This window comes from Salvelinus sp. IW2-2015, linkage group LG20 (genome assembly GCF_002910315.2).
Source record: "Salvelinus sp. IW2-2015 linkage group LG20, ASM291031v2, whole genome shotgun sequence".
NCBI lineage: Eukaryota > Metazoa > Chordata > Actinopteri > Salmoniformes > Salmonidae > Salvelinus > Salvelinus sp. IW2-2015.
In genome coordinates, this window is record NC_036860.1 from 8,538,881 (window position 1) to 8,683,059 (window position 144,179).

General features: G+C 43.6%; 6 protein-coding genes, 3 non-coding genes and 2 pseudogenes across 11 annotated transcripts in view; 1 reads left to right on the forward strand and 10 right to left on the reverse strand.

Annotated features, from left to right (window-relative positions):
• The window catches only part of LOC111981894 (sterile alpha motif domain-containing protein 14-like), a 59,675-nt gene extending 58,710 nt beyond the window's left edge, over positions 1 to 965 (reverse strand). The window contains exon 1 of the mRNA XM_070449174.1: positions 674 to 965. The gene's annotated coding sequence lies outside the window, so the exon portion shown is untranslated. The remainder of the gene's footprint in view (positions 1 to 673) is intronic.
• Positions 966 to 10,176: 9,211 nt separating this feature from the next.
• On the reverse strand, positions 10,177 to 25,904 carry LOC111981187 (suppressor of cytokine signaling 7-like; annotated as a pseudogene).
• Positions 25,905 to 29,841: 3,937 nt separating this feature from the next.
• Positions 29,842 to 48,730, reverse strand: LOC111980521 (importin subunit beta-1-like; annotated as a pseudogene).
• Positions 32,049 to 32,192, reverse strand: LOC111982169 (small nucleolar RNA SNORA79). The gene has a single exon (XR_002879680.1). It is a non-coding gene; the product is annotated as a small nucleolar RNA SNORA79 (small nucleolar RNA).
• Positions 32,682 to 32,826, reverse strand: LOC111982171 (small nucleolar RNA SNORA79). The gene has a single exon (XR_002879682.1). It is a non-coding gene; the product is annotated as a small nucleolar RNA SNORA79 (small nucleolar RNA).
• On the reverse strand, positions 33,537 to 33,679 carry LOC111982170 (small nucleolar RNA SNORA79). Its single transcript, XR_002879681.1, has one exon. It is a non-coding gene; the product is annotated as a small nucleolar RNA SNORA79 (small nucleolar RNA).
• Positions 48,731 to 49,332: 602 nt separating the features above from the next.
• On the reverse strand, positions 49,333 to 87,497 carry LOC111980686 (F-box/LRR-repeat protein 19). Of its 2 annotated transcripts, none has more exons than XM_070449175.1 (11): positions 87,243 to 87,497; positions 71,792 to 71,977; positions 63,456 to 63,599; positions 63,196 to 63,282; positions 61,206 to 61,388; positions 60,426 to 60,458; positions 58,869 to 60,094; positions 58,470 to 58,633; positions 58,147 to 58,308; positions 53,146 to 53,367; positions 49,333 to 52,810 (listed from the first exon to the last, which is right to left on the reverse strand). In XM_070449175.1, the coding sequence occupies exons 2-11, from the start codon at positions 71,960 to 71,962 to the stop codon at positions 52,653 to 52,655; spliced, it is 2,550 nt and encodes an 849-aa protein (XP_070305276.1). In that variant the 5' UTR covers positions 71,963 to 71,977; positions 87,243 to 87,497; the 3' UTR covers positions 49,333 to 52,652. The 2 variants fall into 2 exon arrangements, with proteins under 2 accessions (XP_070305276.1, XP_023867328.1); XM_024011560.2 differs by lacking the exon at positions 87,243 to 87,497 and adding an exon at positions 77,761 to 78,495.
• A 458-nt stretch (positions 87,498 to 87,955) lies between these two features.
• Positions 87,956 to 98,590, forward strand: LOC111981519 (NEDD8-conjugating enzyme Ubc12). The gene is made up of 6 exons (XM_024012810.2): positions 87,956 to 88,295; positions 90,029 to 90,123; positions 90,416 to 90,454; positions 95,335 to 95,438; positions 95,566 to 95,629; positions 97,308 to 98,590. Exons 1-6 carry the CDS (start codon positions 88,181 to 88,183, stop codon positions 97,446 to 97,448), a joined length of 558 nt encoding a protein of 185 aa, XP_023868578.1. The 5' UTR covers positions 87,956 to 88,180; the 3' UTR covers positions 97,449 to 98,590.
• Positions 98,591 to 100,818: 2,228 nt separating this feature from the next.
• Positions 100,819 to 116,499, reverse strand: LOC111981658 (E3 ubiquitin-protein ligase TRIM39). 2 transcript variants are annotated; one of them, XM_024013038.2, is made up of 10 exons: positions 116,413 to 116,499; positions 112,493 to 113,137; positions 110,486 to 110,581; positions 109,808 to 110,041; positions 109,382 to 109,547; positions 108,664 to 108,741; positions 104,166 to 104,192; positions 102,458 to 102,484; positions 102,049 to 102,224; positions 100,819 to 101,814 (listed from the first exon to the last, which is right to left on the reverse strand). In XM_024013038.2, exons 2-10 carry the CDS (start codon positions 113,117 to 113,119, stop codon positions 101,449 to 101,451), a joined length of 1,797 nt encoding a protein of 598 aa, XP_023868806.1. In that variant the 5' UTR covers positions 113,120 to 113,137; positions 116,413 to 116,499; the 3' UTR covers positions 100,819 to 101,448. The 2 variants fall into 2 exon arrangements, with proteins under 2 accessions (XP_023868806.1, XP_023868805.1); XM_024013037.2 differs by lacking the exon at positions 116,413 to 116,499 and adding an exon at positions 113,837 to 113,924.
• A 3,360-nt stretch (positions 116,500 to 119,859) lies between these two features.
• On the reverse strand, positions 119,860 to 136,148 carry LOC111981242 (U3 small nucleolar RNA-associated protein 18 homolog). The gene is made up of 13 exons (XM_024012425.2): positions 135,801 to 136,148; positions 135,232 to 135,368; positions 133,846 to 133,941; positions 133,688 to 133,758; positions 132,954 to 133,051; positions 132,350 to 132,475; positions 131,909 to 132,083; positions 124,010 to 124,110; positions 123,783 to 123,873; positions 122,014 to 122,137; positions 120,683 to 120,857; positions 120,343 to 120,485; positions 119,860 to 120,204 (listed from the first exon to the last, which is right to left on the reverse strand). Exons 1-13 carry the CDS (start codon positions 136,005 to 136,007, stop codon positions 120,180 to 120,182), a joined length of 1,569 nt encoding a protein of 522 aa, XP_023868193.1. The 5' UTR covers positions 136,008 to 136,148; the 3' UTR covers positions 119,860 to 120,179.
• A 1,402-nt stretch (positions 136,149 to 137,550) lies between these two features.
• LOC111981240 (uncharacterized) lies at positions 137,551 to 142,548 on the reverse strand. Its single transcript, XM_024012424.2, has 5 exons — positions 142,432 to 142,548; positions 138,757 to 141,010; positions 138,294 to 138,556; positions 138,084 to 138,171; positions 137,551 to 137,760 (listed from the first exon to the last, which is right to left on the reverse strand). Exons 1-5 carry the CDS (start codon positions 142,546 to 142,548, stop codon positions 137,597 to 137,599), a joined length of 2,886 nt encoding a protein of 961 aa, XP_023868192.2. The 3' UTR covers positions 137,551 to 137,596.
• Between the last annotated feature and the right edge of the window lie 1,631 nt (positions 142,549 to 144,179).

Consider the following 144,179-nt stretch of genomic DNA (forward strand, 5'->3'; position numbering starts at 1 on the left):
AGACACTCTCTCACGTGGCGGCGAGAGAGAGATAGAAGGAAGAGGAGGACGATGGAGAGATGGAGGAAGAGAGAGAAAAAATAGGGGGAGAGGGAAAGAGAGATGGAGAGGCAGATATTTAGAAAGATACCCAGAAGAAAAATAAATGCATAGAACACATTAAGCTCCTACATTTTAGAGTTAAAATATCTCACTTTCAGAGTATTGCTAAATGTTGCAACAGACTTCAGGAGGGTACATACCTCAGGAGAAATCAAACGAGGGGAGTGAAGGAAAACAGTAGCCTGACAACAACCCAGACAGAACTACATGGGTCAATGCAGCTGAATATCTAATAAGCTCTCTACTCAGTCAGAGTGAGGATGCCTTGGCTTGAGTGACCGCACCAAATGAGACAAACACATCCCAAAGCAAGCACAGCTTGTTGCCAAAAGAGGGGGTTTGTTCCCAACAACAAAAAGCATTGTCGGGAGATAGGGCTAGCAGGCTCAGAGTGGGAGAGGAAGAGGAAGAGGGAGAGAGAGAGGAGCGARGAGAACAGAGATAATAAGAGATAGGCAGAAATAGAGATGAGAACAGAGCAGGGCGGAGAGAGGAAAAGACTAGAAAACAAGATCGGAATCGAGACAACAACAAGGTAAACAGTCCGGGCGGTAAAGGCAGTGCAGCTCACCTTTAAAACGTGTTCCCCTTAGGTTGGCACTCAGTCGACATGGCAGACTGGCATCGGCCCTCGACTCCACTGGCAGCACGGCAGGCCGACTGCGTATCCCGGGTAATGGCAGCAGCGTTGGAAGAGACAGAACAGTATGTATCCACTGGGCAAAGGCTGGCTGCCTGCTTCCTCCTGCACAACCCAGCACTACAGTGCTCTGCTTTGCCACAGAGCACCGTCAAGGACAGCCGAGAGAGAGAGTGAGAGGGAGGATGGGAGGGCGGGTAGGAGAGAGAGGGGGGGGTAGAGAGGGAGGAGGGGTGAAAGAGAGAGGGAGGGGAGAGAGAGAAGTGGGAGTGGATGACAGTGTCTAAGGCAGAGCGAAAGGAAAGAGAGAAGGATGGGGTAAAGAGAGAGAGGGACAGGAGAAAAATCAAGAGAGAGAAAGAGAGAGAGGCAGGCTGAGGTAGGGACACACAAGCACACACTCAAGCACAGCTGTCTGGTATGATGGAGACGGCAGCGCTCTGAAGCAGGTCCTGGTGATTCAGCCCTGGTGTGTGTGTGTGTGTGTGTGTAGGGGGAGGATGGGGGCAGTAAGAGCCTAAGGGGAGGAGGAATAAGTGATGGAGGAGGGGGAGGAGGGAAGGAGGGGGGTGTCAGTCAGCAGCACTCCACTCAGCTTATTATCAGGCCACTCAAGGAGATGTGAGATGCCTCTCTTGTCTGCCTGGGGAGACACTGAAAAGGAGGAAGAGGAGGAGGATTAAAAGTGGATGGATGGAGGATAAAGGAGATGCACTTCTCAAGACAGGTGCATCCGCTACGGTCCTCCAATAGAGATGTAAGTTGCGCCTGGCCATTAAGGTGGAGCTCTGGTGAGATACATTATGACAGGGCTCGGCAACAAGCATTTTTATTTTCTCCAGAAGACCAGGGCCCAGATTCACAAAACCTTCTTAACTGAAAGGTTTTCCTTAACTATAGACTTATGAAGAAAGTTAAGCAAAGTTGATATTCCTCAAAAATGTTATTGGAAATGTTCTTGCACTATTATGTTTCTCCTTAAGCAAAAAGTTAAGAAGAAATAGAATCTTAAAAATAAAGTTTGGGATTTTTGTTCTAAATTCCAAGATGGCGAAACCCTTGTCTTAAACTCAGGGCAGTGAGAGAACAAACTCATGAAAGCAATTTCACATGATTAATTCACTCATAAACTTAATCTGAAAGTTTCAGTATTGATTATTTTGAACCCAAGAGCATGTTTTAGAACAGCAGGAAATATGCCAACATCATTGCCATTACTAGCTAGATCGTGAGCTAAATTCGTAAGAAGATATTTGAGGATTCCGTGAGAAAATCATTCTATCTTAAGATATTGTTGAGGAATATCAACATCTTTTTTTTCTTGAACAGCTTTTTGCATAAGAAGTGTTTTGGGAATCTGTGCCCAGGAATTCAGCTTAAAAGTATCCCCCATGAATAAAAAAAGGGGTGTGTGTGATCGTATGTCATCGTGTCTCAATGTAATCAAGGTATGAAATGATTGTTATTTTCAAATACAATCTCTTTTTGGACTTGGTTGTGGTCAATTTGCAGTGTACAAACGATTAGAAATATATTCCGGCCCCCCTATATCCAGTCCGAAAATAATTAGCACCTGAATGTCGTTGGCTACCCCTGCTTTATGGAATGTCTGACGTCAGCAAGTATCTCTACATATGACTCTGGTGCCCTCACTTGGCTGCATAGTTAGCTAAACGTAGACAGTTCAATCGGCTTTAGACATGCATCAATGCTGCATCCACATGACCATCAGCAGATATTCGTATGCTCAAGGCCATTATACAAGAACTGAGTACATTGATGCATGCACATGATCTTTGGACAAATGCTTGCTTCTCGATGGTAGTCTGATGTTTTCTCACAGTACCATGATGTGCTGTGAGTCTTTAAGCATCCATTTTCACCAGTCCTATCTATCCTACAGGCATTCCTGGGTCGTTAATACCCGCCTAGCTGTCTAGCACTTAACTGTGTGTGTGCATCAGTGGAGGCTGCTGAGGGGAGGACGGCTCATAATGATGGCTGGAGTTCCAGCCATCATTATGAGCCGTCCTCCCCTCAGCAGCCTCCACTGGTGTGTGCGTGTGTGTGTGTGTGTGTGTGTGTGTGTGTGTGGTGGTGGTGGGGGGGGCTCAGTGTAACACAAGAGCATAAATATGCCCCTGTTGAAATGAGTGAATCACTCCCCAGGCGTTGCTGCTGATCTCTCATAAAGCTCTATTCAAATTGTGGCCCTTCCTCTTTCTCAGCTCAGGTCTTGTTGTACTAACTCATGTCATCCTCACACAAAGTCATTGCACACACCCTAACCATCTATAATCATCAACTATTATTTCAGTCAAGTTGTCTATTTATGTGCTGTATCTCACACATTAGCCTACATAAAGGACATGCGTGCATACTGTATTAGTACACACTCCACCAGGTAGATACATCGACGCATTTAGTGCACACGCACGAACACATGCACACACCAACACTAAATACATGCACACCCGCCCACCCTCACTGCATTGTCGATTTACACATCAGCATACTGTTCCCCTTGTGGTGATATTGCCAGACAATTCAAGTTTATCAGAGGGACATGGGGGAGCAACAGAGCACATACACACTAAAATATAACCTTGAAAATATCTACAAAATAAAGGTTGTCTAACTGATACCAGGAATATCTCTAAGATGTAAAGGTTTATCATGTAGAACATACGGATATGGTTTGTATACCTCTTCACATGCCATTGTTTCCAACCAGTCTAACCTACACAAGGGGGAGATCCTGATGAGATGTAAATGAGATGCTGCAACCACCCTAATATTGTTAGCTACTGTCGGGGGTGTGGGGAGGAGCTGGGAGTGTAGACTGCAGGATGGTATAATTTGGTCCTCAAGGTTCTGGCGCCAACTAGTGTCTACTTACCAACATTACTGTAGTGAAGAAGAACACCATGTACAGTTTTTTATTTGATTTATTTCACCTTTATTTAACCAGGTAGGCTAGTTGAGAACAAGTTCTCATGAACAACTGCAACCTGGCCAAGATAAAGCAAAGCAGTTCGACACATACAACAACACAGAGTTACACATGGAATAAACAAACATACAGTCAACAGTCAAAAAAGTATATATACAGTGTGTGAAAATGAGGTAAGATAAGGGAGGTAAGGSAATAAAACAGGCCATAGTGACGAGGTAATTACGATATAGCAATTAAACACTGGAGTGATAGACGTGCAGAAGATGAATGTGCAAGTAGAGATACTGGGGTGCAAAGGAGCAAAATAAATAAATAAATACAGTATGGGGATGAGGTAGWTGGATGGGCTATTTACAGATGGGCTATGTACAGGTGCAATGATCTGTGAGCTGCGCTGACAGCTGGTGCTTGAAGTTAGTGAGGGAGATAAGAGTCTCTAGCTTCAGCGGTTTTTGTAGTTTGTTCCAGTCATTGGCAGCAGAGAACTGGAAGGAAACGCAGCTAAAGTAGGAATTGGCTTTGGGGTTGACCAGTGAATATACCTGCTGGAGCGCGTGCTGCGGGTGGGTGCTGCTATGGTGACCAGTGAACTGAGATAAGGCGGGGCTTTACCTAGCAAAGACTTGTAGATGACCTGGAACCAGTGGGTTTGGCGACAAGTATGAAGCGAGGGCCAGCCAACGAGAGTGTACAGGTCGCAGTGGTGGGTAGTATATGGGGCTTTGGTGACAAAACGGATGGCACTGTGATAGACTGCATCCAATTTGTTGAGTAGAGTCTTGGAGGCTATTTTGTAAATGACATCGCCAAAGTCGAGGATCGGTAGGATAGTCAGTTTTACAAGTTTTTTTTTAGGCAGCATGAGTGAAGGATGCTTTGTTGCGAAATAGTAAGCCGATTCTAGATTTAATTTTGGATTGGAGATGCTTATTGTGGGTCTGGAAGGAGAGTTTACAGTCTAACCAGACACCTAGGTATTTGTAGTTGTCCACATATTCTAGGTCAGAACCGTCCAGAGTAGTGATGCTGGACGGGTGGGCAGGTGCGGGCAGCGATCGGTTGAAGAGCATGTATTTAGTTTTACTTGCATTTAAGAGCAGTTGGAGGCCACGGAAGGAGAGTTGTATGGCATTGAAGCTCGTCTGGAGGTTAGTTAGCACACTGTCCAAAGAAGGGCCAGAAGTATACAGAATGGTGTCGTCTGCGTAGAGGTAGATCAGAGAATCACCAGCAGCAAGAGCGACATCATTGATGTATAAAGAGAAGAGAGTCGGCCCGAGAATTTAACCCTGTGGCACCCCCATAGAGACTGCCAGAGGTCCGGACAACAGGCCCTCCGATTTGACACACTGAACTCTATCAGAGAAGTAGTTGATGAACCAGGAGAGGCAGTCATTTGAGAAACCAAGGCTATTGAGTCTGCCGATAAGAATGTGGTGATTGACTGAGTCGAAAGCCTTGGCCAGGTCGATGAATATGGCTGCACAGTATTGTCTCTTATCGATGGCAGTTATGATATCGTTTAGGACCTTGAGCGTGGCTGAGGTGCATCCATGACCAGCTTGGAAGCCAGATTGCATAGCGGAGAAGGTACGGTGGGATTCGAAGACCTTAGAAAGGCAGGGTAGGGTAGATAGGTCTGTAGCGGTTTGTGTGTTACGTCCGTCGTTAAATGAAGACCAAGGTGCATTCACCGGCCTGTGAATGCTCACTGGAGACACAGTGCGCATCACCGCATAACACGGTGCCTGACCAGTCACACGCTCCCCACGGTAAGCAAGGGGAGTTGGCTCAGGTCTAAACCCTGACTCTGCCAATCTCCCCGTGTGCCCCCCCAAAAAAATGTTTCGGGGCTGCATCTCGTGCTTGCTTTGTTGGTATAACTCCTCGTAACGTCGCTGTTCTGCTTTCGCTGCCTCCATCTCCTCCTTCGGGCGGCAATACTCCCCGGCCCTTGTCCAGGGTCCTGCTCCCTCCAGGATTTCCTCCCAGGTCCAGTCCTCCTGACCACGCTGCTTGGTCCGTTGGTGTTGGGATCTTCTGTTACGTCCGTCGTTAAATGAAGACCAAGGTGCAGCGTGGTAGGCGTACATTTCCTTTCTTTTTAAATATTCCACCAAAAAACAATAAACAACTCAACGAACATAAAGCTAGGAGTGCAAACACATGCAACACAAAAAGACAAGATTCCACAACAGAAGGTGGGAAAAAGGGCTGCCTAAGTATGATCCCCAATCAGAGACAACGATAGACAGCTGCCTCTGATTGGGAACCATACTCGGCCAACAAAGAAATATAAACATAGATTTCCCACCCTAGTCACACCCTGACCTACCAAATAGAGAATTTAAAGGATCTCTAAGGTCAGGGCGTGACATTGTGTCTAGAGTGTCTTCCCCTTTGAAGAGGTGGATGACCGGGGCAGCTTTCCAATCTTTAGGGATCTCAGACGATACGAAAGAGAGGTTGAACAGGCTAGTAATAGGGGTTGCAACAATTTCGGCAGATAATTTTAGAAAGAGAGGGTCCAGATTGTCTAGCTAGGCTGATTTGTAGGGTTCCAGATTTTGCAGCTCTTTCAGAACATCAGCTATAAGGATTTGGGTGAAAGAGAAGCTGGGGAGGCTTGGGCGAGTTGATGTGTGGGGTGCAGGGCAGTTGACCGGGGTAGGGGTAGCCAGGTGGAAAGCATGGCCAGCCGTGGAAAAATACTTATTGAAATTCTCAATTATCGTGGATTTATCGGTGGTGACAGTGTTTCCTAGCCTCAGTGCAGTGGGCAGCTAGGAGGAGGTGCTCTTATTCTCCATGGACAGTGTCCCATAACTTATTTTAGTTTGTGCTACAGGTTCCTAACTTCCCTGAAAAGTTGCATATCACGGGGGCTATTCGATGCTAATGCAGTACGCCACAGGATGTTTTTGTGCTGCTCTAGAGACAGCAAGAGCGGTAGAGATACTCTCAATGATTGGCTATGAAAAGCCAACTGACATTTACTCCTGAGGTGCTGACTTGTTGCACCCTCGACAACTACTGAGATTATTATTATTTGGCCATTTGAACATCTTGGCCATGTTCTGTTATAATCTCCACCCGGCACAGCCAGAAGAGGACTGGCCACCCCTCATAGCCTGGTTCCTCTCTAGGTTTCTTCCTAAGTTTTGGCCTTTCTAGGGAGTTTTTCCTAGCCACCGTGCTTCTACACCTGCATTGCTTGCTGTTTGGGGGTTTAGGCTGGGTTTCTGTACAGCACTTTGATATATCAGCTGATGTAAGAAGGGCTATATAAATACATTTGATTTGATTTGATTTGGTCAAGGGCAGTCAGGTCTGGAGTGAACCAAGGGCTATATCTGTTCCTGGTTCTACATTTTTTGGTGAGGAAGGCACTTTTAAAGAATAACCAGGCATCCTCTACTGACGGGATGTTGTCAATATCCTTCCAGGATACCCGGGCCAGGTCGATTAGAAAGGCCTGCTCGCTGAAGTGTTTTAGGAGCGTTTGACAGGGATGGGGGTGGTCGTTTGACCGCAGACCCATTACGGATGCAGGCAATGAGGCAGTGATTGCTGAGATCTTGGTGGAAGACAGCAGAGGTGTATTTGGAGGGCAAGTTGGTTAAGATGATATCTATGAGGGTGCCTGATGATATCTATGAGGGTGCCGGATTTGGGGTTGTACCTGGTAGGTTCCTTAATCATTTGTGTGAGATTGAGGGCATCAAGCATGTCCCAGTTTAGGTCACCTAGCAGTACAAGCTCTGAAGATAGACGGGGGGCAATCAATTCACATATGGTGTCCAGGGCACAGCTGGGGGCAGAGGGTGGTCTATAGCAAGCGGCAACGGTGAGAGACTTGTTTCTGGAAAGGTGGATTTTTAGAAGTAGAAGCTCGAATTGTTTGGGTACAGACCTGGATAGTATGACAGAACTCTGCAGGCTATCTCTGCAGTAGATTTCCACTCCGCCCCCTTTGGCAGTTCTATCATGTCGGAAAATGTTATAGTTAGAGATGGAAATGTTAGGGTTTTTGGTGGTCTTCCTCAGCCAGGACTCAGACACGGCTAGGACATCCGGGTTGGCAGAGTGTGCTAAGGCAGTGAATAAAACAAAATTGGGGAGGAGGCTTCTAATGTTAACATGAATGAAACCAAGGCTTTTACGGTTACAGAAGTCAACAAATGAGAGCACCTGGGGAATGGAAGTGGGGCTAGGCACTGCTTGGCCTGGATTAACCTCTAAATCACCAGAGGAACAGAGGAGTAGTAGGATAAGGGTACAACTAAAGGCTATAAGAACTGGTCGTCTAGTACGTTCAGAACAGAGAGTAAAAGGAGCAGGTTTCTGGGCGCAATAGAATAGATTCAAGGCATAATGTACAAACAAAGGAATGGTAGGACGTGAATACAGTGGAGGTAAACCTAGGCATCAAGCGACGATGAGAGAGATATTGTCTCTAGAAACATAATTTAAACCAGGTGATGTCACCGCATGTGTGGGAGGTGGAACTGAAGGGTTAGCAAAGGCATATTGGGCAGGGCTAGAGGCTCTACAGTGAAATAAGACAATAATCACTAACCGGAACAGCAATGGACAAGGCATATTGACATTAGGGAGAGGCATGCGTAGCCGAGTGATCATAAGGGTCCCGTGAGTAGTTAAGCTGGCTGGAGACATGGCGATTCAGGCAGCTATCCAGTTGAAGTCGGAAGTTGACATACACCTTAGCCAAATACATTTAAACTCAGTTTTTCACAATTCCTGACATTTAATCCTAGTAAAAATCCTTTCTTAGGTCAGTTAGGATCAACAATTGATTTTAAGAAAGTGAAATGTCAGAATAATAGTAGAGAGAATTATTTATTTCAGCTTTTATTTCTTTCATCACATTCCCAGTGGGTCAGAAGTTTACATACACTCAACTAGTATTTGGTAGCATTGCCTTTAAATTGTTTAACTTGGGTCAAATGTTTTGGAAAGCCTTCCACAAGCTTCCCACAATAAGTTTAGTGAATTTTGGCCCATTCCTCCTGACAGAGCTGGTGTAACTGAGTCAGGTTTGTAAGGCCTCCTTGCTCGCACACGATTTTTCAGTTATGCTCACAAATTTTCTATAGGATTGAGGTCAGAGCTTTGTGATGGCCACTCCAATACCTTGACTTTGTTGTCCTTAGACCATTTTGCAACAACTTTGGAAGTATGCTTGGGATCATTGTCGATTTGGAAGACCCATTTGCGACCAAGCTTTAACTTCCTGATGTCTTGAGATGTTGCTTCAATATATCCACATAATTTCCCTTCTTCATGATGTCATCTATTTTGTGAAGTGCACCAGTCCCTCCTGCAGCAAAGCACCCCCACAACATGATGCTGCCACCCCCGTGCTTCACGGATGGGATGGTGTTCTTCGGCTTGCAAGCATCCCCCTTTTCCTCCAAACATAATGATGGTCATTATGGCCAAACAGTTCTATTTTTGTTTCATCAGACCAGAGGACATTTCTCCAAAATGTATGATCTTTGTCCCCATGTGCAGTTACAAACCGTAGTCTGGCTTTTTTATGGCGGTTTTGGAGCAGTGGCTTCTTCCTTGCTGAGCGGCATTTCAGGTTATGTCGATATAGGGCTCATTTTACTGTGGATATAGATACTTTTGTACCTGTTCCTCCAGCATCTTCACAAGGTCCTTTTGCTGTTGTTCTGGGATTGATTTGCACTTTTCGCACCAAAGTACATTCATCTAGGAGACAGAACGCATCTCCTTCCTGAGCGTATGATGGCTGCGTGGTCCCATGGTGTTTATACTTGCGTACTATTGTTTGTACAGATGAACATGGTACCTTCAGGTGTTTGGAAATTGCTCCCAAGGATGAACCAGACCTGTGGAGGTCTACAATTTTTTTCTGAGTCCTTGGCTGATTTATTTTGATTTTACAATGATGTCAAGCAAAGAGGCACTGAGTTTGAAGGTAGGCCTTGAAATACATCCACAGGTACACCCCCAATTGACTCAAATTATGTCAATTAGCCTATCACAAGCTTCTAAAGCCATGACATCATTTCCCAAGCTGTTTAAAGGCACAGTCAACTTAGTGTATGTAAACCTCTGACCCACTGGAATTGTGATACAGTGAATTATAAGTGAAATAATCTGTCTGTGAAAAATTACTTGTGTCATGCACAAATTAGATGTCCTAACCGACTTGCCAAAACTATAGTTTGTTAAACAAGAAATGTGTGGAGTGGTTGAAAAACGAGTATTAATGACTCCAACCTAAATGTATGTAAACTTCCGACTTTAACTGTATATTTGTGGTAGGGTGTGTTTGGTTGGAGACAATCACAATCACAGACAGACAGGTCAATACTCAATCGAAGGTATGTTATATAGCAGCGCACTGAACAGCCAACAACGTGCCTTTTCTATTGGGYGCCTTGGATTGAATCTCGGCCATAGACAAAGAAAGGCGCTTTTCTCATGTTTTAAATTCCATCAACAGTTTTATTATTATTTGTTCTGGTAACGCATTTGCTCAATAACAGTATAGCAAGAGAATTCCAGTTGGATTCCAGAGTTGAGAGCCAACCATGCTATCCTCCAGTGATGTTACACCACCAAATAACTCTGGTTAGCCACCAACCGCTAACGCCAACGCACAGTATTTACACACACATACAGGCACGCAGACACACACACACAGCCCAGGCAGTCAATTCAAAAGGTGCAGATCAAATCAGTGGCAATCAAATATTTTAAGAGGAAACAACAAAAAATTTGATTTCTCTGTACTTGAGAATGTATCACATCAGAAAAGTGTGTACAGTTTCTCCTCCTTGGCTGACATACAGTAGACAACTTTTTATACTCTGGTCCAAACAACGAGCTGTCCCTTTTCCCAGACCTTTTCAGAGAAGGGGTACAAAAAAAGGTCAAGTGCATCGTTTTCCAAACTGATTTGGTTCCATATACTTCGACCCTCAACCTATCGTCTTAGCCTCCAGGCTCAAGGGTGCGCTCGTTTCGGTTTAAATGTTCTTCCTACTCAAGTACATGTGACGTTTCCACAACGTTGCAGTGATGTCCAGTCTTAGCTGGGGGGCTTACTGTAGTTAGCACAATGGCAAGTAGTCAGTTAGCTCTTCCAGTTCAGCCCCGGGGTCAGATATCTTCCTCACTGGCCGGGTAGGTGGAGTTTCCTCATCCCTTGCCCCTCCTCCAGTTTCTGTGAGCCAATCAAAAAGGGAGGAGGGTGGATCATCTAAAACCCTGCCCCCAGACGTCCGGATACCGAGTCAACCAAGAGCGCTGATTAGTGCACAGTCTGGCACAAGAGGGTTTGAGCGAGACTGTCCCCAATCACAGTCACCATCAGTCTCAGGTAAGCTGTCCACCTGTATAAAAACCCTGCAACAACAAAGGATAAGGACATTATATACACTGACAAGTGGCCACACTAAACAMTGCACACCACAATGTTTTCATTGAAAATATATGGAAAAGCCAATTGTATAATGTACCGAATACAGTATTTCAGTATAAACGTATTTAACAACACTGCTCAATTGGTGGCCCAAGCGTCCATCACTCACTTGATCCAATGATCTTCCAAGTGCTACGTTTGAGACTCCGGCTGGCCAGTCGCCGGTTGGGTGGTCGTGTCCCGCCCCATCTCCTTAATTGACATGTACATCTCCTCCTCAGGATCGTAGTAGTAGAACTTTCGCAGGTAGACTATGAGGGGCCTACGGGAAGAGACGGGGTACATTTTACACAAGCTCTTCCAATACAAAACTGTCTGCCTGTGTGTATTAATGGATAGAAAATATAACCATCCCAATACACACCATCAAAATCTTCCATTATGTCAATATCTTAAAACACTCCCACCATTGTACACAAATCCCAACATCTTGTGGAGCCATTTTGGCCTGCCTATGTGGTTATTTGTTGTGTTGATTATATTTAGTCTGTCTTTGGATGTTTCACTTATTTTGTACACTAGAGGGCACTATATGTCGCACTATATCCTGGGTCACTGGTCTATACAGGCAGGGCAGTGCATGTACATGGGCAGCCGGGAGCTCTTGGATGTGGTCTATATGTTGCGATTCTATAATGTGGGCAGATCTATGTGTTGTGTTTCTACGTACGTGGGCAGCGGGAGCTCCTGGATGTGGTCTATGCGGACCAGCTGGCGAATGCAGAAGCGACAGAGGTGCTGCAGAGACTTGACACTGCTGAAGCGGGACACTGGGTACAGTAGCTGGACCGGGGTCGGGGGGAGGCCTGGAGGAGGAACAATGGTCACACACACATATTAATGTACATCATTGGCAGGAACACACATCATAAGCATATTAAATTCTACCCTAGATAGTGAACTACATCCTCCACCATAAATAAATACAACACTAATTGTGAAAATATAGTAAAGTCAAAACAAACCTAAGGCCTAATTAATTAGGACAACCCAGTGCAAAATAGGTGTTAGTAATAGCAACTTTAAAACGGTGCTGTATGTAACCTATGATTCAGATCCATATACAGTGACAGAGCTGTCATTTAGCATTGTCCCACTCTGATTGGTAGGTTCTTACCTGGGACCCGTGAGCGCAGGAAGTAGAGGAATTTTCCGTTCTTGGAGTGCATGATGGCCCCGGTTGTCGATAAACTCCACCACAGAATGACAGCGGTCCTCAAACTTTGGGTGACACCAGAGGCTGAAGGTTCCTGTGAAGAAAGAGAGAAAAAGACCAATCAATAAGACACGACACAAAATCATCCAACGGCAAGACACATCATGAACTATAAGCTATACAAATAATAAAGAGTTGCACACTCTATGTACACACTCTATATACACACTCTATATACACACTCTATATACACACTCTATATACACACTCCCAGTAAATTATTGTGTAAATCACCGATGTTTCGGCATCACTGTGCCTTCTTCTGAAGCTTATAGTTTATTTGCCGTTAGTCAGCACCTCCACATAAAATAATTGTCTCTGGGTGTGCGACAGCTCATGTTTTTGACACGACATGAAACCATCCAATGGCAAGACACGACATGAAACCATCCAACGGCAAGACACGACATGAAACCATCCAACGGCAAGACACGACATGAAACCATCCAACGGCAAGACACGACATGAAACCATCCAACGGCAAGACACGACATGAAACCATCCAACCTGTGTGTACATGGCTTACATCTTCAGTAAAGAGTGCTGCATGAGAGTGCACGTAGAGTAGGGGCGTGCAGAGTAGTCTGACAGAACAGGATCGTAACAGATATGGGCAATTGCTGACACCAACGCAATTTTATTTATTATCAGTGAACGGAACAAAAAAAACATTTTCGGGTGTCAGCGTGCATCTTTAAATAAAGTGTGAGGTGCTACGTGGTCTAAATAACTCAACTGGTTAGTTTGCCTGTCTGTAAAGAAACGGGCGGGTTCTACGTCGATCCTGCTTCTCTGACTGGATAGAGTGAAGCTGTATTTCTCCGTCCACCCGCTTCACTTCATAATTTCCCCCGATCACTTCTCCCCGCATGTTTCAGTCTGACCATTTAGATTGCTATTGCCTCCTGTTAGATACTATGCACATTGCTAACAAGCGGGGCTAGGGTAGGGTGAAAAGATGAACCGCCGAGGCGCACTCTGAGTGACAGCAAACGTGTCTGGTCGCTGCACACAGAAACAGACAAGACACCCCTCCGCACGCTGCTCCTCATCTGCAGCTAGTTTGGTCTTTACACGTGCAGGGAGATGGGCATTTTGCCAACATCTACTTAAGCATATTAAACACTTCCACGTTTTTCTGATCACGAGTATCATCCAATTTGACTAGCAACTGTCAATTTACGGATACGATGACAGAGTATAGCCAGATTGGAACACCCCTAACGTAGAGTACCTATAGCGTGTGTGTATGTGCATGCCTGCTTGTGTGTGTGTGTAACTCACCTCTGTAGTGCTCCATGCGCGTGTGGTGTGTGACCCCCTGGGAGCGGAAGCTCAGGCTGAGGATGTAGCGGGGGTCAGAGCTGTCCCTCACCAGGAACGCCCCGTCTGGCTTGGCCTTCAGCTTCATCTCCGCATCCTCCCAGTTCATAGGACCCCAGTACCAGCCACACTATGATCACACAGATATAGCCAAATTCACATCAAATGTAAGTTTGGACACCTGCTCATTCAAGGGTTTTTCTTTATTTTTACTACTTTCTACATTGTAGAAAAATAGTGAAGATATCAAAACAATGAAATAGCACATATGGAATCATGTAGTAACCAAAACAAAAAGTGTTAAACAAATCAAAATATATTTTAGATTCTTCAAAGTCGCCAGCCTTTGACTTGRTGACAGCTTTGAACACTCTTGGCATTCTCTCAACCAGCTTCATGAGGTAGTCATCTGGAATGCATTTCAATTAACAGGTGTGCCTTCTTAAAGGTTAATTTGTGGAATTTCTATCCTTCTTAATGGGTTTGAGCCAATCAGTTGTGTTGTGACAAGGTAGGGGTGGTATACAGAATATAGCCCTATTTGGTAAAATACCAAGTCCATATTATGGCAAGAACAGCTGAAATAAGCAACGAGAAATGACAGTCCATCATTACTTTAAGACATGAAGGTCAGTCAATACAGAACATTTCAAGAACTTTGAATGTTTCTTCAAGTGCAGTCGCAAAAACCATAAAGCACTATGATGAAACTGGCTCTCATGAGGACCGCCACAGGAAAGGAAGACCCAGAGTTACCTCTGCTGCAGAGAATAAGTTCATTAGAGTTAACTGCACCTCAGATTGCAGCCCAAATAAATGTTTCAGAGTTCAAGTAACAGACACATCTCAACATCAACTGTTCAGAGGAGACTGTGTGAATCAGGCATTCATGGTCGAATTGCTGCAAAGAAACCACTGCTAAAGGACACTAATAAGAAGGAGAGACTTGCTTGGGCCAAGAAACACGAGCAATGGACATTATACTGGTGGAAAACTGTCCTTTGGTCTGATGAGTTTAAAAATTAGATTTTTGGTTCCAACCGCCGTGTCTTTGTGAGACGCAGAGTAGGTGAACAGATGATCTCCACATGTGTGGTTCCCACCGTGAAGCATGGAGGAGGTGTGATGGTGCTCTTCTTAAAATCAATACACAGAAGTATAGATTTTTAAACCTGCATATTTAGTTAAAATAAATTAATGKTATCAGGCGATATTAACTAGGGAAATTGTGTCACTTCTCTTGCGTTCATTGCAAGCAGTCAGGGTATATGCAACAGTTTGGGCCGCCTGGCTCGTTGCGAACTAATTTGCCAGAATTGTACATAATTATGACATAGCATTGAAGGTTGTGCAATGTAACAGCAATATTTAGACTTAGGGCTGCCACCCGTTCGATACAATACGGAACGGTTCCGTATTTCACTGAAAGAATAAACGTTTTGTTTTCGAAATTCCGGATTTTACCATATTAATGACCAAAGGCTCGTATTTCTGTGTGTTTATAATTAAGTCTATGATTTGATATTTGATAGAGCAGTCTGACTGAGCACTGGTAGGCAGCAGCAGGCCCATAAGCATTCATTCAAACTTTACTGCGTTTGCCAGCAGCTCTTAGCAATGCTTGAAACACAGCTCTGTTTATGACTTCAAGCCTATCAACTCCCGAGATTAGGCTGGCAATACTAAAGTGCCTATTAGAACATCCAATATTCAAAGGTATAGAGAAAAATAGTCAACGCGTCATAATTCCTTTAATAACTACAACCTAAAACTTCTTAACTGGGAATATTGAACCACCAGCTTTCATATGTTTGAGCAAGGAACTTAAACGTTAGATTTTTTACATGGCACATATTGCACTTCTACTTTCTTCTCCAACACTGTGTTTTTGCATTATTTAAACCAAATTGAGCATGTTTCATTATTTATTTGAGTAAATAGATTTTATTTATGTATTATATTAAGTTAAAATAAATGTGTTCATTGTTCATTCAGTATTGTTGTAATTGTCATTATTACAAATATATATATAAAAATAAGCCGATTAATCGGTATCGCCTTTTTTTGGTCCTCCAATAATAGGCATCAGTGTTGAAAAATCATAATCGGTCGACCTCTAGTCTCAACCTAGCTCCACGCGCGCGTCTCAACCTAGCTCTGTGTCTATACTCAGTCTTGTCTCAGGGTAGTAAGTTTAAAACATTTTTTTATTTTATTTATCCGTTATTTTACCAGGTAAGTTGACTGAGAACACGTTCTCCTTTACAGCAACGACCTGGGGAATAGTTACAGGGGAGAGGAGAGGGATGAATGAGCCAATTGTAAACTGGGGATTATTAGGTGACCGTGATGGTTTGAGGGCCAGATTGGGAATTTAGCCAGGACACCGGGGTTAACACCCCTACTCTTACAAGTTGGTGGTCTGTTGATATCCCTCTAGTGGTGTGGGGGCTGTGCTTTGGCAAARTGGGTGGGGTTATATCCTGCCTGGTTGACCCTGTCCGGGGGTATCGTCGGACGGGGCCACAGTGTCCCGACCCGTCTCAGCCTCCATTATCTATGCTGCAATAGTCTATGTGCCGGGGGGCTAAGGTCAGTCTGTCCTATCTGGTGAAATTTACCTGTCTTATCTGGTGTCTGGTAATTCTACAATTTCCTCTGAATGCTCGGCTATGAAAAGCCAACTGACATTTACTCCTGAGGTGCTGACCTGTTGCACCCTCTCCAACCACTGTGATTATTATTTGACCCTGCTGGTCATCTATGAACATTTGAACATCTTGAGGAATGATCTGGCCTTAATGGCCACGTACTCTTATAATCTGAACCCGGCACAGCCAGAAGAGGACTGGCCACCCCTCAGAACCTGGTTCCTCTCTAGGTTTCTTCCTAGGTTCCTGCCTTTCTAGGGAGTTTTTCCTAGCCACCGTGCTTCTACATCTGCATTGCTTTCTGTTTGGGGTTTTAGGCTGGGTTTTTGCTGATGTAAAAAGGGCTTAACAAATACATTTGATTTGTCTGAACCTAGCAGTGTCTGAACCTACTGTAGAACCGTGTCTGAACCTAGCACCGTGTCCAATGTTCTCTCATTTTCCCCCCCAGTACTGAACACATTTTTAGGGCCTGCTGAGCGCAAACTTGTGAAAATTCTGTGCAACTGTGGTTATTTGATCATAATGTAGGCCTATCAGAGTGGCCTGCCATAAAAAAAACAATGGCGATAATGCGTCCCATAACATTTTAACATGGAAATAGCTGTTCCATCATTCAGCCTACAGTAGTAGCCGATGTGTGGTGTTCAATGAAGACCTACATTCCATGTGACTTTTGGAAAAAATATGCAGGGCTTGACATTAACCTGTTTATCCACTTGTCCTTCAGATCAGGAGGTGACTGAAAATGTGTTATTTGATGCAAGAAACCACTTTACAAAATAAAAGTAATTATTCCCATACCATTATTACAGAGAATCAGACAAATTATGCTACCTTTTGCCTATTACCTACTTAGCTTAATCAAGCCTGTCTCAAAATACAACACTGCCCCTTTAAGACAGAAAAAAAATGTCTTTACCTGACTCGCTTTTGTGCTCTTGTAGGAAGCAACCACTCCCCCATTGCTGACTACCTATAAATGGGCAAATAACTCACTTACTAGCAAAGATTATGAACAAATGTGCACATCTATGTGCATATCTACTCACGACCACTCATGGTGTAAACACTGTCCCGTGCAAAGTGAATGACACAGATCCATATATGGCAAAGGTCTATTTGCACATTGGGATACTGCAGCTCTGATTGGTTTTGCGCACCGGTGTGTAGAGTACAGGCTCAGTCGTGCCTGTCAATGCAATAGAATCCTACTCCGGTGTGTTCTGCCTACAAGAAAATCTCTTGCATAGTTAGTTTTGCATACTAAGTCTTGCATAGTTCATTTTCTTTCGCTATGTTGACTTGAAAGTGGTTAATATTGGCAATTCAAGTTCAATCTCATGCTTCTCTGCGCGGGGTGATATTTCTTATGCACGGCAGTCCCGGGGGAGCTGCGCGCCCCTACGCAGCTTAGAGGGAACATTGTCTGAACCTAGCACTGTGTCTGTAAGAATGTCAATGTGCCCATGTACACGTGACATGTCCTACTTTTTCCAGTTCTCGGAGGCTAGTGGCAAAGCTGCTGGCATCGGGGCGGCTCAGTGGGCACAGCAGTGGGCGCTGGTCCACCCGAGACGGGTTCTGAACGTCGCCAGGCAGCGGGATGGGCCGGGGGAGACCCCGCAGGAACGTATCTGAAACACAGGGCCACACACTCAGATCCAGGGTTCATCCTTCACTCTTACTGGTCGCTATGAGAACATTAGGTAAAAAAAAAAAAAAAATGTTTAAAAAAAAAAAAGGCATTAGAAACACATGGTATTTCCAGAATTCGTTGCCAAATTAGCCATAAATTCACCCTGCTTAAAAGAAACATGAGCAAGTGTGTACCTCAGGGTAAGCACTTGTGCGTCATTGTCCTGACTATGTGACCTAACAAACAAAAAAATTGGAGCCTCCGTTATAGGTTAAAGTAGTGTGTGGAATGACACGTCTGTGATAATATAACGAATAAGTCTGTATCATGCATGTACTGGAGTAGCCGATAAGTTAATCTCTCTCTCAGGTACAGACGGTCATCAAATGGACAGTCACTTCATCTGCCTCGGTCTCTGACAATCTCACCAGTCTGTCTGAATATAATCACCAAATCATTCAACCAGACACGTTTTAACATCATGCAAATTGACCAGGCTTAACTGGGCACAATCAAACGTTCCGTGTGCACAATGTGATATCTACGATTAAACTATAATTTCGCCATTTTCAGGAGATGGTCATCAATGCAATCCTTTTCCTGAAATGATAATGAGTATCATTATCTGCCTCTTTCTAAATCTCGTTCTTCATTAGGGATCCCCATGTTACTTTTCCTTCCCTGCTGCCTCTGATCCCACCACTTTGCCAAGGCCTTTCTTTGAGCCGACCCTATTAAAGCAAGAGAAATGGTCCTGTAAACCTGCAGGGGCTTATTCAGGAGGTTGCAATGTTTCACAATGTTCAAATACCAAAGTAGAAGGATATCTAATAGGGAAATGCGTCAGCTCTACCTACACACTATAATTTCTGATTATATAACGTAGCTCAGTAGATAATACAATACCAATGCTAGTAGTCTGTATGTGCATATGCAAATGGTTACAGAAGGAAGACGAAACCCTGTCAGGGAAAGCAATAATATCCCAAACATGAACCTGACTGTAGCAGAATATCTGTTAACCAAACGTATTAAAGTGTCCAGAAACAATACTGGCTTTGCACCAACGCAATTACAACATACTTTATAACAATGTAAAAACAGCCTACCAACTGAAATGAGTTAGACATATCACAGTATAATAGAAATGTTCAAGAAGGGTACATAGTCTATGATTTTTCAATTCTCCAGCCTATGTCTTTATGAGTCTCTCTCTGTGCCCCACTGGTAAGCCCCCTTGACCTCTCTTGCCCCGGCTTTGCTCTTACCATTGAGGCTGAAGCTATGCTGGATGAAGGCATGGGAGCGATGAACGCCACTCTCTAGGAAAGGCCCAGGCTGCGGCCCACCAAAGTCATCTGGAACAGAGCACAGGCTTTAAGAGGCCAGCCACCACCCTGAACTTTACGGAGATCAAAATGGCAATGTGGGCTTCCTCTCCCTCTGGCTTCCTTTCAAGTTGATCATACTGACGGCTGAACGTCACACTATAAGATAAAGGACTGGTAGTGGTCACATTGTACAGGAAGCACTTTGCCTCAAAAGAACCACAATGAATGTCTCACATCCAATCTGGGTACTGTTGGTGTCAGAAGTAGGATCCCGACACACAGTGATGTTACAATCAAGCCACAGAGCGAAAATGACACCAGGCAGAGCATATGAAGAAAGCAGTGACAGATCACCAAGCTGGACAGACACTGGCATAGCAAGGCATCGAGCAAATACCCATCTGTACCCCCATTCCCTTAGTCTCATTTGTCCTCCAAAATGTTGCTGGAGCTCCAGTATCGTCATCCTACATTAAAATGGACAAAACCTCTATCACAACCTGGATGTTAAGCCCCTAATGATTGTCGTGTGTTGAGGAAGTGTGGCCGGATGCCCAGGCAGAGGGCCCAGAAATGGCTTTAGTAGCTAGAGGCATAGATATGAAGTAGGCTAATAGGGAAACGTGGGATCTTTAGTCATACAAAAACGACCTGTACCTTAGCAACGCAAGCGCTCTCCAGACCGTTGTCTGATACTGACTGCATCGCGACTTGTGTGTATCTTCAGTCTGATGACGGTCTCAGCGCCTTGGCATCGACCACGTTACTAATGCTAATTGGGTGCTAACCTACTAGAACATGGTCGAAAGAAAGAAACCCACACCTCGTCTGAGGCCAACACAGCCAACAGAAAGAGGAACAGAGAGAGGACTCCGTTGCAATACAGACAGGAACGGTAGGAGCAACACACACACACACACACACACACACACATACACACACACAGAGAGAAACAGACAGACAGACAACGGAGTGCTTCTTAAAACAAATTCAGTTCTGCAATTCTGACCCTGTACCATAAGTCACAAGGCCTAATGCATTTGAAGTCACAGAAAACCAACGAGTCATTGTTGTACTGCGAACCCAAGTGGCACCGAACCATACACGTTTTAGTGTCTGTCCTATCACGTATATTCCTATTGAGTTTCTGAAATTGGTTTACACAGTGAACCGTTACACACATGCCAACTATAAAACATTGAGGCAGCAACTACGGCTACTGAGATTGGAGAAACTACCCATGCTTAACTCCTGACCACCTTTTCTAACCCGCCTAGATATTTTWTTTATTTATTATAAACGTCTGTCCCTTACACAAATCCTCAATGTACTTTTGTATTTGCATCAATGTTTTTGTGGAAAACGAGAAAAGCCCAGGGGAAAAAAAGAAAGTGAAAAGGGGCAGCCCAGCAGCAGAGTAGCACATGGAGAAGAAGAGGGTGACGTGACAGAAGAAACGCCAAGGAAATGTAAGCAAGAAAGAGAGGAAAGTACCCAGCAGACTGAGGCTTCGTCTGGGCGGAGGCGGAGGTGTCGGGGGGTGCAGAGAGTTCACCCCTCTACGAGAAACATCCACGTCTACCAGGGACACAGTCTCACCTGGAGGGAGAGATCCAGGGACAGAAAATGAGAAACAGAGAGAGAGAGAGAAAACAGATGAAGAGATATAGGATCTAGGTACATAAGTGTACATGCGAATGTGAGTCGCACACACTCTCCCGAGCACAAGCAACCCATTACCAACCCATACACGTCGACATAAAGCTTACGCCACAGTCAGAAATAGAAGCGCACAAACACTCAAGTACACACAATTACCGGTGAAGGCAGGACCGAAGGCCAACGGAGAGAAGGCACTTTGGGGCCTGGAGAGCTGGAGTTTGCTGTGGAGAGAGAGACAGAGAGAGGGTCAAACATAAGAGAAGCCCGTATATAGTCCTAAGAACCAGCCTTATCCACTAGACTTCAATCCCACAACATTCATTTTGAACCATCTCTCTCAGCCTCATGTCTTTTTAACCCTTCTACTGTATGAAACCAGTGGCCTATTTCTCAAGGGTACATTGTGTCTCAACACCAAGGACTGAGATCCATCTCTGGGATGTAGTGGGTCAGACGCTTTACCTCTGGCTGGTGGACCTGACCAGTCATGATCTACCGGACTGCCCTCGAATCGGCTTGTTTCGTTTTTTAAGCAGAGTCACTTACACTGACCCTGTGAAGTCAGCAGCCAGCGATGCAAAATGATCATTGAGGGTCTTGAGGGTGTTGTCTATTCCAACAGACTTGATTGGTTAAAAATGAAGTCAGTTGTGCCTGCTTGATGGTTTTGCATTTCAGTTGTCATTATTTGAGCATCAGTTGATTTAAACAGCAGTTGCACTAAAACAAATATAGCCTATTTTCTGAAGCAAGAAGACATAGTTAAGATTTACRCTATTAAACTGATACATAGAAGCACAACGAGCTCCTCTGATTACACGATCCTTCGTTGATTGGAGCATTTCTGTGCTGTAACTTCTTGTTTGGATAGCCATCATTAGCTTAACTCTTCCCCCTAAAACACAGCACCACTCCACAGTTTTTCACATTTGGGGATTTTTTAGGAAGCTTCTGGAAGGCCTGGCTGGGTGATAGCTGTGCTTTGCTGACTGCCAGATTCCTTTGCTCTGTGCAGCGGGGGCCAGCTTGTGTGTGTGTGTGTGTGGTGTGTGTGTGAGAGAGAGACAGTGCTAGTGGGGAATACCCAGCATGCCGCTTGAGCTAAGCCTGATGCACTGCAGGGTAAACAGCAGCTGATATTCACCCCCCGCCACCTACAAACTCCTTCCCACAATCCTACCTCCCTCCCCACACCCTTTCCCCTCGCTTAAAAGAGGAGCCATGTTTGCCGAGAGCAGGGAAAGAGGAAACTGCCTGGAGTGGAACACTGGTTCCCCATCATGTTCAGTAACGGCACATCTCAGGTTTGTGCATTCTGAATCAAAGGAAACATGAGAACACAGTTGAGACTACAGGAACTCGTGGGAGCCGTGCTCAGACAGACAGGCATGATGATGACTGGCTGGGTTAGATCAGGAACCGTGAACCTGGCCTAGATTTGACTACAGCAAGTCAGCCAGTGAGCGTCTGAAGGGTCAAATATGATGCCAGTTGTCCCAACAGTAAAAAAAAGAATTTAAAAAAGATATAAAAACAAAACATGACTGAAATTAGATATGAACATTTCTCAAAGGACATGTTGAATGAACGCACATGCTGTACTGGCAGTTGGTCCAACATCCGCGGGCTGAACTCGTTAAAACTAGCTCCAACTRTTTCCCCTGACTTTTGACAACATAAAGCAAAACAATGCACTGAGGGCATCTACAAAAGGGAAAAGGCTATAATGCTAAACTACGTTCACGTCCTTGCTATGGCCAGCTGCTTTCTTTGCTTTCAAAAAGGTACAGCAACATACTGCATTCATGACAAATTTGTTAGGCCAAATCTACACAGCGAATGGAGTGAACCACATGTCTAAAGGTGGCAACTGGCAACCAAATGGGCACAGTTATACTGTGATGGATTCCTGCTAAAGCTGTAGCCTATAAGCCAACACGGGCCACTCTCTAGATACATTAGGCCTAATCTTACCACGATCCCTCCGACACAAAGTCCTCCAACAGCATGAGGATGAAAACAAGGCATTAGCATGGCATGAGGGATGGTGAGGCAAGCCCATAAGATGTCCCCAGAGGCTTCTGTTAATAACCAAACGGAGTGGGTAGCCTAGGCTACATAAACGACGATGTGGTGAGGTAGCCTTTGCCTGCTGCTCCTGTCTGCTTCTGCTTTCAGCCACATTGAAAATGTGGCTTCAGCACACACAGTATAGAACCAGGATGGTGCCGAGGTATGCCAAATAATACCAGGAGGTGAAATGCAACACGCACTGTATTTTGGATGCCAGAATATCTCAGTAACTATGGAGTATGATGTCAAGGCTATATAATAGCAGGTGTTTACAGGTAACAGTCCTAAACTGCATTTATCTGTGAACAAACAACTATGGCAACATTGGTTGACATTTTGAATCTTCATTGATTTGGTAGTTTAGAACATGATAAAGCCGTCATGCCTAAGGGAGATGAAGTTAGTAACCAAAGTTGAATTACTTGGAGTCATCGTACTGTAGTACTGTACCGTACTGTAGCATATGGTCTACTCAATAGGCCCAAGTTCCAGCATGTTTCTTTAAGAACATAAGATAATCACTTTTCTTGTACTGTTTTCAGCGCTAAATCATGAAACAGCTGGATAAGAGGAGTAACGTGATTCTGTTGACGAGGTGAGCTAAAAGCTCTCATATCTAAAATGTTTGTCTCTCACTGGGGAAATTGACTGCAGTTCCACTAACCACAAGTATACCTTTAGTGCCTGTGGCATTATAATCATCCTTCATTTGGCTACTAATAGCTTAACTTCTATAATAATAACTCTACTACGCCCACATTGTTTGAGTGCCTCTAGCGCTACAATAATCCCCTGTAAAGCCACTAATAGCTTATAATGATAACTGTACTAGACCAACACCAGCTGAGACCGCAGAGCTGTCGCGCACCCTCAGCCTTACCACCCTGTCCTCTCCCAGTCCCCCCAGCTAGACCAACACTATTGGCCCAGTCAGAGACACAGGGCTGTCCCCTTCCCTTCCCTCTCCTTAACCTCACCTCCCTGTGTCCTGGTCTGTGCTGGTGGATCCAGAGCCCCACACATCCATCAGGCTGCCCCCGGAGGAGGTGGAGGAGGCMAGCGAGGGCCTCTTGTCCAGTAGGTGACTGGAGCCGCTGCTRCTCTTGGTCCGGAATAGTTTGCTCAGACGGATCTTCAGAGAGCCTTTCCTGGACTTCCCTCTGGTCGTCTTCTCGCCCCCTGTTGCCCCCTCTACTACTAAGGGTGAGGCAGCTCGCAACATCACCCCTAACTTCGGCGTGGTGGCCCTGCTTTGGGGCTGGGACTGGGAGGTTTGGCTGGGAGGGTCCTGTGAAGGTAAGGTGCAAAATAGGGTGGCGGAGGCTTCTGCTGCCGGGTGCCCCGTGATGTTAGAGGAGGCCAGAGACAGGGACGATGTTAAGGCTGCTGCAGAGCCCAGGGCATCCAACGGGGAGGGACACACCTGGGGGTCACAGGCACAGGACTCCCCGGCAAGCCTGTGTACCTGTCTCATTAGCCCCGTGAGGGAACCGCTTGAGAAAGCCCCCCGCCCGCCCTGTCCCATGTCTGTCTCGCGCTCCTGCCCAGGGACACCACCTTTAAACTCCTCCCCGCTCATCCCCAGGTCCCCCACTTCCTCAGAGTCCAGGCCCTCCAGCACCAGGAGGGCGTCACTGGTTTCACTAGGGTCCTCTCCGGGGCCCATGCCCCCCGTTGCCGAAGCCAGGATGCTCTGACAGGAACAGCGAGTCATCTCTCCCCTCTCCTTCAGCAGCATCTCTGAGGCYTGGCCCAGCTCCCCCAGCCTCCGGGCCAGGTTGAGCACCGTATCGTCCAGGTGGTGGTGGTAGTTCGTGTCCCATGTTGAACAGGTCTTCCTGGGGTCCAGGATGTCGAAGCGGAGGGACTTGTCCAGGAGCGGAGGCCAGTCCATGGCATCAGTGACCAGGCGGTGCCGGTGGCAGAGCCCATCTCCCTCTCCAGCCAGGTCACCTGCATCTGCAACCACCTTGGACAGCTTCATAATGGGGTGCCACTGAAGCCGCTGGTGTTGCACATCCATATTGTTGTCACTGGTCATCATGACACAGGCAGAACTGGCTTCCTGTTGATCAGCCTCACTTACCTGGAAGCCAGGAGGTTGCTCGAGGCCGCATTCCAAAATACCGTCGCTTGTCCTAAGGACGTTCTGAAACACCATGAGCTGAGCCCGCGAGCCTCTGCCCGCGCCATGAGGGAAATCGAAGCGCTGAGCCACTGCGAAGTCGGGAGGTTGAGGCGCATCAGAAACTATGGGTCGAGTCAGCATTAAGCGGCTGTCAAGGGCTCYCGTCCGGCTCTCGACCTGTGAACTATAGTGCGGGGAGGGATTGCTCGAAATCGCCGGGCCTGCTGTGGGGTTGTTCGGATCAAATTCAAACCCATTGTTGATATTGTTGCCATGATTACCCAAGACAGCTTTCCCGAATCCGGAAACTACTCCACCGCCCAACGTCAAATTCTCATCGTCCAATCGGTCATATTCAGCCGCAGAAACCAAGCGCATCAAGACAAAATCAGGAGACATATCTTGCACGTTATTCATTTTTACGCCTCAATTCGGTACAAGAGGCGCCGCGTACCGTCTCTGTTCTTACATAACATTAAGAAAAATAAATAGCACGGTTGCTGACTGCAAACACATCATTCTACCTAACGACAGCCATTTGAAGTTCCATATTCCTCGTGGAAAAAATCTGATAAATGTATGCGAATAAACAAAAACACATCTAAAACGTTCCGTCAGTATTGCTGACGCCGATTCCCTCTTCGTAGACAACATGGATGTAATGGGTGGCTCGCACACTAGGGCTCGCGGAGCGGCTGCGCAGAGGCGACATCAATAATCTACTTCTTCTGGTAATAAAGGAGGCCCATACCCATACAAAAACTAATCGCTTGGAGAGCGAAAAAAAACGAAAAACTGCCACCTGCTGGAAAAATCTGACTTTGGGCCGATTTATGCTTCGAAACGAGTGATAAGTGGGCCCAAAATATGTATTCTCCAGCAGGTGGCGTTTTATGTATTTTTTTGCTCACCATGACTGATAACTGTTTTTTGTATAGAAGTCAGCGAGTATCGAATTTGGTGAACCAAAAATGTAATGGCTTATTTGTTCGACTATGAGTTTCTTAATGAATGCTTAAGTTGTTATGAGCGTACTGATTGATATAAGTAGGACATGTTACTTCCCGGCAACTTTGAGAAAAAAACACTTTATATATGAGTTGTGCCTCTTGTTCTCACGCGTATCTGCCCTCTCATTGGCTAGAATGGTCCCACCTGAGCTTGCCTCCTCTGCCTTCCGTTTTTGAAGACATAACTTTCCATTGTTAGAGCGGACACTTGAGTATCTGGTCAATATAATAGATAACCTGTCTCTGCCCATGCCCTGAACGCTTCCTGAAGTAGAAAGGACCCCAAAAGCCCATAAGATTCTGCTTCCGTCACACCTGGTTAGGGCGTTGTGCCAGTAACCGAAAGATTGCTGGATCGAATCCCCGAGYTGACAAGGTAAAAATCGGTCGTTCTGTCCCTGAACAAGGCAGTTCCGTCATTGTAAATAAGGATTGTTCTAAACTGACTCGCCTAGTTAAAGGTTACATATAAATAAAATCCTCTTCCACTTCCTGCGCTTTCTTTGGAACAACGCACTATTTAAAGATTTTTACTTAGTGTGCTCTTTGACCCTGGTCCTCGAGCCTTTTAGGTGACTGTCCAACAACGTCATCAGTTGCTGCTCTGCTCAACCCTGATGTTATCGCTCTCTTCAGGTTAAGTATAAATTAACCACCCGGTTTATTATTACACTAGGTGCATTGTATCGCTCTTAGAAAATTTAGCCTCCACAATGAGTCGAGTTCTGCATTTCACCCGTTAATAAGGAGTCACATTTCAGGCTAAATCAGTATGGCAGGTTTACGAGACAGCACTGTACCGTTTCAACATTTAAATTGAGTTGTGGGGAAATAAAACCAACACTTGCAGTTCAGTCAGCTAGGCACTAGAGGTGACCTGATACCTGATAATAGATTGTATATGGTAGTTGACAGTGTACTGCACTTCCATGTTTCTTTCCCTTTATCCTTAGGATTGGATCAAGTAATATCATACATCTGTGTTTTGGGTTAACTTCTAACATAAAACAAAGCATTAATTCCAAATTCTGTTCAGGTAAAATTGACTTTGTCTATGGTCCCTGTTCAGAGTAGTGCACTACGTGGTGAATGAAGTGCCATTGGGGACACCCCAAATTTTGCATTACTGTCACATGCAAACATGATCAACCTATCATGTTCATTTCTGGAGGGACAAGATTATGATTTGCTGACTTTCCTTTTAACCATTATTAACCAAATCATTATTCTACACACACAATACAAGGGTATAAGGTCAGCAGGCACAAGTGACAGCCATTTACAGAAGAACATTGAATGGAAAGGTTACAGCATGAAGTACAATCTAGATTTTTATTAATTTACGAGGTTGGATATTAAGGGGTAAAAAGCAGGTTTTAATGTTCACAATTCTATATTCAAGTTGCAATTCTTATAACTTCAACACATGACGTAAATAGCCAAGCCCATGAGGACAATGTTACAATCCAAACTGGTGTGAGAACCAAAGTCACTGCAAAAAATATCCAAAATCTCAAATCAAATGGAAAACGCCTCATATCCAACACTTATGCATTGGAGAACGTAAACAGTACAAAACAGTGAAGACAAGTTAAATTGAACCCGATTTGATTTTGTCAATATAGAAATACATTTTTGGAAGTTTAGAGATCTCACCAACCAAGTGTTGCCATGGAAACTGAAGTCATCACAGTGCATTACAAACATTTGCAAGAAACAAAATACAGACCAAAGTACCAGAACTGCTTGGGGAATGTTTGATATCATTTTATTGTTTTTCATAGCAATGGAAAAATATAACCTTGTACAAACGTCTTCGATTCTCATTTTAACAGCTTGGTGAGTGACCCTTTTCCAACTAMGTGCACTGAGAAACAAACAAATAGGAAGTGAAACAAGCCCAATTCACTAGTTCATGTAGTTCAAATTATAGATTTATTTCTGAACTGCATGCTGTAGGCAAGTGTGTGTTTGCTTGTTGCATTTTACCCTGACGAGTAGTCTAAATTTGGCACTCGTTTTCTACTCCTTGCTCATCTTAACACTAAGATGTCAGTGTTACATGTCAAATGTAGTTATTTTGGGAGTGTTCCCTAGCCTTGATTGATCCTGATGCACTCAACACAAGTCCTCACCGATTCTTGTTAACAGGGCTGGCAAGAAATGGTCTTTATCGAGAAGCCCACACTGAAGATGAAGAGAAACAACTGATGCCCTTAAAAGAAAAAGGTGAACATTTGTCAGTGATTCCTCTTGCAGGAAATAAAGAAAACCTTCTTGCCAATTCACTCAAGTGCTGCTAATAAGTCATCTACCAAGCTCCCACAGCCCTCTCCCAAACAGCATCAGAAATATATCTTACTGAATTTGCTTCAAGCTTTATTATTTATTTGAAATAACCGGGGAGGGAGGGGGGTAGAGACAGTGAATCCCCTCCCTCACAGACACACTCCATCATCCAGGCTGGTCAGCTCTACCCCTGCCGCGCTCTGGGGGCTCCGTGCAGGGGCAGGCTGGAGGATTGCAGAGGCTAGAGGTAAAAGACGAGGGGGGTGGAGACCGCCCGCTCGTCCCGTCTTCTTTCAACTCCAGCAGTGATCCTTTGGGCGCATTTCCAACACCCCAAAAGTGAGCTTTTCTCAGATTCCGGTTCAGTTCACGTTTGCGTAAAATTGACCATCTCCATTTTTGAAGTCCACAACCATATAGTGCTTGAAGGAACCAAAAAGAGTCAAGGGAAAAAGTCTTCCACAGATCGGTCAAAGAGCAAAATAGTTGAGTTCTTTCGTATCATGTTGTGTTTGTAATTTCCCCTCAAAAGAAAACCACATTTTGGCAGTTCATTTTTCTCTACTCTGGTGATCCTGTTGTAGACTAATATTAGTTTTTCAGAAGAGTTCTAGAACTAGCCGGCTACAGCGATCCACGTTTTTGTGTGGAGTCCTTGTCGTCAAGTCAGAATCAGTCCACAGGTGGCCGAAGAAGAGGGTTTTTGGGGAGGGGCTAAGGAAGTGGTGGTGGGGGTTCAGGGGTGTGGCGCTGCTGGTCTGCCGGGCGACTGCTGGAATTGTACTCAGAAGGTGGTGTGACGTCGATCCCCGCTCACTCTCACATTTTTAGACACTCATCTCAGCGCACGCTTCACTTCTGCTTTAACTCGGACACGACGCAAAAGACAGAAGAAACTCCAGTGGGGTGTTTTCATTGTTGTCTAGCTTATCCCCAACAAGCATGAAATCTGTAGAGGGAAAAGAAGAAAAGGTTATTTGCTGTAGGAGCCAAAGTTCTGTGTTCACGCGCTCAATGCATGTAAAGTGATCCCTCTCATTAGGCTGCTCCAGTGAAATTCTGGTGACTTTATAGATATCAGAATTGGTCACCAATTTACACGATACATGCTCTTTCAATGAAATCACTAATGGTTACAATTTCACGCCATCTCCCCCCCCCCAAAAAAAGGACAATACTAGCATTTCCTGCATAAGTATCTCCCAACGCAACATAAACTTTCAAAATGTACATTGTTTAAAAAAAAATAATAATCTCCCTTGCCTATTCCCTTGTGGTTTCATGGTGCCCTAGAGGTGCTGTAGGGGTGACCGTCAGTCAGTAGGTCATTAGGTCAGTAACTCACCAGGCCTGGCTCTTGAGCTTGCGCAGCTCCTTGGTGGCCCATGTGGCCAGCATCTTGGTTATGGTGACCTTGGACCTCCGGCCCTCCGCCAGCAGGTCGTTGATGAGGGGCCGCAGCTCTACCAGCTTCAACACGTCCTTCCCAAAGGCCGTGCACAGGTCTCTGAGGAAAGGGGGGGGTTGAGTAGCTTGGATGAATAAGGTGCCCAGAGTAAACTGCCTGCTACTCAGACCCAGTTGCTAATATATGCATAGTATTAGTAGATTTGGATAGAAAACACTCTGACATTTCTAAAACTGTTTGAATGAGGTCTGTGAGTATAACAGAACTCATATGGCAGGCAAAAACCTGAGAAAAAAATCCAACCAGGAAGTGGGAAATCTGAGGTTTGTAGTTTGTCAATAGTCTTTAGAACCTTGTTTGATGCTTCTACTGTGAAGGAGGGGGGAATGAGGGCTCTTTGAGTCATGGGTCTGGCAGAGTGCCATGAGCTGACCACACGCGTTCACGTGAGAGAGTTAGCTTGCGTTCCATTGCATTTCTGAAGACAGGAATTCTCCGGTTGGAACATTATTGAAGATTTATGTTAAACATCCTAAAGATTGATTCTATACTTCGTTTGACATGTTTCTACGAACTGTAATATGACTTTATCTGAACTTTCGCATGGACTTGCCGGCGCGTCGTGAGTTTGTATTGTGTACTGAACGCGTGAACAAAAGGAGGTATTTGGACATAAATTATGGACTTTATGGAACAAATCAAACATTTATTGTGGAACTGGGATTCCTGGGAGTGCATTCTAATGAAGATCAAAGGTAAGTGAATATTTATAATGCTATTCTGACATCTGCTGACTCCACAACACGGCGTATATCTTCATGGCTTGTTTGGGCTCTGAGCGCTGTACTCAGATTATAGCATGTTGTTTTTATTTAAAAATCTGACAGTTGCATTAAGGAGAGGTTTATCTAAAGTTCCATGTTTAATACTTGTATCTTTTATCAATGTTTATTATGAGTATTTGTGTAAATTGATGTGGCTCTGCAAAATCACAGGATGTTTTGGAGTCAAAACATTACTGAACATAACACGCCAATGTAAACTGAGATTTTTGGATATAAATATGAACTTTATCGAACAAAACATACATGTATTGTGTAACATGAAGTCCTATGAGTGTCATCTGATGAAGATCATCAAAGGTTAGTGATTAATTTTATCTCTTTCTGCTTTGTGTGACTCCTCTCTTTGGCTGGAAAAATGGCTGTGTTTTTCTGTGAATAGGTGCTGACCTAACAATGTTATGTTGTGCTTTCGTCGTAAAGCCTTTTTGAAAATCGGACACTGTGGTGGGATTAACAACAAGTTTATCTTTAAAATGGTGTAAAATACTTGTATGTTTGAGTAATCTTAAAATTATGAGATTTCTGTTTTGAATTTGGCGCCCTGCACTTTCACTGGCTGTTGTCATATCGACCCCGTTAACAGGATCCCAGCCATAAGAAGTTAACTAAGCATGTCACAGGAACAACACCAGTTACATACATACTGTAAGGAGAAGCAGAGGAACCAGTTTAACATTGACCAAGTCGCTGGAAACACGACTCCGATCTACCTCAAACTCCTTTTCAGGCCTCTTACTGACAAGTGTCTGTGCAGGTTTCAGATAAATGCTATTAAACATCAGGGTTTAAGAGTACAAGATCTCACAGACCAGAGAGGTTTTCCTTAGATTAAAACAATCTTTTAAATAAAAATTCAGTGTTTTTCATGCATCTTAGACCAAGCTGCCCCTAACATTTTTATGCTATGTCATACCAAAAGCATCTTCAATATTATTGTGATCCACAAAGCAAGCGTCACTCCCACTGAGATAATCCTAGTTGCTTTACCCTATAAGTCCGGCGGCGTTTGCCACCACGCCATTAGAGTGGTCCTCGTCTTCAGCGATGTGATGGATGAAGGACAGGATGAACTCCACTCTGGGCTGCACCAGCATCACGTCAGCTACAGGTAGGACAGAGAGCGGACAGAACGAAACAATGAAGACATGTTCAGCACAATCATAGAATTAAGGCAGAGGTGACAGATGCCCAATATTCACTCAGTGGCCATATCTGGCGAAGAGGTGATTAAGGATGCTTGTTAGGAAAATCTGGCATACTGCAAAGTCTGAAAATCAGCAAACGCCACAATGTGCAAGTGTAGGGTCTCGCAAAGTCCAGTGTAGACAATGGCAGCCCTGCTACCTCATGAACACTGGGTGAAATAGACCCTGCTTTACTCTGTGACGACCTAAAATCCCAGCTGCCACAGCTCAGAGCAGCGAGAGGAACAGGCGTCAGCGGAAGGACTCAGTCTCCACTGTAAACAGAAGTGCAGGAAAATCCTACAATTGGCATCTCAAGACAATTAAAAAGACACAATATCAATACCATAGTCAGCAAAACGCCAAAATACTAGATCCACAAAATCTGTAGATTAGTTATGATGCTGGGAGGTAGGTGGCTAGGGACTCACGGTGCACGTTCTCTTGCCCTTCAGGCCCTGGATGATGCCAGTGTAGGCCTCCAGACAGCCCTCCCGCAGCTCGTTCAGATAGTCCACCATGTCATAGTCCGTCTGCCAGGGAGAAGGAACCAACACACACAGCAGGTTAGAGGGACGGAGGACAGACCGCATCGAGGTGCGCAACGGTCATTTGATAAATCCAAAAGGCCTTCAATAAGAGTAACTGGTCAATTAACAATTTTGCTAGAATGAACCATTGACCACCATATTATTAATAACATAACAAACTCTGGAAGAGGCAAGCTTAAGGTTGCAAGGAAGAAACTGTGTGGCGTCTCGCACAGTCCAGTGTAGACAATGGTAGCCCTGCTACCTCTGAACACTGGGTGAAATAGACCCTGCTTTACTCTGTGACGACCTAAAATCCCAGCTGCCACAGCTCAGAGCAGCGAGAGGAACAGGCGTCAGGGTCAAACGAAACAAGGGGATGCCAATGTGGTACAGTGCGGGTCCATCTGTTCTACCTTGTCGACTTGTGCCTGCGACGCCTGCTGCAGCGTGTCCAGGACGATCTCCAGGTACTTCTTGAACTCTCCGCCGATGGCCAGGGCAATGTCTCCGAACACTGACAGGATCTGAGGCTTCACTGACCGGTGCACATTCTCATTCTGCAGGGGCAACACACACGCCCTTAGTCAGTACTGGTGACAAACTGCATTATGTGTCCACAAGACTTAACCTATTAAACAAAGACAGATGGAATTAAACAATTTTGGTGTCCACAGTCAGCTTGACACGAAGGCATTTGCATGTCTCTACAAAGTAACCAATCAATAAAACGGAGGCTGTAAATCTGCAAAAGACTCAAATGATGGTCCTGCACATTCCGGGATCGATAATGGCAGCCTTGTCATACCAACACAGGTGGCAGAAACTGAAGTGCAACTCACCCCAGGTTCTCCAGCAGGAGCTGCATGATCTCGTCGCAGTAAGGCAGGATGTTGGACATCAGGGCCCGGCACAGTCACACACCAGGCCCACCGCGGCCAGACACACCTGACAAGGGAGAGAGAGGGAAGGGTGGGTGAGGAGTGGTGTAGCTAGCTGAACTAATCGAGTGTTGACTCTCACAGCAAGCATTACTAGAAGTAACTTAGCTACTAAATCAGTGCATTTCAACTGTGGGGTCCAGCAAAGTCCAGTGTAGACAATGGCAGCCCTGCTACCTCATGAACACTGGTGAAATAGACCCTGCTTTACTCTGTGACGAACTAAAATCCCGGCTGCCACAGCTCAGAGCAGCGAGAGGAACAGGCGTCAGGGGGAGGACAATTTTTATTTTTTTTTACTTTAAGAGATTAATATGAATATAAATCCTTGAAAAATCATAGCACGCACTTGATATTCTGCGTAATTCTTCAATCCAATTACCAGGAAGGGTTTAAAGGCATCCATGTATTCTGAAAGTCAGCACCCAATACTGAGGAGGAAGCATGGAAGACATTACAGCACAACATTGAGTATGGTTACATGCACACAATAATACGATTGTGAACAGTAGGATTAATATGACAATTCAAATTTCAAATGTTAACATGCTTTGCAAGAAATATCCCTAATAATCCTGTACACTTGGACATATCTAAAATCAGTCTACCGGACGGCACTTTGATAAAATGTAGAAAATCTTCAATCAAAATAAGCGTTCTGCCATGGCGACCATGTTATTTTTGGGAAAACTATTTGATTTGGAGTTCGGACAAAGTTTCGACGTGAAAACTAGTTCTAAGATTCATACTTTTAGTTAGTCCAAACTCACGCATTCGAGGGAGGCTTGAGTTGCTGGTGCTAGCACAGGCACAGCTCAAACGCACAGCTGGAACACCGACTGAGCCGTTTCTATAGCCGAATCTTTCGAGAGATACCCGGGTTTTCTGAGCTGTTTTAATTGGCTTATGTTTACTTTGATCGTGACCGTACAGCGATTAAGATCAGCAGAGTAAGGTGTTTATACGACCAAAGCCATAACACCACATGTTTAGTGTGCATGTAAACGCGCTCAGTGAGGCATGTGCACTGGACATGCGACACACCATATACATACTGTAAGAAGCGTGGAAATCAGTTTAACATTGACCAAGTGGCTGGAAACAGGTCTCAGATAAATCCTATTAAACATCAGGGTTTTCAGCGTTTTGAGTACAAGATTTTTCATCACAGACCAGATACGAAGTTTTACGGCTTAGATTCACAAACATAATTCATCCCACTAAAATGGTGGGAGGCGTGGGTAGAAAACCCTAATGTATGTGTGACTTATGTAAAAAATAAAAAATAAAAACTTTAAATTAACTCATCCACTACAGTGTGACAGTTTTAAACGGCTCACTTCCACCAAGGTTGAGACGGCCATGAGCGCATCCTCCTGTACGCCCCCGGAGCGGCAGTGTTCTGGAACATTCTGAGCAGAGAGGCCACCACCACGTCTGAGATCTGCAACGCGTCCTGGTGCTGCACCTTCCTCAGCACATCTATAGAGAGAAGTGGGAGGGAAAGGGTTAACCTAACATAGCACAGGTCTAACTTGAACGTCGTTTAGCTAGTGTGAGGAGAAGCGGGAAAGAGGATAAGTCCAACCCAGAAGTTGTTTCCTTGCGGTACCTTTCCTCATAAAGCCTTCTCCTTTCCTAGTATGTTTTAGATCTTCCTATTAGTGTCATCGCGGGTTTTCAGTACAAGATTTCTCTCACGACCAGACAGTACTAAAATGTGTATCACCTTTTCTAAGGCTTTAAAATACTCAACAGCTAAATATATTAATGGAACGCCCTAGGTATCCTTCTTCTACCTCTGTTCGAGGAGGTCGAAATAGTTTGAGGGTCAAACTGAATGAAGTCGACTCGTCTCACCTGCAGGGTGGCACACAGCAGAGACTGGAGGTCGTTGAACTGAATTCTGTCCGACGTGCTCTGGATGTGAGACTGAGGAGAGAGAACGCATGAAAAACAGATTATTCAATGGGATTCAATATAGAAAAGACTCCAAGCAAAATGTATAATAGTTTAAAGTAGGTCTCAGATAAATCCTTAAGTAAACATCAGAGGTTTCAGAGTAGTAGTACATGATTTCTCATCACAGACCAAAAGCCCCCCCCCGCTGCCATCCCCAATCAATCACTCCCCCCCATCCCCCTCCTCTCTCGGTTGGGACCACCTCCATCTGCAGGACCTGCTGCAGGCGCTCCAGATGACCAGGGTGGTCTTCTGCACGGCTGGGTAGCAGTCCTTGGCCGCTGTTCTTCACAATCTCCATCAGGGCCTCGTAGGCCGCGCTACGCAGGTTGTTCTGGTGACCGTCCGGCCTGGTGGACACAGAGGGAGAACATTGATTTATTTCACTTAAATCATTACTATGCAGCAGCAGCAAAACAATATTATACAGAAATGTGTACAATTCTTAGCACAAATTTGGTGCACTTAAATACATAAACCTCATCGACCTAGGATGACGAGACTGGATAAGAGACTCACAGCCTTCAAAAGGATATGTACAGCTAAGGGCTTCAAAAGGAATTCCTAAGGAAATAGATTTTAACGCCATTCTACATCTCCAAATGCATTTTTGGTCTCAGATATTGTGGTAGGGGTTATCCATCACACGTTCAGCGTGGTGCATGATTCCTCATCACAGACCAGAGAGTTATTCTCTAGCCAACTCTAAAACTCCTTCATACAAAATGTCTAGTTTGACTAGCCAAGTTGAGAGGTTTCTAAACCTTAACAGTCCTGAGAATAGAAGGTGCCGTTCCAACCCACTGTCCTGCTTACCTGCCTGCGGTTTCTGGACAGTCCTGCCTGCGGTTTCTGGACAGTCCTGCCTACCTGTCTGTGGTTTCTAGGAGTTTCTGGACGATGAGTTCGAAGGAGGAGGAGAGGCAGTACGTGGCAGGCTCCTCCTGTTCCTCTGCTGCATCTGTGCCTTCGTACGCGGCTTCCGCCAGACTGGAGAAGGCCTGAGGGAGGGAAAGGGAGAAGTTATGAGGGCATTCATATGAAAACCCATGAATCATCATTACTTTTGGTCCTTAWTTTTTTTTWTTTWTATAAAATACATTTTTAGCAGGTCTCAGATATTGTGGTAGGGGTTATCCATCACATGTTCAGCGTGGTGCATGATTTCTCATCACAGACCTGACCGGTATTTCTCTCAACTACAGGTACTTTGATGCAACATATTCCAATCGAGTGGGGTGGACTGAGATCAATTGTTGTAATTGAGCAAGTGTCTTTGTACTGTGCAGTATATCGTTSATGCTTGTGGTGATAAAAATCCTTATCTGTGGGATTAACAAAGAACTACTGCTACGTGTGGAGGCCCACAAGAGGACCACAACGGACATAAGCGGTTCAACTTCTGGCATTATCCCCAATGATTTTAAATGCATTGTATATCCACGTGTTGAATTGTTTTTTTTAAAACGGTGAAGTAAATGAATTAGCGGCTCTAGCTTCTGTCTCACCCAGCAGACGTTGGACGCGACGCGTGGCTCGGCCCCCAGGCCCTCGATGAGGCACTGCAGCAGAGGGGCCAGGTACACCTCGTTGATGGCCGCCTCCGGCAGAAGCTCACAGATCCTGCCCACCGTCCAGGCCGTGGTGTCCCTCACCACAACACTGGGGTCCTTCATCAGCTCAATCAGCGTGGGCATCGCCTGGSAGGGGAGAAACAAGAGCAGACTGCTTATTGACACTACTGTGGTTAACGACCAGAGGGGAGCAGAGATACATGAAGTCTACCCATTTAAGAGCTTTGAGATTCTACGAAAAGCGCTATAGAAATGTAATAAATTATAATTTATTCATTATTAAGTACTGTTAACCAGTGTTTAAGAGTAAAAAGACAGGCATGGATGGGCAGAGAAAGACAGGTACTGTTAATATAACAGCAGTATTCAGGTGTAGCGAGAGGCATGGACTGGAAAGAGCGGGAGGGCAGTGGACGAGATTTTACAACAGTAGTGCGTCAGACTACAGAAACAGGGAAAGGGCCACCAGGGATTGTCTCAGAGCCTCTACAGCAGGGGTGGGCAATTCCAGTCCTCGGGGCCTGATTGGTGTCACAGTTCTGTCCCAGCTAACACACCTGACTCCAATAATCACCTAATCATGATCTTCCGTTTAGAATGCAATTTGATTAAATCAGCTGTGTTTGCTAGGGACGGAGAAAAAGTGTGACACCAATCAGGCCCCGAGGACTGGAGTTGCCCACCCCTCGTCTACAGAGTAGGGCTGGGAATTCGATAGTGGGGTTTTATTGCGATTGATGTTCCAAACATATTGTTCACCATATGTCTGCTGCAGAGGCACAAGAGAGAGCCATGAGAAAATACGGTTTGATCAGTCATGGAATTAAGTGAAGACAAAAATTGTCTCCATACTTAAGATGAACAAGCTATGAAGGAAAAAAATAAAAAGTTTTGGTGCAGGTACAGCCAATTAGCACAAAAATATTGCAATTGTCAAAACGATACGAGTTWTGAAACTACCGATTTTTYCCCCGCATCACTACTACAGARAATGTCTAAATCCAGCCTTAAATGAACTTGTCTGTGCAGGTCTCAGATAAATCCTATTCAACATCAGGGTTCTCAGGGTCTTGAGTACAAGATTTCTCATCACAGACCAGATACAAGCTTCCACTGCCTACATTTCTTTGCTTCATTAGATTCACATATTTCCATTTTATAACGGAAACAAGAGTATTTTATTGGACAACGTCAGGTAGTCCCGTTTGTCAGTTTTCTTGAATTTGGTGCCTAGTGAATGACAGGTTTTAGCAGTGTGATTAAAGACACTTGCACAAGCTTATCAGCAGCTCACGCTGAGACAAGCACCCAATTCAGTTATCAGTTCAATAGGGCTTGGGGGGGGGTCAAGGATTTGGGCATAGTCTGTGTCCAAAATGGCACCCTATTCCCGACATAGTGCATTACTTATGTGCCCTGGTAGAAAGCAATGCACTAAATAGGGAGCCATTTGAAAACACAGCCACACACACACAGCCATGAAAGAACATGGTGGTTCAGCTGATACCACCCTATTCACAGCCTCTCCAGTCAACCCTACATGTGAGTGAACATGTCTGTAAATACCCGATCACCCTTGAACCACAGTCTACCCTAAGTTGTTGCATCTAAAGATGAACTTAAAATGTAATTAAAGCCAAACCTGCGGATAGTTTCACTATAAACCATAGGGGAGTTTTAGAGCGCAAAGAAAAGACAATGCATTATCTGATGGGCGTGCAACACAAGGAAACTGAGAAATGCTTGCCGCCTAGAGATGACCTTTACAACAGATACATTTCTACTTGGCCACAAGCTATCCTCTTCCTTGTTCGCCACACCCATCAGATGGTGGATTGTTAGTACCCGTGTTAGTCTACGCTGCTGTGAAACTCCACCGAAACTTCCCCTGGGGAAAATCAGTATCAGTAAGTAGGTATCCTTATGACAAGGGGTTTGAGCTGGTTGGGCCGTGCCTTAGCGATGTGCAGTTCGCAAATGATTCCTTCTTTTTGAACAAATCTTCTTACTGACTCGAGACGCATGATTCGTTTTTCCTGAGTGACTGGTTCATTTGTGTCTTTCGTTTTGACCTGCTAGTACTGGCCGCAGTGAGTCCTAGCTACAGCAGGATTAATACACGCTCCCCTGGCTCAGCAGCGCCAACCGTCAGTCACATGCGCACGGGGAAATAGATCATAAGCGTCGAGAAGAAAAACACATGTTTAGAACTGAATTGATCGCATGGCGCAAGAACGACTGCAATTAATTGATTTTCGAATGTCATTGACACAGCTTTTTTCTTTAGAACCAAAACATACACAGCCTCTGCTCAACAAACTCAAACTGGAGAATGAATCGTTCTGGGGGCTGCAGTTTGAACATTGTGCTCATCACCCACATAAGACATTTAAACAATGCATTACACCAAGAGTCGTTCGCGATCTAGTCCGGTTGGAGCCACAAACTATACCTCGTTCCAAATGTATAAAGAAGCAATCTTAGTGGTGTGCCTAGCAATCAACCAATGTACATTGTTTAAAGCACAGTTTCACATGTCTCAATCACAAATGACAGCTTCAATAATGGTGAACGAGATGCTTGTAGAATCATGACTTGAGTTCTCAGTTCAWCGTTCACCGGTAGGGGTCCTGCGTGCGCGGGGCATTACTGACTCAAATGAACAAAAAGGCGCCTAACGTCGTTCCTTTGACTGAACGAGCGAAAAYATCAGAGTCAGTCAAAAGAGCCCGAACATCCTATCACTACTATGCATAAGAAGCAAAGATAATTTCCTAGCAGATAGTCAAGTCTCCTCTATCTGATATGTTAGCTTACAGCAGGCTCTCTGGTTGAGATCATAATATGGTGGTGTTGCCTTCATGTCTAATAAAAAGCATGAGCTGGCGCACACCCAGAGAAAATTATTTTGCGTAGAGGTGCTGACTAACGGCGAATAAAATGGATATATAACAATAGTCGCAGCATATTAAATATATATATCTATATAAAAACTCCCAGTAATTTATTGGGTAAACCTACGTTTCAGCATCACTGTGCCGTCTTCAGGGTAATGCCACGAATGCTTGAACCAGGTTATGWTGACAAAGACTGCAACCACTGACATTAGTGAGGGGTTGTATCATAATTATTAGGCTAATTAGAATGAATTGAGCAAAGCCGTTAAAATAATAGTTTACAGCACGTTGAATATGTGTCTTCGTGTCTACATGTGGTGAAGCTAGTCACCTGGATGACGAGGGGTTTGAGCTGGTTGAGCTCGGGCCCCTCCAGGATGGAGCCGAGGGCCATGACGGAGGCGTCGCGGCAACGCCAGTCGGGGTGCTTGATGTGCTCCTTGATGAAGGGCAACACGTGAGGCACCACGGCGTCCTCGCAACACGTGGCCAGCAGCATCAGGCACACGCCCGCCGCCTTGCACGGGTTCCAGTCGTCGTCGTCGTTGTTCTCGTCCTGAGGAGGAAGCGAGAGGGGTGAATGAGAGGAGACGTATTTACATGAAACGTTATGACAGTGAGAAAGGAGGGATATAACCAATGTCACATGACAGAGGAACATAGRGGGGGGGGGGGGGGGGKGGAGGGAAGGATAAGTATGAAAGGAATCTATACCGGACTTGCACATAGGAGAGGTGAGAGGAAAGACAGGCATTTACATAGAGACGACCAGGGAAATGGCATATATTTACATGAACAGGTATCTGTAGCATATCAACAAGGACATTGAGTAGCAAAGGACACAAACAAAAGAACAGATACCAACGCGAAGGACAGACAAACTCAGCTAGACAAGTCCAGTGCCTCTCATTAAAGCCCCTAATAGATAGACTGCGATGGCATGTACAGAAACCCTCACACCTCCCTGCTAGACTTCACATGGTACACTTGTACTAATTATAAAAATGGGTGGTAGCAGTAGCACACCGTCTTCCTGGGGGACCATCTGTGGTATTAGACACAAAATGGTGGTGTCCGGATGGGTGAGCCCCCCCCCCCCCTTAACTCTCGATTTTGTGGTAGGGGTTATCCATCACATGTTCAGCGTGGTGCATGATTTTTCATCAGACCAGACAGGGTTTCCTAGGAGTCAGAATCTTCATTTAATCTAAAGATGGAGAATTCTGCCAGCTATTCTGCCAGCTGTGGTGTTTTAATAGAGATTTTAATACCAGTAAATGATTCATCCTTATTAAATCATCCTTAACGTGTAATGAAGAGGTTAACGAGGTGTAAAATGACTGCCGCGGGCTCTTCTCCTGCGTACCTGCTTGGTGAGTGTCTGGGTGAGGATGGGCACCAGGTATTGCAAGGCTCCTTTGGCGTAGAACTTGCTGGTGTGCTCCGGAGGCCGGCCCTGCTCCAATGCCTGGGGAGAGAGAGAGAGGTACCAAGCTTAGAGGAATATTTACCTTTTTGCTGTCCATTGTATGCATTTTGCATCTAACAAACACCCTCAAGGTAAGGGTGCCAGCTTAATGGCTGAAAGTAGAGCGTTAACAAAATAACAAGGTACATGCAGGTCTCAGACAGTGGATGGGGTTATCCATCAGGCGTTCAGCGTGGTACATGATTTCTCATCACAGACCAGACATGTGAGCTATATCATCACTCAGCAACATGGCTAACTGGAACCCTTTCTGGTGTCATAATATATATAAAACATATTTACATTCGTGGGCTGGAGTGTTGCCTTCTGTTTAGTTTATAGAGTTGAAACACGTTTGGAAGTGTGTGTTGGGGGAGGGAGGGGGTCTCTCACCTCAGTCGCTTCGATGGCCAAGTCCATCTCCTCGTCGCACACGTTCGACCAGAACTCGATTCCTTGTAAGGCAACTTCATCAATGTCACTTTTCATGGCTTCTATTGTGATCTGTTCGGGGTAAGGGACGGAGACAAAAGGAGGGGGGAAGGTGGTTCATTTTAAAAAGAGCGTCCTTGATATGGACTACTGGCGTTGGTGTCCGTGCAGGTCTCAGATAGTGGTAGGAGTTATACATCAGGATTTTTCAGCGTGGTGCATGATTTCTCCCCACTGACCAGACAAGTGGTCAACAAGCGACGCTACGATATCAGTAACTGATAAGGTCCATCGAGACCTTGTTTGGAGTTCTCTGCCTCAAGTACTTCAGAAAGTAGAAGCACATCTAAAGACCACAGAGCAAGACCAAGTTGCTGCATGGGGGTGCTTACCGCAAACAGTGCTGGGCCCATGTACGTTTCCATGTACTGATAATACAAAGACATTATCTTCACCAAGTTCTGTAAGGCAGCCACTCGTACCTGTGGGAGACAGACATTGCATTTCACCAACATTGGTTAAGAATATGATTATTGGCTGAAAGCATGAATAAATGTGCCAAAAAAGGTTTTAAATAGAAAAGAGAAACTCACGATACTCACTCTGGTGTCTGGGCACTGTGTGGCCTCGCAGACGACCTGCATTATAAAGTGCCTCTCCGTCTGGAAAACACAAACCCATTCACTGTTATGACAGGCCCATAGAAAAATCATTCAAAACCCAACCTTGTGTGCAGGTCTCAGATATTGTGGTAGGGGTTATCCATCACATGTTCAGCGTGGTGCATGATTTCTCATCACAGACCAGATAGTGAAGTCGATAAACAAGCTCAGATTTGTCCATTTCTGGGGTCACATCATGCAACAAAGGAGGAACTTAAACACTAATATAGTGGGACACAGGCAGGGCGGGGCAGGAGACACAAACACACCTCTTTGTCAAAGTTGGCTTTGGTGAACTCCAGTGAGTTGAGCAGCGCGTTGGTGGCAGCCAGCTTGACGTTGTTGCTGGGCTCCTCCTTCCTCATGCCCTGGATGATTGCTGTCAGGATCTGGTTGGCGTTGTCCTGCAGCTGCTCAGGGTCCTACAGTACAGGGGAGGAGAGAAGACAGCTGTTCATGGAAGCTACGTCTGCTCTGCAGTGGAACATGCACATGAAAACAAAGACATCACAAGTCAGTCTAGGTTCGATTTTGAAATCTTGTCTTTGTGCAATTGAGGACACAATGTCACAAGTTTCATATTACAGTAGTCAGGAGCACTCACTATATCCTGGCAGATGTATCCGATGGCCTCCAAGGTGGACTCTTTCATGTGCTCGGTGCTGCTGGGGTCCGTCACGTTGGCCACCAGCTGGGGAATGAGCTCGGGCCACTGTGTGACGGGGATCTCTGCGCAGGCTATGCCGGCCACGCACTGGGAGGCCGAGCTGGGCCGGTACGTCTCCGTGCCCAGGGTCTGCAGAACCTGGAGGGGAGTGAAAGGGAGGTGAATCAACTGGTGCATTTGGCTGGGTGAGATGGAGGACATTGGTCCTTATAGGAGCCAAAGGCTTAAGAAAAATAAGTCATTTGGCTGGGTAGGTTTCTTGAGGTTAAATTATCTTTGGGGGGGGGGTGTCGAAGAGTAATCAACTTCAGCAGCACCTGGATCCTCTTTCCCCCAGGGGGTATTTGAATTAAATGATTGTCACTGTGTAACCCCTGTCTCTTATACACATCTAGATGTGTATAAGAGACAGGTCACTGTGTAACCCACACTGTCACTTAAAACCGTAATAGACTTTAATATACTTCAACCCCAAAAAAGAAGGAGGGGGTGGCGGGGAGCCAGGAGACCACAAAAGCCTACTAAAGCAAGAAAGTATAAATAAATCTGCACTAAGAGGTAGAAGAGGAGTTTCTCCTTACAAAGTTCTTGATCTCCCTCCGGGCGTTGGCGTCGATGGCCAGCCATCTCTGCTGGTAACGCGTCTTCACGTCCGGGTCTTTGGAGGTGAGCGAGTTCTTCACCTGCAGCCCTGCGGCCACGCGAGCCACCTGGGTGTTGCCAGGGTTGGCGAGCACCTTGGAGAGCTCCACCAGGAACGTGGGCTGGAGAAAGAAAGGGAGAGTTTGGTAAGATGGTGGTGGTTTAGTAAAACAGGTAAGAAAGAAATTGTCATCACCACAGTCTTTCAGTCCTTGGCATGAGTAAGATTTCACTGCAGTGACACTGAAGTGTTCAACAGTTACATTCAGCAACTGAAGGATGTAGAAGGCTAGCAATCAACAGACATGACGGAGCATGTTTGTACGCAACAGCAAAGCAATTTAGACACTAAATTCCGTTCATGCTGCAGTCAGTGAGTTGCAGCAGTGTGCTCCACAAAACACTAATGATCCATATGTGGTAGTTTTAAATCAGATCTATAATGCGTTTCTGTAACCAAAACAACAAACTGCTAAATTCATACAAGTCCTGGTGAGTTGTTTATGTCTGTTTTACATATACAATGCCTTCGGAAAGTATTCAGACCCTTGACTTTTTCCACATTCTTACATTACAGCCTTATTCTAGAATGGATTAAATAAATAAAAATCCTCAGCAATCTACACACAAAACCCCCATAATGACAAAGCGGAAAACAGGTTTAGACATTTTTGCAAATTTAAAGAAATTAACCGAAATACCTTATTTACCTACGTATTCAGAACCTTTGCTATGAAACTCGAAATTGATCTCAGGTGTATCCTTTTTCCACTGATCATCCTTAAGATGTTTCTACAACTTGATTGGAGTCCACCTGTCGTAATTGAGCATGATTTGGAAAAGCACACAGCTGTATATATAAAAGGTCCCACAGTTGACAGTGCATGTCAGAGCAAAAACCAAGCCATGAGTTAGAAGGGATTGTTTGTAGAGCACTGAGACAGGATTGTCGAAGCACAGATCTGGGGAAGGGTACCAAAAAAGTTATGCAGCATTGAAGGTCCCCAAGAACACAGTGGCCTACATCATTCTTAAATGGAAGATGTTTGGAACCACCAAGACTATTCCTAGAGCTGGCCGCCAGGCCAAACTGAGCAATCGGGGGAGAAGAGCCTTGGTCAGGGAGGTGACCAAGAACCCGACAGTCACTCTGACAGAGCTCCAGAGTGGAGATGGGAGATCCTTCCAGAAGGACAACCCATCTCCGCAGCACTCCACCAATCAGGCCAGACGGAAGCCACTCCACAGTAAAAGGCACATGACAGCCCACTTGGAGTTTGCCGAAAGGCACCTAAAGACTCTCAGACAATGAGAAAAGATTCTCTGGTCTGATGAAACCAAGATTAAACTCCTTCGCCTGAATGCCAAACCTCTGGAGGAAACCTGGCACCATTCCTACAGTGAAGCACGGTGGTGGCAGCATCATGCTGTGGGGATGTTTTGCTGTGGCAGGGACTGAGAGACTAGTCAGGATTGAGGGAAAGATGAATGGAGCAAAGAATAGAGAGATCATTGATGAAAACCTGCTCCAGAGCACTCAGGACCTCAGACTGGGGCGAAGGTTCAACTTCTAACAGGACAACGACCCTACGCACACAGTCAAGCGAAAGCAGGAGAGACTTCGGGACAAGTCTCCGAATATCCTTGAGTGGCACAGCCAGAGCTCAAACATCTCTGGAGAGACCTGAAAATAGCTGTGCAGCAACGCTACCTATCCAACCTGACAGGGCTTGAGAGGATCTGCAGAGAATGGGAGAAACTGTCCAAATACAGGTGTGCCAAGCTTGTAGCGTCATACCCAAGAAGACACGATGCTGTAATCGTTGCCAAAGGTGCTTCAACAAAGTACCGAATAAAGGGTCTGAATACTTGTGTAAAAGTAATTTCAGTTTTTTAAAATTTATATAAATTAGCAAGAATTTCTAAAAGCAAAAACAGGTTGTCATTATGGGGTAGTGTATGTAGATTGCTAAGAGAAAAAAAATGATTGAATAAAGCTGTAACAGAATGTGGATAAAGTCAAGGGGGTCTGTATACTTTCCGAAGGCACTGTATACTCTGCTTTGTGACCAATTTTCGCTATAAAGATTTCATCTGTGGATACCACCTGTGACCCATATTCCAGATCCCACTAGTGGGGACTATGAGGCATCAAGTGTCTAGCTTGGTGTCACTAACTAGGCTTCCTGGAGATTAAAAAAGTATGTCCAAATATTTAGATGAGAGGAAATCTCTAGGTCCTTCAGCTGATAGATTAAAAGACAGATTGGGTTTAATCACAACGTGGTCTTCAATGATAATGAAAGACATACGGGCACCACAAAAGACCATTTAGCAAGACTTGTACCATGGCATCTTCTGACTACTGATTTGGGTAAAACTCCCGTAATAGTTTTTGATCTGCCTAGCTAATTATGTGACTGATCATTAACAGAGCTGCACAGTCCAGCAAACAGCGCATAGACCTTTGAGGTGCTTAGTGGTTAAGAGTGTAGGGCCAGTAACCGAAAGGTCACTAGTTCGAATCCCTGAGCCAACAAGGTAATAAAAAAATATTTTAAAAAATGGGAAAAAATTTACTAATGTGCCATTGAGCAATGCACGTAACACTAACTGCTCCTGTAAGTCGCTCTGGATAAGAGCGTTGCTAAATGACCAAAATGTTATATTTCTTTGACACAAGCTACATAAGGATGTATGGCCAAAGAGATTACACAATACATGTGTAGCTTGAGTAACCTGCAGAATATACAACACATGTAACTTGTATGTAACACATGGACAATATAGAATGAGCAGGAGAAAGGGTACGTGTCAGATGTAAGTAGCATGTCAATGTCGGTTCAAATGAGCCCTGCACACCTTGCATAACCTAGCTTTTTCTGCGGGGATCTGCCACTGCCCAAAATAGTAAACAATATCACAGCATAAATGTTCTCAAAAGGCAGAGCGCATACACACAAGCACTCATATAGCAGAGCTATATAGCTATGCAAAAATGTAGCTCAATGACAGATAACCCTTACTTCCTCTTCTCTAGCCAGCTAGCTACACCCTTTTGCTTTCTACTTCAAAAATGCAATGGCCACCTGTCAGGGGGGACGAGTGCTCTTGCTCACTACTAAACGCCTATCATGCAGCTTTTCGGTTAACTATTAGGTACATGAATATCATACTTAATCAAATCCAGCTATAGGATTAMAACATGTTAGCCACATGTGTTCATATCAAAGCAGGGTAATCCTGATCTATCACTAGCAGTGAACTCGTTTTCGATGACGGGGTTATATTGCTCAAGTGATATTCAACTGAATTMATTTAAAAAATAACTTAACGAGAATTTGTCATAATTTAGTTTGTGCCAAGCGATCATGCCGAGGTACTGGATGCCTATATGGGTGTATCTGGTGTGCTAGCTAGCTAACATGGGTTAATGCTAGGTCTCCATTCATTCGCGAAAGTTGAGGTGTGTGACGTTACTGCCATAATGTTAAGATGGGGGAAGGAACGACCCAGTTGAAAACGCCGGCAATTCAATGCCCTGTGTTTCTGGCGCCAGACCTGAATGTGATCGGAATAAATTATCCGTCTGACTGAAATGTGTAGTTATACAAACCAAATTCTCAATTGCCGCCTGCTCCAGAAACTTCTGTGCCGCCTCCAGTTCATTTCGATCTGAGGGGGCGAGGGGGGAAATGTTAGCGTTATACTATGTTTATAGCTAGTGCACTTGCTAGTTAGCCACAACATGAAGCACAAAGTTATGTTAGCATACATCTACAATTCCTAGCCAGCTAGGCTACCACGATTAGCAGTGATCACATTCAATGCTACTGCGATAATATATTTGGGAAATTGTGGTTGTTCATTTCCTGATAAGATATTAGTTCGTTAACTAGCTAACGTTAAATTAAACAGCCAATTTATCAAGCCTTACTCGTTAGAAAGGTGACCCATGTCATGCAACATGCTGGCTCCCGGGGATGCTTTGCTCACTAGCGGATAGCTACTTGATGCCAAAGATTGAGTTAGCCATCGAGCTAACCAACTCATATCCAACTTTAGCTAACATAGTTAGCTGTCCAAGTTACATCACCACGGACAATGCACAAGTGCTTACTTCACTAACTAGCTAGCGTATACGACCTAATAAGGTTTACATGATCGAGTACAGGCCCTATTCTATTTTTTCACATCGATACATGCTAGYTACATTACATAGCTGGTAATCTAGACTGTACAGTTAGCTGGCGTGCAAGGCAGGGACGACTTAATTGCACACGAGTGGCTGGCTAGCCAAGTTAATTGATAAGTAACTAAACGTATCAACCCAGTAAAAACATGACATCAAAATGACAAACTATGTGGGTGACAACTTTTTCAACGGATAATACATTTTGACAACTGGCAGCTCTGTCAATGCCGCCCAGATTGAACTATTAACAGTGCTAAAAGTTAGCATGTTAGCGAGTTGATAACAGAAGCCGGATCCGCGGAGTGAATAGGCCCTAACATTAGCAGCCTGGCTAGTAAGGCATTTCACTACTCCCTTTTTCTGATTTAACTTTCACCCGTAATCGTTATCAAATACAGATATGTCAAGTTGCTGGGCCTAAACTTTTCACATAACAAATGTTAAAGATGAGTATATGGAGCTGTATAATCACCCGGAGAGACAGTTTTTTCGAGGATTGTTATCAGCTCCATTCTGTACCAACCACTCTTAACAGAAGTCGCTAGTTAGATTGCCGCGGCCAACCACGGATTTTATTTCTTCAGTGTTCAACCAATGTAACAGGACCGTGGATAAAACAATGAAAGACGGTGAGGAAAAACATACAAGCCCGGTATCCCCCAGCCGATTAGTTTACTCTGGATATGCGCTATTTCCAAACGCGGAACCTTAAAACAATTGTTTAAGGAACAATGCCGCTTGTTCATTCTGTTGTCGGGAGGGAAAAGGCCTTGTTTGACTCCCGCGGAAGGATATCACACGCCGCTGGCAAAAAAAACTCCTCCCTCCGGAGCATGTGCGCGCACCTTGTCTGAAGATAAATATATACATTTTTAACCAAAACATTTAAGGTATTAGCCAACTGTTGTATAATTGTTGTCGAAGTTGTAACTGTGTCCTGTACTTAATCAACCATACAATTATCTGACTTCTCAGTAAATTCTAAACCAAATGTGGAGTGGACAAATTGGCCAGCTACCCTAATGTAATTTGACCATCATTTCAGTTGGTACGACTCATGTAAGTAAGTAATCCCCCTATACTTATGTTCTGCCTATATATTTTAATTTCCAATGAACGTGATGAAATAAGCCATGGAAGAGTGCAACCAGGACACCGAACTTGGAGGTCCACCTGCATAACAATAATAATCATAATATTTGGACAAAGTTAAAATAAATCGTCCCTTACCCTGCCATCCAGGTCCATAGGGGGCACTATTGATTTGGTCAGTGATAGTCTTGGTTGAGCCATCACAGCTGCCCAGTTTTGTGCACCAGTTCAGAAACTGCCAGCAGCTACATTGAAAGTGGACTATGAGTGAGCTGCTATGTAGGCAACATCACTTAATGTAAAATCTGAGAAATCAGCAGAGGCCACACAGTGTAAAAAACACCCCACTGTCTTTATTTAGTTAGTCATTTTACAGTAGTCACTCAAAAGTAGCTGCCTTGAGTTTCTTTTTGTCTCTTTTTCACATTGTTCTACTTTTCTTTCTCATTTTGATCAACACAATGGAAGAAACAATGAACAAATAAACAAGAGCAAAACAAATGGATAAAATGCCCCTTATCAAAGAAAGCAGGAATTTTGGCAAGAGGTGATGATGACAATGTTGATCCAGTGCGCGTCTCTGGTGCAATACAGTTTGGTAGAGACAAGACTGTACAATCTAGGGGTCAAATCTGAGTCAACTTGACTAGGCTGGGAGTGATAAAGATGACAGATTTGAGTCTGGAATAATTTCCTTATCGGACAACCGGATCAATTCCCATGAACCGCTACCCATTTATTTTCTCTCTGAAAGTGGTTGTCAGTTTAACTTTTGATATGCTTTCGCATGCTGGATTGTGCTCTGGTGAACATACTGGATGACGAGGAGTAGTATCAACCCCACATTACTGATGGAAGTAAACATTTTKGGAAAACTGACCCATTCAGTCTATGAAAAGTTAAATATTGATTTGGATGAGTGTGTATGGCACAAGGCAATTTTCCACCATATATTGGACATTTGCTTTGCTGTAAGCCTCAGCCCACCACAATTACAGTTGCTACGTGGTAAGCTCAGCTCTGTAAGCAGCATAGCTTAGTGGCAAATAACAATGAMTCATCTCTGATCTAAAGTAGGACTCAACCTGAGCTAACATTGAAACACGCTGGACTACCCAGCTAAATGGTAACTAGCATGGACAGCTAATTAGTTCTACTTTTGAATCAAGTTCTTTTTTTAAGGTTCATGATTTGGCTGTGTTTTAATTTGACCTGTTTTAATAGATACCCTTTCAGGGTAATAAAGCACACTATAGCTCAGTGTCCCCTCTTAAATTGTCTTCTGATCAATCAGTTAGTGCAATCTTGGTACCAATGCTTTGTACGCAAGTCAATAAATTCACACAGGAACACTGGAAGCGATTTAGAATACACAACTGGGTAAAGATGAAACCACTGTCCAAGCTGGGCATGTGACCTTTCAAACCAACCTTTTAGGGAAAGAGAGACACCTAGTCAATTGTACAACTGAATGCATTGGGACAACTACCATTTGTCTAGTGGCTCTATAGTTACTTGGCAGGTCTCTAGCCCTACATGTTATACCCAAAGGAAGCGGATTTGAGTTCTAATAATGGTATTGGGAATTGAAACGATGAGGATGGAATCACAAACAGAATAGTTGAAAGAATACGGAAACACATGATTTAGATGAGAATTACAGATCGAGGTTTAAGACCGTTCACCAACCCACCTAGAGTTGGTGGGGTTTAGTTCCAGATAGCACACAGCAACAAGATCCACTGGCACTGAAGCACAAATACAGATCAACATGGCTCAGGAAGTTGACAACCGCTATTGAAGGAGACAAGGGAAACACTTGACCCAACCTGGCATGGTTGAGTCCAGCATTGCACGACAAAGTGATGTCCAGTCCAATACTGAATGAACTGGCCCATTCAGTCCGATAGCTACTGTCTGAACTGGTCCAATGCAGTCCCATTCAGCTGAATGRCGTTTACTCATGTCAAATACTGCTCATGTTAATTCAATACAGCTCAACCAAATAAAATACAGCTTGGGCTCTGGTCTGAACAACCTCCCGTACATGCTGGTTTCAACCGATAACATCCATTATTAATAATGATAGGGTGAGCAGGAAAAGGAACAACTGACTGTTGACTATGGCCTCTGAACTGGATTGAGAGTTGATTGGTTAAAAAAGTTGAGCCTGAATAAAATACTGCACTGGATTTGTGATTAGAGTCCAAACCCAGCATGCACAGGGGTACCCTAATGGAGAAACTATTTGGGGAATTGCTACAACTGATTCAATCAAACCCTCATCCTACAAGACCTTTAAGGTAATGACACTGCGAGGCAGGTTGGATGGGCTGGGATGTTCCTGGCTTTGGAAGATAAGCAGCATGTGGACACTGAAATGAAAACCCAATTCTGGGGAAATCTTCAAAGTCCCTCACATCTGAGGCAGAAGTCCAACCAGGGTCAGCCTTCGTTTTAATCCCCCCTGCCACGTGGCGCAGCGAGCGCAGTGCAACGGACGGTCTCTTTTATCGACACAGTTTTCCCAAGTCATACTCAAAACGTGTCAGTCATTCACTGGAAGTTGGTGTGGTCGTGATCTAGACTGAACCCGTCTGCACATATACAAGATAATGTTACATCAGCCAGGCATTGTGAAGCAGTGAAGAAAGGGGCCTTGGCAAATTCCAGGTCTGGTATGAAACAGTACGGTAAGCATGGTTCATTGCAGTCGGACACAGCAAGGTCCAGCTCTCTGCATAATGTACGCACACAGCACAGACGGTGGGCAGCAGAGAGACAGAGTGTGATGGGAAGGGCTGTCCAGGGTACAGAGTAGGACAATCAGATTGACAGACCCCATAAGAACGGCACGTTGGGCAGGAAAAGAGAGGAAAATAAGGGGTTGTGGTCGGGGCTAGGAGTTATGGGCTCTAGTGGCTCCCTGGCCGTTGAACAGGATATGTAGGGCCTTGAATGTCCTTAACCCCCAGAAAGATTGAGGGCAGCAGAGAGCTTAGTGGTGAAGGCGACGTACACGGGTAATGTTTCCGTCTCTTGCGCCAACTGTCACATTAACACCGTTTACATCTCTCACACATACTTACAAAGACACACATACACACACACACTAACATGAGCCCAGCATTCGTCTGTACATTAAACGGCTTCCGATGGGGCGCAGCCTCTGGCATTGGGTACATTCTTCGTAGTCTGACGCCACGAAAGAGATTGAAATTGATTAGTTCGTCAGGAGCTTTTGATTATGGAGTGCAAATGATGCTAGTTCAAGACAGTGGCGCAGTGCAGTGCCTTTACACATGTCAGCTGGATAATGGTTGGTGTGAGGGTAGGAAAGCGGGAAGGGGCGGATTGGGTAATTTACAGTAAACTACATTTATATACACACACCCATTGTACAGATATTGAATATGTACATGCTAAAACATTTTCAATGATGTCCTTTCACAAACAAGTCGATCCAGAGAAATGTAGGCAAAGGTCTATGGTTCTCTCATTCTCTAATCCCACTTTTCTCTTTCATGGCTCCCACTCCATGTCCTTTTCCCTCAGTGGCTGGCTCACTGCCCACATCGCAGGGTCCCTCTCGTTCTCTTATCTCTGTAGTGTGGCGGGGGTTGATGTGGGCGGGAGGAGGGCTTCGCAGGCCCTTAGCTGTTCTTGAGCAGCACTCTATCATCAGGGCAAGGGAAGGAGAGGAGCTGACAGGCATCGGGGGTGAGCAAGGTGCAGGAGCGCAGGTCAGCGCTCTGCAGGGAGGCACAGCGGCGCAACAGGGGCAGGCACTGCTCAGTCACCTTCACACAGCCTGCGGACAGGAGGAAACAACAGGAGGTTAACAACCAACGGTCAACCTACATAACCACAAAGACTGCAACACTTCAATCAGTAAACGTGGTTTAAATATTTCAACCAGGAGCCAGGTTGATATCGTTGGGAAACAAGAGAACAAGTATCTCTGTATGTTGCTACTTGCTACTTTAGCATGATTAAACATCTCAGAGGGAAGAAGAGGTCAGTATCTGGAGCAGATCCCTCATCAGTAGTCTGATAACCTGCAATACTCAAGTACACGAACAAACAAAAAACAGGGTACCTACCTTGGTGTATTTGGGGCTAGTGAGTCTACCGTGTAGTCTTTACCTGCCAGGTTGAGGTGGGTGAGGCTATCTTTCAGTGGAGACATGGGGGAGGTCAGTGTGTGGATGGTCTGGTCCGTGATGTTGCCACACTGACTCAGGTCCAGCTTGGTCAAGTGGGGCAGGTAGCGCACCAACAGGCGGGACGTGACATCTGTCAAGTCCAGCCCGGCCAATCGCAGCTCCGTTACGTTCTGGAACCGCCCCCCTCTGCTCTCGCCATGAGCTTTTCGACCAAGAACAAAGCAAAACATGTTACAGGACTTTTAAGATTCACAGTCTGTGTGTTTATCATTGTAATGCTCTAGGACAGGTATTCCCAAATTGGGGTACGCCAAATAAAAATGTGATTCACATACAAAAAATGAGCTGTTATCAAGGGGCAAAGTATTGACACGTTTTTTTGAGAGACAAGCTTACATTTTTTACTAAACCATTTTCACTTGTCTGACCGCTTGCATGATGAGTTTCTCACACGACTGGCCTATCTGGGTGATGTTTTTCCCGCCTGAATGATCTGAATCTAAGATTACAGGGACTCTCCGCAACTCTATATTCAATGTGCTATGATGAAGAAGTTGGAGCTCTTCTCTGTCTGCATTAACAAGGACAACACACAGGTCTTTCCATCATTGTATGATTTTTTGTGTGCAAATTAACTCAAGCTTACGGAAAATGTCAAATGTGATATAGCGAAGCACTGGATTGAGTTGGGTGCGCAATTACTTTCCCCAAACGGATGACACAAACAACTGGATTCGTTATCCCTTTCTTGCCCTGCCTCCAGTCCACTTACCGATATCTGAACAAGAGAGCCTCACCGAAATTGCAGAGTATCCTGCCTTGGCAAATCGCGCTGTTAAGACACTGATGCCCTYTGCAACCATGTACCTATGCGAGAGTGGATTCTCGGCCCTCACTAGCATGAAAAACTAAATACAGGCAGACTGTGTGTGGAAAATGATTTAAGACAGACTCCAATACAACCCAACATTGCAGAGTTATGTGCATCCTTTCAAGCACACCCCTCTCATTAACCTGTGGTGAGTTATTCACAAATATGGTTTTATATGTAAGATGGTTAAATAAAGAGCAAAATTATTGGTTATTATTTGTGCCCTGGTCCTATAAGAGCTCTGTGTCACTTCCCAGGAGCTGGTTTGTGGCAAAAACTCACTCATTCTTATGTTTAATAAATGTATCGTATAATGTGTGTGGCAGGCTTACAATGATGGCAAAAAAACAACATTTGAGAGTGCGCTGACCCTGGTGCTGGAGGGGGTACGTAACTGGAGGTTGAATGTTTGAAAGCGTACGGGACTATAAAAAGTGTGGGAACTATTGCACTATGAAAAGGGAGTGGTTGTTCACTTGCAACAATATTCACTGGAAACAAGCATGACRGTACAGTGAAATTAAACAGTACATTTTATAGATTGGATAGACGATGTCACAAATGCCAATGAACACAGCATGGCATCTTCCCTTCCATAGTGTAGTGCAGGTTACTTCTTCTTCTATGAGGTTTAACAGCGGTTGGCATCCAATTTGTTGCATTACCGCCGCCACCTACTAGACTGGAGTACAACTCCCTTAAACTTTACTTGAAAAAGAAAAATGTACTAAATAAATACCCTACCATCTAACACTATACTCACTAATCTCAAAATTATACAAAATAAAATGAACCCCCCTACTCCACTAATTAAATGTATTTATTCCTACCTCATGACATCACCCTGAAAGGATGGGACATCACAACTTAACACATCCTGTAACTCTCCTGCTGTCAWGTCTCGCACACCCAAATACCTCTGCAGCTGCCACCACAACCTCAATTCTCTGAGACTTCAGATCCATCCCTGCAGTACAATTAATAACCATTGCTATAAATGCTAAAAATCCAATCTTACTGAAACTTTTTTCACTTTTTGGCCTATCCCTCTGTACTGGTATACCTCTACTACTCTCACCACTCCTCTCCCGTAACCCATCTTCCTCTACTTTCTTCACTGCCTCAGCATATGACAACTTCTGCTCTACTCTAACCCTAGAAACCTCAACCTGCCTCTCTCGCATGGGACATTTCTGATCCCCAGCTCCATGGGCACCCCTATAATTAACACATTCCACTACTTTCCCCAATACTACACATTCCTTTGTCTCATTCCCTTCTGCACATTTCTCACACCTTCGACCCTCCCTCATGCACACTGCTGCCACACGCCCATAAGCTTGACACCTGTAACATCTTAATGTAGTCGGCACATACACTCGTACAGAATAACTTATATACCCTAACTTCACTTTGTCAGGCAAAGACTCAACTTCAAAACTGAAAAAGAACAGACAATGACTCTGYTTCCCCAATCTGTCCACCTGGTCTGCGTCGCATCAAACGACGAGCATCACATACACTGGGAATCTTTGCCCTCAGCTGGTCAACGTTTACAGTTGAAGTCAGAAGTTTACATACACCTTAAACTGATTTTAAATGTATTTGGCTTTCACAATTCCTGACATTTAATCCTAGTAAAAATTTCCTGCCTTAGGTCAGTTAGGGTCACCACTTTATTGTAAGAATGTGAAGTGTCAGAATAATAGAGAGAATTATTTATTTCAGCTTTCATCACATTCTCATTSGGTCAGAAGTTTACATGCACTCAATTAGTATTTGGTAGCATTGCCTTTAAATTATTTAACTTGGGTCAAACGTTTTGGGTAGCCTTCCACAAGCTTCCCACAATAAATTGGGTGAATTTTGGCCCATTCCGCCTGACAGAGCTGGTGTAACTGAGTCAGGTTTGTAGGCCTCCTTGCTTGCACACGCCTTTTCAGTTCTGCCCACACATTTTCTATAGGACTGAGGTCAGGGCTTTGTGATGGCCACTCCAATACCTTGACTTTGTTGTGCAGAAGACGTTTTGCCACAACTTTGGAAGCATGCTTGGGGTCATTGTCCATTTGGAAGACCCATTTGCGACCAAGCTTTAACTTCCTGACTGATGTCTTGAGATGTTGCTTCAATATATCCACATAATTTTCCTCCCTCATGGTGCCATCTATTTTGTGAATGGCACCAGTCCCTCCTGCAGCAAAGCACCCCCACAACATGATGCTGCCACCCCATGCTTCACGGTTGGGATGGTGTTCTTCTGCTTGCAAGCATCCCCCTTTTTCCTCCAAACATGATGGTCATTATGGCCAAACAGTTCTATTTTTGTTTCATCAGACCAGATGACTTTTCTCCAAAAAGTACAATCTTTGTCCCCATGTGCAGTTGCAAACCGTAGTCTGGCTTTTTTATGGCGGTTTGGAGCAGTGGCTTCTTCCTTGCTGAGCGGCCTTTCAGCTTATGTCGATATAGGACTCGTTTACCTGTGGATATAGATACTTTTGTAGCCGTTTCCTCCAGCATCTTCACAAGGTCCTTTGCTGTTGTTCTGGGATTGATTTGCACTTTTCACACCAAAGTACATTCATCTCTAGGAGACAGAACGCGTCTCCTTCCTGAGCGGTATGACGGCTGCGTGGTCCCATGGTGTTTATACTTGCGTACTATTGTTTGTACAGATGAACGTGGTACCTTCAGGCATTTGCAAATTGCTCCCAAGGATGAACCAGACTTGTGGAGGTCTACAATTGTTTTTCTGAGGTCTTGGCTGATTTCTTTTGATTTTCCCATGATGTCAGGCAAAGAGGCACTGAGTTTGAAGGTAGGCCTTGAAATACATCCACAGGTACACCCCCAATTGACTCAAATTATGTCAATTAGCCTATCAGAAGCTTCTAAAGCCATGACATCCTTTTCTGGAGTTTTCCAAGCTGTTTAAAGGCACAGTCAACTTAGTGTTACAGTGAATTATAAGTGAAATAATCTGTCTGTAAACAATTGTTGGAAAAATTACTTGTGTCATGCACAAAGTAGATGTCCTAACCGACTTGCCAAAACTATAGTTTGTTTACAGTACATTTGTGGAGTGGTTGAAAAACTAGTTTTAATGACTCCAACCTAAGTGCATGTAAACTTCCGATTTCAACTGTATATCTACTGCTACCCCAGTTATCACTCCTTTCATGGGTGCCCTTTTCATGAGAACGAAACAATTCACTTTACTTGCCCCCATTCGTTTTACTTTGAGCGCATTCTTCCTCTGCCCAACAGAAACAAACAATTATCACTAGACCACTTTACCCTCACCGATTCCACATTACCCAACACTTTTTCCACCCACCATGAAACCACAAATGGATCAGCCAAAATTCAAGAGTCCCCTTTTTCCATAAACTTCACGCCTACTGTCAGACTCTTCTTTATCCTGATCCTTGATGCATACCTCAGTCTCCGATAACTTTACCGCACCTACCACCTCCGATACTTCACCCTCAGTCACTTCCATTTCTCCTCGTCTTCAGCTCCCTCTGCTTACACTTTCTACCATTCTTTGACAAAACATCTCCCTTTTTTCCACCATTTTTATCCGACTCAAGCTCACCCTCTTCTTCCCTCACTCTCTTAGACCTCTTCTCCCTCTCCTTTTCCCTCCATTCCTTCTCCGTTTTCCAAGTACACGTCTCCTTATGATAATACTGCCGCTCCATCCCCGACACCCATCTTGTACTTGCTTTCTCAAGGGACTCCATTTCTCCTTCCAGAGTTGTGCTCATGTCCCCAATAACGTGCCTATAACAACCAAGCTGGGCCTCCCGACCTTCCAATACAATTCACACCAGTCCGCTTCCTCGGGAAATCTCCCACTACTAATGCCCTTGTCTGTATTCACCGGTAAACAAGTAGTTTGAATGGAGAAACTGGTCAAACGAAATGAATTAAACAAAATCACAACAAACTGGATTTCAAATAATTATTCAGGAARCCAGGGCTGTGTTAACACAGACCAATTCTCTGCATTTGCAACTGTATTTCGTTTGCACCTATATAGCGTTCACCTCGTATTGCAGGTTATGGATGGCTAATCAATCATGTGAGTGACTCGTCACTAACCTGTCCGAGTGTCAGCAGGGGGCGCCAGTAGCTCCCTCAGGTGCGAGTCCTTCATGTCTTCTACCCGGCTGAGGTCGAGCAGACGCAGGCAGGGACAAGCAGCCTGACACAGGGCCGACACAGAGGACCAGGGACAGCCCGACACATTCAGCTCCAGTAGACCTGGGAGAGAAAGAGGCCAGGAGTTAGCGTAATCCCTGAGGCAGACTAGCAATAAAGCAATGAGGTGACAACAGCCCAACTACAACAGGACATGATCAGGCTATATTGATGGAAAAAAAGATGTGGTAGGGAGGCAGAGGTGTTGAATGAACACAAGATACCTTGTAGACGGTTGATAAGCCACATGAGCTGCTTCTTCGAGATGTTGGTATAGCCCAGGTTAAGGGAGACTGGTTGCCTGCGGATTATACCACTCAGCATAGGAGGGGTGATAGAGCGCTGCCGGCTGAGGTCAATCTGAGTCCACAATCTCTTATCACAGCACCTGAGAGAGCAAGACAGAAAATAAAAGACTGGGATGAGAACAAAAGAAAATCTGGTCTACTGTACGCCACAGAATTTGAGCCACTGCAGTCAATGAATATCCTTTCAGGGATGGTTTTCTATTGTTCTCAACATCAAAGATGCATTTCTCAGAGGTCCAAACAAGTTTGTGTTGAACCACCCCCTTCCAGCCCAACCGGATGCTGACCACATCTGAACCTTTTGTCTAGACTTACCACCGGCTCCATGTCCGACAGACCCTCATGCAGACGCACAGCTCCCTCTGGCTGAGGTGCTGGAAGACGTGGAGCCAGACGTCTCGGGGCATCACGTGGGAGGAGCCGCTGTCCAGGGGCAGGCAGTGGGGCTCGGGGCAGGCGGGCGGTGGCCGCACCAAGTGCCGCTCCATCTGAACAGGCCGGGGAGGCGAGGGCACAGCAGGGGGGCTGCGTTTCATCATCTGCGAACGTGGAGCCATCCGGGACGGCTGTGACCGGGGTGAGGCGGCGAGGGCTGACATGCCCCCTGAGGAGTTGCTGCCTGGGCTCAGCAGCCCCCCACCTCCCCCATTGGATGTGGTAGTGGCAGTAGAAGCGGAAGAGTTGCTACTGTTCCTTGACGTTGGTTGGGACCCTGTTTGCTTGTTGCTACGGATCTTGTTGCCCTTGTTGCCCTTGCCAGTTCCGTGTCGATGGTTGGCCACCGAGCCTCCGCTGCTGTTGTTGGCGTTCTCCTTCTCCTGAGTCTCCCGGTCCCTCACCCCCGCCCGTGTCCGTCCATTGCGCGTCTCAGAACCGTTGCTGCGCTTACCGGAGAATCCCTCGGAACCTGGCGAGGGGCCGTGGCCGGAGGAAGGTGGAGGCTGGGTGGAGGAGAGAGGGGAGGGTGGAGGCAATGGGGTAGACTTCCGACTCCTCTCCCCACTCTCCTCGTCATTCCCGTCCGTCGTGAGCCCCTTGCGGCCCCGTGGAGGTCCCTCCCCTCTACGCCGAGGCTTGTCTCCCACAACCTGCTCCTCCACCGCCTCCTCCTCCTCCTTAACACTTCCCTCTCCCTCAGAGTCCTCACTGGCACTGAAGCCCAGCTCCGCTAGCCGCCTGTCCCTCTCCCTGTCCCGTTCTCTGTTGCGCTCCCTTGCACTGTTGCTATAAGTGACGGGTACGGGGGAGGAGGGTTCAGAGCCGCGGCGGCCATCTGAACCGGAAGGCGAGTCAGAGTCGGACTCCGAGTCGGACTCAGAACTAGACGAGCTCGATGAGCTGGACTCGCGAACACGCTCAAGGAGCTGGCACATGCGCTTGAAGCGCTCCAATTTCTCACGGTGGTGCGAGCGCTGGTCCTGGCTGGCCGTAGAGGTGGGGGACTGCGTAGAGTTGGAACCTCCTCCGGAACCCTGGCCACCTCCGGTGGAGGAGTTGGGCCCATTGGACTCTGCAGTCTCTGACACGTTAGGCTTCTGTTTCTGTCATGGGAGGGATAACGTTAGTGAAGAGAGTGACAGAGGAGCATGAACCCTAACCTTTACCATTGAGAAATATAACTTGAACTCAACTAAGAGCTGGATTCAGTCCTTATCCCAGAAGATTCACGTTACACCTCGATTGAAATTCAAGGGCAATGTTTGCGCATTCGCAAAGACTGCATTCAACGGTAAACACTGCAGATGTCGGCTCAAATCGGGAATTACCTTTAAAAGAAAATTTACGGGGAACTTCAGCGATACAGATTGAATCCAGTTCGTAGTTACCATATGCTTTATGACAGAGCTTAACATTTTGTTCACATGAAATTACCTTTTTCAAGCGTTTTTCATGCGCCCCTTTCATCTGAGGTAAAAGGTCAGACAGAGACAAGAGTTGGCAAGCTGCATTCATACAATTGGTCACAACTAGTAGGCCTCTTAGCAACTATACACTGAGCATACAAAACATTAAGAACACCTGCACTTTCCATGACAGACTGACCAGATAAAAGCCATGATCCCTTTTTGATCCCTTGTTAAATCCACTTCAAAAATCAGTGTAGATGAAGGGGAGGAGACAGGTTAAATAAGTTTTTTTAAGCCTTTAGACAATTGAGACATGGATTGTGTATGTGTGCCAGTCAAATGGTGAATGGGCAAGACATTCACCAGCAAAGGAAGAGGTGTTATCTAGGGTGCGCTTTCACTAAGAGGAATAATGAAGATAATTTGTGTCAGAGACTGCCTCTGAACGGGGTATGGTACTAGGTGCCAGGCACACCGGTTTGGGTCAAGAACTGCAACGCTGCTGGGTTTGATACACAGCAGTGTTGATAAGCAGTTTCCCGTGTGTATCAAGAATGGTCCACCACCCAAAAGACATCCAGCCAACTTGACACAACTGTGGGAAGCATTGGGGTCAACATGGGCCAGCATCCCTGTGGAACGCTTTCTGCCCCTTTTAGAGTCCATGCCCGACGAATTTAGGCTGTTCTGAGGGCAAAAGGGGAGGGATGCAACACAGTATTAGGAAGGTGTTCCTAATGTTTGGTATACTCGGTGTGCATGCTAAATGTCTGCATACTGCAACACTTCACCAAGATCGTCCTACCTTCTTTTTGGGGCCGCTGTCCTGGGGAAGCTCCTTCTCCTTCTTCCTCTTGTGACCGTCCTGCCGCCCCCCATCATCTAAAGAGGGGGGTTTCTTTTTGGTGGGCGGAGGATCGTCGGTCAGCTTCCATCGGCCCACCTCCCCGTTGTCCATCCGCCTCTTCCCTGAGCCATCACCCACATCCTGATGTGTGGAGAAAGGGGAAGAGGATTGAAGAATATGTACAGTACATTCGGAATGTATTCAGACACCTTCCCTTTTTCCACTTTGTTACGTTAGTCTTATTCAAAATGTATTAAATAACCCCCGACCCCCAATCTGCACACAATACCCCATAATGACAAACCAAAAACAGGTTTAGACATTTTCCCCATTTTTTTTAACCGAAATACCTTATTTACATAAGTATTCAGACTCTTTCCTATAAGACTCGAAATTGAGCTCCGGTGCATCCTGTTTCCATTGATCACCCTTGATGTTTCTACAAATTCAATTAATTGGACATGGTTTGGAAAAGGCACACACCTGTCTATATAAAAAGTTCCCACAGTTGACAGTGCATGTCAGAGCAAAAACCAAGCCATGAGGTTTAAGGAATTGTCCGTAGAGCTTCAAGACAAGATTGTGTCAAGGCACAGATCTGGGGAATGGACCCCAAAAAATTATTCCGCATTGAAGGTCCCCAAGAACACACCATCATTCTTAAATGGAAGAAGTTTGAAACCACTAATACTCTTCCTAGAGCTGGCCTCCCGGCCAAACTGAGCAATCGGGGTAGAAGGGCCTTAGTCAGGGAGGTGACCAAGAACCCGATAGTGACTCTGACAGAGCTCCAGAGTTCCTCTGTGGAGATGGGAGAACCTTCCAGAAGGACAACCATCTCTACGGCACTCCACCAATCAGGCCTTTATCGTACAGTGGCCAGACAGAAGCTACTCCTCAGTAAAAGGAATTAACATGACAGCCCCTTGGAGTTTGCCAAAAGGCACCTAAAGGACTCTCAGACCATGAGAAACAAGATTCCCTGGTCTGATGAAACCAATATTGAACTCTTTGGCCTGAATGCCAAGCGTCACGTCTGGAGGAAACCTGGCACCATCCCTACGGTGAAGCATGGTGGCAGCATCATGCTGTGGGATGTTTTTCAGAAGCAGGGACTGGGAGACTAGTCAGTATCGAGGGAAAGATGAACAGAGCAAAGTACAAAGAGCAAAGAGAGATCCTTGATGAAGAGTGCTCAGGACCTCAGACTGGGGGCGAAGGTTCACCTTCCAACAGGATAACGACCCTCAGCGCACAGCCAAGACAACGCAGGAGTGGCTTCAGGACAAGTCTTTGAATGTACTTGAGTGGCCCAGCCAGAGCCCGGACTTGAAACCGATCTAACAGCTCCCTATTCAACTGACAGAGCTTGAGAGGATCTGCAGAGAAGAATGGGAGAAACTCCCCAAATACAGGTGCCAAGCTTGTAACATCATACCCAAGAAGACAAGGCTGTAATCGCTGCCAAATGTGTTTTAACAAAGTACTGAGGAAAAGGTCTGAATACTTAGGTAAATGCGATATTTCCGTTTATTTTATTCAAAGATTTCTAAAAACCTGTTTTTGCTTTGTCATTACGGGATAATGTGTGTAGACTGAGGGGGAAAAAACTATTTAATCCATTTTAGAATGAGGCTGTGACATAACGAAATGTGGAAAAAGTCAAGGTGTCTGAATACTTTCCGAATGCACTGTATATGTAATAGCCTACTACAGTATATGAAATGGGGATCGGGTCAATGAAACAAAATTAAATTCCAATTTAAAGAGCTTATTTACACAAATAAATTCTCTATAAAGGACTAACGTGTTCCATTCCAAATCAATCCTCCTACCTTATCAACCATTATTGATTAATCCATACATCATTGTTGTCCTTTGTCACCCTCTCTTGTTTAGTTTTATCAGCAGAGCCTGACAGACCAGTGTTCCCAGTCACAGTTCTCACCTTACTGGTCTTGCCTTCCTTGTGGCATTTTGGACACTCCCAACAATTCGGGATTTCATCGTTTATGATGCCTTCTGCTTTACCCATCTGTAGGTTGGAGAAAATAAAACAATGAAATCACAATAATCATTCAATCAATAAATGTATGTAACCAATACTAGATAGAGCAGACATTTGACTTAAGACCGTATGAATGGAAGAGAGACACACACACGTCTCCAGCTATGACAGCCGGCCATACACAGAGGGTCTGGCCCCACCTTGAGGCAGCTGGGGTGGATTATCTCGTTGCAGATGGTACACTCCATCAGAGAGAGGCTAAACTTCTCTTCTTCTGTGTCCACCGTGTCCTCCTTCCCCGCCTCCCCACACGAGAAGCACACCGCTGTGTGGGGCAACACAGGCTGCAAGGAAGAAAATAATAACATAACACGTTATATAACCATGTTACACAATATCATATTTATTCAATATAAATCAAATATTGTATGAGCGTAACCAATATAAATGTGTATATGTACATAAATCAAATATTGTATGTGGGTCCATTCAGGATAGAGGGATCAGAGGTGGAGCTGTAACCATGTCTTCATTCACTACGGATGGTACATTTATTATGCATTTAAATTGAAACTCAGGAATAAATAAAACAAAATTGGACACCTGCTGCTCTTAGGAGGACCTAGTTAATTGAGAGTGTGTGGATGAAAGCAAATGCATTAATATAGAGATATTTGCCGGCCACTTAAAGGAGGTAAAGGGAGGAGTGCTTTTTCAGAAGCACGGGGACAGAGCACTGTATTTATTATGTTAATTTTCTTTGACACATTACCCCAGTTGTCCAGCTCAACATTTTCATGAACCTGCCAACAGTGGAATTTTGACTATCAAAAAAATAAAAACTGTACCGAGTTGAAAATGACTCACTTATCAAGCCAAACAAGTTTGAGGCCAACAGAATCTAGCCAAGATCCATTGACCAACGATTAGAAATGAGATTGAAGACCTAATCTGCACAGATTCTGTGGATTAGTATCTCTGTATACAACCTAATTTCCTTCCTTCGCCACAAGATCAGTCTCCCAGCTATCCGTCGAGAAAACATAACTGATCAAAGCAAATTGCAAATTGCTGCCCGCCCCCCCAAAAAAATAACACCCAAGTAACAATGTGCTCAGTTACCAAGGAAACACATCACATTTCCCACGTCTAAGCAACCAGCCGTCTATGCCATTTGAGGCATTCGCAAACCAAATCGATAAAAATCACACCCTAAATCATTAAAGGTGTTTGAACAAGCTTATCCACTTTCATGCAGGGGATGACTACTCTATTTTGTTGACATTTGCTCTCTGAAACAGCTTTGCTAAACCAGAGGCCGATTTGCAGAATGTAAGCAGCAAAAAACAGTTGACATGTTGTATGTCATACAGTGCCTTCAGAAAGTATTCATTCCCCTTGACTTATTGCACATTTTGATGTTACAGCCTGAATTCAAAATTGATGAGTGATCTCTCTCACCCAACTACACACAATAATGAAAAAGTGAAAGCATGTAAAAAAAAAAAAAAAAAAGCTAATTTATTGAACATTTTATACAGAAATATAATTTACATAAGTATTCACACCCGAGTCAATAGAAGCACAATTGGCGGCAATTACAACTGTGAGTCGTCTTGGGTATGTCTGTATCAGCTTTGCACATCTGGATTTGGGGATTCTCTCACAATTCTTCCTTGCAGATTTTCTGAAGCTCACTGTCACTTTCCAACCTTGTTGAGGATGGCTCATTGTCAGGCTCAAAAAGCCTCAAACTTTCCCGGATATGCTTTGGTGTGTGTGTTCCCAAACAAGGACCATTTGCGCTCTGAGGCAGCTGATGTTGGTGGGATTTGGAGGATGATGGAGGCAATAGGGGAAAGAGCCTCAGATCCAYAAAGTCCCTTCCACTAGGTGGCTGATGAGATATGTTTGCATCTCCATCCCAAAGACCTTGCTTGGAAGTGTGCTTCGCCAGACTGCCAAGAACCTTGCCCTCATCCAGGCCAAGGTGGCAAGACACCATAGGCCTTGTTGATCTCTGTAACAGACAGGAAGCTCTTGCCAGCATACTTGGGGTCCAACTTGTACGCTGCGGCGTGTATGAGCTTAAGGCAGAAGTCTTCACGCTTTTTGATGCATTTCAGAACTGCAGTTTCCTYTGCTTGGAGCAACAGTGAAGTGGGCAGGACAGTACAGATTTCTCCTCTTACATCTGCAAGCAGAATCTGAACATCAGACAGGGTGGCATTGTCTCCCTCAACGCGTGCAATGGCTACTGCTACTGGTTTCAGGAGTTTCAGGCTGCTTACCCCTCTCTCCCAAAATACATCATCCAGGAGGATCCTCTTGATGGGGTTGTCCATAATCGGCAGACTGTGATATGGCCATTTCTTGGGAGACTCCTTCCCCTCCAGGAGACTGTCAAACATGACAACACCACCCCTACGGGTGTTGCGGGGGCAGCTTCAATGTGGTGCTCTTATTCTTCTCACTTTGCTTGGTGAGGTAGATTGCTGCTATAACTTGAGGACCTTGATCACATACCTAACCATTTCCTTGGCTCTTTTGTAGAATGTATCCATTGTTTTCAGTGCCATGATGTCCTTGTGGGGAAKATTTAATGCATGAGCAGCACAGCCAATGGGTGTGGTGTGAGGGTAGGACCCCTCACTTTAGACCAAGCAGCCTTCATGTTCACAGCATTGTCTGTCACCAGTGCAAATACCTTCTGTGGACGAAGGTCATTGATGACGGCCTTCAGCTCWTCTGCAATGTAGAGACCGGTGTGTCTGTTGTCCCTTGTGTCTGTGCTCTTGTAGAATACTGGTTGAGRGGTAGAGATGATGTAGTTTATTATTCCTTGCCCACGAACATTCGACCACCCATCAGAGATGATTGCAATACAGTCTGCTTGACCTCCACTTGATCTCTGTATCTCAGAGTTCAACAGGTTGGAGGGGTGTATGCTGGGCGAAGAACATTCAGAAATCTCTTCCAATACACATTGCCTGTGAGCATCAGAGGTGAACCAGTTGCATACACAGCTCAAGCAAGACATTCATCAGAATTTCTCTGACTACGTTCCTCCATTAAGTCAAAAAACCTGATTCCAGGAGAACCATGAGCTGTTGCTATCGATAAGGTGTCTGATTCATCATGTTCACATCGAATAGAAGTAGAGGGACTTTTGTCAGACGTTGCGTGTTGTGAGCGCTGAATTAACTTTATGCACTTGGCCAGATGATTCTGCATCTTTGTTGCCAAATCAAATCACATTTGATTTGGCACAGTATTTGCAAAATGTACACAGCTTTTCCTTCTACATTAGCTGCAGTGAAATGTCTCCACACATCAGATCGTGCCTGTGGCAGTGCCCGTGGCATTGGCCTGTAAAGATATATTCTTTTTTTTACATAGTAAAAAAAAAAAGAATAAAAAAGAAAGAAAAACGTCCTCTGTGTTTCTTTTCAGCAAACTTAACATGTGTTAATATTTGTATGAACATAACAGGGTTCAACAACAGACAAACTGAACAAGTTCCACAGACATGTGACTAACAGAAATGGAATAATGTGTCCCTGAACAAAGGGGGGGGGGTCAAAATCAAAAGTAACTGTCAGCATCTGGTGTGGCCACCAGCTGCATTAAGTACTGCAGTGCATCTCCTCCTCGTGGACTGCACCAGATTTGCCCGTTTTTGCTGTGAGATGTTACCCCACTCTTCCACCAAGGCACCTGCAAGTTTCCTGACATTTCTGGGGGGAATGGCCCAAGACCTCACCCTCCAATCCAACAGGTCCCAGACGTGCTCAATGGGATTGAGATCCGGGCTCTTCGCTGGCCATGGCAGAACACTGACATTTCTGTCTTGCAGGAAATCACGCACAGAACGAGCAGTATGGCATTGTCATGCTGGAGGGTCATGTCAGGATGAGCCTGCAGGAAGGGTATCACGAGGGAGGACGTCTTCCCTGTAACGCACAGCGTTGAGATTGCCTGCAATGACAACAAGCTTAGTCCGATGATGCTGTGACACACCGCCCCAGACCATGACGGACCCTCCACCTCCAAATCGATCCCGCTCCAGGGTACAGGCCTCGGTGTAACGCTCATTCCTTCGACGATAAATGCAAATCCACCCATCACCCCTAGTGAAACAGAACTGCAACTTGTCAGTGAAGAGCACTTTTTGCCATTCCTGTCTGGTCCAGCGACGGTGGGTTTGTGCCCATAGGCGACGTAGTTGCCGCTGATGTCTGGTGAGGACCTGCCTTACAACAGGCCCACAAGCCCTCATTCCAGCCTCTCTCAGCCGATTGCGGACAGTCTGAGCACTGGAGGGATTGTGCGTTCCTGGTGTAACTCGGGCAGTTGTTATTGCCATCCTGTACCTGTCCCGTAGGTGTGATGTTCGGATGTACCGATCCTGTGCAGGTGTCGTTACACGTGGTCTGCCACTGCGAGGACAATCAACTGTCTGTCCTGTCTTCCTGTAGCGCTGTCTTAGGCGTCTCACAGTACAGACATTGCAATATTGCCCTGGCTACATTTGCAGTCCTCATGCCTTCTTGCAGCATGCTTAAGGCACGTTCACACAGATGAGCAGGGACCCTGGGCATCTTTCTTTTGGTGTTATTCAGAGTCAGTAGAAAGGCCTCTTCAGTGTCCTAAGTTTTCAAAACTGTGACSTTAATTGCCTACCGTCTGTAAGCTGTTAGTGTCTTAACGACCGTTCCACAGGTGCATGTTCATTAATTGTTTATGGTTCAGTGAACAAGCATGGGAAACAGTGTTTAAACCCTTTACAATGAAGATCTGTGAAGTTACTTGGATTTTTACAAATTATCTTTGAAAGACAGGGTCCTGAAAAATTTACATTTCTTTTTTTGCCGAGTTTACAATTCCATGTACAGATAAATAGTTAAGCAGTTAGATTAAACAATTAATTTGTAAGATACATGTTATAAAATGAAACATGTATGGAAACAGGTGAATTAACACTCCTCAGTTAGCAGGCTCAAGCAAGCTAAAACCCACATGGTAGATAATAAATAATAAACTAACTAGCAGAAATTGTTAACAAGTTAAAATTATTTAAACACCTTGCTGTAGGCTACTATTTAATAGTTAAAACAAAATCATGTATGTCATAAAATATATTCACCCCACCCAGTATTGTAATCAAAACTTACCAGAAAGCATATAGTCCTTGGCTCAAACAGTGTAGTAATGTGGGCTCAATATAATCTCATTAGTGTGCAAGATCTTGAGAATCAGCTGCACATGTGATAAAATAATGCACCGTGCATGCAGAGGGTTGCAATTCCATTGAATTTGGGATAGTTTAACCAGAATATGTCACAAGACCTAGTATTGCCTTGTGTATCCCACAAAAAAGGTTCACTGTTATAAACTGACTGATGAATTTAAGCAAAATTCCAGGGATTAACTTCCTATGGAAAATKTCTCAATAAATTTCCGACCCTTTGCAACCCTATATACAGCATACCCACTGGCATACATGCAAAAGCACATATAAGACCGCTTTCCTTCTGGCAGGTTCTCCCATCTCAGCCAAGGAACTTCGTAGTTCTGTCAGAGTAGTTATTGGGTTCTTGGTCACCTCCCTGACCAAGGTCCTTCTTGCGCAGGTTGGTCGGACGGTCACCTCCAGGCAGAGTCTGGGTAGTTCCATATTTTTTCGAGACCAATGTGCTCTTGGAAACTTTCAAAACTCTAGAAGTGGWTTTATACCCTTCCCCAGATATATGCCTCATCACAATTCTATCTCAGAGATCTACAGACAGTTCCTCAGACGTCATGGTATAGTTTCTGCTCTGACATGCACGGTCAACTGTGGGACCTTATGTAGACAGGTGTTTTTCTTTCTCAATCATGTCCAAACAATTTAAATTGGCCACAGGTGGACTCCAATCAAGTTGTAGTAACATCAAGGATGATCAAAGGAAATTGGATGCACCGGACCTCAATTTGGAGTGTCAAATGGGTGTGCATATTTATGCAAATCAAGGAGTATGAATATTTTCTGAAGGCACTGTAACTGTAGTCAATGGGTTGTCAATCGATTGTGTATCATAAACAACGTGAGTTTATATTCCAGTCTAAACAGTGGTTTCTGTTTAGACGGGATCTCAATAAGTGCGAGGGATATGCCAAAAGCTCTTAATGCTCGTCCTTTCACGTTTGGGAAAAGACGCGGGTCACAACATGTTAGCAGTGGATGTGGAGACTCCCTTCTTCACGTTCATTGTTTGGCAGGGTGGAAGGTTTGTGTAACAGGAAAAACAACCTTAACTTCAGTCTTAYGTAGATAAATTACAATATTTGATACTGAGGTTAATTAAGCTATAGGTTAGGTAATGTGCTCTATATACCAGATGCCAATCAAATCTCATTACACATTGAAAACGRCAACAGTATACAGTGCACTCGGAAACTATTCAGACCCCTTGACTTTTTCCACATTTTGTAACGTTACAGCCTTATTCTAAAATGTATTAAATTGTCACCCCCCCTAATCTACACACAATACCCCTTATTGATAAAGCAAATAAAGGTTTAGAATTTTTTGCAAATGTATCAAATATTAAAACCGTAAATAACATTTACATAAGTATTCAGACCCTTTACTCAGTACTTTGTTGAAGCTCCTTTGGCAGCGATTACAGCATCGAGTCTTCTTGGGTATGACGCTACAAGCTTGGCAAACCTGTATTTGGGGAGTTTCTCCCATTCTTCTCTGCAGATCCTCTCAAGCTCTGTCAGGTTGGATGGGTAGCGTCACTGCACAGYTATTTTCAGGTCTCTCCAGAGATGTTCGATCGGGTTCTAGTCCGGGTCACACAAGGACATTCAGAGACTTGTCCCGAACCACTCATGCATTGTCTTGGCTGTGTGCTTAGGGTCATTATCCTGTTGGAAGGTGAACCTTTGCCCCAGTCTGAGGTCCTGAGCACTCTGGAGCAGGTTTCCATTAAGGATCTCTGTACTTTACTCTGTTCATCTTTCCATCGTCCCTGACTAGTCTCCCAGTCCCTGCCACTAAAAAACAACCCCACAGCATGATGCTGCCACCACCATGCCTCACCGTAGGGATGTTTCCAGGTTTCCTCTACACATGACGCTTGGCAATCAGGCCAAAGAGTTCAATCTTGGTTTCATCAGACCAGAGAATCTTGTTTCTAATGGTCTGAGAGTCCTTCAGGCAAACTCCAAGAGGGCTGTCATTTGCCTTTGACTGAGGAGTGGCATCCSTCTGGCCACTCTACCATAAAAGCTTGATTGGTGGAGTGCGGCAAAGATGGTTGTCCTTCTGGAAGGTTCTCCCATCGCCGCATAGGAACTCTGGTGCTCTGTCAGAGTGAATATCAGATCCTCGATCACCTCCCTGACCAAGGCCCTTCTCCCTCGATTGCTCAGTTTGGCCGGGCAGCCAGCTCTAGGAAGAGCCTTGGTGATTCCATACTTCTTCCATTTCAGAATGATGGAGGCCACTGTGTTCTTGGGGAACTTTAACGCTGCAGAAATGTTTTGTTACCCTTCCCCAGATCTGTGCCTCGACACAATCCTGTCTCGGAGCTTCACGGACAATTCCTTCGACTTCATGACTTGGTTTTTGCTCTGACATGCACTGTCAACTGTGGGACCTTATATAGACAGGTGTGTGCCTTTCCAAATCATGTCCAATCAATTGAATTTACCACAGGTGGACTCCAATCAAGTTGTAGAAACATCTCAAGGATGATCAATGGAAACAGGATGCACCGGAGCTCAATTTCGAGTCTCATAGCAATGGGTCTGAATACCTAAGTACGGTATCCGTTTTTTAATTAATACATTTGCAAAAATGTCTAAAAACCCGTTATCGCTTTGTCATGGGGCACAATATTTTTTTCTTTAATCCAATTTAGAATAAGGCTGTAACGTAACAAAATGTGGAAAAGGTAAAGGGTCTGAATACTTTCCGAATGTATGTACTGTGCATGTTCCAGAAGTTAGTGTCAGATGTTACATCCTATCTAGAAAATGGCATCAGTTGTACAATTGATACATTTACTAATACATTCACTTTTGGATGCAATAGAGCAGTGGCACTTTTCCTAGTGAGAGTAGAATAATATTGGTAACGAGGCAAGAATGAGCAGTGCGTGTTAGGGCTGGGAATTGCCGGGGACCTCACAATACGATATTTGGTGCCGATACGATATATATTGCAATTCTCAATTCTATATGTATTGCAATTCGATACTGTGATTTTATTGCGATTCAATGTTCAAATATATTGCTCACCATATGTCTACTGCAGAGGGACAAGAGAGAGCATAAGTTGCTGAAAACAAATAGGCTGCCTATTTAAAAAGAAGATGGAGAACAAGCTATGAAGGAAAAAAATACTGGAGTTTTGGTACAGGTACAGCCAACTAGCAGAAAAAAACAATATTGCAATATTGTAAAAATGATAACACCTCAAAAATAATATCCTGATATGTAACTGATTTCTCCCCCCATCACTAGTGTGTGTGTTCTAACTTACGGCTGTGCACTGTCGGAGCAGACAGGACTGCTTCATCCTTCCGGGCCCGCCAAACTTTTTCATGTCCTTGCAGAAGTGGCACTCGCCGCACTCGGTCCGCATGCAGGCCTGACAGCGTCGGCACCGCGTCCGCCGCCGCCGTGCCCCTCCCAGAGCCTTACTGCCTGACATCCCCTCTGCAGTCAACTGGGGAGAGGAGACACACAGGTCAATACAAATATAAACTACATATACTAGATGCCAGCAGCCAGACCTCCCCTCTGGAGAAAAAACAATACGGGTAAACACAAATGTATACAGTGCATTCGGAAAGTATTCAGTCCCTCGTTTTGTTACATTACAGCCTTATTCTATTCTTTATCTACACAAAAAACAGATACCTTATTTACATAAGTATTCAGCCCCTTTGCTATGAGACTCAAAATTGAGCTCAGGTGCATCCTGTTTCCATTGATCATCCTTGACAGGTTTCTAGAACTTGAATGGTCCATCTGTGGTAAACTCAATTGATTGGCCATGATTTGGAAAGGCACACCTGTCTATCTCTATAAAGGTCCCACAGTTAACAATGCATGTCAGAGCAGAAACTAAGCCATGAGGTCAAAGAAATTATCCGTAAAGCTCCAAGACAGGATTCTGTCGAGGCACAGATCTGGGGAAGGGTACCTACAACTTTCTGCAGCATTGAAGGTCCCCAAGAACACAGCAGCCGCCATCATTCTTAAATGGAAGAAGTATGGAACCACCTTCCTAGAGCCGGCCACCAGGCCAAACTGAGCAATCAGGGGAGAAAGGCCTTGGTCAGGGAGGTGACAAAGAACCCGATGGTCACTCTGACAGAGCTCCAGAGTTGGAGATGTTTTTCAGCGGCAGGAACTGGAAGAGTAGTCAGGAACCAGGGAAAGATGAATGGAGCAAAGTACAGAGATCCTTAAAGAAAACCTCCTCCAGAGTGCTCAGGACCTTAGACTGGGGTGAATGTTCACCTTCCAACAGTACAACGACCCTAAGCACACAGCCAAGACAACGCAGGAGTGGCTTCGGGACAAGTCTTTGAATGTATTTGAGTGGCCCAGCCAGAACCAAGACTTGAACCAGATCGAACATCTCTGGAGAGATGTGAAAATAGCTGTGCAGTGACGCTCCCCAACCAACCTGACAGGATATTGAAAGGATCTACAGAAGAATGAAACTCCCCAAATACAGGTGTGCCAAGCTTGTAGCGTCATACCCAAGAATACTCAAGGCTGTAATCGCTGCCAAAGGAGCTTCAACAAAGTACTGTAAAATGTAATACTTCAGTTTATTTTTAATAAATTAGCAAACATTTCTAAAACTTGTTTTTGCTTTGTCATTAGCGGTATTGTGTGTAGATTGATGAGGGGGGGAAACGATTTAATCAATTTTAGAGTAAGGCTGTACTGTAACAAAGTGAAGGGTTCTGAATTCTTTCCAAATGCACTGTACATAAGATAGGCTGTAACTGTATAAGACTATACCATATGCACATACTGTCTGACATCCCCTCTGCAGTCAACTGAGGAGAGCGGCCAACACAAACTTTACATACACGGCAGTCAACTGGAAAACGGGAGACAGGTTAACATCCGGACATCCACTTTGCAGTAACTGAAGAAAATTTGACCGGTTAGCACAAATATGCACTGCAAATACAGATAAGCACCCCAATCGGAATATCCCCTCATGTCATATGGGAGGGAGGACAAACAGTTCAGGAACATACACAAACTGGGGTGTGCGCCAAAGAGAGCAGGATAGATAAAGAGAAGGAAAGAGGAGAAAGGACAAGAGCTTATTCAGTGAACATACTGAACACGCATGCCAGTGCATTCATAGACCCATGTAAGAGACCAAGAGAAAGACTGACAGTGCAAACACTAGTGGGCAACAGGAGGCCAGTCTGCTCTCTAGACTACTCCTCAGACAGACACCATAAGTGCTGACAGGCTAGTGTATGCTCTATGCTCCTTACCCCCGTGTTATCAAATACAACAGGGCACATACTGTAGGGAGTGTATGGACTCTCCGCATTCCATGGCCTCTAATAAAAATAGGGCTGGTTTACTCTTAGCCCAAGCCCATGTTACAGGCCCCAAGCTAGTTGCTTAACTTGGAACACAAAGCCTCGGGAACTTAACAGATATTGTTTCTTGTAACAAYAAATCCCGCCTCGCCCCTTCACTCTAGGAACTATCACAGGTGATCCTACATTTCCTCAAAACAGCCATGATCAAAGAGCCCGTGGCGAATGCACTGAGGCCCTGGGTCTTCTCTTCTGTAAAGAAGAATGTGGTTCCTGCCTCGAACGAGAGACTGGCCAGGAAGATCATTATTGCATCATAAGTGACTGAGGATGTTGAGGGGTTTTGGGAGGTTCAAATTGCATTGCGTGGGCAACTAAACTGATATATTTTAGGCTGAGGGAATAGGCTTTGAAATGTCTAATGGTCCCATGATTCATCATTAGATCTTGGACATTTGTTTACACTCTCTGACATTTTGAGTAACTGCGTTTCAAATTAAGTGCTCACTGATRGCACAACCGTTGTCTCTGTGGACCTTCAGCCAGTGGATGAACTGCATTAGGATCCATTTCTTCTGTTTTCAGAACCTTTAAAAAGAGGCCAAGTTTAATGTTGGTGCCACAATCTCTGGATGGTACTTTAAGGCATAGTGCTTATTTAAAATCTATAAGAAACAGACCTGTACAGGCCTATCTACTGCACAATTACATGAGGGTTAGGCATATTTTGCCTGTTAACAACGACAACTGATTCCCTTCAGATAGAATTCAAAAGGCTTTTTTGGACTTCAGTGGAAGTCGCAGCCGTGAGCTGCCCAGCCAGCCTAGCAGCCGTGAGCTGCCCAGCCAGCCTACCAGACAAGCTAAATGCCTTGTAAGCTCGCTTTGAAGCAAGCAACACTGAACCATGCACGAGAGCACCAGCTATCCCGAACGATTGTGTGATCACTCTCTCCGTAGCCGACGTGAGTAAGACATTTAAAACAGGTTAACATTCAAGGCCCAGCTGGCAAGTGTCATTACTGAAATGTTCAGCCTCTCCCTGACCCAGTCTGTTATACCTTCATGTTTCAAGCTGACCACCATAGTCCCTGTGCAAAAGAATGCCAAGGTAACCTCTAAATGACTATCCCCCGTAGTACTCACATCTGTAGCCATGAAACATCAACACCATCACCCCAGATAACCTGGACCCACTCCAATTTGCTTTCTGCCACAACAGATCCACAGATGACACAATCTCTATAGCAATCCACACTGCCCTCTCCCACCTGGACAAGAGGAACACCTGTGAGAATGCTGTTCATTGATTACAGCTCAGCGTTCAACACCATAGTGCCCACCAAGCTCATCATTAAGCTAAGGACCCTGGGACTGAACACCTCCCTCTGCAACTGAATCCTGGAATTCCTGAAGGGCCACTCCCAGGTGGTGAGGGTAGGCAACAACAAGTCCGCCACATTGACCCTCAGGGGGGGGCCCCTCAGGGGTGCATGCTTAGTCCCCTTCTGTACTCCCTGTTTACCCACAACTGTGTGGCCGCACGACTTCATCACCATCATTAAGTATGCTGACAACACAACAGTGGTAGGCCTGATCACCGACGGCAATGAGAAAGCGTATAGGGAGGAGGTCCGAGACCTGTCAGTGTGGTGCCTGGACAACAACCTCTCCCTCAAAGTCAGCTAGATAAAAGAGCTGATTGTGGACTACAGGAAACGGAGGGCCAAGCACGCCCTCATTCACATCAACAGGGCTGTAGAAGAACGGGTTGAGAGTTTCAAGTTCCTTGGTTTCCACACCACTAAGGATCTATCATTGTCGACACACACGAACAGTCGCAAAGAGGGAACGACAATGACTCTTCCCCTCAGGAGGYTGAAAAGATGGCCCTCAGATGGCGTGGGCGCTAAGAGCCTCAAAAAGTTCTACAGCTGCACCATTGAGAGCATCTTGACTGGCTGAATCACCGCTTGGTATAGCAACTGCAAGGCGCTACAGAGGGTGGTGCATCCAGCCTAGTACATGACTGGGGCCAAGCTCCCTGCCATCCAGGACCTCTATACCAGGCATTGTCAGAGGAAGGCCCTACAAATTCTCAAAGACTCCAGCCACCCGATTCATTGACTGTTCTCTCTGCTACCGCACAGCAAGCGGTACCGATTCACCAAGTCTGGAACCAACAGGACCCTGAACAGGTTCTACCACAAGCCATAAGGCTGCTAAATAGTTGACCAAATAGCTACCCGGACTATCTGCATTGACCCTTTTTACATCTTTTTTTTTTTATTACTCATCACATATCTGTCTGCTACTGTTTATATCTATCCTGTTGCCTAATCACTCTATCCCTAGTTTTATGAACACATACCTCAATTACTTTGTACCCCTGGACGTCGACTCGTTACTGGTACCCCGTGTATACAGCCCAGTTATCGTTACTCATTGGGTATCTATTATTACTTTTCTATTATTTCTCTATTTTCGTTGTCACTGCATTGCCACTGTTAGTCTACACCTGTTGTTTACGAAACATGTGACGAATAAAAATATATTTGATATCATGTCAGATGTGTAGTAGGGTTGGGCCATATTTGAGRAGACCTCTTCTACAATATGCTACTCCAAATATCGCGATATTCAAAAATCGTTTTGCGCTGTTAATGACTAAATCATAATAGACTGTAAAATTTGTGTGCTTATTTACAATATTAGTTGCATTCTCATTAAATCATCTCTGTTAATTCATTTGGACTTAATTTACAACATATTGATACAGCCTAACTGATAAAACTGCACAGTTTTGATTTGTAAAGATCAAACAGAGTATAGTCTTGCACTTCCCGATATATCATCAATGTCAAATATCACGATATTCAAATTAATCATATATCAGCCCAACCCTAATTTCTAGGCTATACTTTGCATGAATCCATGTAGATAAACAGATACGTGTGGAATATAATGAGACATTAATGCAATGACACCTTGCTGGCTTAGGGGGGGGGGGTGAAAAGCATAGATGATGATAATATAGGATGTTATAAATTAGAGCCAAACATGGACCAAGTGTATGGTCTCTCTCCATCTCACACAAAGAGGGGCTAAGGAAGGAGAGGGTAAGGAAGGACAGAGGCATGATATTGCAGAAACTGAACTGAGATAGATGTTAGTACCAGCCAGGCACTCGTGAAATCAAAACAGTCATTTCAATGTGTGCCTCCCCAGAGGAACCTTTGCCAATCAAGCCAAGGCATTAAATGGGTGTGTTATAGCGCAGTAAACTTACATCCAGTGACATGTTTTATAGGAAATAATTCAGTAAATACTGGGGTTTGATTCATTAGATGGAAACAAATCATTCAACCAAGTATTGGCGTTGCTAGCTGCTGTGGCAAGCAAGCTTGTTAGCCTGCTTGCTAACAATCACAACAAGCATTTACTTAGCACATAAATCATGTATTGACAAAACATGCTTGAAATGTAAATAGCAATGTTGTTTGTTGGGAGGGACTTCTGTAATAATACATGGCTGCACGTATTATGGCCTGTAGCGCAAGATTGATTTGGATGACTAACGTTAGCTAGCTAGCTACAATATAGATGCGCAGCCAATAACTTAGCAGCTAACGTTAGCTAGCTAACTAGTGTGGCTGCTTTACTGGCTACTGTACGTAGTTAGTTCACTACATGTTGTGTAGTGAACATGCTGTACATGAATAACATTGAAAAAAAGGTTTGTTATTTAAACTAATAAAATTATCAATTAATTACACACAAAGTCCTCCGTCATCTCTCCTCCATTCGCTTCCCTGCACTATGATCTTCCTCTTTCATATTGCTCAGCATCTTGCAAAAACAATGTAGTAGATACCTGATCACATTGAAGATGTGAGTTTAGTGGTAAACTGTTATAATTACTAACCTCTTGATATCGAGTCGCATACTCCTTGGTCGCGCATTAGAAATAATATTATTAGCCAACAGTTAGCTAGCTAGCTTTTATATTAGCTGTTAGGGGATCGCTTCCTTGTTTCTTTCTCCTGCAGCCTTTCTTGCTGATTCTGGGTCCCGTGTGGCACGTTCACATGCGTTCCATGTTGTTACAGTGGTAATTGTAGCTAGAAAGATAGCTCGATTTTTCCTTCTTGCCAGTGTTCTCTCTACTCTAGATTAGGCAGAGATGTAAAGGGTTGCCGAATGGGTATGTAACAATACATTTCAAGACGCAACACAGCGTTTTTTTGTGCCATTCACTCCTTTCTTTGACCCCTATCCCTGTTTCTTGGTCTCTCAAATGTCTTCCAACGTGTTCTTGAGGTCTTCAAAACATGCAAAATGGCATATGATTTCGAGACAAAGCGTATTWAAAAAAAAATCTTATTTCGCAGTTTAAATGTCTGCTGCGGTTTTCCCTATAAATTCCAGTCAAAATGAAAGAGACAATCTGAATAGACGGGTGAACGTGGCTATTGTTCTCGTTCTCTATTGTGTGATTCTTGTTTTGTGGGTTTTTTATTAGCTCGTCAGCTACCTTGCTACCGAATTGAAGACACGTTTAATCGTCCGTATGCTCTTGGTAAGATTTGAGGCCATCGTTCTCCATTTTTATCTAGAAAAAAATTCATAAATAAATAAATAAAATATAGTAAATAAAATATGGGAAGGAAAAATATTTCCGCGCCTCCCCTTCAAGACGTCAGAAGCTAAGCATATGGAATTGTGGGATTTGTAGTATAAAGAATGTAGAACCAACCAAGCTCTAATTGTCCCACTGAAAGGTCTGCAAAGGAAGCCTTGTTGGACATTCAAATAGTCAGTTAACATCTATGTATTCTGTGATGGATGGAAGATTGTGGAGAGCCGTGGGCATGTACTTTCTGTGTCTACAATATCCASAAACAAAAGTATGTGATGAAACTACATAAAAAAAGGTGAAGATAGGTTACCCCAGCGTTTCCCAAATTCGGTCCTGTCCTAGCATTACATCATACTTTGATTATTTCAATCAGCTTATGTAATGCTAGGGTAAAAACCAGAATGTGCACCCAGAGTGGGCCCCAGGACAGAGTTTGGGAAACTCTGGGTTACCCAATACCAGGTTGATGTTCCTTGGACAAATAGGTATGATGCCCTTAGGACAACATATAGGTATGGGATAATGTCATCCATCACCATCATATGCAGTAGCAATTGAGCCTGGAGACGACATTAGGTATGGGACAACATAGAACATATAGGTATGATGTTTATGGGACAACATAAGATATGTGTTTCTGAATGAGATTCCTAAACTTGAAAATGCTTTCTAAAGTAAGACTTATTGTTGCTTTTCTCTCTCGCTCTATTCAAGGGGCTTTATTAGCTTGGGAAATATGTTTACATTGCCAAAGCAAGTGAAATGGATAAACAATAAAGTAAATACACTCACACAAGTTCCTAAAGAATAAAGACATTTCAAATGTCATTATGTCTATATACAGTGTTGTAGCGATGTGCAAATAGTTAAAGTACAAAAAGGGAAAATAAATAAATATGGGTTGTATTTACAATGGTGTTTGTTCTTAACTGTTTGCTCTTTTCTTGTGGCATCAGGTCACACAACTTGCTGCTGTGATGGCACACTGTGGTATTTCACCCAATAGATATGGGAGTTTATTAAAATTGGATTTGTTTTTAAATTCTTTGTGGGTTTGTGTAATCTGAGGGAAATATGTGTCTCTAATATGGTCATACATTTGGCAGGAGGTTAGAAAGTGCAACTCAGTTTCCACCGCATTTTGTGGGAAGTGCACATAGCCTGTCTTCTCTTGAGAGCCAGGTCTGCCTACGGCAACCTTTCTCAATAGCAATGCTCACGGAGTCAAATCAAATGTTATCTGTCACATGCGCCGAATACAACATGTGTACCCTTTCCTGTGAAATGTTTACTTACAAGCCCCTAACCAACAATGCAGTTCAAGAAAGAGTAAAAAAAATTGGAGTCTGTACATTAAGATATCCTTTTATTTTGGGTCAGTCACAGTGGTCAGGTATTTTCACTGTGTACTCTCTGTTTACGGCCAAATAGCATTCTAGTTTGCTCTKTTTTGTTAATTCTTTCCAATGTGTCAAGTAATTATCTTTTTGTTTTCTCATGATTTGGTTGGGTCTAATTGTGTTGCTGTCCTGGGGCTCTGTGGGGTCTGTTTGTGTTTGTGAACAGAGCCCCAGGATCAGCTTGCTTAGGGGACTCTCTCCAGGTTAATTTCTCTGTATGTGATGGCTTTGTTATGAAAGGTTTGGGAATCGCTTCCTTTTAGGTGGTTGTAGAATTTAACATCTCTTTTCTGGATTTTGATAATTAGCAGGCCTAACTCTGCATGCATTATTTTACATTGTACACACAGGATATTTTTGCAGAATTATGCATGCAGTCTCAATTTGGTGTTTGTCCCATTTTGTGAATTCTTGGTTGGTGAGCGGACCCCAGACCTCACAACCATAAAGGGCAATGGGTTTTATAACTGATTCAAGTATTTTTAGCCAGCTCCTAATTGGTATGTCGAATTTTATGTTCCTTTTGATGGCATAGAAGGCCCTTCTTGCCTTGTCTCTCAGATCGTTCACAGCTTTGTGGAAGTTACCTGTGACGCTGATGTTTAGGCCAAGGTATGTATCGTTTTTTGTGTGCTCTAGGGCAACGGTGTCTAGATGGAATTTGTCTTCGTGGTCCTGGCGACTGGACCTTTTTTGGAACACCATTATTTTTGTCTTACTGAGATTTACTGGCAGGGCCCAGATCTGACAGAATCTGTGCAGAACATCTAGGTGCTGCTGTAGACCCTCCTTGGTTGGGGACTGAAGCACCAGATCATCAGCAAACAGTAGACATTTTACTTCAGATTCTAGTAGGGTGAGACCTGGTGCTGCAGACTGTTCTAGTGCCCTCGCCAATTCGTTGATTTATATGTTGAAGAGAGTGGTGCTGAAGCTGCATCTGTCTCACCCCACATCCCTGTGGAAAGAAATGTGTGTGTTTATTGGCAATTTTAACCACACACTTGTTGTTTGTGTACATGGATTTTATAATGTATGTTTTTCCCCCAACACCCCTTTCCATCAATTTGTATAGCACACCTTCATTCCAAATTGAGTCAAAAGCTTTTTTGAAGTCAACAAAGCATGAGAAGACTGCCTTTGTTTTGGTTTGTTTGTTTGYCAATTAGGGTCTGCAGGGTGAATACGTGGTCTGTCGTATGGTAATTTGGTAAAAAGCCAATTTGAGTCTGCTGTTAATGATAATGCAGAGGATTTYCCCMAAAATGCTGTTGACGCATATCCCATGGTAGTTATTGGGGTCAAATTTGTCTCCACTTTTGTGTATTGGGGTTATTAGTCCTTGGTTCCAAGATGCCAGAGCTAAGGATTATGTTAAAGAGTTTAAGTATAGCCAATTGGAATTTGTGGTCTGTATATTTGATCATTTCATGTAAGAAACCATCAGTACCACAGGCCTTTTTGGGTTGAAGAGTTTGTATTTTGTCCTGTAGTTCATTCAATGTAATTGGAGAATCCAGTGGGTTCTGGTAGTCTTTAATAGCTGATTCTAAGATTCGTAATTCATCATGTATATGTTTTTGCTGTTTGTTAAAGACCCAAAAAGATCGGAGAAGTGGTTTATCCACACATCTCCGTTTTGGATAGTTAACTCTTGGTGTGGTTGTTTGTTTGGTGTGTTCCAATTTTCCCAGAAGTGGTTAGATTCTATGGATTCTTAAATTGCATTGAGCTGATTTCTGAAGTGCTGTTCCTTCTGTTTGCGTAGTGTATTTCTGTATTGTTTTAGTGATTCACCATAGTGAAGGCGTAGACCCAGGTTTTCCGTGTCTATGTTTTTGGTTGGACAGGTTTCTCAATTTCTTTCTTAGGTTTTTGCATTCTTCATCAAACCATTTGTCATTGCTGTTAATTTTCTTTGGTTGTCCGTTTTAAAATGTTTAGATTTGATAGGCAAGCTGAAAGGTCAAATATACTGTTTAGGCTTTCTACTGCCAAGTTTACACCTTCACTATTACAGGGAAATGTTTTGTCCAAGAAGTTGTCTAAAGGGGATTGAATGTGTTGTTGCCTAATAGTTTTTTGGTAGGTTTCTACACTACTTTCCTTCCAGTTATTTCTTAATATTGCGCAGTTCCTTTGGCTCATGATTGAGTATCGCGCTGTTCAGGTAGACTGTGATTTTGCTGTGATCTGATAGAGGTGTTAGTCAGCTGACTGAACGCCCTGAGAGATTCTGGGTTGAGGTCAATGATCAAGTAATCTCCAGTACTACTGCCAAGGGATGAGCTGTAGGTGTACCTACCATAGGAGTCTCCTCGAAGCCTAACATTGACTATGTACAGACCCAGCGTACGACAGAGCTGCAGGAGTTATGATCCATTTTTGTTGGTTGTTTTGTCATAGTTGTGTCTAGGGGGGCATATTTGGGAGGAAATACTGTCACCTCCAGGTAGGTGTTTGTCCCCCTGTGTGCTGAGTGTCAGGTTTTTGTCCAGTTCTGGCATTTAGGTCGCCACAGACTAGTACATGTCCCTGGATCTGGAAATGGCTGATCTCCACCTGTAGGATGGAAAAGCTGTCATCGTTACAGTATGGGGATTCTATTGGGGTGATATAGGTAGCACACATGAGGACATTTCTCTGTTGAGATCATTTCCTTATTAATTTCTAGCCAGATGCAAAATGTTCCTGTTTTGACTCATTTAAGAGTGGGTTAGGTCAGCTCTATAACAAATTTGCATACCCCCTGAGTCCTTTCCTGTTTCACACCTGGATGTTTGGTGGATGGTACTACCAGCTCTCTGTAACCTAGCGGGCAACCAGTGGGTCTGTCTCCTCTATACCATGTTTTTTTGTAGGATGACAAAGTTATAGAGCCCCACAGTGGAGGTGTCATAATACCCATAAAACCTAGCAGTCACAGGGAAATGGTTACAATTGTTTTTCCATAGGGAATTTTATAAACACTTAATAAGGGCTGTGTTTCATGTAGGCTTACCCTGGCATGATGTTTTGATAAGCATGTAAAACTCTCGGACAAGGTGACTTTTTTTTCACCTTTATTTAACCAGGTAAGCTAGTTGAGAACAAGTTCTCATTTACAACTGTGGCCAAGATAAAGCAAAGCAGTGTGACACAAACAACAGAGTTACACATGGAATAAACAAGCGTACAGTCAATAACACAATAGAAAAAAAGAAAGTCTATATACAGTGTGTGCAAATGGCGTGAGGAGGAATGGCAATAAATAGGCCCTAGTAGCGAGGTAATTACAATTTAGCAAATTAACACTGGCGTGATAGATGAGCAAATGGTGATGTGCAAGTAGAAATACTGGTGTGCAAAAGAGCAGAAAAGTAAATAAAAACAATATGGGGATGAGGTAGGTAGATTGGGTGGKCTATTTACAGATGGGCTATGTACAGCTGCAGTGATCGGTTAGCTGCTCAGATTATTTTTTTAAGTTAGTGAGGGAAATATAAGTTTCCAGCTTCAGCTATTTTTGCAATTCATTCCAGTTATTGGCAGCAGAGAACTGGAAGGAAAGGCAGCCAAAGCTGGTGTTGGCTTCAGGGATGACCAGTGAGATATACCTGCTGGAGCGCGTGCTACGGGTGGGTGTTGTTATCCTGACCAGTGAGCTGAGATAAGGTGGAGCTTTACCTAGCATAGACTTAAAGATGACCTGGAGCCAATGGGTCTGGCGACGAATATGTAGCGAGGGCCAGCCGACTAGAGCATACAGGTCGCAGCGGTGGGTGGTGTAAGGGGCTTTGGTGACAAAACGGATGGCACTGTGATAGAATGCATCCAGTTTGCTGAGTAGAGTATTGGAAGCTATTTTGTAAATGACATCGCCGAAGTCGAGGATCGATAGGATAGTCAGTTTAACGAGGGGATGTTTTGCGGCGTGAGTGAAGGAGGCTTTGTTTCGAAATAGGAAGCCGATTTTAGGTTTAATTTTGGATTGGAGATATTTAATGAGTCTGGAAGGAGAGTTTACAGTCTAGCCAGACATCTAGATATTTGTAGTTGTCCACATATTTTAAGTCAGAACCGTCCAGAGTAGTGATGCTAGTCGGGCGGGCGGGTAGCGAACGGTTGAAAAGCATGCATTTGGTTTTACTAGCGTTTAAGAGCAGTTGGAGGCCACAGAAGGAGTGTTGTATGGCATTGAAGCTCGTTTGGAGGTTAGTTAACACAGTGTCCAAAGGAAGAGCCAGATGTATACAGAATGGTGTTGTCTGCGTAGAGGTGGATCAGGGAATTGCTCGCAGCAAGAGCGACATCGTTGATACAGTGGGGAGAACAAGTTTTGATACACTGACAATTTTGCAGGTTTTCCTACTTACAAAGCATGTAGAGGTCTGTAATTTTTATCATAGGTACTTCAACTGTGAGAGAAGGAATCTAAAAACAAAATCCAGAAAATCACATTGTATGATTTTTAAGTAATTAATTTGCATTTTATTGCATGACATAAGTATTTGATACATCAGAAAAGCAGAACTGAATATTTGGTACAGAAACCTTTGTTTGCAATTACAGAGATCATACGTTTCCTGTAGTTCTTGACCAGGTTTGCACACTGCAGCAGGGATTTTGGCCCACTCCTCCATACAGACCTTCTCCAGATCCTTCAGGTTTCGGGGCTGTCGCTGGGCAATACGGACTTTCGGCTCCCTCCAAAGATTTTCTATTGGGTTCAGGTCTGGAGACTGGCTAGGCCACTCCAGGACTTGAGATGCTTCTTACGGAGCCACTCCTTAGTTGCCCTGGCTGTGTGTTTCGGGTCGTTGTCATGCTGGAAGACCAGCACAGACCCATCTTCAATGCTCTTACTGAGGGAAGGAGGTTGTTGGTCAAGATCTCGCGATACATGGCCCCATCCATCCTCCCCTCATAACGGTGCAGTCGTCCTGTCCCCTTTGCAGAAAAGCATCCCCAAAGAATGATGTTTCCACCTCCATGCTTCACGGTTGGGATGGTGTTCTTGGGGTTGTATCATCCTTCTATTCCTCCAAACACGGCGAGTGGAGTTTAGAGCAAAAAGCTCTATTTTTGTCTCATCAGACCACATGACCTTCTCCCATTCCTCCTCTGGATCATCCAGATGGTCATTGGCAAACTTCAGACGGGCCTGGACATGCGCTGGCTTGAGCAGGGGGACCTTGCGTGCGCTGCAGGATTTTAATCCATGACGGCGTAGTGTGTTACTAATGGTTTTCTTTGAGACTGTGGTCCCAGCTCTCTTCAGGTCATTGACCAGGTCCTGCCGTGTAGTTCTGGGCTGATCCCTCACATTCCTCATGATCATTGATGCCCCACGAGGTGAGATCTTGCAGGAGCCCCAGACCGAGGGTGATTGCCGTCATCTTGAACTTCTTCCATTTTCTAATAATTGTGCCAAACAGTTGTTGCCTTCTCACCAAGCTGCTTGGCTATTGTCCTGTAGCCCATCCCAGCCTTGTACAGGTCTACAATTTATCCCTGATTCCTTACACAGCTCTCTGGTCTTGGCCATTGTGGAGAGGTTGGAGTCTGTTTGATTGGTGTGTGGACAGGTGTCTTTTATACAGGTAATGAGTTCAAACAGGTGCAGTTAATACAGGTAATGAGTGGAGAACAGGAGGGCTTCTTAGAAAAAACTAACAGGTCTGTGAGAGCCGGAATTCTTACTGGTTGGTAGGTGATAAAATACTTATGTCATGCAATAAAATGCAAATTAATTATTACTTAAAAATCATACAATGTGATTTTCTGGATTTTGTTTTAGATTCCGTCTCTCACAGTTGAAGTGTACCTATGATAAAAATGACAGACCTCTCATGCTTTGTAAGTAGGAAAACCTGCAAATCGCAGTGTATCAAATACTTGTTCTCCCCACTGTATATACAGAGAAAAGAGTCGGCCCGAGAATTGAACCCTGTGGCACCCCTATAGAAACTGCCAGAGGTCCGGACAACAGGCCCTCCGATTTGACACACTGAACTCTGTCTGAGAAGTAGTTGGTGCCCAGGCGAGGCAGTCATTTGAGAAACCAAGGCTGTTGAGTCTGCCGATAAGAATATGGTGATTGACAGAGTCGAAAGCCTTGGCCAGGTCGATGAACGGTTGCTGCACAGTACTGTCTTTTATCGATGGCGGTTATGATATCGTTTAGTACCTTGAGGGTGGCTGAGGTGCACCCGTGACCAGCTCGGAAACAGGATTGCACAGCGGAGAAGGTACGGTGGGATTCGAAATGGTCAGTGATCTGTTTATTAATTTGGCTTTCTTAGACTTTAGAAAGGCAGGGCAGGATGGATATAGGTCTATAACAGTTTGTGTCTAGAGTGTCACCCCCTTTGAAGAGGGGGACGACCGCGGCAGCTTTCCAATCTTTAGGGATCTCGGCTGATACGAAAGAGAGGTTGAACAGACTGGTAATAGGGGTTGCAATAATGGCGGCGGATAATTTTAGAAAGAGAGGGTCCAGATTGTCTAGCCCAGCTGATATGTACGGGTCCAGGTTTTGCAGCTCTTTCAGAACATTTGCTATCTGGATTTGGGTGAAGGAGAAGCTGGGGAGGCTTGGGCGAGTAACTGCGGGGGGTGCAGAGCTGTTTGCCGGGGTTGGGTTAGCCAGGAGGAAAGCATGGCCAGCCGTAGAGAAATGCTTATTGAAATTCTCGATTATCGTGGATTTATTGGAGGTGCCAGTGTTACCTATCCTCAGAGCAGTGGGCAGCTGGTAGGAGGTGCTCTTATTCTCCATGGACTTTACAGTGTCCCAAAACTTTTTGGAGTTAGAGCTACAGGATGCAAATTTCTGTTTGAGAAAGCTAGCCTTTGCTTTCCTGGCTGACTGTGTGTATTGGTTCCTGACTTCCCTGAAAGTTGCATAACGCGGGGATTATTCGATGCTAGTGCAGTCCGCCACAGGATGTTTTTGTGCTGGTCGAGGGCAGTCAGGTCTGGAGTGAACCAAGGGCTATAACTGTTCTTAGTTCAATTTTTTTTGAAAGGGGCATGCTTATTTAAAATGGTGAGGAAATTACTTTTAAAAAACAACCAGGCATCCTCAACTGACAGGATGAGKTCAATATCCTTCGAGGATACCCGAGCCAGGTCGACTTACCAATATTTCCGGCTCTATTACTCAGATAAAAAAATGCTAAATAATATCAAAGTAGACATAATGCAAGACTACAAATCCCTGCATGCTCCTGCACATCATCTCTAGCTGACACCTTTAGTAACAGGTATTGTGTCAACTTAAAACTTACACAAGACAGTTCACAAATTGTCAACTTAAAGAAATGTAGCCAATTTATTCATTACTAATTGTAGCTAACATTACATAGTTAATCCAGATATTCTTACCTTTGCTTTGATTTGGCAGTCTCGTCCAGATCATCATGGCATTTGTAGTTCTTTATGATAGTCACATTATCAGCTAATTAGCATTGGCARGTAAATACAGGTGAATATATTGATAAGTCTCCTTGTCCTAGAGTGAATTACAGTTATCAAAATGTCACTCCAGGGTAAGCCTACACAAAACACAGCCCTTGTTTTAAGTGTATCTAAAATCCCCTATGGGGAAAAATGAATGATGGAAAAGTTATTGGAACGATTTCCTTGTTTCACCGCTAGGTTTTATGGGTATTATGACTCATACTGTGGTACTCTGTACTGAGATAGTAATAATTAAATGTGAGACWTTTTTTTTTTTTWWACGTATTTTCTAAGCATATTGTTCTTGTCTGAGAGACAAAATACTGTCCAGTGTGGTGCTGCAAATACATAGCCATGTGTATCCTACATGATTATCTTGTGTAAGCTATGTACAACACTGATTTAACATTGTACATCTGAATGAAATCGTTTCTGTTTTGCTTTATCCTTGTATACTTCAGGGTGCTGTTCCTCAACCATAAAAAGGGAACATGTGCAGTCTCTAACCCTCCAATATGAGTGTAAGTTAAATAAAGCTTATGAAGATGAGTAGCCCAACTAGGCAATATCCAATGATTTCATATCAACAGAAACAAACTGGTCCAGTTTGTGTACCGCCACTGTTCTTTCAGAACTCCCCCTTCTTTCACACTCGCTACCTTGGCATCGTAACGTTACTGTCTCACGCACCAGTGCTACCGAGCTAGGCTATCAGCTAGTCTTCCGATATTGTAGCTGAGACGCACCGGCTCCAACAACATTACGGTGCTGTATTGAGTCATAACTCTCTCCATAAATTTAAGACAAAGAGCTGTTTCTAATTGAAGGAACTGAAATATAGATCTTCAATAAACTAATTGAAGATGATTAAGCTCTTTTCTCTGAAGCAGCAGAAGAAAGACGAGGAATCTGCTGGAGGAAACAGAACAGGAGCCGGGGGTAAAAAAGCAAGCGCGGCCCAGCTTCGAATACAGAAAGGTAGGCTAACTGGCTTCTTTAAAAGCAGATGGTTTATTTCTAAACCACGAACATGTTTGTTTAATTAACGTGTCTGTCCACATGTTTAATAAATGAGAAACAACAAAAACAGGTCTGTATTGCCATAGGAGGCTGAACTAGCTAGTTGGCTAATTAGCTGGCTAGCCATCTGGCTAACGTTAGCTAGCTAGCTATTATGAAAACAAAACTCAAACGTCGCAGCCAGAAGATGGTGAAGCCAGGGAGTCAACTCATATTTACAAMACTTCTTGTTAGTTAGCACCCTTGTTAGTTAATTTGCCCTGCTAGTTCAGTGACTTAGATAACGTTAGCTAGCTGAACAAATAACGTTATACAGTAACTAGCCATGTTATCAGTGTTTCAATTTAGATGTGTCACTAAGCAGTTTGTGCAAAAGAGAACACAAGCTACCAGTAGCTACACCCATTAAGCCGATAAAGTTAGTTAGCTTGCTACTTCTGTCTAATGCTAACTAGCTCAAAAACGTGGGTATAGTTGTTCATTATTCAACAGAATATCACAAACGTGTCTTAAACTATTGTGGATATCACTATTGATCTTATTGAGTAACGTAAAAGTAACCTTTGATTTTCATTAGTCAGCAACTTATACTATGCTAGTTAGCTACATCAAGTCAGTACAGCTATCACTAGCCAGGATGTTTGCCTTACTTACTTACCTAGGTTACAAACAGTTTTTGGCCAATGTGCTGCAGGTCACTGTATGTCACAAAGTAACTGTGTACAACATGTAGATAGGCTAGTTAATGTTATCAATACACAAGATACATGTGAGACATTGAAACGTTTCATACCTTTCATGACAGAACACATGACATTTGGAACAGTGAAAGACTGACTGGGAGTTGGATGGCAAGAAATATGAATATTGTTTTATAACCTCTGCCTTTTAAAGTAGTTACAGAATTGTTAAGCCAGGTCTTTAGCTAATAACATTTATTCAAAGGAGAACGTGACATTTCCAGCTATCCAAAATGAGGAAATGCTGTGAAAAGACATATGCATCATGTTTTGAAAGGCCCCCCACAACCATGTCAACAAATGTTTTCCCAGATACTTGGATAATGAAATTCAAACCACCCCTGTGATGAGTGTGGCGATTTTGTTCAAATGGCTCACTTGTTTGGTTCATGATCCTTGTAACACTATGGACCCCATATAAGATATCCAGTTGGCCTTTGACTCAAGCCCATGATTTTGAAAGACTAAGCTAATCTCCATTTCATAGTGGATGAAGGCTGTCTAAAACCAACAGGACCTCTATACCTAAAGAATGTTGTTTAGCTTTTAGGCTAGAGGACCACCACATAGTCACATTGGTTTTCCTCCTTTTGAAGTGAACTGACACTGTTCGCATATTAAACTTGTAGAAAAATATCAGAGTTGTTATTCAAAGCAGAATATAGGAAATTACTGCAGGGCAACCATTACAGTTTGAAAGACCTCAGAGTGAGAGGGACAATACCACCACAGGTGTGGGATCACCCCAGCACTTCGGAAGGAATCATTGCACTGCGCTGCTCGGGTGCCTTCAATACAATTTACACCCCACTTTTTGTCCGTAAAAAAAAAGCAGATAAGAAGAACACTTTGGTTTTCATGTTTCTGCCAGGCAGGTTTCATGCATGCCACTGAAGGGAAATTGATTCAAGAAGTCTGCTATTCATTGAGACATTAATTTTCTCCTTGCAGACATCAATGAGCTGAACCTCCCAAAGACGTGCGAGATCGTCTTCCCCGACCAAGATGATCTGCTCAACTTCAAGCTCATCATCTCACCAGACGAGGTCTTCACTCTTTCCTGAAACAAGCTGTAGCTACTTGTCAGAGAGAATCCTCCATATGGCATATGTGGTTTATTAAACATTTAACTATTGTACTCAAACTTGTACAGTTGCAACTAATGAATGGTTTGTAATGCTAAAATAGTGGCTTATCAACTAATATCCAAGGATAAATACTTTGTACACAATGTATTATTTAGCACTTATCTTATGCCAACCCACCAAACAGTCTATGAACAGCATTCATAGAAACCTGTATGTAAACACATTCTCAGGTTATTTTCTCTCTTTTTAGGGATTTTACAAAGGGGGAAAGTTTGTCTTCAGCTTTAAGGTAAGGGGGCTTAATGTGGGTGGACAGACATCGGGACGACATGAGTCACTACACCCTTCTTTACTTTCACACTAAACTGTTGTTAATGCCAATTACACCTGCTTGATAGCTATTGTTTTGTGGTATTTTTAGGGTCACAATTTGGTATCGGATGTTTTTAATGTCAGTATTGAATGGTTAAAGGCCCAGTGCAGTCAAACGGGATTTCCCTGTGTTTTATATACACTCAGTGGCCAGTTTTAGGTAGACCCACCTACTACTGGGTCGGACCCCCCTTTGCCTCCAGAAYAGCCTGGATTCTGTGGGGTATGGATTCTATAAGGTGTGGTGTTGAAATGTTGCTCAATTGGTATCAAAGGATCTAATGTGTGCCAGGAAAACAGTTCCCACACCACCACCACCAGCCTGTACCGTTGACACCAGGCAGGATGAGGACTCATGCAGTTTACGCCAAATCCTGACTCTGCCATCAGTATGACGCAACGGGAACCTGGATTTGTCGGACCAGGTCATATTTTTCCACTCCTCAATTGTCCAGTGATGGTGATCACGTGCCCACTGGAGGCGCTTCTTCTTGTTTATAGCTGATAGGAGTCGAACCCGGTGTGGTCGTCTGCTGCAGTAGCCCATCCGTGACAAGGTACGACGAGTTGTGCGTTCCGAGATGCCGTTCTGCACACCTCTGTTGTACTGCGCTGTTTGTGGCCCGCCTGTTAGCTTGCACGATTCTTGCCATTCTCCTTTGACCTCTCTCATCAACGAGTGGTTTTCACCCACAGGACTGCCGCTGACTGGATGTTTTTTGTTTGTCGCACCATTCTCAGTAAACCCTAGACACTATCGTGCGTGAAAGGCCTTCTGTTTCTGAGATACTGGAACCGGCGCTCCTGGCGCTTACGATCATACCACACTCAGTCACTTAGGTCACTCATTTTGCCCATTCTAATACTCAATCAAACTATCAGAATGCCTCGATGCCTGTCTGCCTGCTTTATATAGACGGCCACTGTCTGTAGGAGCAAACCATTTTCATGAACGTGGTGGTGTGCCTAATAAATGGACCACACTATGACGATGGAATAATACTGTGAAAATTGTGATAATGCCCTTTTAGTGTAAGAGCTCATTTGAAAAGACCGCCTCAAATTTCAGCCTGTTTTAGTGGGATGGAGTTTTGGCCCTGGCTGGTGACATCACTAGGTGGACATTGGTTAATAGACTAATGAGAACAAGAGTTCCAAACCTTAATTCTAATAACACCTAGTTTTTTGTTTCCCCCTCTCCACTCAGACCACTCCCAGACAGTCCGAGCACAATTCTTGCTTGAGAAACTGTACTTTGCTAAGAAGCTGTTTTGGCTTCTTGTTTACAATTTCAATTGAAAACAATCACCGTAMGGTATTTATTTGTTACCCAGATTTTTTTTTATACTGACATAAAAATGGCTGCACTGGACCTTTAACAAAAGTTGTGCTGCTGCATGTTTTTAGATTGAAGCTGTTCTCTTTTTGGTTTTTCTGATTCTAAATGCCTTAGAGATTCTCCGGTACTTTTTAGCCAGTAGTTCTGAAAGTAAAGCTCACGAGCCAAAAGTGGCCTCTGAAAATGGTGTGCTATATCACATACGCTAATTAAGAGTACCTTTCTAATATTGAGTTGTACCCCCCCACCCCACTAAGCCTCAATTTGTTAGGACATGGACTCTACAAGGTGTTGAGGATGCGCAAGGATGCTGGCCCATGTTTACTCCAATGCTTCCCACAATTGTGTGAAGTTGGCTGGATGTTTTTTGGGTGGTGGACCATTCTTGATACACACAGGAAACTGTTGAACGTGTAAAAACCCAGCAGCGTTGCAGTTCTTGACACAAACCGGTCCGCCTGGCACCCCGTTCAAATGCACTTTACAGTGCCTTCAGAAACTATTCACATCCCTTGACTTTTTCCACATTTAGTTGTTACAGAATGTAAAACGGATTGAAATGAGATTTTTTTTGTCACTGGCCTAACACAATACCCATAATGTCAAAATGGAATTATGTTTTTCGAAATGATTGCAAATGAGTTAAAAATGGAAAGCTGAAACGGCTTGAGTCAATAAGTATTCAACCCCTTTCTTATGGCAAGCCTAAATATGTTCAGGAGTAAAAAAACAGCATAAGTTGTATGGACTGACTGTGCAATAATAGTGTTTTAATATGCTTTTTGAATGACTACCTCATCTCTGTACCCCACACATACAATTATCTGTAAGATCACTCAGTCGAGCAGTGCATTTCAAACACAGATTCATCCTCAAAGACCAGGGAGGTTTTCCAATGCCTTGCAATGAAGTGCACCAATTGGTAAATGGGTAAAAAACAATTGCAGACATTGAATATGCCTTTGAGCATGGTGTTATTAATTACTCTGGACGGTRTATCAATACACCCAGTCATTACACCGATACAGGCGTCCTGACTAACTCAGTTGCCAGGGAGGAAGGAAACCACTCAGGGATTTCACGATGAGTCAAATCAAATTTATTTATACAGCCCTTCTTACATCAGCTGATATCTCAAAGTGCTGTACAGAAACCCAGCCTAAAACCCCAAACAGCAAGCAATGCAGGTGTAGAAGCACGGTGGTTAGGAAAAACTCCCTAGAAATGCCAAAACCTAGGAAGAAACCTAGAGAGGAACCAGGCTATGAGGGGTGGCCAGTCCTCTTCTGGCTGTGCCGGGTGGAGATTATAACAGAACATGGCCAAGATGTTCAAATGTTCATAAATGACCAGCATGGTCAAATAATAATAATCACAGTAGTTGTGGAGGGTGCAATAAGTCAGCACTTCAGGAGTAAATGTCAGTTGGCTTTTCATAGCCGATCATTAAGAGTATCTCTACCGGTCCTGCTGTCTCTAGAGAGTTGAAAACAGCAGGTCTGGGACAGGTAGCACGTCCGGTGAACAGGTCAGGGTTCCATAGCCGCAGGCAGAACAGTTGAAACTGGAGCAGCAGCACGGCCAGGTGGACGGTGGACTGGGGACAGCAAGGAGTCATCATGCCAGGTAGTCCTGAGGCATGGTCCTAGGGCTCAGGTCCCCCGAGAGAGAGAAAGAAAGAGAGAGTTAGAGAGAGCATACTTAAATTCACACAGTACACCGGATAATACAGGAGAAGTACTCCAGATATAACAGACTGACCCTAGCCCCCCGACACATAAACTACTGCAGCATAAATACTGGAGGCTGAGACAGGAGGGGTCAGGAGACACTGTGGCCCCATCCGAGTCCAATGGTGACTTTAAAACTGTTACTGAGTTTAATGGCTGTGATTAGAAAATTGTGGATGGATCAACAACATTGTAGTTACTTCACAATACTAACGTAATTGACAGTGTAAAGAAGGAAGTCTGTACATAATTTAAAAAATATTCCAAAACATGCATCCAGTTTGCAACAAGGCACTAAAGTAATACTTTAAAAAATGTGGCAAAGCAATTCACTTTTTGTCCTGAAAAGTGTTATGTTTGGGGCAAATTCAATACAACACATTACTGAGTTACCACTCTTCATATTTTCAAGCATAGTGGTGGCTGCATCATGTTTTCGGTATGCTTGTAATTGTTAAGGACTGGGGAGTTTTTCATGGTTTTTCATTTTCAATGGAGCTAAGCACATGCAAAATCCTAGAGGAATATCTGGTTCAGTCTGCTTTCTAACAGACACTGGGAGATGAATTCACCTTACAGCAGGAAAATAACCTAAAACACAAGGCCAAATATACACTGAAGTTGCTTTACCAAGAAGACCGTCAATGTTCCTGAGTGGCCGAATTACAGTTTTGACTTGAAAATCTATGGCAAGACTTGAAAATGGTTGTCTAGCAATGACTGGTTTTGACAGCGCTTGAAGAATTTAGAAAATAATAATGGGTAAATATTGTACAAATCAGGTGTGCAAAGCTCTTAGAGACTTTCCCAGAAGGACTCGCAGCTGTAATCGCTGCCAAAGGTGATTCGAACATGTACTGACTCATGGGTGTGAATACTTGTGTAAATTAGATATTTCATTTTCAATACATTTGCAAAAATGTCTAACATGTTTTTTTACATCGTCATCATGGCATAGATGGATGAGGGGGGGGAAATTCAGGCTGTAACACAACAAAATGTGCAGTAAGTCATGTATGAATACTTTCTGAAGGCACTAAGTATTTTGTCTTGCCCATTCAACCTCTGAATGGCACACACACAATCCATGTCTCAATTGTCTCTAGACTTTAAAAAAACGTATTTTAACTGTCTCCTCTCCTTCATATACACTGATTTTTGAAGTGGATTTAACAAGTGACATCATTAAGGGATCATAGCTTTTACCTGGATTCACCTGGTCCGTCTATGTCATGGAAAGAGCAGGTGTCCTTAATGTTTTGTACACTCGGTGTAAGTGAAGATATATGCACCACGTCATTGCTCTCTCTCTCTCTGGTTCGACTGTGTGTGCATCTTGTTAGCTCTCACTCGAGTGGCGAGGGCTGAAGTTCATTGGCTAGAACTCAAATTGCTAGGGGCTGGCTCACGTGGTGAAAATGTAGGGAAAATGGCGGTATACAGCTTCCAGAAAAACAGTTACTTTCAATCTAGGGATTTCATGGCTAATTGASGTAAGACAGTAATTCAGATCATAGATTATGCATGTATGAGCTACACATTGACATATTCAGCCCAAAGTGTGGGGTTTTAAAAATACTTTGTGGTCGGCAAAGTTCCCGATCATGTCTTTAAGACTCTTGATGGTAAGCATGTTGTTAAAACTCAGTTGTTAGTCGAAAGAAAGTGAATGGATATAAGGTTAGAGAATATCTTCCTTTGACTTCTTGTGACTGCTCTGTTTTCCAGGTAGGACAGGGCTACCCTCATGATCCCCCGAAGGTCAAGTGTGAGACAATGGTGTACCACCCGAACATTGACCTGGAGGGCAATGTCTGCCTAAATATCTTGAGGTACACCACCTGCACGGTGGTCACTTTGTTTTCGTTGTCTCGTTTGATAATTCAGAATGACTACAGAATTCTACATTTTTACTATTATATCGAGCGGTGTCTTTTAACATCTCTTTTTCTCTTACAGAGAGGACTGGAAGCCCGTGTTGACAGTAAACTCCATCATATATGGACTACAGTATCTATTTCTAGTGAGTACAGGGATTATCCTATTTCCAATTTTGCCTAGCATAGTTTGATTACTCTTCCTTGTTCACCATGCTTAGAATCAGGAATGTAGCAGGATGTACAGTGCATTCGGAAAGTATTCAGATCCCTAGACTTTTTCCACATTTTGTTACGTTACAGCCTTATTCTAAAATGTATTCAATCTTTTTTCCCTCATCAATCTACACACAATACCCCATAATGACAAAGCGAAAAAAAGTTTTTTTGACATTTTAGGAAACCTTACCTTATTTACTTAAGTATTCAGACCCTTTCCTATGAGACTCGAAATTGAGTTCAGTTGCATCCTGTTTCCATTGATCATCCTTGAGATGTTTCTGCAACTTGATTGGAGTCCACCTGTAGTAAATGAAATAGATTGGACATGATTTGGGAAGGTGCACACATCTGTGCCATGTCAGAGCAAAAACCAAGCCATGAGGTCGAAGGAATTGTCCGTAGAGCTCAGAGACAGGGTTGTGTCGAGGCACAGATCTGGGGAAGGATACCTAAAACTTTCTGCAGCATTAAATGGAAGTTTGGAACCACCGATACTCTTCCTAGAGCTGGCCGCCCGGCCAAACTGAGCAATCGGGGGAGAAGGACCTTGGTCAGGGAGGTGACCAAAAACCAGATGGCCACTCTGACAAAGCTCCAGAGTTCCTCTGTGGAGATGGGAGAACCTTCCAGATGGACAGCCATCTCTGCAGCACTCCACCAATCATGCCTTTATGGTAGAGTGGCTAGACTGAAGCCACTCCTCAGTCAAAGGCACATGACAGCCCGCTTGGAGTTTGCCACAAGGCACCTAAAGACTCTGATGAGAAACTAGATTGACGTCTTTGGCCTGAATGCCAATAGTCACGTCTGGAGGAAATCTGGGACCATCCCTATGGTGAAGCATGGTGGTGGCAGCATCATGCTGTGGGGATATTTTTCAGGGACTGGGAGACTAGTCAGGATTGAGGGAAAGATGAACGGAGCAAAGTACAAAGAGATCTTTGATGAAAACCTGCTCCAGAGCTCTCAGGACCTCAGACTGGGGCAAAGGTTCAGCTTCCAACAGGACAATGACCCTTAGCACACAGCCAAGACAACGCAGGAGTGGCTTCGGGACAAGTCTCTGAATATCCTTGAGTTGCCCAGCCAGAGCCCGGACTTGAACCAGATCGAACATCTCTGGAGAGAGCTGAAAATAGCTGTGCAGCGACGCTCCCCCATCCAACCTGACAGAGCTTGAGAGGATCTGCTGAGAAGAATGGGAGAAACTCCTCAAATACAGATGTGCCAAGCTTGTAGCGTCATACCCAAGAAGACTCAAGGCTGTAATCGCTGCCTAAGGTGCATCAACAAAGTACTGAGTAAATGGTCAGAATACTTATGGAAATGTTTTTGTTGTTGTAAATTAACAAAAAATTCAAAAAAAATGTTTTGCTTTGTCATTATGAGGTTTTGTGTGTAGATTGATGAGGGGGGGAAACTATTTAATCCACTTTTGAACAAGGCTATAATGTAACAAAATGTAGAAAAAGTCAAGGGGTCTGAATACTTTCCGAATGCCCTATGACTTGGCTATGACTTTCAGATTCTGATAGATTGGTCAACTGGTTGGAGTAGGTAGGAACACCTGGCAAATAACCACGCCCTTCTACTCCTCCTCAGGAGCCAAATCCAGAGGACCCTTTGAATAAAGAGGCGGCGGAGGTCCTGCAGACGAACCGACGGCTCTTTGAGCAGAATGTCCAGCGGTCGCTGCGGGGGGGCTATGTGGGCGCCACGTATTTTGAGCGGTGTCTCAAATAGCTCCTAGCCTATGTCGCTTTTCTTTTTTCCCCCCAAGATGCATTACCGTTTACACACGCTGAGACACTGACTGACACACAGACTTGAGTGGTCGGGGAGGGAGTGGGTCCATGGGGCCGGGAGGGGAAGTATGGGGGGGGGTCACTCGGGGGAAGGGAGGGGGTCCGAAGGTAAAGATGACAGGTTTGGATGGTCAGTGAATGTCGCTCAGAGAATCGGTAAATGCCACTATGCTGATGCCCACAGTTGTTATTTTGCGGAGATAGACATGCCAACTGATCCTCCCACTCGTGGACAAGGACAAAAACACACAGACGAGATATGCACTTAGACACCTCTTGCTCCCTTTTACAAAAKAATTGCGTTATGTTTTGAACGCTATGCGAGCGCCTCTCGATTACTAGAGCTCTGAACCTGACGGATCGCACACATGCTTGGTGGCAAAACTTATATATATATATGCGCACGCACACACGCCTCAACAACATGCCTACTGACACGCAAGGCATATGCTATCACATGCACACACGTGTTTCAGACAGGTACACATCCCAACCCAGATGCATAATACAGGCCATAGACACACTGGCAGAGGACTGACTGACGGACAGGACAGACGCAGACATAGATTGACAGGATCAGTAATGCAGGCAGGGCTGTTGTGGTATTGGGAGATCTTTTTAGTTTTGTTATGGTTTTCTGGGTGGGGTGGGCGTTAGATKTCATTGGGCAGGGAGGGAGGGGGGTGGGGGCTTACAATGTTACAATTCTATTGTGTATATTGAAATCCCAGCTGTTCACAATGACTGCAATATGAATTATGTTAAATAAAATATGAACTGATTATAATTCTTGTGTCTATACAAATTACAACATATGTCAATAGGACTATAATTCAATGAAGGTGTATTTTGTAACCAAACTCGAACCTTGGTTTAAGCAGTCCTTCTCAAATAGTGGGGCGCACCCCCCTGGGGGGGCTCGGAACGATGCCAGGGGGGGCGCGTGTGACCCCGGGGAACATGCTTTTTTTTGCGGCAGGGGGTATTTTTTTTTGCACCGAACAAGAGCACACAGCACAGAGCAGGAGATATGAAGTGCAGATAACAAACCCTTAAGAGACACCATGGAAAAATATTTAACAGGGAAAGGCGGAGAGAGACGGAGATAATGAGACAAACGTAAGTCTCCCGAAAGCTAAGACGAGGAAATATGACGACGCGTATGTAGCGCTTGGCTTTACTGTGACTACGGTGGGAGACGAGGAAAGACCGGTATGTTTACTGTGTCTAAAAATGTTGGCAGTGGACAGCATGAAGCCAAATAAATTAAGGCGTCACTTAAAGACATTACACCCCAATCACGCTGATAAGCCGCTTGAGTTTTTTCAGCGAAAACGTGCCGAATATTGCCAACAATCCTCCCGCTTTGTGAATGCTAATTCAGTAAACCAGCGAGCACTGTTAGCATCATATAAGGTGGCGTACCAAATTGCTCAGTGCAAAAAACCCCACTCCATAGCAGAGGAGCTGATACTGCCTGCCACATTAGACATGGTCTCTGTCATGCTGGATGACGCAAGTGACGCAAGTGCTGCAAAAATAAAAACTATGACTTCCTCATTTTGATTTTAAAAAATCAGCACAAATTGTTTTATTCATTTTTGTTTTATAGGTCAAAGTGTTTCATATATTGTGCTCCTGAGTTAATGTTGCTGATCAATTTGAATGTATTATTATTTATTGATTATATTTTATTTTTCAGTATCAAATAGTTTAAAAAAAATAGTTTAAATAAGGATWAWWTTTTTTTTTTWAATCTGGCAAATCGATGCACTTTAAGTCTTTTCTGTTACAGACTAAAAAACAATGTTAATAAAGTTATTCTTTGTTGTAAGTTGATCTATATTTCTTTTTTGTTTTATTTAATGTTAATAAGGATACAATGTTATGCAGAGGTGTACTTATAACAATTTTATAGACAAATGATACTATTTACAGTCGCTGCGGAGAGTTGGGGGGCGCGAAATGTTTACTTCTTCCTAGGGGGGGGCGTAACAGAAAATAATTGAGAAGCACTGGTTTAGGGTTTGAAACATGAGTTATACAACCAATAGCGTTTCATTGTAACTTTTCACGTTGGCTGTGCTCAAAACCAAGGTAGTGACTGGTTATTGTTCTGAAATGTTGAGGCCATAAAACAGTGATAGTTTACTCACAGGCCCAGTCAAGGCTCTTAATGATTTGGTTATGTAATCATCTCACGGCTGCCAGTGGTGATTTAGCTTTTTGAAATGAACCATGCGTTCTCACTTTAGTGGCTAGGATTCAACAGTGACAGGATCCTTTGAAGGATCAGCTGAACAAAGATGCAATTGTTAGCCCCTACTGTTGAATTAGATTTCCTTGCCCTGGACCAACGCAATATATTGCTGGTTAATAACGCTTTCCATTATAATTGAGCTATAGTGACGCAGTGTCCATGCTCTTCGCATTTGTCAATGTTGGGAGTTTGGTGCATGACACATCTCATGAAATGCTGGGTTTGAGTTTGCGCCTGCACAGAATGGCTATCCAAGAGCAGGGATGAGGGAAAGACTGCTCTTGTWCTCCAGCACCCTCTTGTGGCTGGAATCAACAGCAGCTAGTGCAGCTTTAGTGATTTATTTTATTTAACCAGTTAAGAACAAGTTCTTATTTACAATGACGGCCTACCCAGGACGACACTGGGCCAATGGAGTCCCTAYGGGACTCTCAATCACAGCCTGGATACAGAACAGGGACTGTAGTGACACCTCTTGAACTGAGATGCAGGGCCTTATACTGCTGCGCCACTCAGGAGCCCCATGTAACAATAATGGAAAGGTTCCAATGACCAACTGTAAAACATAACTGAGACAGTCCTTTTTTCCACCCAATACATTTTTATTGTTAAAATATTTAAAAACATACATATGGGACAGGACAATAACAAGCAATATTGCCACAAAATAAATTACCAACTCATTGCTGTAAATAGCCTTACAAGCTAATAGCATCTTTCACGGCCGTCCACTTGAATTGTGTAAGGGTAGTGATTCAGCAAATGTCTATGATCATCGTCCACCATTCTCTGACAACTGTAAAACATGTACACAATGCTGCAAACAGGACAGAATTCAATTCCAGATACAGAATCAAAGTAGTTTGTGCAGCGTTTCCCCAACTCGGTCCTCGGGACCCCAAGGGGTGCACGTTTTTGKTTTTTGCCCTAGCACTACACAGCTGATTCAAATGATCAAAGCTTGATGATTAGTTGAATCAGCTGTGTAGTGCTAGGGCAAAGAACAAAACTTGCACCCCTTGGGGTCCCGAGGACCGAGTTTGGGGAAACCCTGAGTTAGTGTGAAACAACCTTGAACAATACAAGATATCCTCAACAGGACCTATCCACCAAGATAAATAAGAACCTTAGACTGAAGCCATTTTGACACAAATATTAGAAAATTGTGACAACGAAGAGGGTTAGAATACAAGTGTACCATTGTGATTTCAGATATCAATACTGATTCCTGACCATGAAGTAATTCCAAGATGCCACACAAGTGTTTTGCCCCATCACCTGCCTTTCAGTGCATTGTGAACCAGTGTGTGTGCAATGAGTCAAATGTTCAGTGGGTACTGGACAATGCCAACAGCTGAATTGGAGGTTGCAGGCAAAATGTAGAGATGAGATTTCTCTCCATCTTATTTTCACCCCAGACGACTCCATTTCTCTTTGTCCCCTCCCTCCGTCTCACATACCTCATCTCACACTCATCTTCAAGCACATTCAACCTAAAATATTTTCACCAATATGTTCATCATCCACTCAAACTTGCACTCACTTTCCCACTGACTAATCCAAGCTAACCACACTTTAATCCTCAAGCAAATTCACCCTAAAACACATTTTCACTTTCATCATTTTCTATACATGCACACACTTTCATGTCATCTCACCATTCATTCTCACTATCCTCTCACTCGGGCACGCTGCCACACTGTGTGATCATGAGAGCCAGGGGCACCTCCCTGTCCCCAGTGCCCAGTAGAGGAAACATCCTCTCAGAGAACTCGGCCACGCTGAAGCTGTACACCTCCGAGCCAGTCTTGACATTGTAGAAGGTCACCTGACCCTCCTCACAGTCCAGGTAGATGCCCACTCTGCGGAGGCGCACCGAAGTCTTAACCTTGGTGAGGGCCGGGATAGTGAGGGCACGCAGGTGGGTGCCCCCCCACCAGAGGGCGTAGTAACCACTATTAGGGCTCATGTCAAACAGCCCTTTCCTCTGGGCTGACTCCCGCACCACGCCCACCTTCCAGTCTTTATTCTCACCCACATTCACCTGAGATGAAGAGACAGAAAGAAACAAAGATAAAGTGATACCGACAAAAGTTGAATGGGGACGAGCATGCAAGGTTGAATCCTAAGTGATTTACTCTCCTAGATTGCACGACATACACTTTAACATCAAACGCCTAAATAGATTAAACCAATAAAACTGAAACGACTATTCAGTCATTTCTCCCACCCTCCAATTTCTATGAGATCCCCCAACCCTTGACCCCTGCCCTCTCACCTCCCAGTAGTGTCGCCCCGAGTTGAAGCCCTCTTTGGCCAGCACGCAAGACCAGACGTCGAAGCGTTGTGTGCTGTTCCTGTAGAACTGCAGTTTCTCTCCTCTCTTTACCTGCTTCCTGTCGTCAGAGAGGATGAGGAAGGGGTACGCCGTCACCGGGTTTAGCGTCACATCCTCTGTGAATGAGAAGGAACACAAAAAGGTCAAGGCTCTGGTGTGAATGCCACAGCCGAATAATGTTAGGAATCATGGCCAAAAAGACAGTGAGATGGTGTCTTGTGTAAAACAGACTATTTGGAGAGCTTTATTGGAAAACAGTCAATCACTACATCCAGTAATACAGTAAGAGCAATGGTAGAGATAAGACCAGGACAGGCTGGTATTTAGAATTAAGATCAGAACAACTCACCTAAATAAGACTGGATCTTCTTCAGCCCTGTATGAAAAAGTAATTACGGTGAGTCTCTTTTTCCAATACATAGAAACTACTGTTGGTTTGATTAGTTAAAGGTCCAATGCAGCCATTTTTTTATTATATCAAATAATTTCTGGGTAACAATTAAGTACCTTACTGATTTAGTGTTCCGTTAAAATTGACAAAAACAGCTTTTTAGCAAAAAACCTAATCAGGGAAGAATTTTGCTAGGACCGTCTGGGAGTGATCTGAGTGGGGAGGGGGAAACTTAAAACAAGCTGTTATTGGCAAAGAAGTTTGGAACTCTTTGTTATTGTTTATTAATCAATTTACCGCCTGGTGTTTTCACCAGGCAAGGCAAAACTCCCTCCCATGGAAACAGGTTGATTAGAAGGTCCTGTGTAGATTAATTCCAACCAGAAACTATCAGGAAATAACACTAGCTAGGTTTCCATCCAATTAGCGACAGATATTTATGCAAGTATTCTAGAATCCCCATAAAGAAAATATGCATTTCCCACCAGTGTGCTTTCACCAAACTCACTATTGCGGATAAAAATCAGTGGGTAGTTTTTTTCCAGCTTAAGTTTTCAGGTACTGAACAAAAATGTTATGTTCAATGCATTTCCATCCCATTTTCAACTCTACAGATAGTTTTGTCACAAACTGTTGCATTAAATAGCAAATGTGTCTACTCTGGTCTTGGCACGTGTGCTCTAGCCAACAGCTCACAGATACTGTACGGGTAGGCTACTCAACATGAGATTATTATGGTTAAGAGGGAGAATATTTGTATGTCAGACAGCACTCAAGCATCMCGTCACCAGAATAAGACCCTCAATATTTATTGGAAAGGAGCGTCAAAAATCACAGGGTACTGAAAGTGCACAGTGAAGCTCATAACTTCTTTCACCTGTAGCCTAATAAATTGCATGGCTTCCCTAAGACGTAGCAAGAGGACCACACACCATATCATCACRTGACTCCAAGTTTACTTCAATATGATGGTTATGTCAATATGCATTTCTTACCTAATTAATTTAACTGACACTAAAAGATCCAACCATTTCAAACAAAATTCTGGTAGCATTTTACAAATTGTCCCGAAACGTCCCGTTTCTATCACAGCTATCGTGATTATTTTCATACTGTACGACTTTACTTGGATAAAACTATGGATGAAAATGTGGCTAGTGAGCAAATTTCTTGACACTTTTACAGTGTTCGTTTCATCAGCTATTGTACAATATGATACAAAACACAGAAAAACTGAACTTTGACTGCACTGGGCCTTTAAACTATTGGTGAACCATTGTGAAGGTGGGGGAAGATGTTCTATTAGATGTGTGTGTTTAAAAATAGCATACCTTGTCAAAATATATGAAGTGAAAAAAACGACAGAATCTATTGAGGCCTACATGAAATTAGTTATTTTAAAAATTCTTCAGAAGAGGCATCGTGAATCATCAAGCACCAATCTTCTTAAAAAAAGGTATTTTAAGTATGTAAACTAGGTTTGTAAGCTTTTTCCTTTAAAACCAACTCTTGACCTTTGTCTAACATTTCCTTTGAGCTAAAACAAAGGCTCTGCAAAATATCCTCTCTCATTACCCATTACTTCATTCACATGGGTCCTAGACCTTAATCCAAAAGAAAATCTTTGGAGTGGAGTGAAGAGCTCCAAGAGTGCAGACAGACATACCTGATCCAGATTTGATCTTTTTTAGATCTGAGGGGAGAAGAAACATGAAGACATGTTGTTTAATGGAAGTATGCGTGAGTACAGAATGACTGCAGCCATTTTTATCTCAATATCAAATCATTTTTGGGTAACAATTAAGTACCGTACCTTGTTTTCAATTAAAATGGTCAAAAAATAAAACCGCTTCTTAGCAAAATGCTATTTCTCAATAAATAAATTAGCTAGGACTGTCAGAGTGGTCCAAGAGAGGGGCCTAATTAGAGGAGCTTAATGGTAGAGATGTGTCACTTTAAAACTAGCTATTATTGGCAGAGTGTAGGGCAAAATCTGGTTTCAGGAGGCCTTTTCAAAACAGCTCTTACACAAAGTGCTTTATCATAGATTTAAAAATGTCACAGTATTATTCCAACCACAGTGTGAAAATACAGTGCCTTCGTAAAGTTCAGACCCCTTGACATTGTCCACATTGTATTGATATATTTTTAGAATAAGGCTGTAACAAAAACAATTCCTCAGCAATCTACACACAATACCCCATAATGACAAAGCGAAAAAAGGTTTTAGAAATGTATGCATGTACATTAGTATTCAGACCCATTGCTAAGAAACGTTGGAATTGAGCTCAGGTGCATCCTGTTTCCATTGATCATCCTTGAGATTTTTCTATAACTTGAATGGAGTCCACCTGTCGTAAATTCAATTGATTGGACATGATTTGGAAAGGCACACACCTGTCTATATAAGGTCCCACAGTTGACAATACATGTCAGAGCAAAAACCAAGCCATGGGGTCGAAGGAATTGTCCGTAGAGCTCCGAGACAGGATTGTGTCGAGGCACAGATCTGAGGCAGGGTACATAAAAATGTCTGCAGCATTGAAGGTCCCCAAGAACACAGTGGCCTCCATCATTCTTAAATTGAAGATGTTTGGAACCTCCAAGAGTCTTCCTAGTGCTGGCCACCTGGCCAAACTGAGCAATCGGGGAGCAGGGCTTGGTCAGGGAGGTGACCTAGAATCTGATGGTCACTGACAGAACTCCAGTGTTCCTCTGGACATCTGAGAACCTTCCAGAAGGACAACCATCTCTGCAGCCCTCCACCAATCAAGTCTTTATGGTAGAGTGGCCAGACAGAAGTCACTCCTCAGTCAAAGGCACATGACAGCTCGCTTGGAGTTTGCCAAAAGGCACCCAAAGACTCTGACCATGAGAAGCAAGATTCTCTGGTCTGATGAAGCCAAGTTTGAACTCTTTGGCTTGAATGCGAAGCGTCACATCTGGAGGAAACCTGGCACCATCCCTACGGTCAAGCATGGCGGTGGCAGCATCATGCTGTGGGGGATGTTTTTTTCAGCTGGGAGACTAGTCAGGATTGAGGAAAGATGAACGGAGCAAAGTAGAGAGAGATCCTTGATGAAAACCTGCTCCAGAGCACTCAGGACCTCAGACTGGTGCGAAGGTTCACCTTCCAACAGGACAACAACCCTAAGCACACAGCCACAACAATGCAGGAGTGGCTTCGGGACAAGTCTCTGAATATCCTTGAGTGGCCTAGCCAGAGCCCAGACTTGAACCAGATCGAACAACTCTGGAGACACCTGAAAATATCTGTGCAGCGACACTTCCCAGCCAACCTGGCAGCGCTTGAGGATCTGCGGAGGAGAATGGGAGAAACTCCAAATACAGGTGTGCCAAGCTTGTAGCATCATACCCAAGGAGACTCGAGGCTGTAATCTCTGCTTAAAAGTACTGAGTAAAGGATCTGAATACGTATGTACATGTGATTTTTAAAAATATATATATTACACATTTGCAAAAATGTAACAGTGTGGAAAAAGTCAAGGGGTCTAAATACTTTGAATGCACTGCATGTACAATACCAGTCAAAAGTTTGGACACCTACTTATTCAAGGGTTTTTCTTTATTTTTACTATTTTCTACATTGTAGAATAATAGTGAAGACATCAAAACTATTAAATAACCCATTTCCTTCCTCTGGAGGCCGCCAAACTATATATGCATGGTATGATCTTCTCACATTTGAGATATTACCTCAMATGCTGGTCACAAGCAGGAACTACTATTCTGAAATCACTCTACAAACAATAAAGATTTTTGATAACAAACCAAACAGTTACCACTGTTATCATATCATTTACAAACAATTGATTTAGCCTGGATAGCTTTAAGCAGCATGTAGATGCAGAATCTTGATGACCAGGCTTGCATGGGCTTTCCAGGATTACAAGGGCAGTAACTAGAGGGGATTGCGTTGTCCCTTTGACACAGTAAAATTGGCCTTCTCTGATATAGCTACAATATACTGGAATGCAATGCCCACGGACTTGAGAAGCTGCACTGATTGTACTTTTAAATTTGAATTGAAAACATGGCTAAAATCTATCCAAACCTGTACACATGTGTTGTGGTGCCTCATATGTAAGACAACAGTTGATGATAGTTGTCGTTAGAATGATATATTATTGGATGTATTTGTATTTTGTGTTGTTTTAGTGAGTATTTGTATTGTGGCTGTGTAATTGTCCTTAGCTGCCCTGGGATGACGGGTGTAAATGAGCTTTTGGCTAACCCCGGCACATTTACATGTTGCATTATTGTAATATTGCTGATTAATGTGCATTGTCCCCTATAAATAAATATGGTTGAGAGAATGCCAAGATTGTGCAAAGCTGTCATCAAGGCAAAGGATGGCTACTTTGAAGAATCTCAAATATATTTTCATTTGTTTAACACCTTTGGTTACTACATAATTCCATGTGTTTTTTTCATAGTTTTGATGTAGAAAATAKTTTTTTTTTTAAACTAATTTGAATGAGGTGTTTCCAAACTTTTGACTGGTACTATAATATACTGTATATACAGTGGGGAGAACAAGTATTGGAGACACTGCCGATTTTGCAGGTTTTCCTACTTACAAAGGATGTAGAGGTCTGTAATTTTTATCATAGGTACACTTCAACTGTGAGAGACGGAATCTAAAACAAAAATCCAGAAAATCACATTGTATGATTTTTAAGTAATTCATTTGCATATTGCATTGACAAATAGTTGATACATCAAAAAGCAGAACTTAATATTTGGTACAGAAACCTTTGTTGCAATTACAGAGATCATACGTTTCCTATAGTTCTGACCAGGTTTGCACACACTGCAAGGATTTTGGCCCACTCCTCCATACAGACCTTCTCCAGATCCTTCAGGTTTTGGGCTGTCGCTGGGCAATACGGACTTTCAGCTCCCTCCAAAGATGTTCTATTGTTCAGGTCGGAGACTGGCTAGCCACTCCAGGACCTTCAGATGCTTCTTACGGAGCCACTCCTTAGTTGCCCTGGCTGTGGTTTTCAGGTCGTTGCCATCTGGAAGACCCAGCCACGACCATCTTCAATGCTTCTACTAGGGAAGGAGGTTGTTGGCCAAGATCTCCGATACATGCCCCAAGATCTCGCGATACATGGCCCCATCCATCCTCCCCTCAATACGGTGCAGTCGTCCTGTCCCCTTTGCAGAAAAGCATCCTCAAAGAATGATGTTCCACCTCCATGCTTCATGGTTGGGATATGTTCTTGGGTGTACTCATCCTTCTTCTTCCTCCAAACCGGCGAGTGGAGTTACACCAAAAAGCTCTATTTTTTCTCATCAGACCACATGACCTTCTCCCATTCCTCCTCTGGATCATCCAGATGGTCATTGGCAAACTTCATGGGCATGAACATGCGCTGGCTTGAGCAGGGGACCTTGCGTGCGCTGCAGGATTTTAATCCATGATGGCGTGTGTTTACTAATGGTTTTCTTTGAGACTGTGGTCCCAGCTCTCTTCAGGTCATTGACCAGGTCCTGCCGTGTAGTTCTGGGCTGATCCTCACCCCCTCGGGATCATTGATGCCCCACGAGGTGAGATCTTGCATGGAGCCCCAGACCGAGGGTGATTGACCGTCATCTGAACTTCTTCCATTTTCTAATAATTGCGCCAACAGTTGTTGCCTTCTCACCAAGCTGCTTGCCTATTGCCTGTAGCCATCCCAGCCTTGTGCAGGTCTACAATTTAACCCTGATGTCCTTACACAGCTCTCTGGTCTTGGCCATTGTGGAGAGTTGGAGTCAGTTTGATTGAGTGTGTGGACAGGTGTCTTTTATACAGGTAACGAGTTCAAACAGGGGCAGTTAATACAGCAATGAGTGGAGAACAGGAGGCTTCTTAAAGAAAAACTAACAGGTCTGTGAGAGCGAATTCTTACTGGTTGGTAGGTGATCAAATACTTATGTCATGCAATAAAATGCAAATTAATTACTTAAAAATCATACAATGTGATTTTCTGGATTTTTGTTTTAGATTCCGTCTCTCACAGTTGAAGTGTACCTATGATAAAAAATTACAGACCTCTACATGCTTTGTAAGTAGGAAAACCTGCAAAAATCGACAGTGTATCAAATACTTGTTCTCGCCACTGTATATGAGACGTAACTTAAAATTGACCCACCTCGTAGAGACCACTGACTCTTAGTGGTCCGTAGTGTCTGTACACTCATCATACTGTCGCTCTCCCGTAGGGAAGTAACTGAAACACATGCATAATGGGTTATATTAACAAACAAATAGGTTGGTCCGCAACACACAGTGCATTATACTTTCAGGCCAGGTGTGATAATAGTTATGCAGGTAGTGTTTCCTCATATGTTCGTGTTACTCCTGGTATTTTTACAACCCACTTTTGTGAAAGACTCATTCTTCACCTGACCGATGTTTCAACACAGCGATGGATGACAGAAGGTTTGAGTTCTATTGGCATGAGGTATGAGTAGGAATGGTATTTTGACTGCTTACAGATTAGAGTGACTACTTTCAGAATACCYTTCTCGATATCTTCAACTCAGTAATTTATGAGAAACTTCACCCGAAAACCACAGTAAGGGAACAACTTATGATTTCTTTACAAAATAATAATGTTGTAGAGATTTTTGGTAACGATATGATGAACATTATGTAAATGATGCAAATAATCTACAATCTATATGCAATATTAAAGCTGATCTACCCCCCCAGAAAGAAAAAAATATTAAATKAAATTACCATTATTATGAATATTTGTTAACTGTGATGTCCATTTTGAAAAGGATAATGAGGATATTAAATAATGATATGACTATGGTGATTATGAGATTGGTTAAAACGATGAAAGTGATGATGGTGCTACTCACGGGAGCTTCGGGAGCGCACCTCCCCCATGCGGATCTCATCCATACTCTTCTTCAATTCCCCCAGAGCCACCTTCACATCCCCCAGAGAGAAATGCAGCGACACATCGGCATCCAACTCCTGGGTGTCAGAGTCTGCCTGTAGGGGGGCACTCGCCTCCTCAAAACTCTGAAAGTAGGTTGAAGGCAGGCATTGACAGATATGTTCAATTGAAAGACTTACAGTTCAGAGTTGAACATCAGTGGAATGGACACTGATAATATCTCTGATAGCTTGCACTTAAGAGGCCATTGGAATGTACACGTGGCACACCAGGTGCATGTCCCATCAAAGTGCAAACCCCACCCAACTGTTACAACAGATAAGCTAAATGAAGTGCATCCACAAATGATAATAGGTGCCTCAGCTAAAACACATTCCCTCCATACCTGGAGGAAGCCAATGTGGTCCTCAGACGTTGCCTGGGCTTCCAGTCTGGATCGCCGCACCTCCAGCTGGCCAAGCTCCGCCTCCAAACGGGTCACTAGCCCCTCCCCCCGTGTTTCCACTGACGCCCGCTTCTCCTCCATCCCGCCCACCAGCTCTTCACGGATCCTGTCCACTGAGCGACTCAGCTCCCCCAGCAACTGCTCCACCTGCGACAGCTCACCCCGTGCATAGTTCTAGAAAAAACAGAAGGATTAAGTTACTCCTTGACACTGATTTAAGGTCAGTTTCTTTCTGTCCAGTTATGGTCATTATTGTGATCGCAGGTCACACAACTGAAAAATCTGCGGTTCATCAAGCCTAAAAAGTTTTTTTTATTTTTTATTATAGTTTTTTTCTGTAATGTATCATAACAGGGGTATGGCAAACATCATTTGGGTGGACTAAACAGATTGGCTAGACCTGCTAATAGCTACTGGTTGACTAAACAAACTGTCTTGACCTGCTAATAGCCACTGCAGTGGGAGTAATGGTTGTTGGTACGGTCACCTAACACTAGACAGAGTGGTAGCGTGATCTGATGAATATGAAGCCTGACACGTTGAGGGGTTTAGTGAAGGGGTCAAATAGATCTAACACAATGTTGATACAATGTCGGGGCCTGTGAATCAGCTGCCTACCCTGACGGTCTCCAGTCGGCTCTTGAGCTCATTCAGACGGAGGTGCTTCCCCTCAATCCGGTTCTGAATCTCCAGTTCCGTCTTTCCAATGAGTTTCTGTGACAGACAAAGGACAGTAAAGAGGTGGAGGATGAAAGACAGAGACCAATTATGTGAATGCAGTGTCATTGAGAGTAGATTTGGCATCATGTCAGTTCACTACTCGTCCTAACTAGACAATGCTGCTGGCCTGCTGCTGCTTAAAACAGGCGCTCTTAGGGAACACATTTAAGTAAAAATGTGCTTTGAAGTGCCAAAAAAAATACCCTAGAAAATATTTTTTTAGATGCAAATAGAAAAACATTGCCCTTGAAGTAGCCATATACATTTCAGATAACATAATGAAATACATTCATTCAAAAAATCATGCATGTTATTAATTTGCCTTGAGCCAAACCCATTATCCACAAGATTAGACCTAAATCATGTAAAATTGCTCATGTTTTTAGTCAGATGCCCGACCCATAGAGATATGAGGATTCTAGTGCCCAAAAGCCCATTATAGCACCATTGAGGACTTTAACCATAGAGTACCACAGTATGAGTCATAATACCCATAAAACCTAGCAGTCAAACAGGGAAATGGCTCCAATAGTTTCTCTCCACAATTCATTATTCCCATAGGGGATTTTCAAAACACTTTAAATAAGGACTGTGTTTTGTGTTGGCTTACCCCGGCGTGACTTTTTGATAACCGTGTTTTTTTTGTTTTTTTTATTTCACCTTTATTTAACCAGGTAGGCTAGTTGAGAACAAGTTCTCATTTGCAACTGCGACCTGGCCAAGATAAAGCAWAGCAGTGTGAACAGACAACACAGAGTTACACATGGAGTAAACAATAAACAAGTCAATGACATAGTAGGGGGGGGAAAAATGTGAATGTCTCTAGGACAAGGTGACTTTTATCAATATATTCACCACTGTGGGGATCTATTTTGAAGTAATCAACTGCATGAGACTTCCTATAGGTTAGGGAAGGATCACATGATTTCATCCGTGTCATCAGGAGGGATCAGGCAATGAATTATACTCATGAGCAAACATTCCATAACTGCAGGTGGCAGYAAATCACAAACCTTGGCTTTATACCTGTTCATACRACACATTCCAGGCCGCAGTGTGCACCCTTCCAGTTTGTTTGCTCATAGAAGTAGCAGTAGAAAATTKAGTTCTTCAAAATAGAGATGGCCTCAATGGAGCTGCCCATTTTCTCAGAAACATTTATGCGATGAGCTGTTTCTTTGTTTTCTGCTCAGAGCCAAAAGGAGGATCATATGTTATATTTAATGACTTAAAATACAGTGCAACCGGCAGCTGTCAAATTGTGATGCAGTTATTGAAGTCATTGAATGGAAATCTGTTACTAAATTTGAAAAGTTCCAGTTCCCCATCACTTTTTTTATCCTCTTGGTTCAGGATTTTACAGTTATCTGAAAGTGAACCAGATAAATAGCAAGGCACTGTTTCTATGCAGGTTGTTTACATTAGAAACGTTGGCTGCAACTTAGACAAGAACATCTCAGATAATCTTTAGAGTAAAATCTGCATTGCAAAAGGGATTTTAGTGGCTTGTTTACATAGGGGTTATCTATCTATGTCATCTGCATTGCAAGAAGCTGAGAGCCCCCAATGACCTACAAACTCGTAGCCAATACTCAGTCTTTCAAAGGTTCAAAATACAAGTTGTAATATAAAAAATAGTAACCTAAATAAAATACCTGACACTGTCCTCTCTTCATTGGCCATTGTCTGTTTTGACTGTTAGGGCACACCAACCACAGAACTAGAATTAAATTAAATTTCTTTAAAAGGCACACATCCAACCCCAGGAAACACACCACACCCTTAAGTAGCCTTCAGACCATAGCCTTGGCACAAAAGCATCTTTGAGCTGCTTGGGCCATTGAGGTTCTGAAGGGGTGTGTCCTCCAAGCGCCTGATGTGAAAGCCGCTTTGCCTTCTCCTCACCTGTTTGTTGACTCGCTCTGTCTGCACGGACACGGTGCGGTGTGTGCGGTGCTCCTCCAGCACACAGATGGCACAGATACAGATCTGGTCCGTGCGGCAGTACACCTCCAGAAGCCGGTGGTGCAGTGGGCAGGTGCGGCCGCGAAGCGCTTCCCGGGGCTCCAGGAGCTGGTGGTTGGCATAGAAGGGCGTGTTCAGGTGAGGCTGCACATGGGCCTCGCAGTAGGATGCCGTGCAGGTCAAACACGAGCTGACCGCATCTTGTTTTTTCCCTGTACACACATCACATTTGATCATCTCCTCCAGGAATGGGTTGCTGTTGGCCATGGCTCCCGGTGTCTTCACGTCCGACATGTGCAGCTTTCCTGTGCCGTAGTGAGCTTCTTTGTATTTCTCAGCAATATGGGCGAAGACTCGGTTGATGTTGAGCTGAGGCCGCTCGGGGAACTCATGCTTGCAGAGCGGGCAGGTGCAGGTGGTGCTGGAGGCCCAGTAGCCTCCGATGCAACCCTGGCAAAAGTTGTGTCCGCAGGGCGTCGACACTGGGTCGTTGAACAGGTCTAAGCAGATGGAGCAGGTCAGCTCCTGCTCCGAAAACATCTCCAGGACTCCCGCCTCAGCCATCATTTTCTCCTACCAGAAGCCCTACGGGTGAGACAACATACTAAGTCACACAAAAACATTTCTACTAGGCCCATAGGTCAACACATGTCACATATTGAACTAGGGCTATACAGGTTCGATAAACCAGATTGCCATGTTGTAGAGGCCGATGACTCATGCAACTATAACTAAGCTATCATAGTCACTGGGCTAGATGGGCCTTGTGGTTGTAGCCYTACTTGTATTGAAGGAAGTTTAAGAAATTTGCCATCACCAGTTCAATAACCAACACAGAGCACAACAACTAGCCTACTAATTATACTGCTGGTTGATGTTAACCGACAAGTACTTAGGCTTGGGATTTAGAATTTGGCCTTCCGTCTGAGGACTGCCCAAGCTGTTGTGTGTGTGGTGGTGACCCAAGTTAACATCCCTCAGGGCACTTCTCAATCAACAGCATATTATCTTGCAGAGAAGAGGTTAGGAAAAATCTCACCAACAGAAACTGCTTTGAAAATCACAGCTAGATAGTTTTAGAATGGGTCAAGGCCTATTATCCCTCACAAGGCAAACAAATGATGGTCACAAAATTACAAGGGCTGATAAACAATTCATAGTAAGGGTTGCATCACAAATAGTCACAGTAATTCCTACACAACATTTTTATCGAGCATTTTGACTACRCATTCTAAAAGATAATTAACTTGTCTAGGTGTATATTTTTTAATAAACTGAACACACCTTAACCGATACCAGAGTAGTATTTGTTGCCTGTTTTCAGACTTGTTTGTTGTAGATTAGAGATAAGAGGTGTGTCTGACAGTGGACAAACTATCACTGGTATGCACAGGTGCATTGTGGGCCACCTCCACCGGGATTGGCCTAACACCTGTTTACGATCAGTGCTGATTCACTCCAAGTGTATGCCTTTGCTCACTCCATTTAAACGTGATTCGATTCTCATATGCGGTACGTTCATATCGCATCAAAGAATAATTTCACAAATGCAGAATACACACTCACTGTACACTGTTTTAACACAGTTGCAGCAGACAGTATTTTTCAGTGACAACATGTTTGTGGCGTCCATCTTMCATTTACACACAGGTGTTCAGAGATGCAGATGGCTAATTAGCACAGGTAGTACACTCTGTTTTCCGTCTGTTTTCAGTAAGCAATCGCTGTAATGGAAATATGGCTGTGTGCGAACCCTAACCCTAAACATAATGAACGTGTCTTTCATATTAGCAAGAAATACTTTWAAAAAAGGTAAATTTACCACACACCATTTACCTTAAAAAAAAAATTGTATTTCTTGCTAATATGAAAGATATGTTCCTTATGTTTACAAAACCGAACCTCAAGCAATGCGTGTTAATTTTTKGAGCAAGCTTCTGGGCTCTTAACAAAAATCCAACGGTCAGAAGATACTATCGTCAATAGGCGCTAAAGCAGTTACTGTCTATGAATGTGGTTGTCTTAGCCATGCCTATATTTTTTTCCATGGGTGTAAAGGAACTGTACACCATGAACTCATGCAAGTCACGTACCACAGCAATACGTTTTATTGACTCCCAAAACAAACAACGGTAAACGAATAAACCGTGGGAAATGCGATGATGATGCAGAAGTCTGTCTGTTTTTTTTCAGAATGTTCTTTATTTGAGTCTATTGATATTTCTGGTCCTGCAGCATTCCATTCCATTTTCAAAAGACTCTCTCCCACTCCTATGCTGTGTGTGTGTGATTTCTCAGCAGAATTCCTACAGTGCACCTGAGAGCACAACAATAGACTGTTCTACCCCACATAGGCGTAATGGGAGCACACACATGCAAGAGAGGTTGAAATAATTATTCTGCCGTGATACTGACAGACAAACATCATCCATGCAATTTAAACTGACGTGTGAGCTCATGGCTTTTATCCAACCATGTTTTAAGAATCGAAGTCACTGAAGAATTGTCTCTGATTTCAGTGCTTCCATTATCATTTGAACACAGGTCTCTGACCACAGGYACATTTTCAGACAGACAGGCTGGCATTGAATTTCCAACATTGCCATAGTATCATTCTCCGCTTAGAGGCGGGGGTCTCCATACTTCCGATGCCTTCCAACCCAATTTAACATGCAATCTGTCAGGTTCCTCATTACGTTTTTTTTGTAGTTTGTCCCAAAAGAAGACTCCCTTGTCCAACCATTAATCTACCTGTGTGGCATGTAAGTGATTTTCCTCTCGGTGACCTGAGAAATGATCAGGACACTGTGATGTCACAGGGCTTCACATCTGAGCCAATGGAAAATAACATATCTCTGTATGCTCTGTGTAGACTATGTTCAGTTTTGTTGCGTGTGGCTTAGATTGTCTTAGACATGAGTGAATGTGGATGTCATACCATACATGCTGTCAATGTATGTGAACTCCAATGTACCATCTCCCTCAATAAAAACAACGATGGCCTCTTTGTGATGCAGTAAATTACTCTTTCAACCCTAAGACCTTTAAAATGTATTTATTTGGAAAGTGATCCGTGAATCCCAACAAATAAGTTATATAACCTCAAAAACATAGGGGCATGCTTTCAAGTTTCCCTGCCAGTCAGGTAAACAATATCCCAGGTCTTATCTACTCTAATCTACTACTAACAACTGCAGGCTGTCAAAAGGCTGATTCTTGTGTCCCATTCATGCGGCCTTCTCTGTTTGGCCCAAAGCCAATGGCTGTCCAAAGCCCAGGTTTAATTTACTGTATCCAGTCGCACCGACGTTACCATCCAAAAGGACATGACACATGCATTGTGCTACTAGATTTGATACTTTACACAATTGGTGCTAGCTTGTCAAACCTGTTCACCAACAAGTTGCGTTGAGGGTCATATGTAACCAAGTCTATGTAAATGGCTGTGAAGAATGGAAAATAAAATACAGTCAATGGTTGTCCTGTACTGAGGTCTACCTGGAAACTTCTCTGTGACTAAACCATTGTCAATCAAGGAAGAAATCTGCCAAACTTGGATGTTCACTGTTACATGTTCTGATGATAATGCCACTATTGAGTTGTGTGTGTTTAATTTTGAAACGTATCTGACCCACATCAACAGTCAACAGGCAGAAGATTGGTTGGAATGAAAACATAAGAGTATTTACAGTACTGTAACTGTACAGCAATCAATATTGCTACACAAAACACATTGTATGAGCAATTGGTGTAATTGTAATACAATACATAGGCATATTTCACATACAGATAATATTTGTAAAAAATTGCTATAGGCTACTCGTGATCCTGTTACAAGAATTGTTGACACACAAACTTACCGTATATCTTTCTTCTGCAATGGAGTTGAAAGAATGAAATAAGTTTGTGACTGTCCTACAAAGACTGTCGTACAAAGCTGCTGTCACCACTGCCAAAGAAGGTACTTCCAGCTAGTCAGGTATATGTGTGACTGTGTGTGGGTGTGTGTTGTGATGGTTGACAACAGCTTGCACAGTAGTCAGGTGAGTTAGTGAAACAACTACCGTGCCCTCAAAGTATTCACACCCCTTGATGTTTTCCACATTTCGTTGTTACAGCCTGAATTTAAAATGTATTACATTTAGATTTTGTGTCACTGATCTAACACAATACCCCATAATGTCAAAGTGGAATTCTGTTTTTAGAAATGTTTACAAATTAATAAAAATGGAAAGGTGAAATGTCATGAGTCAATAAGTATTAAACTCCTTTGTTATGGCAAGCCTAAATAACTTCAGGAGTAAACATTTGCTGAACTAGTCAGATAAGTTGCATGGACTATCTGGGTGCAATAATGGTGTTTAACACCATCTCTGTACCCCACACATRCAATTTATCTGTAAGGTCTCTCAGTTGAGCAGGGAGGTTTTCCAGTGGTTTGYGAAGAAGATGGGTAAAAAAAAACAAGATATATAATTTTCCTTTGARCACGGTGAAGTTATTAATTATACTTTGGATGGTGTATCAATACACCCAGTCACAACAAAGATAAAGGCGTCCTTCCTAACTCAGTTGACGGAGAGGAAGGAAGGATTTGACCATGAGGCCAATGGTGATTTAAAGCAGTTACAGAKTTAAATGGCTGTGATAGGARAAAACTGGAGGATGGATCAACAACATTGTGGTTACTCCACAATACTAACCTAAATGACAGAGTGAAAAGAAGGAAGCCTGTACATAATAMAAATATTCMAAAACATGTATTCTGTTTTCAATAAGGCACTAAAGTAATATTGTAAAAAAATGTGGCAAAGAAATKAACTTTATGTCCTGAATACCAAGTGTTATGTTTGGGGCAAATCCAACACAATGCATCACTGAGTCACACTCTTCATATTTTCAAGCATGGTGGTGGCTGCATCATGTTATGGGTATGCTTGTCATCGGCAGGGAGTTTTTTTTAAGGATAAAAAGAAAAAGAATAGGTCTAAGCACAGGCAAAGTCCTAAAGGAGAACCTGGTTCAGTCTGCTTTCCAACAGACACTGGGAGACAAATCCACCTTTCAGGAAGACAATAACCTGAAACGCAAGGCCAAATATACACTGAGTATACCAAACATTAGGAACATCTTCTATGGCAAGACTTGAAAATGCTATCTAGCAATGATCAACAAACAACTTGACAGAGCTTGAATAATTTTTAAAAGAATGGGCAAATATTGTACAATCCTGGTTTGTAAAGCTCTTAGAGACTTACACAGAAAGACTCAGAGCTGTAATCGCTGCCAAAGTTGATTCTAACATGCATTGACTCAGGGGGTTGAATACTTACCTAATCAAAATATATTAGTATTTTATTTTCCATTAATATAAAAAAAAGTTGAATTTTTGTGCCAGTTTGAAAGTATTTTGTGTAGATCATTGAAAAAAATGACAATTAAATCATTTTTAATCCCACTTTGTAACACAACAAAATGTGGAAAAAGTCAAGGGGTGTGAATACTTTTTGAAGGCACTGTATTTCTCTAACATGCGTGTRAAAAAGAGACACACTGTGTAAKAAGATATTGCTCAAGATATTGATCATTTTGCTACTAGCACATATATTCATAAGAGATAGATCAAGGAGTTTGTGATTATTTTGAGAGGTTCACMAACTACACAGCTGCAACCTGCTGCTGRAATCGCAAATCTGTAAATTAGTCAGACAGACCAGAGAATAGACAGAATCTGTGTTGATCCTAAACCTATATTTACACAAATGACCATTTATTTCACAATTGCAGCTATTTTCCATGTYTGATCTGCAGGGCAAATATATTTATTGACTCTCAAGACACCCTCATGAGAACAAAAAGAAAGTAAAAYGCTGATGAGGCTCATTATTTGTTTCAGTACTTCCCACCCGTTATAGTTTCTRTTGGTTTCTGCATTAGGGGGACTACAGGGGAAAACTCTTTTGTTTGTTTGGTGTTAAGGTTCATTCATCATAAAGACATTTCTCCAGCCTATTATATTACAGAAATACCTCAGGACAGACCAAAACAATAAATGTGATAAAGAYGCACTTAAACACAAGGAGAGAGATAYGATTTGGCTGAATGCAGATACAAACGACAACGACGCCTTGGGGAGGACACAGTGCTTTTACTAATGAGAAATGTAGGTGTTGGAATGCTGCCTATCCTGACTGACGTCCTAAAGGAGGATCTAAAGTATGTAACACATGGYGCTGTGACTGTCATTCATTTGAGGTCTGTAGGTGTATGTGTAGGTGTTTCTCTCAAAGCTGTGGCTTAGCAGGGAGGTAGGTCCCTTTGGTGGAGTAAAAAAAAAAAGCTGTCAATTTCAGTGCGAATAGCACCATCAAGCAAACTGTTCTTTGAGCCATAATGTAAGCATGAATGCAAAGTAAGGGTTTATATTAGCTTCACTTTCTGATGTGCCTTTCTGGSCTTGGTCTGCTGATAAACTGGGTCAGATAGGCTGTTCCTTCAGAAAGTATTCATACCCCTTGACTTTTTTCATCAGTTTGGTCAGAGGTCCAGCTCTAGGCAGAGTCTGGGTAGTTCCATATTTTATCAATTTACCAGTGATGGAGACCACTGTGCTCTTGGAAACTTTCAACACTCTAGACATTTTTTATACCCTTCCCCAGATATGCCTTGTCACAATTCTATCTCAGAGATCTACAGACAGTTCCTCAGACGTCATGGTATAGTTTCTACTCTGACATGCACTGTCAACTGTGGGACCTTATGTAGACAGGTGTTTTTCTTTCTCAATCATGTCCAAACAATTGAATTGAACACAGGTGGACTCTAATCAAGTTGTAGCATGGCTGAAGGATGATCAAAGGAAATTGGCTGCAGCTGAGCGCAATTGGGAGTGTCATAGCAAAGGGGTGTGAATACTTATGTAAATGAGATATTGCTGCATTTAATTTTCAATACATTTGCAAATATTTCAAAAACATGTTTTCACTTTGGCATTATGGGGTATTGTGTGTAGATTGAATTAAGGCTGTAACAACAAAATGTGGAATAAACACTATCAGATTTAGAGGAGCGCCTTCCTCATAAAATKKCAGCTTTGGTCAAGCTGGAATTCACAGTGAATAGTTCTAATCCATTGTTGTGGCTGGTAGCAAACAGATTCTCAGGTCAACAGAGAATAGACTAATGGGGCTATAGTGCATACAAGTTTGACAGCTTTTCTATACTAGTTTAAGCATTATAGTCAATCTATAATGTTATTGTTCTCCAAGATATATAGAAACAGAAGAAAATATAATAATAGCCAAGTATCAAGGAAATTAAGTTGTATTTTATCCACTATACAAACATTTGTAAAACCCTAAAGTATACAGAAAGAAATATACAAGATGTGCATTTTGAAAACAGAACACTTAAAAAAAAAAATTCATACTCAAATTTGAAAGGGAAAAAAACTGGATAACGAAGACATGGTATCTTGCTGTGACACTTTCATAGATGTAATAAGCATAACCGATTTCTCAATTCAAGTCCTTTTCATTGTAAAATGTCTTCTTGAAGACAATGGTAGTTTTATTGAGGGAGCTTGGTGTCTTGATGTTGATTACGAGCCTGCTTGGGATGCTCTTCATCAAAAGTTTTTGTAATGCAACAACCTGAAATGTAGTTGAGAAAAATAAACCAAATTATTATTCTAATATTTTGTATATTTATTTGTATCAATGACGATGTTTTAATTTTCTGCAGTCCGAGAAAAATATATACAAAAAAATAAGGAAAAMCAAGAGACTCACCTGAAGAGAGGGGCATGGCCCTTGTTGTTGGCCAGGGAGAAGAAGCCGCTGTTTGGGGAGAAGTCCAGACGGTGGGCCCTGTACATGGTTTTTCTCTGGAACATGGGGAAGTTGGAGAACACTGTGAAGCTGGGGATATGAACCTGAAATGAGAAGGGTAGACACATGACACTTGATGACAGTGAAAGAGTGACATGGTTTTACTTCATTTTAAATCAATTCAAACTTTATTACTATCCAAGTCATGCTGCAATAAAACCTCTTATTTACAAGAGACCAGGTGTCGCTGTAATGATGACAAAGACAACATTAGGTGTGTGTGTGAGAGCGAGAGACTGACCAATCGGGCAGCCTCGTCGTCAGCCCTGGAGGCGATGGCCAGGATCTCGGAGGTGGGGTTGAAGCAGAGAGAGGTGGCGGAGGTCACCAGGTTCATGATGGTCTTCAGAGGCTTGGGGTTGTTCTGCCGCATACACTCCTCCTGGGAGTACACGTTCACCACACCTGCCGCTGACCTGAGATAATAGAAACGGTAGAAAAAGAATGTGAAAAACTTGTCTGCTACAGGTATACTATATGAAAAAATATAATTGGGTTATTCCACAAAATGGGTGCCTTGTGCATCCCTTTGATATTTTAAGTAGAAATTGTGCACAAATATTACATTTTAAAAGCCTGTTATATTAAATTAGGTGCCCTTTAATTTAGACCACATGGAGAATTCAATAAATCTGTTTTTTTTATATGAATAAAGACTTGCTTACGTGCCAAAAATTCTGCATTTTGACATGTCCCTCCGTCATCCATGTGTCACCTCTAGGAAGATTTTAACCCACTTAACCCAAAAATTTCTTCAAGTTTCACCATCATTGTACAGCACTATTTTGTTATCCTCCTGAAGATCATTTATTTAATGTGATTAATTTACAACTGCCCTTCATTTTAAGATCAACCATGATACCTGAACTGAATTCTCATTTTAATATAGTGAAACTATTCCTTTTAAAATATTTCCCCCCCAAAAAAACATAGAACACCTAATAGTCAAATCAGAATAAAAGCAGGTTCTACTCTTTTTGGCCATTTTCTGGTGTTTTGTGGTGGAAAACTGAGCGGGTCAAGCATAACATGTCAACCATGTTACCCATGGATAGACAGGCTAGAAATGTTAACTATATATATTTTTTGTGAAGCTTGCATTTAATTAACACTTCCTGTTGCACAAAACAAGATTCCATTCCCCCACGAGGAAATGTACGGCTGATTAAAGATGAAATCGCCAACCCTGTTACTTTATTTGGCACTTAATAGGCACTTACTATAATTGTTTTATTTTAAAAAACTTAGTGGGAAAACATGTTTTTTATTAAGTTGAACGTGCTCTTTATGACAGAATGTTAACATTTGTTACACATCTTAAAAAAAAGACACCTAATTGGTGGAACGACCCAACTATCCTGAAAGTTTTGTGGCAGAATCATGCATAAAAACTAAAAAAAGGACATCTGAAGCAAGACAAACAGGACAATACACAAACATTGCAATGGTTTGATCACAATCGCTGCTGAATCATATCAGCAAGGAAATGGTTCAATTAATAAATGAGCTACCCACCAACAACCTTGTCACAAAACAGCGCGAAAAATGTTGAAAACAAAATGGCTGACTCACCCGCAGGCCAGATACTGTCCGTTCTTGGATGCAGCTATGGAGGTCCCACTCACACAGCCATCATCTGTGAACCTGTTCAGGCATTTACTGCTCCTCATGTCCCATATGTACACCTCACCCTCCTCTGCAACATCAAAAAAGGTTTARTACATACAGGTACCCATGTACAGCTTTAAAGGTGCAATATGCAGAACTCAAATCTGCCATTTCTTTTTTGCTAAAATGCTAATAGTTCGCCTAATTTCAGTTTGTGACAAAAAGAGCAGTGATCACCAGGGCAGTGGTCACCTTGAGTCAAAATACAAGCCAAGATCTACMGCTCAGATTTGTATTTTATTTTTTAAACATGACAAAAAACAAAAGCCTGAGTATGAACCATTAACCTATTAAAAACTGTTCTGTAGCAATTAGGTTTGTAGTAGGCTATATTTTGGGGCGGCAGGTAGCCTAGTGGTTAGATCGTTGGACTAGTAACCGAAAGGTTGCAAGATCAAATCCCCGAGCTGACAAGGTAAAGATCTGTCGTTCTGCCCCTGAACAAGACAGTTAARCCCACTGTTCCTAGGCCGTCATTGAAAATAAGAATTTGTTCTTAACTGACTTGCCTAGTTAAATAAAAGGTAAAAATAAAATATGCCCAATACATTATCACTGCATGCTTGAATTGCCCTGCCAATGTTGTTCTTCTCAGACCATTTCAAAATTGTAGGTATATGATCATTTGCTGTATTACTTGAGGCACAGCTGAGTGAGCATAATCATTTGATTTGATTTATTTTACTGGACTGATGACCTGCATCTGATAATCAGTCTGAGGGGAAGGCGAGAGCAGCGGTGAGGCTTTCAGCTGATAGCGAAACTCATTTCTGCCTCATGCACCAATTCATGTTGTTTATCCGATGGCCAGTTAGTGAAATATTACTCTATATAAATAAAGAGACACACCGCTAATAACACTTTGCTATACTGCTTGCAGTGTGAGTGGATGTAGGGAGAAAGCACATTGACAGTGCTGAATAACAACTTCAACATGAACTTACTCATAAAAACAGCAGTGCTTTGCTATATTTCGTTGAGTCTCTCTAGTCATGGTTTTAAAAGTTTTGAAATCTCACAGTATCAACTTTGCTGTGCGCTCGAGGCTTCTTTTTACTGTCTATGGCTTGAGGAAACTGCACAGGAAACTGTGCATACACAGTGATCTGAGCTATCTGATTGGCCAGCGGTAGGCCTGTACGTGCACTTGATTTGCTCTTTGGGCCTGCCGGATAAGTGGAATTCTACCTTCAGACACATGACATTTCTCAAAATGGGAACACTTTGCCTTCCCAGTGTTAGGGCTGCTGAATCAAGTGCACCTACCACCAACAGCACAAAACAAATACAAAAAATAGGAACACAAGGATTTATCGTTTTTTTACAGAAATGTTTGGTGACCGACTAGGACCACTGTACCATCGTACCATCATTGTACCATCTCTGTTAGATATATTTTCCATTAACAAAAATATTGTTTGAAGCTTGTGTACAAAACCAAAAGTAAAAGACACACAAAATAACTTCATGTGAAACATAGAAATATCGCACATACAACAAATCTACTGCTTCCAAAGAGAATGACAGATCTATAACTCACATTTCTATGTGAATTTGGTCAGGTCGCCCAAAAAGTCACATATTGCAGCTTTAACTAAAATCATCTAAAAAAGGTTTTAGGATGTGATTGGGATGCTAGGCTGTGTGTCTTTTTAGACCAGGGTAAAACCCACCAGAATTGGTGAAGACTTTGCTGCCGTCGTGGGAGAAAGCCACTCCTKCGATGTTTCCGTTGATCTTCATGCTGTTCACTACCTCCTTTGTCTGAAAAAACAACAACAGTGAGAATATACAGACATTTATGCAATGCATGTATGCTCCTGATCCAAAACGGAGTCTTATGGTTTGATCCATTTCAGATGCATGGTATACCAGGTATTTGCCATCTACAATCACCTACCTTCATTGATAACACGTGGAGGTATCCGGAGGTGCCAGTGAGAAGGAGGGATTCTCCATCAGGGGAGACTTCAAACTCTTTCACTCTCTGTTCCCTCAGACCTGAGGGACAAAAATATTTGTTACTGCACTCAATCACACTACCAGTCACTCACCCACTACCCATTTAAAAAATAACAGTCTGGCTGAGAATATACAGTGATTTTATCTTTAAACCAATCACAGAACACAATAATTTGCTCGGTAACAACTAGGCTTGGGYGGTATACCGTATAACAGGGTATTTGGAAATAGCTACGGGATGGTTTTCAATACCGTCAATACAGTTGAAACTTWATTTTTTATAAATTTGAATATTTGTAGCTACTTTTTAAGTAAATACCTGCAAGCCATTTGAGCAATACGCTAGGAGATAAAGCAGTTCCCATTCTTCATTTGCCCGGTCACATAATATTTCATTATGAAGCTTACCGGTAGTTCCCAGTCACATAGTGTTCGGTTTACAAGCACACCGACGAGAGAGTGGAACCTTGTGAGTCACTCAATGTTTTGCACCACGTGCCAGGTGATCTAGGGGCGGCAGGTAGCCTGGCAGGTAGGAGAGTTGGGGCCAGTACCGAAGGTTCTGGATCGAATCCCCAAGCTGACAAGGCAAAAATCTGTCATTCTTGCCCCTGAGCAAGGCAGTTAACCCACTGTTCCCGGGCGCCGTTGACGCCGATTAAGGCAGCACCGCCGACCTTCGGATTCAAAGGGGTTGGGGTTAAACGCTAAGAGACTAGAGGTCGACCGTTAATCGGATGGCCGATTAATTGGGCCGATTTCAAGTTTTCATAACAATTGAAAATCTGTATTTTTGGACACCCGATTACACCTTATTTAACTAGGCAAGTCAGTTAAGAACACCTTCTTATTTTCAATGACGGCCTAGGAATGGTGGGTTAACTGCCTTGTTCAGGAGCAGAACGACAGAATTTTACCTTGTCAGCTCGGGGATTCAATCTTGCAACCTTTCGGTTATAATCCACACACTCTAACCACCTGGCTTACTTTACACTCCACGAGGAGCCTGCCTGTTACGCGAATGCAGTAAGAAGCCAAGGTAAGTTGCTAGCTAGCATTAAACTATATCTTATAAAAAACAATCAATCATAATCACTAGTTAACTACACATGGTTGATGATATTACTAGTTTATCTAGCGTGTCCTGCGTTGCATATAATCGATGCGGTGCGCATTCGCGAAAAAGAACTGTCGTTGCACCAACGTGTACCTAACCATAAACGTCAATGCCTTTCTTAAAATCAATACACAAGTATATATTTTAAAACTGCATATTTAGTTAATATTGCCTGCTAACATGAATTTATTTTAACTATGAAAATTGTGTCACTTCTCTTGCAACAGAGTCAGGGTATATGCAGCAGTTTGGGCCGCCTGGCTCGTTGCGAACTGTGTGAAGACTATTTCTTCCTAACAAAGACAGCCAACTTCGCCAAACGGGGGATGATTTAACAAAGCGCATTTGCGAAAAAAGTACAATCGTGCACGATGTACTAACCATAAACATCAATGCCTTTCTTAAAATCAATACACAGAAGTATATATTTTTAAACCTGCATATTTAGCTAAAAGAAATCCAGGTTTGCAGGCATATTAAAACCAGGTGAAATTGTGTCACTTCTCTTGCGTTCATTGCACGCAGAGTCAGGCTATATGCAACAGTTTGGGCCGCCTGGCTCGTTGCGAACTCATTTGCCAGAATTTTAGGTCATTATGACATAACATTGAAGGTTGTGCAATGTAACAGGAATATTTAGACTTATGGATGCCACCCGTTAGATAAAATACGGAACGGTTTTCGTATTTCACTGAAAGAATAACGTTTTGTTTTCGAATGATAGTTTCCGTATTCTACCATATTAATGACCTAGGTCTCGTATTTCTGTGTGTTATTATGTTATAATTAAGTCTATGATTTGATAGAGCAGTCTGACTGAGCGATGGTAGGCACCAGCACGCTCGTAAGCATTCATTCAAAACAGCACTTTCATGCGTTTGCCAGCAGCTCTTCGCAATGCTTCAAGCACTGAGCTGTTTATGACTTCAAGCCCGATGTGAAATGGCTAGCTAGTTAGTGGGGTGCGCGCTAAATAGCGTTTCAAACGTCACTCCGCTTGGAGACAGTTGTTCCCCTTGCTCTGCATGGGTAACACTGCTTCGAGGGTGGCTGTTGTCGATGTGTTCCTGGTTCGAGCCCAGGTAGGAGCGAGGAAGAGGGACGGAAGCTATACTGTTACACTGGCAATACTAAAGTGCCTATAAGAACTTCCAATAGTCAAAGGTATATGAAATACAAATCATATAGAGAGAAATAGTCCTATAATTCCTATAATAACTACAACAAAACTTCTTACCTGGGTATATTGAAGACTCATGTTAAGGAACCACCAGCTTTCATATGTTCTCATGTTCTGAGCAAGGAACTTGAACGTTAGCTTTCTTACATGGCACATATTGCACTTTTACTTCTCCAACACTTTGTTTTTGCATTATTTAACCCAAATGGAACATGTTTCATTATTTATTTGGGGCTAAATTGATTTTATTGATGTATTATATAAGTTAAAATAAGTGTTCAGTCAGTATTGTTGTAATTGTCATTATTACAAATAAATAAATAAAATAAATAAGGGGCGATTAATCGTATCGGCTTTTTTGGTCCAATAATCGGTATCGGCGTTGAAAAAATCATAAAATCAGTCGACCTCTATAAGACACATTTCAGTTGAATACGTTCAGTTGTACAACTGACTAGTTATCCCCCTTTCCCCTTGTTACACAACTAAATGTTTGCACAGCTAGATATCAAAAAAATGTTATTTGTCACATGCGCCAAATACAACAGTGAAATGCTTACTTACAAGCCCTTACCAACAATGCCGTTAAGAAAGTGTTTACTCAAACAAAATAGAGAAATCACAAATAATTAAAGAGCAACGATAAAATAACTAACGAGGCTATACAGGGTTACGGTACAGAGTCAATGTGCGGGCGCCAGGTTTGTCGAGGTATTGAGGTAATATGTACAAAAGCTGAAGAAAATATGCACATCCAAGTACTTTCAGCAGGTGCTGGAGGTGTAGGCAAATGGAAAACAGAAAGGAAAACGCCGCACACTGCTGCTCATGCTCCCAGGTGCGGTCCTGAATGGCAGGAAGATTGGCTCCAGTGACGTACTGGGCCGTAAACACTACCCTTTGTAGTCCTTGCGGTCGGAGGCTGAGCAGTTGCCATACCAGGCGGCTGTAGACATTTGAGCAATCTGAGGACCCATGCCAAATCTTTTTCAGTCTCCTGAGGGGGAATAGGTTTTGTCGTGCCCTCTGTCTTGGTGGTTTTTGGACCATGACAGTTCGTTGGTGATGTGGACTCTCAACATGCTCCACTACAGCCCCGTCGATGAGAATGGTGGCGTACTCAACCCTCCTTTTCCTGTAGTCCACGATCATCTCCTTTGTCTTGATCACGTTGAGGGAGAGGTTGTTATCCTGGCACCACACTGCCAGGTCTCTGACCTCCTCTCTATAGGCTGTCTCATCGTTGTCGGTGATCAGGCCAACCAACGTTCTGTCGTCGGCAAACTTAATGATGGTGTTGGGAGTCGTGCTTGGCTATGCAGTCATGGGTGAACAGGGAGTACACGAGGGGACTGAGCACGCGCCCCTCGAGGATCAGCGTGGCGGATCTGTTGTTACCTACCATTACCACCTGGGGGAGGCCCGTCAGGAAGTCCAGGATCCAGTTGCAGAGGGGGGTGTTTAGGCCCAGTGTCCTTAGCTTAGTGATGAGGGCAATATGGTGTTGAACGCTGAGCTGTATTCAATGAATAGCATTCTCACATTACTTTTGTCCAGGTGGGAAAGGGCAGTGAGGAGTGCAACAGAGATTGCATCATCTGTGSGTCTGTTAGGATGGTATGCGAATTGGAGTGGGTCTAGGGTATCCGGGAGGATGCTGCTGATGTGAGCCATGACCAGCCTTTCAAAGCACTGCATGGCTACAGACGTGAGTGCTACGGGTCGGTAGTCATTTTAGGCAGGTTACCTTGGTGTTCTTGGGCACAGGRACTATGGTGGCCTGCTGGAAACATGTTGGTCAGGGACTGGTTGAAAATATCAGTGAAGACACTTGCCAGTTGGTCAGCGCATGCTCGGAGTTCACATCCTCGTAATCCGTCTGGCCCTGCGGCCTTGTGAATGTTGACCTGTTTAAAGGTCTTACTCACATCGGCTGCGGAGAGCGTGATCACACAGTCGTCCGGAACAGCTGGTGCTCTTGCATGCTTCAGTGTTGCTTGCCTTGAAGCGCGGATAGAAGTAATTTGGCTCGTCTGGTTCGCTTGTGTCACTGGGCAGCTCGCGGCTGTGCTTCCCTTTGTAGTCCATTATAGTTTGCAAGCCCCGCCACATCCGACGAGCGTCGAGGCCAGTGTAGTAAGATTCAATCTTAGTCCTGTATTGACGCTTTGCCTGTTTGATGGTTCGGAGGAGGGCAGAGCAGGATTTCTTATAAACGTCCGGGTTAGAGTCCCACTCCTTGAAAGTGGCAGCTCTACCCTTTAGCTCAGTCCGGATGTTGCCTTTAATCCTTGGCTTCTGGTTGGGATATGTACTGTAGCAGTTTCAGGGGTTGTGTGGTGGATGGAGGTTATGTGCCTGCAAGGTTTCTGTGTTTTCTGGCTGCCAGGACCATGGACAGCTCAGCGGAAACTGCCAGACTGCAGTAGAACAGCCACACCTGTCTCCAGTTGTAATTAGAGACTAAACGGCAGACAGGTAAATCCAATCATTGGCTTCTACTTAACCGCGCCCTGGGTTTGCTTGGCGGCTATTGGAGAGACTCAGCATACGGTGGAGGAAGTGGTTTACCGGAATAATGGAACTGAAGATTTCAACAAGGAGTGAACCCCAAAGACCAAGAGTGGAGGACCTTTCACTGGTGACGACGTATTTACTTTGATTGAGTTTTGTATATCAGGAACCCTGCCGGTACCTGATAAAAAAGGTGTGTGTTTGTATGTGTAAACCCTGCCATACCAAGATAATGGCGCCTAAACCGCCACAGTACGTACGGATACTGTGTGGATGACGTCATCGATGCACTTATTGATGAAGCCAGTGACTGATGTTGTGTACTCAATGCCATCGGAAGAATCCCAAAACATATTCTAGTCTGTGCTAGCAAAACAGTCCTGACGCTTAGAATCTGTGTCATCTGACCACTTCCGTATTGAGCGATTCACTGGTACTTCTTGCTTTAGTTTTTGCTTGAAGGCAGGAATCTGGAAAATAGAATTATGGTCAGATTTGCCAAATGGAGGGCGAGGGAGAGCTTTGTACACACCTCTGTGTGTGGTGTAAAGATGGTCTAGAGTTGTTTTACCCTCTGGTTGCACATGCTGGTAGAAATTAAGTCAAAAGGATTTAAGTTTCCCTGCATTAAAGTCCCCGGCCACTAGGAGCGCCGCCTCTGGATAAGCATTTTCTTGTTTGCTTATGGCCTTATACAGCTCTTTGAGTGCGGTCTTAGTGCCAGCATTGGTTTGTAGCGGTAAATAGACATCTAAATATAGAAACTGTCTAAGTAAATAGTGTGGTCTACAGCTTATCATGAGATACTCTACCTCAGGCGAACAAAACCTCGAGACTTAGTTAATATCAGAATTTGTGCACCAGGTGTTATTGACAAATAGACACAGACCGCCACCCCTTGCACAGAAAACCCAGCCAGCTGTATGTTATCCATGTCGTCGTTCAGCCACAACTTGTGAAACATAAGATATTACAGTTTTTAATGTCCCGTTGGTAGGATAGTCTGGATCGGTGTTTATTATCCAATAATTGCACGTTGGCTAAGAGACTGATCCACTCACTGTCGGATTCTTACAAGGCACCCCGACCTACACCAACTCATTCAAGGGTTTTTCTTTATTTTGACTATTTTCAACATAGTTGAATAGAGAAGACATCAAAACTATAAATAACATATGGAATGTAGGAACCAAAAAATTGTAAACAATTCTAATATATTTTAGATTGTTTCAAAGTAGCCATCCTTTGCCTTGATGACAGCTTTGCACACTCTTGGCATTCTCTCAACCAGCTTCACCTGGAATGCTTTTCCAACAGTATTGACGGAGTTACCACATATGCTGAGCACTTGTTGGCTGCTTTTCCTTCACTCTACGGTCAAATCATCCCAAACCATCTCAATTGGGTTGAGGTCAGGTGATTGTGGAGGCCAAGTCATCTGATGCAGCACTCCATCACTCTCCTTCTTTGCAAAATAGCCTGACACAGCCTGGGGGTGTGTTAGGTCATTGTCTGTTGAAAAACAAATGATAGTCCACTAAGCGCAAACCAGATGGGAATGGCGTATCACTGCAGAATGCTGTGGTAGCCATGCTGGTTAAGTGTGCTTGAATTCTAATAAATCACTGACGGCATCACCAGCAAAGCACTGCCACACCACCTCCTCCATGCTTCACGGTGGGAACCACACATGCGAGATCATCCATTCACCTACTCTGTGACTCAAAAGACACACGGTTGGAACCAATAATCTCAAATTTGGACTCATCAGACCAAAGGACAGATTTCCCCGGTCTAATGCCATTGCTCGTGTTTCTTGGCCAAGCAAGTCTAGTGGTTTCATTGCAGCAATTCAACCATGAAGGCCTGATTCACGCAGTCTCCTCTGAACAGTTGTTGTTGAGATGTGTCTGTTACCTGAACTCTGTGAGGTATCATTTATTTGGGCTGCAATCTAAGGTGCAATTAACTACAATGAACTTATCCTCTGCAGCAGTGGTAACTCTGGGTCTTCCTTTCCTGTGGCGGTCCTCATGAGAGCCAGTTTCATCATAGCCTGGATGGCTTTTGCGACTGACTTGAAAGAAACTTTCAAAGTTCTTGACATTTTCCGGATTGACTGACTTCAAGTCCATAATATGGACTTGGTCTTTTACCTAATAGGTCTCTCTTCTGTATACAACCCTACCTTGTCACAACACAACTGATTGGCTCAAACGGATTAAGGAAAGAAATTCCACAAATTAACATTAACAACCTGTTAATTGAAATGCATTCTAGGTGACTACCTCACAAAGCTGGTTGAGAGAATGCCAAGAGTGTGCAAAGCTGTCAAGACAAAGGGTGGCTATTTCGAAGAATCTCAAATATAAAATATATATCCGCGCCATAAATTCCATTAAAATATATCTTATAATATTAATTGAACTGTCTAAAATGTGCTAAATACTCTGCAGTTGTGCATTTAGTTTGCTAATTACAGTAGTTATATAGCTGGTTAGCTTCTTGCAAAAACAAGCTACTCCTGGTAACAGCAGGGAATCCCTCCTGGATCAAGAACCTTGCTGTCTAATATTTGTTTTGGTGTACAGCAAATTGTGAGTAGTATTTTTTTGTTTTTGTATAACTTTGAGCGGGAGTCTGTCCTGCAAATAATTTAGGTCAAGACTGTATAAAATTTACATGTACTTGTTAGCATTGCTAACCTTCGGTTTACAGAGGCTCAATGGGGTTGTGTTCAGTGCCAGTATTGCCTTATATCCTGGGATGGCACAAGGTCGGTATGAAGGTTTGACAATCTCAATACCCCCAAGCCTAGTAAATAAAAGGCTACGTCCCTACGTAACAAGCCAACGGGTTAGATTACTACCTAACAGCCAACGGGTTAGATTACTACCTAACAGCCAACGGGTTAGATTACTACCTAACAGCCAACTGGTTAGATTACTACCYAACAGCCAACAGGTTAGATTACTACCCAACAGCCTTGGGGTTCTAGTGACTCCTCATTGCTTCCTGCTCCTCACCTCTGACAGTGTGGACTGGGATGACCTTGCCCTCCATCATGTCGTAGATGTAAAACAGCTTGTTCCTGAAACTGGTGGCCACCACCTGCTCCCCGTCCACACTGAACTGGGCCTTGTGCACCGGGAACTTCTCCAGGTGAATAGTCTGAATCTTAGGGTTGGTCTTTCCATCAACCTGGAGACGAAGGAAGGACATTTAGAGTGAGGTGGAAGGTAATTTATATTAGTACAAACTTGTCTGTTAGTGTGCGAAGCTGTCATCAAGGCAAAGGCAAAGGGTGGCTACTTTGGAAGTCCATTGAGAGTTTGTATTTTTTGGGGGCGTATAGTTTGTATGGTCAAACAAAAGACCTGGAGGATATTATTAAAAGCAGCAATGTCTCACGATGACAGCCACAAGAATGCCTGAGAGAAAACTGAGCTGATGAGTAAAATGAATACCTGGAACAGAGAGATGGACTGGTCGAGCCCTGCTGTCAWGACAACCTGGGCGGAGGGGTGGAACTGCACCGTGGTCAGCCGGTCCTCAGACGGCCGGTCGTTGTTGGCGTGTAGGCACTTCTTCATCTGCAAGAGAGTTAAATACATCCAGCATAAAATGTACTAGTATCACATGTAAACATGACGTTGAAAATACTCTATTGTATTTAACTATGCAAGTCATTTAAGAACAAATTCTTATTTACAATGATGGCCTACCCCGGCCAAACCTAAACAACGCTGGGCCAAATGTGCGGCGCCCTATGGGACACCCAATCACGGCCGGATGTGATACAGCCTGGATTCGAACCAGGGACTGTAGTGACACTTCTTGCACTGAGATGCAGTGCCTTAGACCGCTGCGCCACTCGGGAGCCCACTATTGTGATATCGATTGCGAAAAYCACATRATCTAATACTGGAAAATGTCATGGTTTTGTAACTCCTAAACCTCTAAAGAACTCTGGTTAGAGTCCCCATTTGCAGTCAGAGAGAGAGCTGGTTGTTTTACTCCAACTTAATCTCAAATTTAGTAGTGGCGAGATGCTAGGAGAACAGAACTCACCCGTATGATTCCTTTGGGAAGACTGTCGGATGAGCCCACAAAGTTGCCCGTCTTCCTCATCAGGTCATCTCCATCCTCATCTTCATCATCAGAGTCAACTTTAATTTTTGAAAATAGACACATCTTTCATTGAAAAGACACAAATGTATACTATATACACCAGGGATCATAAACTAGATTCAGCAGCRTGCCAATTTTTTCTTGAGGGGATGGTCAGGGGGCCRGAACATAATTACAAATAATTTGTAGACTTCAAATTTACCCTAAGAAGCCCAAACATATATACAATGTTATTAAAGCAATCATTTCAAACAGTCTATACCATGAAAAGAGTAGGTGTTCATAATGTTTTGTACACTTAGTGTGTATCTTTTATGTGTGGGAATACTTTGGAACAGATTTCCAAAATTAAATCACTTGGAGCTGACTTGGTGTTTTTAGTCTTATGTTAAAAAATAAAAATATTAACTTCAGGAAACTTGGGAGGGCAAAAGAAAATCACTTGGAGCTGACTTGGTGTTTTTAGTCTTATGTTAAAAAATAAAAATATTAACTTCAGGAAACTTGGGAGGGCAAAAGAAAATCACCAAAATTTGGCCCGCGGCCGTCGGTTGGGGGAACCCTGCTATATACCCTCTCATCATTATATAGTAGGTAATCATCAGTGAGGGGCATCTCTCATAACATACTACATGGATCATGAAGATGTTGATTACCAAAATGTGGGAGTCTACCTTTTTTCTTATTCTTTTTCTTGACTTTTGTCTCTGCCCAGGACGGCATTCCACCCATTGCTTTTTGGAACCTGGCAAAAATGAGTTGGAAGTGTGAGTTTGAACCACCAGATCCCAGTGKTATTTACTCCATGKCTGTGTTACTAATATCCACRTACTGTTCTTTCATCCTCTGCTGTAACTTCTGTTTGGACATCTTGGCCTCTGCGTCACTCTTGGTCAGGTCTCTACGGAACCGGTGTGTCATGTCCACTCTAAGAAACGGGAGAGAAAGGTCATGGAAGACTAAACATAGTGACGTAACTGCTGGGGATGTAACCGTTYACCGATACGCATCGGTCCCCGGTTCAAATGCTTAAGGTACAAATCGATCTAAATGTACCATGCATCGGTCAGAAAATCGATTCAAACGTTTTAAATTGTCAGTTCACTAAAAAGGTTTTGCTCATGTTACTTTCTTTCTACCTTCCGAAAATACCTCTGATCTTTAGTGAAAACTGATGCTTCCTCGCCTTCATTGTCAAACTAAGCATGTAACTGCGGTGACAGTCATTGATCTACAAGTCATTTTGCATGCCACACAACCCCAAGTAATATCAGTAGCCTACTCAAACGGTGTGCGCTGCTGCTTCGCACGCTGACCAATAACACCTCGATCACACCGATAGCGTCATTGCATTTTGGTACACCAGAAGGTGAATGTTGAACTTTTGTTGCACACATCCAGATGATGCTGCGTACCATTTTGCGCAATGACTCTGTAGGTGTGATCGAGACTTAACAAAAGTTCAACATTCACCTTCTGCTAACACTTTTGTCAATCTGTCTGCGCAAAAAAAAGACCCCTAATCTGATAGTGGGTTGGTAGATGCCCACTAGACTTCCTTATGGCTCAGCTCAGGTGACAAAATACACCATAGACATTTACACACACACACGTCAGCTCGAACAGAACCAGCTCAGAGAGGCCCAGCCCATGAGATCCATCAGCAGCAGATTTGAATTTAGAATGGAAAATGAATGTGTTTATGSAACAAATGTTGTAGCATCAAATCTCATCGCATCGATTTGTTCTTCTCATCAAACCAAATMATTGCAAACTAAAACGTGTCATTCCTGTGAATGCTTGACTGGGGTAGGAGCTCACCGGAGCAGAGTACCAGCACCTCAAATGTTCTACTGCTTGAGCTCCTGTTCATCTTATAGAATATTAGCTCAAAGGTATTGTGGCGCTCCTGCACCTAAATATAAACAGTACCGGCACCCAAAATGAGTACCGGAACMTATTTCAGTCCAAATCAAGCACTGATTTCTGTATCATACTAGAGCCCATGTATCTAGATACATATCAATTCATCTTCAAAGAGAAAGATGCATATCACCAGTAACTGCCCATACAAGCCATGTTTGATTCACATATCAATGTAATTGACATTAGGGTTACATGACTACAGCTAATGTAGTAACATGTAGTGTGAAGCATTGTACATGATGATGCTGAAAAGAAACAATAAGACATTGTCGTTGCAGTCCCAGGTACTAACTCTTCCTCCAGATCATCATCCTCATCCTCCCACACTGCTGTCCTGGTTGTCTGAACCTTCAGCCGTGCTTCATTCTCTACATCGGATTCGCTGGACTCGTCATCATCCAGAAGTGTGGCRCCGCCATCCTCTCTGTCCTGTTGACAAGAAATTGATTTGATAAAAACTGACTGCAATGAAACTAAAAGTAAATGATATGTGACAGACAGATATGACACTGGAGATTATTAGTCTAGCACCTGGTTGTAACTAACTATTAATCAATATTGGATTTACATCTATGCCATGCTGACAATGTGACAACATAATCCACTGAGAATCTTTAAGAACATTGGCAGGCAGGATCATTCTGTATGGAATCATGGGTGTATTCATTACGCCGACTTTTCGGATTGGAATGGCAACCGTAAAATTAAAATGAACTACAACTTCCGTTAAAGAACCCAACAGATTTTACRTCACGTTGAAGAGCGTTTGGAGTTGTTGCAAAACGTTTTGTAACAGACGAAACGTTAAGCTACAGAACCGGCGTAATGAATACACCCCAGATGTAACTAATGAATTCCTACCTCCACGAGCCTTTCCACAAGATCATCTTCTGCACCAAAAACAAGATATTCAAGAAGTTTTACAGATGCATCTTCTTCGCCTAAAACAGTCACTGCTTGGGCGTTTTTGTGTCTTTTTAACACTTCTTTCTCGTAGTCAGGCTCTGGTTCAGAGACTCTCTTCATTGCCTCTCTCCCCTTTCTAAAGTGTATACCGACTTTGTCCATGTTTATCGTTTAAACCTTAGCATATGAAACGAATTGTAAGTTGTCTCAGGATACACTAGAATTTAACAAGATTCAGTAGAGCCATAGATGTGCTAGCTAGCCTTTTACAATAACATGCCTCATGCGCCCAATGTTTTCCACATGGGCTGGCTGCAACGCTGTTCTAGTTGTGAGCAAAGTCAACGTGTGGCTGCAMTATTTCACAAAGTTGCAAAGTATGTGCACCGAGAAGAACGCAACGCTCCAACGGTGTAGGTGTTTTATTAATCAGTGGTTGAGCGCAGGCTTAGTACAAAATTCACTATCACGTGATTCCGTTTTCTTGACCCCTGAACTCGGAATATTTTTTTTTCTTCTTCTCTCTTTACAAACAAACGGTCTGACAAAAATACTTGCGCCCTGTTCTCCATGGGGTGTAGAATGATGTCCAGCTATTGACTTTGACATTGACAAAAAGTTTAAATGTATTTTGAATTGAATGTTCCTAACTATTTCATCAATCTGTATTTATTTATGTTTTCRTTGMGAGTGTACATATTWGTGTAATCATTGGGTATGTGTGAAAGTATGTGAGAGACAAGCAAGAGACAGATAGATACATAGAAAAAGAAAAACAATTATGCATAATGGTAACATATTATCTTCATATACAGTATTGGAAATGGGAACTTTCCTATATTTTCAAATACACAAATCTGTATTCTCTTACATTTCCCTCCTGGTACCCCTCCATCTATAGGCCATAGTTGAGATAATTATTTTGTAAAAATACAAGAGATTTACAGAGGTGATCACAAATCAAACTATCAAAGGGTTTCAAGAGAAACAGAGGGATTATGTAAATTGACAGAAGGAGCGAGGGAAAGCAGAAGCTCTAAATAGCAACTGTCAATGGCCCATTTTCAAGCCCACCCTTGGCCTCCAACCAACAGATACCTCTCAGTTTCAGGCTGACCCTAGCCCCTATTAATGGACCCTTCTTCATTCCAAATACTGTATGATCAGCAGGATGATAATAGCTCCACTTTGACCTTGGCAACCTCTCCCGAAGAGCTGTATAGAATATAATGGGCCACAAACCATACCCCTTCCCACACTGGAAATGTATGCATCAAAATGTGTTGAAAAGGGGACTTATTATATTAATATTGTGCTGCAATGTAATATAAACACATTTTCAGGTCAATAGAAACAAAGCTGGTGTGAAATGCCTTCTCAGTTTGCAAGTATATTACAGATATTGAAATCATGTACTTAAAACAGCAAATGGAACATACAAATCTGGTGTGAAATGTTACGTTGGGTCAACTCCTTATCACTTCAGTGTTTGCAGATAGGAARGAATCAAAAAATAATAAGCAATATGGTAAAACCCATGCGGTGGCAGGTAGCCTAGCGGTTAAGTGTGTTGGGCCAATAACCAAAAGGTCACTAGATTGTATCTCCAAGCTGACTTACGCACTTAACCCTAGTTGCTCTGGATAAGTGTCTGCTAAAATGCCATGTCAAGAGAGTCTATTAAATTTGACTGCAGAAACACAAATCAATGCTGCTAATATGTTTATTAGATGTTGATAGCTAACCCTTTCCTAATTCTTCTTGCAAAAAGCACAGCCCTTGAATGGCTTTGAGATGGCCCTGGAAATGGCCCGGAACATTCTCACCAACAGGGGACGTTTACGGGACTCCTGTGCAGGTGCTGGTGGCAGGTCGTCCTCAAGTTGGGGAATGAATGGGACAGCATGATCATCATCTGTGATAAGAGAACATTGCAGGATCAGAATTGAACATGGCAAATGTACTTTCATTCTCTCCGACCACGGTCTAAACCAACCAGACAAACGGTAATACATCAAAATGACAGCATCTAWAGTTTTGACTTTGGGAAATGTAAGAGTCGCTACAATGTTTGCCTGACAGCTCGTCAAACTCAGTGGCCTTGATCAGAGAAAGCATTATGGGACCAGAGATGAATAAACCTCAGCATTAAACTCAGTAAAGCTGCATTCACTCTGACCACTGGCCACATCTTGGCAATGCATCAAAATAAAACGATCATCATTGTGTGTCGCTTACGCAGTGCAACTCGAGAGGTGCTGAAACGCTGCGAAGGCAGCTCCTTTTGAGCAGGGTGGCTCTCTGGTTCCACTCTGCTCTTGAACACCTGTTGCAGAGTAAATTCATCCTTCCATTAGACGCCCCACAATGTCTCACTCTGACCCCATTAGCTTTGGATTCTATTTCAGCTGTAATGAAGGGGAAAAACACCAAATATGGAGCCCATACCTTGATCCTGACCGTTGGCAACTTTGGGCAGCAACTGAACCTCCGGCCCTGACTCTTCTTMTTCACTCTGGCAGAGGGGACGTGGCGAGTCTCTGTATCGCCAGCAGCTGTAAAAGTGCACCTCACAGGCAATGCGGTGTCAAGGCAGTTGGCATGGAGCTCAGACATGTACTCAACAACAAGGTCACTGGAGGCCTGGCTAGTGCCTGACCTGTGAGTACTTGTGGCCTGAGAGAGACAACTCTCTGTACTGTACACATTATCTGGGGGCACAAGAGATAAAATAATTAAGCTCAGGATTATGTTGTGCATATTTTACAATAATACACAATCTTGAAAATCCAATGAACACAATTGCAATAAATCTATTAAGCTYAAAATGAGTGAATCCTACATTCACCAGGAGTTAATCAATTTATTGCATATTACAAAAGAAAATAAATGAAGTGTTAATTTCACTTACCATGCACATAGGCCGTGGCAGACACATCATCGGCCAACGCGTCCATCGCCTGGCTACTCATCACCATACAAACCTGAGAGGTTTTAGATGAGACATCCTGGTAGATGTCACGGACAGACATCACATGAAGATGATCCTCTTCACCCACATCAGGCTCATCATCTTCTAGTCTGTTCAGAATGGAGTCCAACATCTCTGTGGCAACTTGGCACTCTTCGGTCATCTGCTCGCCCACAGATAAGTGCTCTGAACCAGCTACTCCGGCCTTGATCACATTCAGAACCTTTGTGAGGATCTTCTTGGCGCTGCGTCTGACTGACTCCTGGCTGACTGCAACTGTTGGGTCTTTGAGGTCATTGTTGGTAGACACTTCCATGTCCTGGATTTTGTCAGCGGTTACATGGGTATCCTGGTGGTCTTGCTCGTTGGTGAGGAGGCAACTAGTGTATAAACTCTTCAGCTTGTCCACAGCTGTGCTGTAAAGTTTCTGGGAGGATAACTGGACCATTTCCCAGAACTTGCTCCCCTCTGCCCTACTCACCTCATCTGCCTTGTTTAAGTCCACTAGAAGGGACTCAAGAATGTGAGTTGAGGCCTCAGCAATGTTCTTTGAGGAGACGTGGGCTGACAGGATGTCCATGGTCAAAGAAGCATCTCTTATGACCTGAGTCACTACCCGTTGTGCCTTGGCAGGGTATTTTGCCATTAGGCTGTCGGTCTGAAGGTCAGCAGAATGCTGCTTTTCCCCCTGTGTGGTCACGTCCTGTGCAGTGAGTGGATGGCTTAGGATAATTGTTTCCTGAACCCTCTCTGATGGTGGGAAAGGACAATCAATGAGCAGGGAGTGGTAGATGGCAGTGGAAGATATTTCTGGGTGTTCTCTCACAGCCTCCGGCTCCATGATTGCTGAGGGGCCCTGGAGCATCTCACCAATTTCCAGATTGTCGATGCTCTCGACACCCGACGCTAGACGTGCTAGAAGGTTTCTAGCTAGAAGGTTTCTAGCCATCTGGCGCGAATCAAAGGACTTGTCTGAGTTGCTGTCAAGCTCTGTTTTTAACACTTGCAGGACAGTTCTGACTGCCACTGCTGACTGGACACAGAGCATCCTCAGGTCGGAGTGGGAGCGAGACAGAAGTGAGTGGTTCGAGGGACCACTGCTGCTCTGTGAGGATCTGGATCCCACCTCCAGCTCAAACTCAGACATGGATGCCTTGAGTTTGGCTGCAGCTTTCCGGACCATGTCCCTTGCCACACCATCAATGTCGAGGCCTTCAATCCCTGTCAGGTAGCCAACGCTCTGGGGYCCGGATAATGCCTGGTTCTCTAGATATCCAAGGGCATCCAGGGTATCATCGACCACCAAATCCACCAAATCACTGGACATGGCAGACTGTTCTGTCAGGGACCAATCCCACAGGGATCCGCCGTACATTTCAGCCATTTTCAGCTCGACGGCCCTGGTGATCTTCGCCTGAGACAGGTTCAGCAGGTGGTTGCTGCCTGACTGTTTGGCTGACATCCTGGTCCCTGATCTCTGGACCACCAGACTCTGCACCTCAGCCGACACAGCTGACAGGAAGTAGGTACAAGGTGAGGAGACCCGAACCTCATGTCCTGTCTGAGCGTCGGTCTTCGCCCTCTGGATGCAGCTGATGGTTGCAACAATGACCTGACCTGCCAGTGGCCCTAGCTCTGTCTCAAGCCTGCTCTCGATCTCCAGAGGGGACTTTCCAGACAGCCGAGTGAGTGCCATCTGTCCCATGATATGGTCATTCATTGTGGTTGTGATTGCCCTCAGCATCTGCTCAGCAAACTGACTGCTCGGTGAGCTGATGCTGGTCGAAGGAGCTTCGGCTCCCTGACAGGCACCTCCTTTCAGCACAATCTGGGCTAGTCTTGCATTTATCTGCTTGATGATGATCTCCACAATGGCCATGATCAGCCTGGTGTCCGCAGACAGAATAATAGGCCTCATCTTCTTCAGTCTCCTCTGGATGGACGGCAGTATGACCTCACTCATGGACCTGTGGGCGTCTCTGTGAACCTGACTGAAGATAAAGCTGTGAGACAGTCCAAACACAGACCTCAGGGGGTCTGAGCGGGGTCTGTCCCCATCCTCTCTATCTCTGTCCTCAGATGCGGAGGAATATCTTCTTGGGTTGTCATCCTCTTCCTCATTTCCCAAAGACTCCTCTGAGCTGAAGAGGGCCCCACAACAGAAATATGGTAACAATGACAATAATAAACCTTTCTGGACACAAACATTGCTTTAAAACATAATTTAAAAGCAGCAGAGGAATTTGATAAATTAATCAAAAAACTAAAGTCATACAGATGCAGGATCTTAATTTGATCACCATGTTGCAGGATAACTTTCCTGCAATGTAGGAAATGTAAAACGTGTAGTGTATTTATGGTTTAAAAAGGGTTCTGAGGTTTGTAATTTCCACTTGATTTTCTCTTACGAAAAATGTATCAACCCCTACAAAAATGTCCATTAATTATAATCCAGATAATAATCTACATTTCCTGTTGCTGCAGAATTATTTTCCTGCTGTAGCAAACTTAAGATCCCACATCTGTATTCAGTGGAAATAAAACATTTTAGAGAAGTCATTATTTATACACAAGGAAATAACTGTTTTAACCATTATGGGGAGGAATATGCTCATACATACAAAATAGGTGAGGGGAAGGGAGTTGGGTTCCGTGTGCTAGCACCAGTTCTAGAGTTGGTGACCTCGCTTGGCCCATAACTTGGCCCAAGGCTGAATCTGACACTGCGGCATGTGGAGGCCGCTCCCAGATCTGCTACATTGATTACGATTGAAGACCAGGAGGAGGAAGTTGATGATGATGATGATGGTGTCCAGGGCAAATCCCTATCCATGCTGAGATCAAGGGCAGGGACCACCTCAGTTGAAGAGGCCTTCTTCACCCATGACAGGATGTTCTTGCACTTAGCATGAGCCTCAAATATGGTGAACTGTAATGTAAAAGAACAGCCGGGAAAGATTGTTCTAAAATCTAACAAGATCTAACATTCACTTAAATCCACCGTCTGTCTACATTGTGCTGTTTGGCCTATGTCTTTATTACCTAATCCAAATGACACAACTTCATTTATTAAATAAAATTATTCTATTCAACTTCCTCCCATCTTGTTTTTGAGATATAAAGCTTGCTCACCAGGTTCTCATTGTCTAGACTCAAAGTGCTGACTTRCCAGCTCCTGGTACATTTACTGAGGTATTGTAATAGAATATCTAGGCCAGGGATGGGCAACTTTTATGGGGGTGGGGCCACAAAAAATCTGAAATCATCATGAGGGGCCACAGTGGCTCACAGGTCTGCATACCCACATCCATACCCACACTTGCAGTCAGAGTTGGCCCTTGCGTTTTAGGGGCCCTAAGCAAAATTTTGTCGGGGCCTGCCCACTTTGCGAGCAAATCCCCCTCTTGAAAGTGTAGAGAAAAAAATAGAAGTTTTAGTGTTAATTTCTTGCAATTCTTACTTTTACCCCTTTTCTCCACAAATTCTTGGTATCCAATTGGTAGTTACAGTCTTGTCTCATCGCTGCAACTCCTGTAAGGACACGGGAGAGCCGTGCGTCCTCCGAAACACAACCCAACCAAGCCGCACTGCTTCTTGACACAATGCCCACTTAACCTGGAAGCCAGCCGCACCAATGTGTCGGAGGAAACACYGTGCACCTGGTGACCGTGACAGCTTGCACTGTGCCCAGCCCGCCACATGAGTCGCTAGTTCGCGATGGGACAAGGACATCCTTGCCGGCCAAACCCTCCCCTAACCAAGATGACGCTGGGCCAATTGTGCGCCGACCCATGGGTCTCCCGGCCGTGGCCGGCTGCGACAGAGCCTGGACTCAAACCCAGAATCTCTAGTGGTTTAGACCACTGCACCACTCGGGAGGCCTAATTTCCTGCAATTCTACATATTTTGCCATTGGGTATTTAATAAAATGTTGCCATTTTAAATCAAGTTTGCTGCAATTCTACACATTTTGCCCTGCGGCAGAGAGAACATTTTGACATTTTAGAACTACTTTCATGCAATTCTTCTCATTTTGCTATGGGACAGAGAGAAACCCCCCCACAGTCGGCAATTCAACCATGATTACCACAAGTTTAGATAGATGTCCGCTAGATTAATTTAGCCCCCCAAAAATGTTTTAGCTAACATGGGCTAATTGAGTGACTGTCAGTGACTGACATAGCAAGAGAAAAATTGCTGATGCAAAACCACATTTTTAAGTTTCACCTTGTGTATTCTACTATACTAACTGTCAACAGTAAGTTGAGACCCCGACAGAGTTACAAAGAATAATAATAATAATGGATCCGCGGGCCTACACAAGGGGATCCGCGGCCGCCAGTTGCCCATCCCTGATCTAGACTGTGTCCCAAATGGCACCCTATTCCCTATATAGGGCCCATAGGGTTCTGGTCAAAAGTAGGGCACTATGGAAAATGACACAATTTGGGATGCACTCATAGTCTATTTTACCGTTTCCTTGATGTTAGAAATTCCAGAGCTAACACTACTCACCCTTTCATGCATATTCTCAGTAAAAATAATCCTTTGCCTGCAAAAGGGATAAATAGATGAGTACTGTTAATTATTAAAACTATCTAACCCTTGACCTCTACAGGACTTTCATAGTTTCATAGTTTTGATGTCTTCACTATTATTCTACAATGTCGATAAATATAAAAAATAAAGAAAAACCCTGGAATGTGTAGGTGTGTCCAAACTTTTGACTGGTACTCTACATGTACACTACAAACACACGTTCTGATTGGTTCTTTGCCAGTTGCAGAACATACAGTATAGAGAATAGGAGGTAAGTATGGGGAAGACAAAGAGCAACCTACTTCTCAGTCATCTCCTCCCCTAAGAATTTGAGTTCTGAGGAGGAGCTTCTCCGGGCCAAGGATAGGTTGCAATGAAAAGTCTGATGTGGCTCCCATGTGTTAGATGGGCCGGCTAAGCCCTGATCAGCCTTCTGCATCTCTCTCTCTTCTTCAGTCTCCTGTGACTGAGATGGGCCAGCTGACTCTGGATCAGCATCCCCCATCTCTCGCTCTGCTTCAGTCTCCTGTGACTGAGATGGGCCGGCTGATTCTGGATCAGCCTCCTGCATCTCTCTCTCTGCTTCAGTGTGCTGTGACTGAGATTTTACATATCACCTTTCTCAAACTCTCATTAATTAGCCTACATTATTTATCAAAAGGTTATATAACCTTTGACCTCTAACCCTGGAATCTCATCAGAAAGTCCTCTATGCATAATGTCACCTTAGTGATCACCTTTACCCAAMTACTCACTATTCCTGACTTTGGCAGATGGCAAGACTTATCTTGCCTTTCAAAATGTGTGATATAAAAAAAATCTGA

Bases quoted from the DNA above. Each gene is read 5' to 3' on its own strand.
- LOC111981658 (XM_024013038.2), bottom strand. From the start codon at position 113,119: ATGATGGCTGAGGCGGGAGTCCTGGAGATGTTTTCGGAGCAGGAGCTG. The intron at 108,742-109,381 runs GTGAGTAGCACC...CATGTGTTTCAG, and splicing joins GGTGCGCTCCCGAAGCTCCC to TTACTTCCCTACGGGAGAGC. The intron at 102,225-102,457 runs GTGAGTTGTTCT...TCTCATTCACAG, and splicing joins GAAGATCCAGTCTTATTTAG to AGGATGTGACGCTAAACCCG.
- LOC111981519 (XM_024012810.2), top strand. From the start codon at position 88,181: ATGATTAAGCTCTTTTCTCTGAAGCAGCAGAAGAAAGACGAGGAATCT. The intron at 88,296-90,028 runs GTAGGCTAACTG...TTCTCCTTGCAG, and splicing joins CCAGCTTCGAATACAGAAAG to ACATCAATGAGCTGAACCTC. The intron at 95,630-97,307 runs GTGAGTACAGGG...ACTCCTCCTCAG, and splicing joins GACTACAGTATCTATTTCTA to GAGCCAAATCCAGAGGACCC.
- LOC111980686 (XM_070449175.1), bottom strand. From the start codon at position 71,962: ATGTCAGGCAGTAAGGCTCTGGGAGGGGCACGGCGGCGGCGGACGCGG. The intron at 61,389-63,195 runs GTGAGAACTGTG...TCCACACATCAG, and splicing joins AGGAAGGCAAGACCAGTAAG to GATGTGGGTGATGGCTCAGG. The intron at 60,095-60,425 runs GTAATTTCATGT...CTCCCATGACAG, and splicing joins ATGAAAAACGCTTGAAAAAG to AAACAGAAGCCTAACGTGTC.